The sequence below is a fragment of the Cricetulus griseus genome, chromosome 10 (assembly GCF_003668045.3).
Source record: "Cricetulus griseus strain 17A/GY chromosome 10, alternate assembly CriGri-PICRH-1.0, whole genome shotgun sequence".
NCBI lineage: Eukaryota > Metazoa > Chordata > Mammalia > Rodentia > Cricetidae > Cricetulus > Cricetulus griseus.
In genome coordinates this window covers 24,122,995-24,267,173 of record NC_048603.1, presented here as the reverse complement: position 1 = coordinate 24,267,173, position 144,179 = coordinate 24,122,995, and the positions used below count along the sequence as shown (strand labels likewise).

Sequence of the window (144,179 nt, the reverse complement as noted above, 5' to 3'; positions counted from 1 at the left end):
AGCTTTGAACCTAATACAAGTTTCTGTGTATTCATTTGGGCCCTAATTTGGGTGGGCGGCTGGCGTAAAGCTCACACGTGGTGATGAGGCCAGGCGGTTTTGGCAGAAAGATTTATCGTAACACCATCCAGTCTGTTATTTCTCCACACCAGCCTTAAATGACCTTTCCCATCCCACAGGAACCACAGCCAGGGTTAGAGCTGAGCACAGTAACATGGCCCAGATCTCCATTGCAACCCCACCAGACACTCACTCACCAATTGGAAGGATGTCTTTTGTCCATACCTCTACAAAGAGAAAATACATTCCCCACCCAAGAATTAGTATTAGACCTTACTTCCCCTGTACCCCTGACATTTCTCTGTCCTCCACTCCCACCCATTGTGCAGAAGACGAGATCTCAAGACCCTGGGCAAAGACAGTCAGGTGGGTTTTTGTTATTTGGATGTTTGCATGAAGGAGCAGGTTTGACTTTCAGGTCCCCAGAAGTGTTCACTCACCTAGCTTACATGAATAGTGTACCTCTGGAAAGAGAAAGACAAGGATTCACTCGCCAAGACTCACTCTCTCCACCCCTCTCCCCAACTCTGACCTTCTCAACTCCTCCATTCATGAGAAATCCCCTATGATAAATCCATCCCCTGTAGGTGCTGTCCAGCAAGGCATACCTGTGTCCCTCCGTTCAGATCTAGCATGGGCAGCTCGGGCAACAGAAACACTTAGGGACCTAGGGGACATTCCTTGAAAGGTTTTCTTCTTAGCATTAGCAGAAAGGAGAATGTCTGAATGGAAAAGACACTCGGTTAGTAGAGACACAGTTACACCTGCTAGAGTAGTCCCCATATCCCATTTCCAGACTCTCAGGCCAAACCCCAAGGATGATGTCAGCATAGACACTAGCGTCTGTGGTCAGTGAACCAGGTCCGTAGACAGGTACCCTGAAACTTGCTTTTTATTTTATTGAATTATTTTGTTTGTTCACTGTGTGTGTGCATGCCAACAGCACATGCAGAGGTCAGAAGACCACTCTGGGAGTCAATTATCTCCTTCCAACATGTGTTACTTCAGGGTGGAGCTCAAGGCATCAGGCCAGGCTCAGGTGCCTTTACCAGACAATCCCTCCCACCAGCCTGAAACCCGAATTTCCAATAGGCATCTAGGTGACCATCAAGCCCTCTGACATCCCAGAATTCCCCATGAGTGCAGGGGAGCCAGATCAACAGTTAAGAGACACTGCTGCTCTTGCCAAGGAACACACAAAAGTGGCAGCACCATCTTCTGGCCTTACTGGGGCATTGCAAGGATACAGTACATTCAATGCAGGAAAAACACAACCCCTCATAACACAGGAATAAACAAATGAATACTCCATGAGGTAAAGCAGACTAGCTTCCCCCTGCCCTGTCATATAGAGTCCTTGTCAGCCTTCAGTCACCAGCTGTCCCCTCCTTGTCCACTCTCAATCTGGCAATCTTTCATTGTTCTGCATTGTATCCATAGTGAACTGCCGAGGCCTGAGACTTCCTGACAACAGAGTTCAAGCATTTGACACAGTAAATGAGCCCGGGGAGGAAAATGACAACATTTAAGTGTGAACTAACAAAGTTCAACAAAATATATAAACTTCAGAGTGTGTCTGCAAGTCACATTCTGAGCACTAGGGGGCGAACAGGCCATCTTGTCTACACAATTAGACACAGCAGGAAAGGGACCCAACTGGTACAATGGGCTGACAGGCAAGCACGAATTTAGTCCTCACAACAGAAAGGACTTACTATTTGTTACATCACTGGCCAGCTGCTGAGGAGAAAACTGTCCCTTCTCATGTGTGATGGGAAATGAGATATCTGCCCCACCCCGAAACTGACAGGAAGACAGGAAATAAGTGATGACAAACTATCCAACCCCAAACTGTCTTCAGTCCTCAGGTTAAAGCTCTTCGCTTAACCAGACAACACTCTCTGCACCTTCAAAGACCTCACCCCAGAGCCCCCTCCCATCATCACCTCCTCTCACACAGCTCCTCCCTTTATTCAGCTCCCCTAAGTGTCCTCTCCATGGGACATCACATTTCTCCTTCCAAGCCACCTCAGCCATTACAGTTTATCTTACAGGGAGCTCCCCTGGATTCGGTCTCCACAAACACGGCCTTGCTTCTCTGGGTACATCATCTGATCTGATCTGATCAGATCTTCAGATTTTGTTTGCTGTTAATATTTTTGGTAAAGGGTTTATTTTCACTTAGCATCATCTGTAATGGTATGGCCATCTCCCCCAGGCTTTTCAAAGGCATCACCAACCTTGAACCTACTCCTAACCCTATGACTCTGACAAGGATGCCAATAGAGTGTGGACAATCTTTCTCTAGAAGCCATCATCTAGTAATTATCCCATACTTAACTGCTTCCTTCTCTATTGCTGTCAACTACGGACTTTCCCTTGACCAGAATTTACAAGGTAAATATTTCAGTTGTGTGTGTGGGTGTATGTGTATGTCTATGTGTGTCCGTGTGTGTCCGTGTGTGTGTGTGTGTGTGTGTGTGTGTGTGTGTGTGTGTGTGTGTGTGTCTGTGTGTGTATGTTGAGGGATGGCACATTTCAAGCTAACAGCCATGTAGAAAACCCTGTGCTGTGTTGTCCATGCATTCTGTCTACAGTTTCATTTGTGTTCTGCCTCCATCATTTTATAGAGATTTAATGTGGGTTTAAGAATCCCCTGAAGGGCCTGTTGTCTCCCTGCTGAGCTTCTGAGAGTGGCAGGACCTTGACTGACTAGAAATTGATGACTAGAGATGGCTGGGGTTGGGCCCAGGCTTCATTCAGTCCAAAACACCTCCATCTGAGCACTCCGGATTGGATCCTTTCCCAAACAAGAGACTATCTCTGCACTACAGGTAGCAGTATTTGAGCTTCGCCATGCTTAGAGGTGGCTAAGGCTGGTGAGACATGTTCCTGGACAGTGAGAATGCTCCTCCAGGTCTATAGTCAGGAGAGAACAGGAGGGTCAGGTCATTGGACACCCCACACCCAAGTGGCCCCCCACATCTACTCACCACAAGTGTCATTCTCAATGACCAGTTTCTTCTTCGTGTAGGCCACCACTGCACCCTTTGGGATAGGCACTGAACACTTTTTATTCATTTGCCCCTGCCCCTGGGCTTGAAACTGGGGGAAAAAATTATAGAGGTTTATAGCTCTTTGTCTCATAAAATTGTTTACTTTTATCAACACAAAATATGCCTATAATTGAAAAGTCAAATAAATCTAGAAAGCTCAGGAGAAAACACCAGCAGTCTCTCACTTCCCCTTCCTCCTGGTCCCCAAGTTCAGTTATTGCTTCTCCCCCTTGTAGGTCAATATTTACCTACAATGAGATTTGTGAGGTGAGCCTGGAGAGGCCTGGCAACTGAACCCAGAGCTCCATGAATGCCAGGCTAGTGTCTACCGCTGAGCAATACAAACAGGTCTATTCCAATGTCCTCATTTTTCCAAAATATTTAATTCCAATTTCTGCATTGAGGGTCTCCTTCTCCTACTCCTACCTCAGTGCTGACAGCTCCACCCATATTCACACCTGGGTTTCTGTGTAGGTGCTTACTCTCTGTCAGCTGTTGGGTGACATTGCATCTCGTCATTCCAGTCTTATCTCTATTGGGCAGTGTGACTTCTTTTGTCTTTCCTTTCCTGTTACTCATTATCTACTGGGGAGCTGAGAGCTACATGACTAAAAATCTTGATACTAAAGACAACTTTACATGCATTTGGTTCACATTTTGAAGGAGTTAGAATTCTAAACTGGAATTCCCTTGGATTTAAGTTCTTTTCCTTTTTATGTACAATTTACCTTTCCTTAAATATTGTTTAAAGTTTGAGAATTTCATATATACTTATAATATATTTGACCACACTTACATATTGACATTTGCTTGTTGAGTTGACATCTTTTTCACTCACTATCACCCCAGCTGTCAGTTTTTGGACCACCTGAATGGTGCTTGAGATTCAGTCCTGGGACCACTCAGTGTTGATGTGCAGCTGGGGTGTCAGAAGTGGTCCTAGGTCACCTAGAGCTGGATGCAGTTTCTGAACTCATGAACAAACTTTCCACAGAGTTAGCAGGGACTCACTGCAGATACTTAGAACTCTGTTGAAAGCTTCCATGATTCTACTGTGGTCCTTGGGCAACAGGGGCTGGAGTTATAGGAGTTATTGTGTTCCAGTGGGTAGTTGTATAGCCATGGTCACACAGAGTTCTCAAACTCAGTGGGTCATACAACAAAACAAAAAAGCCTTGAGTGGGGGAAAGGGACTTGAAAGGCAGAAGTGGACTGATGAGTGTGGAGGAAGGTAAGAGAGCCCAGGGCGACAGAAATCAGAATGCATTACATGCATCTATCCATGATCAAAAATAAGCTTAACTAACATACTTCAGGAATACAGAATTAAAATACAAAGGGAGAGGAGAGATAATATTCTATATTGAAGCTAGTAATGAATTTCATGTTAATGTTTAAATAATGTTTTGTTGTGATGAGTAGATTGTGCAAATCACATGTGCAGAAAGGTATTTAAATCTTATGCCTTCCAACATTTTATCAAAACTAGGCATTGTGGATACACCTGTATTCCCTCAGCATTGGAAATTAGTAACAAGAGGAGCAGGAGTTCAGGGTCAGACTGAGCTCTATGGCCAGTTTGAAGACAGTCTGGGCTAAGTGACACCTTATCTCAAAAGTATTTATTTCAGTGATCATACAATGTACATTAACAGCTGCAGTTTAATGAAGGTGTTTCAATGTTTTTCTAGCCATGAAACTCAGTGTTCAAATAATTAGAATGCAATCTAATCAACTGAGCTAACCATGAGGCCCTAGCCTTAACTGACCCAGGGAGAGCCAGCCTTCATTCCAGAGTACTAACCCTGCCCCCTGAAGGTCTGACCTCCATAGGATAGCTTCCCCCTTTTACTTGTGGAAAAGGTAAACCACACCCCTTATCACAATCATGAGAGATGTCTTCGCTCCTCACTGGAGGGGGTGTTCCCAACAGCCTGGACTGACCAGATCAGCCAGCATCCAGGCTTTGAGTTGACCTACCTGAATATCTATCCCATCTATGACCTGCTAGATTGCATGAAGGGACTGGTCCTGTGGAACAATAGACACAGGATCACCAAGACTCTGGGTAACAGCAGGATATCTGAGAGGAACTTCAGTGAGGGTCCAGTAATGATTGTGTTACCAGAAGCCAGAGGCCTTGAACCTGACCAGTAACAATGGACCTTTGCAAGTAAAGCTGTTTGAATAAAGGAGTATACCTCAGGATACACAGAGGCTCCCAGTGCCACTAAGATGATTGCAAAGGTGATGGAGAAGCTGAGAAGATGGAGGAGCCAAGTGTTTTGTTATTGTTTTGTTTAATTTGTTTACTTTTTTAATGGCTTTGGGATTTTCTTTAATTAATATTCTTTTTGTGATTTCTATTTTTATTCTAATTTTATTACTTCTTTTGATTTTTGAATTGTTAGTTTAATTTATATGCTTATTTTTGTTTTTGTAACTTTTCATTTTTATTTTTTATTTCTTGTAAATCCCCTCTAGGGGTATGCTACAAGGATGGAGTGTGGATCTGGAGGAACTGGAAAATGAGTGAGATTGGGGTACATGGTGTGAAATTCTCAAAGATTCAACACAAATTATGTCTACAAAAACAAGGTAGGTCTAGGCCCTGCTCCAAATGATATGACAGACTCTGAAGATCCCCAGGGGAAGGCCTAACCCTCCCTGGGGAGCACAAAGGGGTTGGGATGAGGCATCAGTGGGGGGCAGGGGAAGAGGAAAGTGAGAGGGAACTGGGGTTGACAGGTAAAACAAGCTTGTTTCTAATTTAAATAACAAAAAAGGAAAAATTAGGCAATCTAAGATCAAGGATTAACATATACTATTTGTAAACAGAAAAAAATAATGTCCCTGCCCTCTGAGCCCCAGAAACTGGTACCCCGAAGCCCTTGAGAAGCCAGGGTGCACTGGCTGCCCTCCTGTTTTCTTCACATCCTTATCCCATACCTTGCCAATCAGGCTTAATAACAATTTTCCTTTTAAGTTGACACTGCTTCTGTCTTTCACCATTGTATCCTTGGTCACTTCATAGGCCTCTGTCACCACATACAGGTCCTTATTTTCAACTCGGCAATATCTCATAAATGATGGCTCCTTATCCACCAGTTTCCTGAAGGTGTAATATGAGAATGTAAAGATCCAAATGTCTAATTTAATGGAAACAAAGACCAAATCATGAGAAAGAAAAACAAACAAACAAACAAAAAAACCCAAACAAGAAAAAAGAAAGAAAGAAAATGTGAGTCAAATTTTAAAACAAAGAGGTTGGTGTGGCCCAGTCTATACAGTGTGGCCGTGCAAGTCTGAAGACAGGAACTCAGATCCCCGGGAGCCATGTTAAAGCCTGGTGTGGTTATAGTTGACTCTGTGCTTCACGTGCCTGAAGTCTGCTGAGGCAGCAGACAGTAAATGCTCTTGCTGTAACAATGACAGTGACTGAGCTGCAGGGTGGATCAGCACATACAGGTGGTTGTGGACATGAGTTTGATTCCAGGACACACACAGCAGAGGGAGAGATCTGACTGCTACAAGCTGTCCTCTTACTTCTAGCATGAGGGTGCACACAGACAAACACACACACACACACACACACAGAGAGAGAGAGAGAGAGAGAGAGAGAGAGAGAGAGAGAGAGAGGATATATATAAATGTAATAAAGAAAAAGTGTAAACAACGTTTCCCAGATGGAGTGATAATTTTATGACATACATATGCATATATAAGATGGGCTGACTTATATGCTCATATCACACCTAAATGCTGCAATAAAACATACATTTCTACTTCTACATTGTATATCAGAAGAGCTGTGGTAGAAGTCAACTAAGTCCCAAAGAGCTGTGGTGTTCACGTGGTTACTACAGTCTTCCTCACATTTTAGTCAACATCAAACCATATGCTTCTACGATTCTTTCCTCCTACACGGCCATCCTCGGACAGTGAACACAAGTTTCCATCAGATCAGAACCTTCATGTCTCTGTCTTGTTTTTCTGTCCCCATCACATTAATAGGACAGTCATGGGTGATTGTGTATTAATGGGTATTATTAGGGCATTATAAACCATTATTTCAATGACTTGTAAGAAAATAAAGTAGAATAATGTGAGTTGTCATAAACCCTCTCATTGCCTCTTTGCCTACGAGAAAACATCCCAGAACTTGGCTGGCCCATCCTTTCACCTGTTCTGAAGAATTTCCAGTTTTGGCTCTGGGATGCTGGTACACCGAATCTCAATGTTACATTCACGGGAATCACCAATCCCTGCTGACACACTTCCTTCTTCAATGGCATTGACACCCAGGCCACCCTTCAGTTTCTTTGATCCACTGAGTCTGAAGGGCATGGGAGGTGACACTTCAGGCTCTGAAGAGGAAATGGGACAGCAGTTTAGCCAAGAATTCACTGTAGGACAGCTGCTCTAGAGAATAGGAAATATGAGGCCAGTTCCCCTCCTCATTTAAACCTTAGTCAAGAAGCTAGCTCCTAATTATATATAATAAATGTAATCAATTAATATGTGAAATATCAATTACCACAGAGGGGAAATTGCAGAACCAATGCAAGCATTGTCTTAATCCTTAAAATAGAAATGAATCATTTGTGCATTGTCTAGGAGTCCCCTGGAATCATCTTTCCAATAAAGAATCCAGCCCCAGGACAGCTCCCTGAAAAAGAGAAAGACCTGGGACTTGCAGACAGAGTGACCTCAGTCTGGATGAATATTCTACAGTTTGAACTGTGTAACTTTGAACAAGTTGTTTTAGGAAACTCAAATGCTTTTTCTGTAACATGGGTATCATACCTCCATCTAAAGAAGCTCTTGGAAATATTCTTTGACCAAATGCAAGGAAGGTTCCAGAAAATGATGGGATTCCTAAAGGACCTTCCTGGTCCTTTGCCTTTAAGCTGGATGACTCATGAGCTTCCTGTCTGAGCAGCTCATGGGTCTGGGATGCTGCTCCACTGAAAATGCTGATGTTTGCAATTCTCTGCCCCTTGACTGACAATACCTGGGACTGGAAAATTTGGCTCTAATATATCCAGGAGGGAATATCCAACTGGAATATCTTCAGATTTCCAAAACCATGGATGAGAAGTCCTCTGCAGTATCGCAAACAGTCGGAACTTATTCGCCTTTGATAGACTTTTGACAGGACACAGATCATCAAGCTCTTCAGCCACATCTTTGCAAACCCAGGAAAATGAGCTGGACATGTTCCTAGTATCAGACAGAAGGAAACACACAGTTTAGTTGAGAAGAGGAAGTGTGTAGTTGACTCTCACTGATTGCTGGTGTTTTTCATAAACAACCAAAGCGTGAGAAAGTCTTTACATCAGCACACAGCAGAGATGGTCGCCTCCAATTTATCCTTAAACTATCCCAAATAGTCAAAATACAAACCCAGCCTAGAGATCCATCCACTGAAGAACGGAAGCAAATGTTGGAAGGATGTCTCATAGGTTAACAACACTCTGTTCTACCTGAGGGCCAGGGTTCAATTCCCAGCACTTACATGGCAGCTCACAGACATCTGTAACTCTAGTTCCAAGGCATCCTATGCCCTCTTCTGACTTCCTCAGGCACCAGGCACACATGTAGTATACATATATGCAGGCAAAACATCCATACACGTGAAATAAATAATTTTTAAAAGATAAATGAGGAATGGAAATGTGGTATATGTGCATGGTTATGTTTTATTTAGCCATAAACTGTGAAATTACACCATGCACTGAATGAATCTCAAGAACACTATGCCAAATGAAATAGACTAAGCACAGAATTACAGATATTGCATGCCTCTCTTGTACACACATACCACATGTCTTATACATATATAAGCATCCATAACTCTCTATATAAATATATACACATAGATGTATTTGTATATATGCACATATATACATGAAATGTATGTATAAAGTATGAGATTAGAAAGGGACAATTTTCAGAGAGTTAGGGGCTGTGGAAATGGGTCAGGAGAACTAGAAAACATAACAGGTGAACATGACCAAAACATATACTGTGTGAGGATGCCACAATGGAACCCATTATTTCATGCTAATTTAAAATAACAATAAATACCGAAAGAAGTAAGTGCACTAATGACTTGGATAGGCATTTCTCTAAATAAGAAATGAAACCAGTCCCTTGTCTCGTGAAGTAGAATCCTTCCATGGCACAAATAAGGACCTGGGTTCAAGACCCAGTACTACCAAAAAGAAATATAAATAACCAATAAGACAAAGAACACACAATGTCACCAGGTTTCATAAAAATGTTAACCAAAATCACAGTGAGATGTTGTATCTGTCAGGATGCTACTCCCAAAAAGTATGCTGGTAATAATTGTCAGTAATAATGTTTAAAAAATGAACCTTGTACACTTTGTGAATGTACTATGTTGTCTCCTCTAAAGAAATAAATGACAATTCTCAAAAACTTAATATAATTTAAAACTGGGTATAATCCCAACACTCAGGAGGCAGAGACAGGCAGGTCTCTATGAGTTCTAGGCCAGCCTGGTCTACAGAGCAAGTTTCAGGATAGTCAGAGCTACGCAGAAAAACCCTGTCTTGAAAAAAATGGAATTGAAAACAATGAAATAGCATGCACATGTTCATTGCAGCACTATTCATAAAAACCAAAATGTGAAAACACTCTAACTGTCCATCAACAGGATAAGGAAAAATGGGACATCTATTATCAACCTTAAAGGCAAAGAAAGTTTACAACATGCAATCATTTGATGAATCTTGAGGTTATTGAACTATATGTCACTCAAGGGTAAACAGCCATGGATTTATTTATTTGAATTATCTCAAACCCTCCAAGACCCAAAGAGTACAAAGATGCTTGCTACTGGAGGAGAGAGGAAGGGAGCACTGTTAGTCAATCAGCTTAATGTTTCGTTTGCACAAGATGAAGAAACTACAGATCTGCTTCAAGATATGGAATAATACATTTTTGTATATTTTAAAACCTGTTGAAGGCAGAGCTCATGTTAGGAAATTTACCATTTTATATTAAATATTATAGAAGTTATTATCCATGCATACAGTCCTAACTCGGTATAGCTGGCTCTTTCTAATGTAATAATCAAAATCCACAGATGTTCAAGGGACTTTGCATATGACCACACAGTCTTCCCAGATAATTTAAACTGTTTATTGAAGGCATGGGAATAAGGAGTTCACCAGATACAATATGCAGACAAATAGGTGTTTTATTAGGAAACATAAATAAGATAAGATAAATAACAGATAAGATAAATAACCGTCACGGCTTTCCTGCTCCAGAAGACACAGTCTCTGCCCTTCCAATGCTCGCCACGATCCAAGAGAGTACTCCTTACACAATACCCAAAGGGTGTGGCTACTTCATCAGGTTCACTGGCAAGGACAGATGCCAATACAGTTTTTAGAATACTTAAAATGATACTGTATTAACACCAGTTTTAAGTTGGCAGTGAAAATTACCTGACACAAACAACCGAAGGGAGGAGAGATTTTTTTTTTTTGACAAAGGGATTCAAAAGGCTCAGTCCACAGTTGCTTCAGCCCCTGGTTTTTGACTGAACATCATAGTGACAGGAAAACACAGAGGAGATGATGGTTGACTTCTTGGCAGCAAGAAGCAGAGAAACATTCAGGAAGGGACATGTAGTCCCAAGTTCAGGTCCCTACTGTCAGATTTCCTCTAGCCACCACCCTCATCTTAAAGTTCCCCAGGACTCCCAAAATAGTGACAGTAGCAGTGGTCCAAAGATAATTTGGTGGCAAGGAACATTTCACATCCAAAACATGGCAGTAAACAAAAAGCATACATAGTTGTTGCAGAATCCTGGCACACACAAAAGAGTCTGACCATGTTCTACTCAAATTCAAGGCTTCTGAATTTTCTTTTTAAAATATTTAGTTTTCATTTTTATGGGTGCCTATGAGGCCAGAGGAGGGTAGCAGATCCTGGAACTTGAGTTGCAGGTGACTATGAACCGCCCATTGTGGGTGCTGTCAACTGCTGAGCCATTTCTCCAGGTCCTAAATATTTCCCTGATATATATATATATATATATATATATATATATATATATATATATATATATGTGTGTGTGTGTGTGTGTGTGTGTGTGTGTGTGTGTGTGGTGTGTGGTGTGTACATGTATGTATGAATGCTTGCTTGGATGTGTAGAGGCCCACATTGCATGAATGTACATACACACGTGTGTATATGAAGGCCTGTGACTGTCATTGAGTTTCTATCAACCACTCCCCATGTTCTATATTGAAGCAAATTCTCTTGCTGACACCAGAGCTCCACATTTCAGCTAGTCTGGCTAGCCAGCATGCAGAGATCCCCTAGCTGTACCTCCTGCCTGCTGAGATGACAGGTGAGCACCTTGCCCACTGGGTTTTAAGTGGGTTCTCAGATTAGAAGTCTGGCGCTCACAGTTGCACAGTAAGTGCTGTACCTGCTGGGCCATTTCCCTAAGCCCTGTTCCGAATATCATCAGTCAGTGGTCACTTAATTCCAAAGCTGCAGGATCCATGAATCCATAAGACCAACTGTACTACCAATGAGCCAAAGAGAACATCATTAAGGCAAAGAATAACCCAAGTATATTTGTGACATGGAAAAAATCCTCAGTATACAAATCCCAGCAGCAAAAAATCTGAATTACTTCTAAAGATATACATAGCAATGTTCAAATAAGAGACATTCAAAGCTGACACTAGGTTGATGACTCAAAATTGCTACAGAATCGAAAAAAATAATGATGGGTTTCTTGTGGGTCACAAGAAAGACAGAGGAGTACAGAGAGGAGCACAGAGGTCTTTGGGATTTATAGATTGGGGCACATGATAGTGGTGGTGCCATTATCCCGAGGGCCATTTCCAAGTGGACAATGAACATGAATTCATACCTCAGCACCTTGATTTTGAGAGCCTGGGAAAGATTAAAACAGACAGCCATACAAACCAATATGCCCACCAGTAGGCACTGTCGTGGGGATAAAACATTTGAGACAATATTGTGCAGGTGGAAATCAAAACCGTGACTGTAGACACACATGAACTTGCATATGTAACAGGTGTTACAGCACTTTGTAGAAAAGATTAAATAAGAGTAACCCATTTACATGACTTTCCTTACGGAAAAGAACAAAATTCCCAATGACAAGGACGGCGTTTTGAATTGCATGACTATAATAAGACAGACTTGTCACTGAACACGCAAAAGTCCTCATGTGACCATTTTCAATTTTGTCTCCAGCACCAAAGCAGAACAAAGATGAATCAGAGTCCCAGCCTCTACCCTTGCACATGCTTGTGAGCTGCCCATTGTAGCACCAATTCTAGTTGGGATTAATAGTGAAAACCCAGAAACAGATATTGGGGTTAAAGCTGAAGATCTGAAAAGAAATGAGGCCAGCTGCTAGCTCTTACCTCTACCTCAGACTGAGAGGGTGATCCTGTCTTCACGAATCCTCTGACTGCAATGCCGTCCACTAAACCTCAGGCTGATTTATAGGCCTCTCTCCACCCAGCCATATCACTCCTGGTGTGGGATTAAGGGCTTGTCATCCCAAGTGCTGGGATCAAAGGTGTGAGCTCTGTTTCTCTTTTAGACTGCTTCACTCTCACATAGCCCAGGTTGGCCTTGAACTCACAGAGATCCATCTGCCTCTGTCTCCCAAGTGCTGGGATTACAGGTGTGGCCACCACTGCCTGTCCTCTATGACTAACTAGTGGCTTAGGTGTGTATGGCTAACTGGGAGCTTAGCTCTGCACTCTGATCTTCAGGCAAGCTTTATATGTTAGATTACCAACTATCACCCACTAATTCTCTTAGGGAGAGCATGAAGAAAGAATACTTTCTTCCCTGGAGGTCACATATGAACAAACCGGTCAACTCTCTTCACAACCAGCCTGAATGACCATCTCTGACCATTCAGCTTTCTGTCCGTACTCCCTCATCCCAGCAGCACTTACAAGGTTGAAACTGGTTTTCCTCCTCTAGAGAAAGTGCAATTGAATACGGCTCCTCTCCATCCTTGTGCCTTCTGATTTACAGTTTGTACAAACTCCAGGACCAAACCAATGTGCTTCTCTTCACTGCGTTTGTTTTGTTTTGACAGGTTTGAGTCAGTGTTCAATGCAATCTTCTGGACATGTTAGCACACACATGACCTCTTCTCTCTAGGAACTCAGCTCTGAGCACAGAACTAGTGTTCAAATCCACCATCCAAAGACTGGATCAGTACCAGAGAGCATCTGAAGGCGTACCTGCAAGGCCTTCCTGGCTCAGAGAAAGGGGGATTCTTAGGAAACTGTGAACTTCTTTCTCTCTCTCTTTGCAAAGAAAAGCAGCTGAACAAATCTGGTTCGAAACTGTCAGGAAATGAGGTTGGAACTATTCACCTCCTGCCTAGCTATTGGCAGTTCAGCTTTTTATTACACCAGTAACAGAAATAAACCTTCACACAGTGTACAAATACCCCATAACAGTTTATAGAGGTATAGATGAACCTTAAACAAAAGGCAAATATTTTTAAATGAATCTTGATTGGACACACATTTTTCCTTAAAGCCGGTCCTCATAAACATTACCAAACCCAGGACAATAACAGGAGAACTCATTTGATTTAAATACATATTTGTTTGGACTTTGACCTTAGGTGTTACAATACCCTATAGTCATCATATACACAAGTGTCATCTGTTAAACACTCTATATAACTTCTTAGGCTTCCTAGCTTTAGCTTTAGCTTTTCCATTCTGGAAGTATCCAACCATCTCACCTTAGAAAAAAAGTCTTATCATGAAGAAATCCCTCTTTACTAAAAATATATATTTATTCTTAAATACTTAAATAATCTTTTCTTCTCCTTTCCCTTGTACTTCTTCTTAATATTGTGAGACATAATAACATTGATAACAGGTACTAAGCCCCAGTGAATCAGCATCTCCATCCCCCTAAACCAAGCACACTGATGCCAACTTAGCTCAATGGGCCACCATTTCATTTTCTATGACCTGTCCAGCAACCGGTAAAATGTATGCTTTTCAGATGGGTCAGAGATGTGGTAACTTGGCAGAGACTTCCAGGTCTACCCGTTTCAGTGTTCGATCCTTTTGGCAGCTGGCTGGAGTTGGAGTCACGTGGCTAGGAAAACCCCTTTAGGTCCCAGTAGATATATCATATAAAATAATGTACCAATTAAAATAATTCTCCAAGGAGTTCTGGCACATAATCATAAGAACTTCATAATCTTAACAGTGAACCACAGGTCTCTGACACACAGACAGTTTACATGTGTATTTATGAAGACTGGAAAATAATAATCTCTGTGGGGCACAGAGGAAAGTAATTAGGCAAAACAATGTCTCTTTGTAAAGAGGGGTGCATGCCTCAAAACTCATACAAAGCAGGCAGGAATTTATTACTCTAATGTGGGTAGGGAATGTATCCTTTCCCCTTGCCAATCTCACAGACTTTCAGAACTGGCTGTTTGAAAAAGAATCCTGGAAAAGGGAAGGGAGAAGGAGTCAGCTGATCCAGGACACCAAGTTCAGAGAATGCAACAGGGTATTTGCATAAAGGTTAGTTTCACCAGATGGGGAACTTTAAAAATTTGGATAAAAATTTTACAAGGTGAGTATCTTAGTCGGTGTTTCTGTTGCTGTGAAGAGACACCATGACCACAGCAACTCTTCTAAAGCAATATATATTTCATTGGGGCTGGCTTACATTTTCAGAGGTTTAGTTCATTACCTTCATGACAGGACACGGTGGCATGCAGGCAGACACGGTGCTGGAGAAAGAGCTGAAAGATCTGCATCTTGACCCGAAGGCAACAGGAAGTGAACTGTGACACTGGGTGTAGCTTGAGCATAGGAGACTTCAAAGCCCACCCTCACAGTGACACACTTCCTCCATCAAGGCCACTCCTACTTCAACAAGGTTGTAGGGGCCAGCCATGACAAGATCAATAGAAGCCTGATTTTCAGATTACCCTAAGGCAATGCCTGGTATCAGGAATAACCACAAACTGAGACCACCCAGGTACAGCCCACGATCAGACCATTCAAGGGGAAAATACCTAACATTCCAAAGGAAATTCTTAACTTTCCAACCATTGTAGAAACAATCACCTGATGTCCCTTAGCCCAACACACACCCATCCTCTTTCACCAAGACACCCCTAGACAAATGTCAACCAATCAGGGTCTTGAACTTTACAAATCCCTTCCCCCAACCTCTGCTATAATAAAAACCCCATCACAACTGAGTTCGAGGCTCTCTGATCATGCCAGTGCATTGAACATATGAAGAAGAGCCTGAGTTTCAACTTGAGTAAAGGCTCTTTGCTTTTACATATGGAACTAGGTCTCCTTGTTGTTTTCTAGGGGGACTCCATAATCTAGGCATAACATTTGGAAGACCTCTGGGATCACCCAAGCCCACCAAGACCACCACCCTGTAGAGCTCAGCAGGTCAGTAAGTTTTCTGTGTTTATGTTTTGTTTCATGTCTTTATGTTTTGGATAGCCTTCTATAAGTGGGCCCAGAGTCTTGAGAGCCTGTTGTTGTTCCAAGCAGAGGTGTGGGAGTGGACCACAGGTGGGGTATCTGAGAGAATGTTCTAGAGCCCATCTGTATGGAAATGGATCCCTCTGGTTACTTTGGGTCACAGGGCCCTTCTGTATAGGATCAAATCCCTCTGGTTTCTATAAAAAGACAGCTTGAAGCTGTTGTCTTTAGTTCAGTTTTGCCTCTGGGCACCAGGAGGACTCTGAGTTGTTTTGTACACTGCTTTTTGTTTTTTGTCTTTTGTCCGTCCTCTTTCTGACTTATATAATGGGACAGACTCAAAGCATGATTGTTTGACATTGATATTGGACCTCTTACAGAACTTTAGAGATGGGACCATAAGTGTAGGGTTTGAGACTAAACAGGGGGTATGTTTTCCTGAAAGGGATGAGACAAACAACCTCTACTCTACCTATCTTGTTCATTTCATAAAAACAAGGCAGTCTGCCCCGGGGGCTGCCCACCTTGAATTCTGGCCAAACCTGCACAGGGTTTGACTCTGTAGATTAGGGTGGGGGGTCATTGCCTTTGGTTGCTCAGCAGCTGTGTTGTCAAGCTGTGGCCAGGGCTGCAGTGGAACAGCCAGTTACAGCCCAAACACTTCAGATCCCATGGGTTATAAATATCGGTCATCATTTACAGGGGCTGGTTACAAATTGTTATTTGTTGGGATAAGAAAAAAAAAAACTACTGCTAATCTTGAAGGCTTCATGTGGGCACAGGTCTCAATGTGTTGATGCAAATTTAGAGTTATTCGACCATATTAGCTTACTTCTGGTTGGAAGGCATTGTCTTGCTGAGAAGGTTTATCTATTTCCCTGAGAAAGTTGCTTATGCTTGTTTGCTGGAAAGTCTTGTCTGTGTTTTCTGGTGTGTTTGTAAGTCTTGCTGCCATCATGGAGCTGAAGCAAGAATAGTTTGGATGTGTTTGTTGACAGTAGCCAGTCACCACCCACTGCTGGTGTGGCCGCATTTATGATCAGGGCTCAGAATTTATCTCTGAGCTCTTGACCTGAATTCAGGGTATCAGGAGTTCATGTGTCTTTTTGATATAGATAATGTTAGAACTGTTTTATGCTGTTCTTTATTTGAAAGCTGCCTCAAGTGTTAGATTATGGCTCTTTTGCCATAGAACCAAGCCTGCTTAATTAAAAGTTCCCTCTGTATTGCTCTGTGATCTCAGCCCCTGACATACTGACAGAGAGAAGAAAACAAAACAGAACAGACAAAAAAATTAGATGGTGTGGTTTATGTGAACATTCTCTACTTTAAAATTTATAAGTTTATTTTGTTAGCTGTGGTTAAAAATATATTAAAATGAAAACCAGCTAAAAAGTTAAAACTAGTGCCTTTCCGCCAACCGATCCGCAACGAGGTGAGTGACCCCCTGCTCTTACCCAACTCCCGTCCAAAGAGTCATTCACCCAGATCTCCCCGGGGTTGTGCCTGCTTGGAGTAGAAACGCCCAGGCAGGGAGGAGCTCCCTGAATCTGGGAACAGGCCACTCTACCTTCCCTTTCCGACGACCCATCTGCAACGAGGTGAGTGATCCTCTGCTCCTACCCAACTCCCTTCCAAAGCCCCATCCACCCCGATCTCCCAGGGCCTGCTCCTGCTTGGTGTAGACCTGCCCAGGCAGTGAGGAACTCCCTGAGCCTGGAAACACCACACTCTTCCTTCCCATCACCCCCCACACCTGACCGCTATGGAGGCCTAACTCCTTCAGAGTGAGGAGACTACCAGGAGAGGCAAGACCATCCAGAGCTGCGCACATTGAATTCCTGGTCCCCATGCAACACTGGGTAACAAGAGGAGATAGAGAGACCCCTCCTGCACTCACTGGAAGAAGATATGGGAAGAAGACAGAATAAGAACTCACTCAACAACAGAAAGACCAATATGACACCACCAGAATCTAGGGACTCCACTCCAGCAAGATCTGAAAAGCCCAACACAGTGCATGAAGAAGAGATGGACCTCAAAAATTATCTCAGCAAGATGATAGAGACCTTTAAAGAGGAAACAAGAAAATCCCTTAAAGAAATAGAAGAAAAAGCAAGCAAAAAATTACACGAAATGAAGGAAAAGACAAACCAAAAAATTCAAGAGATTAACAAATCTCTTAAAGAACATAAAGAAACTCAAGAAAAAGCAACCAAACAAGTGAAGGAAGCTCTTGAAACAGTTCAAAGCATGAAAGCTGAAATAGATACAATAAAGAAAACACAGAATGAGACCATGCTGGAAATGGAAAGGCTGGATAAACAATCAGAAACTAAAGATGTGAGTATAACTAATAGAATTCAAGAGACAGAAGAGAGAATCTCAGCTATTGAAGACTCGCTAGAGGATATACATTCATCCACCAAAGAGAACCTCAAGTCCAACAAATCCCTAACATAAAATATCCAGGAAATATGGGACACCGTGAAAAGACCAAACCTAAGAATAATAGGTATAGAAGAAGGTGAAGAAACACTGCTCAAAGGTACAGAAAACATATTCAACAAAATCATAGAAGAAAACTTCCCCAACCTACAGAAGGATATGCCTATGAAAGTACAAGAAGCTTACAGAACACCAAACAGACTGGACCACAAAAAGAAGTCCCCCCCGACACATAATAATCAAAACACCAAATCTACAGAATAAAGAGAAAATATTAAGAGCAGCAAAGGAAAAAGGCCAAGTAACATATAAAGGCAAACCAATCAGAATCACACCCGACTTCTCAATGGAAACTCTGAAAGCCAGAAGGTCTTGGATAGATACCATACAAGCACTAAGGGAGCATGGATGTCAACCCAGACTACTGTACCCAGCAAAACTTTCAATCACTATGATGGAGAAAACAAGATATTCCATGACAAAAACAGATTTAAACATTACATATCCACAAATCCAGCACTACTGAAAGTTCTGGAAGGAAAACTCCAACCCAACGAACACAACTACACTCACAAAAACACAGGCAACAGATAATCTAATTTTACCAAACACAAAAAGAAGCAGGAGGGTGAAATCCACACACAATGACACCACCAACAATAAATCCAAAATAAACAAGAACCAACGAACAATGAATATTAATATCCCTAAATGTCAATGGTCTTAACTTACCCATAAAAAGATATAGGCTAACAGAATGGATGCAAAGACAGAATCCATCCTTCTGCTGTTTACAAGAAATACACCTCAACTTCAAAGACAGGCGATACCTCAGAGTAAAAGGATGGGAAAAGATATTCCAATCAAATGAGCTCAAGAAACAAGCTGGTGTGGCAATCCTAATCTCTAACAAATTAGACTTTAAACTAAAATCAATCAAAAGAGATGAAGAAGGGCATTTCACAGGAAAAGTCCATCAAGATTAAGTCTCAATCCTGAACATCTATGCCCCAAATACGAAGGCACCCACATTAGTAAAAGAAACATTACTAAAGCTCAAACCACACATAAAACCACACACACTTATAGTAGGAGACTTCAACACCCCCCTTACACCACTAGACAGGACCACCAGACAGAAACTTAACAAAGAAACAAAGGATCTGAAAGAAGTTATGACCCAACTGGGTTTAACAGATATCTATAGCGCATTCCATCCAAACTCAAAAGAATATACCTTCTTCTCAGCACCACATGGAACCTTCTCTAAAATTGACCACATAGTAGGCAGCAAAGCAAACCTCCATAGTTACAAAAGAATTGAAATAACCCCCTGTATCTTACCAGATCACCATGCATTAAAGCTAGAATACAACAGCAATACGAATTGCAGAAAACCTACATACTCTTGCAAAATGAATAACATCCAATTGCACCATTCCTGGGTTGAGGAAGAAATAAAAAAAAAGAAATTAAAGACTTCCTAGAATTTAATGAGAATGTAGACACAACATACCCAAACTTATGGGACATTCTGAAAGCAGTGCTAAGAGGAAAGTTCATAGCACTAAGTGCTGACATGAAGAAACTGGAGAAAAGTCACATTAGAGAACTGACAGAACAACTGAAAGCATTAGAGCAAAAAGAAGCAAACTCACCAAGGAGGAGTAGATGCCCGGAAATAATCAACCTGAGAGCTGAAATCAATAAAGTAGAAACAAGGAAAACATTACATAGAATCAATGAAACAAAGAGTCGGTTCTTTGAGAAGATCAACAAGATAGATAAACCTCTAGCCAAACTAACCAAAAGGCAGAGAGAGAGCATGCTAATTAACAAAATCAGAAACAAAAAGGGGGATATAACAGCAGACACTGAGGAAATCCAGAGAATCTTCAGGTCATACTTCGAAAATCTGTACTCTACAAAATTCGAAAATCTAAAGGAAATGGACAGTTCTCTGGATAAATATCACTTACCAAAATTAAACCAAAATCAGAAAAACAGTTTAAATCGACCCAAAACCCCTAATGAAATAGAAGCAGTCATCAAAAGCCTCCCAACCAAAAAAAAAAAAAGCCCAGGGCCAGATGGCTTCAGTGCAGAATTCTACCAGAAATTCAAGCAAGAGCTGATACCAGTACTCCTCAAACTGTTCCGCACAATAGAAGCAGATGGGATATTGCCAAACTCTTTCTATGAGGCTACAATCACTTTGATACCCAAGCCAAAGATATGACTAAGAAAGAGAACTATAGACCGATATCCCTCATGAACATCAATGCTAAAATACTCAATAAAATATTGGCGAACCGAATCCAAGAACATATCAGAAAAATCATCCATCACGATCAAGTAGGATTTATCCCAGGAATGCAAGGATGGTTCAACATATGAAAATCCATCAATGTAATCCACCATATAAACAAACTGAAAAAGAAAAACCACATGATCATCTCACTAGATGCTGAAAAAGCCTTTGACAAAATCCAACATCCCTTCATGATAAAGATCTTGGAGAGAACAGGAATAACAGGAACATATCTAAACATGATAAACACAATATACACCAAACCATTAGCCAACATCAAACTAAATGGAGGGAAACTCAAAGCGTTTCCTCTAAAATCAGGAACAAGACAAGGCTGTGCACTCTCTCCATACCTCTTCAATATTGTACTTGAAGTTCTAGCTAGAGCAATAAGACAAGAAAAGGGGATGAAAGGGATACAAATTGAAAAGGAAGAAGTCAAACTTTCACTATTTGCAGATAATATGATAGTCTACATAAGTGACCCGAAAAACTCTACCAGGGAAATCCTACAACTCATAAACACCTTCAGCAAGGTAGCAGGATACAAAATTAACTCAAAAAAAAATCTGTAGCCTTACTGTATACAGATGATAAACCCAATGAGAAAGAAATCATGGAACTATCACCTTTCACAATATCCACAAGCAACATAAAATATCTGGGGGGTAACACTAACCAAAAAAGTGAAAGATCTGTACAATAAGAACTTTGAGACTTTAAAGAAAGAAATTAAATAAGATACCAGAAAATGGAAAGATCTCCCATGCTCTTGGATAGGTAGAATTAACATAGTAAAAATGGCAATCCTACCAAAAGCAATCTACAGATTCAACGCAATCCCCATCAAAATCCCAACACAGTTTTTCACAGACATTGAAAGAACAATACTCAACTTTATATGGAAAAATAAAAAACACAAGATAACCAAAACAACTCTTTACAATAAAGAATCTTCTGGAGGCATCAGCATCCCTGACTTCAAGCTCTACTATAGAGCCATAGTTCTGAAAACAGCTTGGTATTGGCACAAGAATAGACAGATAGACCAATGGAATCGAATTGAAGACCCTGATATTAACTCACACACCTACAAACACCTTATTTCTGACAAAGGTGCTAAACCTATACAATGGAAAAAAGATAGCATCTTCAACAAATGGTGCTGGCACAATTGGATTCGGACATGCAGAAGATTGCAGATAGATCCATACCTGTCACCATACACGAAACTTAAGTGTAAATGGATCAAAGATCTCTCCATAAATCCAGCCACACTGAATCTTCTAGAAGAGAAAGTGGGAATTACCCTTGAACAAATTGGCACAGGAGACAAATTCCTGAACATCACGCCAGTAGCACAGACACTGAGGTCTGCAATTAATAAATGGGGCCTCCTGAAACTGAGAAGTAAGACAAAACGACCCCCCACAGAATGGGAAAAGATCTTCACCAACCCCACATCTGACAGAGGGCTGATTTCCAAAATATGCAAGGAGCTCAAGAAGCTAGCCACCAAAACACCAAACAATGAAATTAAAAAGTAGGGTGTAGAACTAAACAGAGAATATTCAACAGAGGAATCTGAAATGGCTGAAAGACACTTAAGAAAGTGCTCAAAATCCTTGGCCATCAGAGAAATGCAACTCAAAACAACTCTGAGATACTATTTTACACCAGCCAGAATGGCTAAAATAAAAAATACCAACAACAATCTATGCTGGAGAGGATGTGGAGAAGAAGGAACACTCCTCCATTGCTGGTGGGAGTGTGAACTTGTAAGACCACTCTGGAAATCAGTATGGCAGGTTGCTCAGAAAAATGGGAATCAGTCTACCTCAAGATCCAGCAATCCCTCTCTTGGGTATATACCCAAATAGTGAATGTTCATACAACAAGGACTTATGTTCAACCATGTTCATAGCAGCATTGTTTGTAATAGCCAGAACCCGGAAGCAACCTAGATGCCCCTCAACTGAAGAATGGATTGAGAAAATGTGGTACATTTACACAATGGAGTACTACTCAGCATAAAAAAGCAATGGAATCTTGAAATTGGCAGGCAAATGGATGGAACTAGAAGAAACCATCCTGAGTGAGGTAACCCAGTCACAAAAAGACAAACACGGTATGTACCCACTCATATATGATTTTTAGACATAGAGCAAAGGTTTACCAGCCTATATTCCTCTTCACCAAAGAAACTAGGAAACATGAAGGACTCTAAGGGATAAATGGTCCCCAGGAATGGAAGTGGCATGAACTCCTGAGCTAATTGGGAGCATGAGGGAAGGGGAGAGTTTGCTGCCACAATAAGAGCAAGAGAAGAGGAGTAGAGGAGAGGAAATGGAGGAGCAGAGATATTGAGTTGGGGGAAGAATAGAGGAGAGAGAGCAGGATGAGAGATACCATATTAGAGGGAGCCACTATAGGTCTGAGGAGAGATCTGGCACCAGGGAGATCTCCAGAGACCTACAAGGATGACATGATCTGACAATCCAGGCAATGGTGGAGAGGATAACCTAAAAGCCCTTCCCCTAAAATGAGATTGATGACTACTCTTTATGCCACCCTAGAGCCCTCACCCAGTGGCTGGTGGAAGCAGAGACAGACATCCACAGATATACACTGAGCTGAAATCTGGAATTTAGTTGAAGAGAGGGAGGAATGAAGATCGAAGGGGTCTGTACCAGGTTGGAGAAACCCACAGAAACAGTTGTCCTGAACAAGGGGGAGCACATCGACCCCAGATGCTGTCTGGGAGGCCAGTACAGGACTGATCCAGACCCCTGATCATGGATGCCAATAAGGAGGCCTCTGCACTCCAGGGAGCCTCTGGTGGTGGATTAGTATTTTTCCCTGGTGTAAGAAGGGACTTTGAGAGCCCATCCCATGTGAAGGGACACAAGGGGAAGGGCCCAGGCCCAGCACAGGAAGATTTGGTGGACTTTGCAGAGCCCCCATTGAGGGCCCTACCCTGCCTGGGGAGTGGTGGGTGGATGGGGTGGGGGGGTAGGTTGGGGGTTGGAGAGGAGGGATGGGGGTGAGGGGAGGGAGAGGGAGAAGGGACGTACATGTGAAACAAGCTTGTTCCCTAATTTGAACTAATAAAAACAACAACAACAAAACTAGTAATACTGGACCTTGAAATTAAAAATCTATGCATGAACCAATTATATATGTATAAATATGTGTGTGTGTATATATATACTTTTAATTAAATTTTAAAAATCTTATTTTACAAACCAATCACAGTTCCTTCTGCCTCCCACCCTCCCATGCTCCCCACTGACCACCCACCCCCATTCACTCCCCAGGGAGGGTGAGGCCTCTCATGAGGGATCATCAAAGTCTGCCACATCATTTGGGGCAGGACCTAGGTCCTCCCCTGTGTATCTAGGCTGAGAGAGTTGCCCTCCATAGGGAATGGGTTCCCAAAGTCCATTCATGCACCAGGGATAAATACTGATCCACTGCCAGAGGCCCCATAGATTGCCCAGGCCTCCTAACTGACACCCAACTTCAGGGGGCTAGTTGGGTCTTATGCTGGTTCCCCAGATGTCAGACTGGGGTCCTTGAGCTCTCACTTGCTCAGGTCAGCTGTTTCTGTGGGTTTCCCCAGCCTGGTCTTGACCCCTTTGCTCATCACACCTCCCTCTCTACAACTGGATTCCAGGAGTCCAGTTGAGTGCTTAGCTGTGGATCTCTGTTTCTGCTTCCACCAGTTAATGGATGAAGGCTCTAGGATGGTATTACTCCACAGTCCATAGAGTCTAAGGAATGGCTGCAACTTAGTGTGTACAGATAGATATCACTGACAGGGGAAAGTGACAAACCATGATCTTGCAGGTAGCTTTCAGGTGGGTCTCTGAACTATGACTATTCCAAACTGACCAGTGTTGGCAGTAAATATAAAACAGGAGATTGTAAAGATGTACCAAAAAAAAAAAAAACTAAATAAAAACCTAAGACTGTAAAGTGTCTCAGTATTTCTGTTGGTGGAATTTTAACATTTTTACTTAATATTTTTTTGCTATTGTGATTTAGGAAAAATGCTAATTAAAAAAATAAAATCTAGACATGGGTAATTTCAAAGAAACCCTATGACATGAGTCCACCTACCTCCAGCCCTTTGCCAGGAGCAGGGAGTGGTTGTTAAGGGGAGGGAAACTTTGAGTCTTAGTCTCAGGTGTGGCTCCCAGAGTGAGAAGGGTGCATGAAAAAGGTGCTGGAGGCTCTTTGGGAGACGAGAGGAGCGGTTTGTAAACATATAAACATAGAGTAGCTATTTAAAAAGACACTGTAGGCAGTTAATTGCTGGGGGAAGGAGTCACATTGCTCAGCAGTGTAGCCTCTGGGAAGTGAGCCTTACTCAGGTTAATAATCCCACAGTCCTGTAAACAAGCCTAATAAGTGCAGTAGAGCATTAAAAGAAAAAAAAAAGTTGAATAAGAAGTGAGTGGAAAGGGGCTTGGAGGAGGTGAATTAAAAAAGGACAATGGGGGAAGGGAATATGATCAAAACAAGTTATTTATATAATTGTGAATGAATAGTACATTTAAAAAAAGAAAGCTTAGTTAGCATCACCATTGACCCCACCTAGAACACGCACAGAAATCTCCTCTCTTGTCTATGTCAAGGGACCATATCTCAAATGTGTCCAGGACTCAGCACTGGCTGGCTGGGGCCAGGCTCTGAGGAAGATTTAGGCTTCTACAAGTTGCTGCAGACATGACAGGCTCCCATAAAGGGCAGCCATGGGCATCTTGGCTTCCAGATCCCAAGTTGACCTGGGATTATCCAGCTCCATCTTCAGCCCACATTCCTTCAGCAGTTCATAAGTAATGGCCAGGCCCTCCCCCTGGAGTGGGGCCAGGAGCTCAGGCTGGAGAGTGAAGGGGATGTTCCAGGGATACTTGAAGTTCTGCTGCAGGATGCTCTTTACCTGCAAGAAAAACTCTCATGTTGGGCAGACCAGACTGAGACACCAGAGTGAGAAGCATTCTGTCAGAGCAGCAGGAGCCACACAGGGAAATGAACGAAGCAAGACCAGAAGGCACCTTGCATAGGTTCCGAAGCTACAACTCAGTAATAATAAACTCTGTGCTGCAGAAGAGTGTGTGTGTGTGTGTGTGTGTGTGTGTGTTTCTCTGTGTGTGAGGGTGTGTGAGTGTGTGTGTGTGTGTGTGTCATGTGTGTTTCTCTGTGTGTGAGGGTGTGTGAGTGTGTGTGTGTGTGTGTGTGTGTGTGCATGTGTGTTTCTCTGTGTGTGAGTGTGTGTGAGTGTGTGTGAGTGTGTGTGCACATGGCTAGCCACACTTTTGTATTTATAGATTAATGGGTGGGAAGAGAAAAGACAATTTATAAATGGTAACAGTAAAGAAAGAAAGATGTACCTGACTTTTATCCCCTTAGTTCCACAGATGCCCTCCTGGGTGGCTAATTTAGACTTACTGAGTCTTGCTTCTTGAGGCCCCATAAGTACAGAGATGCTCATGACAGGTTAAAGTCCAACAAGCCTGCTCCTCAGATACAGAAGGCAACCAGGAGGTTCCTGGCTCATCTCCTTGTAGAAACTTTCTTCTAGAATGTCCTTGCACTTCCTGCTTTCATCTCCCCCTCCCTGGAAGCCAGCCCCATGGGGGTTTCTTACCAGCTCTCTTTGCTGGAGGAGCAGTCTCTTCTCCATGGACAGGGCCAGCAGATTGAGTTGGGTATCACTCAGCACTGGGGGAGAGACACATGAGGAAAGAGAATGACAGACTCAATATTTGCATCTTACCATGAATTAGGACACCCAATGAAAGGAGAAATGGGGGACAGAGGAATGTGCCCCATTGGACTTGAAGGTCAAGCTCACTGCCCTAGAAAGGACATCTGCCCTGGAGCTGGGCTCTAGAATCCTAAACATCTTGAAAATCTAAGAGCTGAGGCAGGAACCATCTTGCCAGAAAGTCTATGTTAGGAGCTTGGTGATGGCTTACTCTCTATACCTCAGACTCCATCTCTGGCACATGGACTGTTCTCAAGCTAGCCTTGCTGACCTTAGAGAGAAGAGGGATTGACAATGATCATGAGAACTCCAGACCTCTTGGGAGGAGCCATCTAAAACAACCCTGTGAGAGCCAGCACCAGGACCCTAACACTTTCCCCAAATCTTACCCATTAGGGCGTGAAGAAGATAAAGAATGAGGTCCTTTAGGCCAATCCATGGGTCCTTTCGTAGCTCATCTAGGATCACACCACCTGGGCCATGCATGTGCCCCAAATCACCCAATTCCAGCTAGAAGGGACAGGTGTTCTGTTAACAACATTCCCACTGCTGGGGTCCAGTTGGCTTTATTATGCTGGACCAGTGCTCTGCCATGAAGCTACAGCCTGGCTCCCTTTTCCTTCCACTTTTCTCTTTTGTGTCACAGGGTCTCATGCTGTTGCCAGCACCAGCACTGACCTTGCTGTGTAGCCCAGGAAGGCTTTGAACTTGCAACATTCCTGCAAGTAGCCTCAGCTTCCCATATCTGGTTCAAGACCATTACTGTGTCATGTGCCTATGTCCAGAGAAGTTAATCAAGGTGTGGGCTATAGATTCTGCCTCCCCCAGAGAGTCCTGAGCAGAATTCGGTGCCACACTCTCCAGCCCTCATCATTGTACAAGGAGGCCTTATCCCCACTCTTTGACATCTTTCTCAGTCTCCTGGGTACCATGTGCATCCCTCCTCCCTCATGTATCTTAGCACCCCTAATGGGGGAAGTGCTTCTGTGTATGTGTTTGTCTTATTGCATGATAAATAAAGTACTGTTTGGCCAATGAGGCAGCAAGTTAGACGGGACTAGAAGTCAAGGAGGATTCTGGGAAATGTAGTAAAGAAGTGTGATCCAGGCAGGAAGTGACATAGCAGGCAAACTCGTGTATAAGCAAGGACAAGAAGGAAGTCTTCCCTTTTCTCTCTTCCTCCTGGTCTCTGCTCTCTACTTGCCATGTGATCCACCTTCAAGAGAGGGAGCCAGTGGAAGGCATCCTCAATAAGTTAAGTCTTATAAAATATATAGATTTATGATATTTAAGACTGAGTTAGCAGATGAGAAGTCCTAGTCATTGGCCAAGCAGCATTTGTGCCTAATATAAGTCTCTGTATGTTACTTGGGACGTTAACGTGGTGGTGGGCAGAACTCGGGCCGCTGGCAGAAGGCTCCCACCTGGAAGCAAGGCTTGGGCAGCTTGCAGTAAAGACTTATTGTTACATACCTCCATCACCCAAACTGTCCCTGACAGGTTTGATCATCTCTAGGCAGCTATGGAAATCTCACCATGATCATCAGGTCATACAGAATCTCCTTGTCTCTGAGCATGGGCAGGAGGCTGGAGAACACAACCTCTTGAACATCCTTTGACAGTATAGCCAGTTTCCATGTTTTCTCAGAAATCTCATTTTGTAGATGCTGGAAATCTGCTCACAGTCAGAAACACCCATCAGAAGTGAGAATAATTCTGCAATTAAATATCCCTAGGATGGTAAGTCCTTCCCTTCAATACCATTTCCAGTGGCTACAAGCATCTCCATTGATAGCCTGCCTGGGCCCAGTGAGGCAACTACCATGAAGCTAGACAGACTAGACAGCAGGCAGCTTCAGCACTCTGGAAGGAGGGGACACAGCACTGGGAGTGCAGATGGGAACCCTGAAAACTGGTTAGCACAGGTGGGAGAAAAGTGACCAAGTGTTCATTCTGGGATGTCATAAGGAAATGTCCTGTTGGACCCCAGAGATGACACCACTCAGTGTTTCCAAATCAGTTTTCAAGTGTGACAAATGGGGACACGATAAGGGATCAAGTACGTTGTATTTGTAAGGCACCTGGCATGTAAGAGCTCCCTTATGAGTAAGAATCTGCACTGTCTATGGAGAGTTAGCCAAGCACCACACTTTGGGAAACGCTGTTTCTTGCCAAGTGTCCTCTGGGTGACCTGTGAATGTGAGAGGTCACCATAGAGGAAGCTCCAAAGACATGGGCATTCTCATCTGATTATTTCACATTGTCCATGCTGGAGTGTGGCCTGCTTCCTGGTAAATCCCAGTGAACATGAGTCCACACGGCTGTGCTTGTGTGAGCTGAACTAACTAAAAATGGGAAAGGAGACCTCGGTTTTATGAGTTCCATAGAAAGTTGTCGTTTGAGTTCCAAGCCTGGGGTTTACTGCTTGAAATTGAGGTTCCCACCAAAAAACTCACCATGGCATAAGGGTTCCTCTATCCTTCCTAGAAAAGAAGACACACACATTGGAGAGTCCCTCTCCTGCCATCTCCTCTTGCCCCATCCAGTCTGTATTTTCTGCATCCCACAGGAACCAGAGCCAGGTCTAGGGCTGAGCACAGTAACATGGCCCAGATCTCCATAGCAACCCCACCAGACACACACTCACCAATTGGAGAGATGTAATTTAACTCCCAGTCTAGAAAGAGAAAATACATTTGCTGCACAAGAATTAACATTTGACCTTACTTCCCCTGTACCCCTGACATTTCTCTATCCTCCACCCCCGCCCTAGTGCAAAAGACCAGATCTCAAGACCCTGGGTAAAGACAGCCAGGTGGGTCATTGTTATTTGGGTGTCAGCATGAAGGAGCAGGTTTGACTTTCAGGTCCCCAGAAGTGTTCACTCACCTAGCTGTCTTCTAGAATGTGGCCCTGGAGAGAGAAGGTAAAAGGGTTCACTCACCAAGACTCAGGCTCGCCACCACTCCCCCTCCTCCTGTTCTTCCCAACCCCTCCATCCACCCTCAATTTTCACCTGGGAATTCTGCTTTCCCAAGAAATTCCCTAGGATAAATCCATCCCCATGGAGATGCAGTCCAACAGAAACATACTTATCTCAATTTCTAAAGAATATGATTTGGGTTGAAAGTATTGAGATCCACTTAGGAACCTAGGTTGCATACGAGGTATCCCTAGAAGAGTTTTCTTCTTGGCCTTAGCAGAAAGGAGAATGGCTGAATGGAAAAGAAACTCGGTTAGTAGACATACAATTACACCTGCTAGAGTAGTCCCCATACCCCATTTCCAGACTCTCAGAACTAACTCCAGGGATGATGTCAGCATAGACACTACCTCTGTGACCAGGAACCAGGTCCTTAGACAGGTGCCCTGAAACTTGCTTTTTATTTTACTGAATTATGTGTGTTTGTTCACTGTGTGTGTGCATGCCGACAGCACATGGAGAGGTCAGAAGACAACTCTGGGAGTCAGTTATCTCCTTCCAACATGTGTTACCTCAGGGTGGAGCTCAAGGCATCAGGCCAGGCTCAGGTGCCTTTACCAGACAATCCCTCCCACCAGCCTGAAACCTGCATTTCCAATAGGCATCAAGGTGACCATCAAGCCCTCTGACATCCCAGAATTCCCCATGAGGGCAGGGGAGCCAGATCAACAGTTAAGAGACACTGCTGCTCTTGCAAAGGACCACCCACGTGGCAGCACCATCTTCTGGCCTTCTTGGGGCATTGCAAGGACACATGCAGGAAAAACACAACCCCTCATAACACAGGAATAAAGAAATAAATAACTCCATGAGGTAAAGCAGAGTAGCTTCCCCCTTCCCTGTCATATAGAGTCCTTGTCAGCCTTCAGTCACCAGCTGTCCCCTCCTTGTCCACTCTCAATCTGGCAATCTTTCATTGTTCTGCATTGTATCCATAGTGAACTGCTGAGGCCTGAGACTTCCTGACAACAGAGTTCAAGCATTTGACACATGAAATGATGGGGGGGGAGGATGACAACATTTAATGTGGGAACTAACAAAGTTAAAAACAAAGAGCAAACTTCAGAGTGTGTCTGCAAGTCACATTCTGAGCACTAGGGGGCGAACAGGCCATCTTGTCTACACAATCAGACACAGGAGGGAAGGGACCCAACTGGTACAATGGGCTGACAGGCAAGCACAAATTTAGTCCTCATAACAGACCAGAAAGGACTTAATAATTGTCACATCACTGGCCAGCTGCTGAGGAGAAAACTGTCCCTTCTCATGTCTGAGGGGAAATGAGATATCTACCCCACCCCCAAGCTGACATGAAGACAGGAAATAAGTGATGGCTAAGCATCCGACCCTAAACTGTCTTAGTCCTCAGGTTAAACAAACTCTTTACTTAACCAGACAACACTCTCTGCACCTTCAGAGACCTCACCCAGAGCCCCCTCCCATCATCACCTCCTCTCACACAGCCCCCCTTTATTCAGCTCCCCTAAGTGTCCTCTCCATGGGACATCACTTTTCTCCTTCCAAGCCACCTCAGGTTTTATAGTTTATCTTACAGGGAGCTCCCCTGGATTCGGTCTCCACAAATACGGCCTTGCTTCTCTGAGTACAACATCTGCTCTGATCAGATTTGGGTATTTTGTTTGTTTGTTTTCTGTTAATATTTTTAGTAAAGGGTTCATTTTTCACTTAGCGTGATCAGTAACAGTAAAGACTTCTCCCCCAGGCATTTTGACGGTATCTCGACCCTTGTACCCACTCCCCACCCTATGACTCTGCCATGGGTGCCAATAGTTTGTAGATAATCCTTCTCTAGAAGTCATCATCCAGTAATTATCCCATACTGTAAATGCTTCCTTGTCTACTGCTGCCAACTAGGGGATTGACTCTGGGACTTTCCCTTGACTAGAATTTACAAGGTAAATATTTCAAGTGTGTGTGTGTGTGTGTGTGTGTGTGTGTGTGTGTGTGTGTGTGTGTCTGTGTGTGTGTCTGTGTGTCTGTGTGTCCGTGTGTTGGGGGGAGATGGTACATTTCAAGCTAACAGACATGGAGAAAAGCCTGTGCTGTGTTGCCCATGCATTCTGTCTACAGTTTCATATGTGCTCTGCTTCCATTATTTTATAGAGATTTAATGTGGGTTTAAGAATCACCTAGAGTACCTGGTGTCTCCCTGCTGATCTTCTGAGAGTGGCAGGACCTTGACTGGCTACAGATGGATGACTAGAGATGCCTGGGGTTGGGCCCAGGCTTCATTCAGCCCAAAACACCTCCATCTGAGCACTCCGGATTGGATCCTTTCCCAAACAAGAGACTATCTCTGCACTACAGATAGTAGTATTTGAGCTTGGCCATGCTTAGGGGTGGCTAAGGCTGGTGAGACATGTGCCTGGGACACTGAGAATGCTACTCCAGGTCTATAGTCAGGAGAGAACAGGAGGGTCAGGTCATGGGACACCCCACACCCACTTATCCCCCACAACTGCTCACCACAAGTGTCATTCTCAATGACCAATTGCTTCTTCTTGTAGGCCACCACTGCACCCTTTAGGATAGGCACTGAATCCTTTCTTTCCCTTTGCCACTCTCCCTGGGCTTGAACCTGGGAAGACAAAATATTCCTAGAGGTTTATATTTCTTCGTCTCATAAAAAATATGTTTATTTTTCATCAACGCAACATGTGCCTATGGTTGAAAAGTCAAATCTAGAAAGCTCATGAGAAAACACCAGCAGTCTCTCACTTCCCCTTCCTCCCGGTCCTCATGTTCAATTATTGCTTGTCCCCCTTGTAGGACAATATTTACCTACAATGAGATTTGGGAGGTGAGCCTGGAGAGGCCTGGCAGCTGAGCCCAGAGCTCCATGAATGCCAGGCTGGTGTCTACCGCTGAGCAATACAAACACAGTGAACGCGGTGCTAAGAAGTTCTTAGCACTAAATGTCTACATAAAGAAGCTGGAAAACTCCCCCAGCAGTGAATTAACAGAACAATTTGAAAGAGCTAGAACAAGAAGAAGCAAACTCACCCAGAAGGAGTAGATGACAAGAAATAGTCAAACTGAGGGCTGAAATCAATCAAACGGAAACAAAGAAAACAATACAAAGAATCAATGAGGCAAAGAGAAGCTAGAACTTTCTTCCAGAAACAGATGGAAGCAGATGCAGAAATCTGCAATTAACCAATGGACCAAGCTCCTGGAGTCCAGTCAAAATGAGGGAGGAGCAAATAACATAAACAAAGGAGTCAAGACCATGATGGGGAAACCCACAGAATCAGCTGACCCGGGCTAGTGAGAGATCACTGACTCAGGACTGACAACTGGGGATCCGGCATAAGACCCCTTAATATAGGGGACAGTGGTGTGACAGGGACAATATATGAGGCCACTGGCAATGGGTCCAAGATCTAACTCTAATGCACAAACTGACTTAGTGGAGCCCATTCTCTATGGAGAGATACCATGCCCAGCCTAGACACAGGGCTGTGGGGGTGGAGAGGGGCCTTGGTCCTGCCTCAAAGAGATGATGGGACAGACTTAGTAGACTTCCTAGGGGAGGCCTTACCTCTCTAAGGAGCAGATGGGAAATAGGATGGGGATAATTAGGGGGAGCGGGAGGAGAGGAGAGAGGGGGAACTGGGATTGGAATGTAAAAGAAATAAATTTATAAATTTAAAAGTATTGCAACTACAGCAAAGCAAACTGAGATCAGGAATTAGCATATATTACATTCAACCAGTAGAGAAAAATAATGACTCTCTGAGCCCTAGAAACCGGTACCCAGAAGCCCTTGAGAAGCCAGGGTGCACTGGCCACACTCCTGATTTCTTCACATCCCTATCCCACACCTTGCCAAACTGGGGGGTGAGCACTTTTCCTTGTAAGTTGACACTGCTACTGTCTTCCAGCACTGTACCCTTGGTCACTTCAAAGGCCTCTGTCACCACATACAGGTCCGTTGCTCCAATCCGGCAATCCTTCACAAATGATGGCTCTTTATCCACCAGTTTCCTGAAGGTGTAATATGAGAATGAGAAGATCCAAATGGCTAATTTCATAGACACAGAGACCAAACCATGAGAAAGAAAAAAGACAGACAAAAAACAAGCAAACAAGAAAGAGAAAGAAAATGTGAGCCAGCCTTTTAGAACTAAAGAGATTTCGTCAGCTTCAGGTTGGGGTATAGAACAAAGAGGTTGGTGTGGCCCAGTCTGTACTCTGTGGCCATGCAAGTCTGAAGACAGGAACTCAGATCCCTGGGTTAAAGCCTGATGTGGTTATAGTTGACTGTGTGCTTCACGTGCCTGAAGTCTGCTGAGGCAGCAGACAGTAAATGCTCTTGCTGTAACAATGACAGTGACTGAGCTGGCAGAGGGGATCAGCACATACAGGTGGTTGTTGACATGAGTTTGATTCCAGGACACACACAGCAGAGGGAGAGATCTGACTCCTGCAAGCTGTCTTCTGACTTCTATATTTCAGCCATGGCATGAGGGTGCACACACACACACACACACACACACACACACACACACACACAGAGAGAGAGAGAGAGAGAGAGAGAGAGAGAGAGAGAGAGAGAGAGAGAGAGAATAAAAAATTTAATAAAGAAAAAATTTTAAATAATGTTTCCCAGGTGGAATGAAAAAGTTACCGACATACATATGCATATGTAAGATGGGCTGACTTATATGCTCATATCACACCTAAATGCTGCAATAAAACATACATTTCTACTTCTACATTGTATCTCAGAAGAGCTGTGGTAGAAGTCAACTAAGTCCCAAAGAGCTGCGGTGTTCACGTGGTTACTACAGTCTTCCTCACATTTTAGTCAACGTCCAACCATTTGCTTCTACGATTCTTTCCTCCCTACACGGCCATCCTCGGGACAGTGAACACAAGTTTCCATCAGATCAGAACCTTTGTCTGTCTGTCTTGTTTTTCTGTCCCCATCACATTAATAGGACAGTCATGGGTGATTGTGTATTAATGAGTATTATTAGGGCATTATAAATCATTATTTCAATGACTTGTAGAATGATGTGAGTTGTCATAAACCCTCTCATTGCCTCTTTGCCTACGAGAAAACATCCCAGAACTTGGCTGACCCATCCTTTCACCTGTTCTGAAGAATTTCCAGTTTTGAGGCTGGGATGCTGGTACACTGAACCTCGATGTTGTATCCGGCGGAATGAGCAAACTCTGCTGATGCACCTCCTTCTGCAACGACTTTGGCACCCAGGTGACCCTTCAGTTTCTGGGATACAGTGCATTTGAGCGGGATGGGAGCTGACACTTCAGGCTCTGAAGAGGAAATGGGACAGAAGTTTAGCCAAGAATTCACTGCTCTAGAGAATAGGCGATATGAGGCCAGTTCCCTTCCTCATTTAAACCTTAGTCAAGAAGCTAGTTAATAGTTAATTATATATAATAAATATAATCAGTTAATAAGTGAAATGTCAATTACTACAGAGGGGAAATGCCAGAACCAAGGCAAGCATAGTCTTAATCCTCAAAAGGAGAAGCATCATTTGCGAAGTGTCTCCTGACATTATCTTTCCAAGTACAGAATCCAGCCCCGGGGCAGCTCTCTGAAGAAGGAAAAGGTCTTGGACTTGCAGACAGAGTAACCTCAGTCTGGATCCTGATTCTAACCAGTTTGAACTGTGTAACTTCAAACAAGTTGTTTTAGGAACCTCAACTACTTTTTCTGTAACATGGGTATCATATCCCCGTCTAAAGAGGCTCTTGGAGTACTCTATGACCAAATGCAAGGAAGGTTCCAGAAAATGAAGGGATGCCTAGAGGACCTTCCTTGTCCTTTGCCTTTAAGAGGGATGGCTCATGAGCTACCTGTCTGAGCAGCTCATGGGTCTAGGATGTTGCACCACTGAAAATGCCGGTGTTTGCAATTCTCTGCCCCTTGACTGACAATACCTGGGACTGGAAAATTTGGCTCTAAGATCTGCAGGAGTGAATATCCAATTGGGATATCTTCAGTTTTCCAAAACAGTGACTGAGCAGTCTTCTGCAGTATCTCAAACTGACGGAACTTCGTTGCATCTGACAGACGTTTGACAGGACACAGATCTTTTCCTTGAAGCTTTTTGACCACATCCTTGCAAACCCAGTCGAATGAGTGGGGCATGTTGCTAGTGTCAGACAGAAGGAAACACGCAGTTTAGTTGAGAAGAGGAAGAGTGTGGTTGACTCTCACTGATTCCTGGTGTTTTTCATAAACCACCAAAGTGTGAGAAAGCCTTCACATGACCACACAACAGAGATGGACACCTCCGAGCTATCCTTGAACTATCCCAAATAGTCAAAATAGGGACCCAGTCTAGAGACCCACCTAAAGATGAATGGAACAGAGGCTGGAGGGATGGCTCATAGGTTAACAACACTCTGTTCTTCCAGAGGGCCCAGGTTCAATTCCCAGCACTTATATGGCAATTCCCAACCATCTTTAACTCCAATTCTAAGACATCCTATGCCCTCTGCTAACCTTCTCAGGCACTAGGCACAGACATAGTGTACACATATAGACAAAACTTCCATATACATAAAAATACATAATTTTAAAAGAGAATGGACAAAGAAGATATGTATACATGCATGGTTAAGTTTTATTCAGCCATAAACTGTGGCATTACACCATGCACTGAATGGAACTCAAGACCATCATGCCAAACAAAATAGACTAAGCACAGAAATACAGATATTGCATGCATCTCTCGTACACACATACTACATGATATGTATATGAGTATGTATACAAATGTATATACACAAGTGTGTATGTATATGTATATACACATAAATATATACACATATACACATAAAATATGTATTATAAAGCATGAAATCAGAAAGGGACAATTGTCAGGGAGTTGGGGACTGTGGAGATGGGTCAGGAGAACTAGAAAACATAACGAGCAATCATATGTGAGAATGCCACAGTGAAACCCATTATTTCATGCTAATTTAAAATGACAATAAATACCAAAAGAAATAAGTGTGCTAATGACTTGGATAGGCATTTCTCTAAATAAGAAATGTAATCAGTCCCTTGCCTAGTGAAGTAGAATCCTTCCCTGGCACAAATAAGAACCTGGGCTCAAGACCCAGTAGTACCAAAAAGAAATATAAATAACGAATAAGACAAAGAAAGCTCAATGTCACTACATATCATAAAAGTGTTAGAGAAAATCACAATGAGATATTATATCTGTCAGGGTACTATTACCCCAAAATATAAAGGCAATAATTGTAAGTACTAAAGTTAAAAAAAAATAAAACCCGGTACACTGTGGGAATGTAAACTGTTGTCTCCTGTAAAGAACTAACCAAGATTTCTAAAAAAACTTAATAGAATTGAAAATCAGGCATAATCTAGGCACTCAGGAGTTAGATAGAGGCAAGCAGATCTCTATGAGGTCAAAGGCAGCATGGTGTACAAAGCAAGTTCTGGGACAGCCAGGGCTACACAAAGAAACCCTGTCTCAAAAAAAAAGAAAAAACAATAAAATAGCACACCCATGTCCATTGCAGCACTAATCACAAAGACCAAAATGTAGAAACGATTTAACTGTCCAATAGGATAAGGAAAATGTGACATCTTACTGTGGACTATTGTCAACCTTAAAGGGAAAAAAATTTACAAAATGCAATAATTTGATAAATCTTGAGGATATTCAAGGGTAATCACCCATGGGTGTATTTATATGGATTATCTCAAATTCTCCAAGTCCCAGAGAGTGCAAGGCTGCCCTCTACTGGAAGAGAGAGGAAGGGAACATTGCTAGTCAATCAGGTTAATGTTTCATTTGTACAAGATGAAAAAACTGTAGATCTGCTAGCAAGACTGGACCAATACATTTTTATATGTTTTAAAACCTGCTGAAGGCAGAGCTCAAGTTATGTATTTTACCACAATATATTAAATATTATAGAAGGTATTTTCATGCATACAGTCATAACTCTAAATAGCTGGGTACTTCTAGGCTAATAATAAAAATCTGATATTAGTGTCTTTGCATATGACCACACAGTCTTCCCAGATAATTTCAACTATTTATAGAATACTTTTTAAATAAATTAGTAATTCTAGGAACATAAGTATAGTTTATTTTAGTGTTATATTTGTCTGTGTTTCATAAAAATAATAAGTATAGAATGAAAATGAAAATATGCACTTCGTAAGCTACTGTAAAAACAAAATTTTTAGGGGAAAATACTTTCACATTAGGACAATTTAACCTGAATGTTCAGTCGGGGAACATTGTCTTTTATAGAATTCACTCATTAAATGTTATGGGGAAATGGAGAACCTGAAATGTGTGGAACACTTTGGTGTTAGTTCTTTTTTTATTTAATTTTTATTTATATTAGAAACAAGTTCGTTTTACATGTCAATCCCAGTTCCCTCTCCCTCCCCTCCTCCCCTGCCCCCTACCTACTCCCTATCCCATCCTATTTCTTCTCTCCAGGGAGGCTGAGGCCTTCCATGGGAGATCTTAAATGTCTGCCATATCATTTGGAGCAGGGCTTAGGCCCTCCCCCATGTGTCTAAGCTGAGAGATTGGGCTCCCAAAGTCCATTCGTGTACTAGGAACAAATACTGATCTACTACCAGAGGCCCCATAGATTGCCTAGGCCTCCTCACTGACACCCACGTTCAGAGGGCCTGGTTCGGTCCTATGCTGGTTTCCCAGCTATCAGTCTGGAGTCCATGAGCTCCCCCTTGTTCAGGTCAGCTGTTTCTGTGGGTTTCTCCAGCCTGGTCTTAACTCCTTTGCTCGTCACTCCTCCCTCTCTGCAACTGGATTCCAGGAGTTCAGCCCAGTGTTTAGCTGTGGGTGACTGCCTCTGCTTCCATCAGCTACTGGATGAAGGCTCTAGGATGGCATATAAGGTCGTCATCAATCTCATTATCAGAGAAGGTCATTTAAGGTAGCCTCTTCACTATTGCTTAGATTCTTACTTTTGTAGATCTCTGGACATTTCCCTAGTGCCAGATTTCTCTTCAAACCTATAATGGCTCCCTCTATTATGGTATCTCTTTTCTTGCTCTCCTCTATTCTTCCCCTGACTCAATCTTCCTGCTCCCTCGTGTCCTCCTCACCCCTCCTCTTCTCCCCTTCTCATTCTCCTAGCTCTCTCTCCCCTCCCCCCATGCTCCCAATTTGCTCAGGAGATCTTGTCCCTTTCTCCTTCTTTGGGGGACCATGTATGTCTCTCTTAGGGTCCTCCTTATTTCCTAGCTTCTTTGGTGGTGTGGATAGTAGGTTGGTAATCCTTTGCTCTATGTCTAAAATCCACATATGAGTGAACACATACCATATTTGTTTGTTTGTTTATTTTTTTGTGACTGGGTTACCTCACTCAGGATGGTTTCTTCTAGTTCCATTCACTTGCCTGCGAATTTCAAGATTCCATTGTTTGTTTGTTTGTTTGTTTCCACTCAGTAGTACTCCTTCGGGTAAATGTACCACATTTTCTTTATACATCCTTCAGTTGAGGGGCACCTAGGTTGCTTCCAGGTTCTGGCTATTACAAATAATGCTTCTATGAACATAGTTGAACGATGTCCTTAGAGTACGAATGTGCCTCTTTAGGGTATATGCCTAAGAGTGGAATTGCTGGATCTTTTGGTACACTGATTCCCATTTTCTTGAAGAATCCCCATACTGATTTCCAAAGTAGCTGTATGAGTTGGCACTCCCACCAGCAGTGAAGAAGTGTTCCCCTTTCTCCACATCCTCTCCAGCATAAACTGTCATTGGTGTCTTTGATTTTAGCCATTCTGACAGGAGTAAGATGGTATCTTAGAGTTGTTTTGATTTGCATTTCCCTGATGGCTAAGGATGTTGAAAGCTTTCTTAAGTGTCTTTCAGCCATTTTAGAGAGAATTCTCTATAAAGTTCTATACCCCACTTTTTAATTGGATTATTCGGTGTTTTGCTGTCTAGCTTCTTGAGCTCATTGTATATTTTGGAAATCAGCCCTCTGTCAGATGTGGGGTTGGTGAAGATCTTTTCCCATTCTGTGGGCTGTCGATTTTTTTTTCTTGTTGACTGTGTCCTTTGCCTTACAGAAGCTTCTCAGTTTCAGGAGGTCCCATTTATTACTTGTCAATCTCAGCGTCTGTGCTACTAGTATTATGTTCAGGAAGTAGTCTCTTGTGCCAATTCATTCGAGGGTAACTCACACTTTCTCTTCTAAGAGGTTCAGTATGGCTGGATTTATGTTGAGGTCTTTGATCCATTTGGACTTAAGTTTTGTGCATGGTGACAGATATGGATCTATCTGCAGCCTTCTACTACATGCCAGCATCCTGTTATGCCAGCACCACTTGTTGAAAATGCTTTCTTTTTCCATTGTATCAATTTAGATTCTTTCTCAAAAATCAGGTGTCCATTGGTGTGTGGTTTAATATCAGGGTTTTCAATTCGATTCCATTGGTCTATCTGTCTACTTTTGTGCCAGTACCAAGCTGTTTTCAGGACTATAGCTTTATAATAGATCTTGAAGTCAGGGAAGGTGATGCCTCCAGAAGTTCCTTTATTGAACAGGGTTGTTTGGGCTATCCTGGGTTTTTTTTTAGTTTTCCATATAAAGTTAAGTATTGTTCTCTCAAGGTCTGTGAAGAAATGTGTTGAGATTTTGATGAGGATCGAGTTGAATCTGTAGATTGCTTTTGGCAAGATTGCCATTTTTATTATGTTGATCCTACCTGTCCAAGAGAACGGGGGATCTTTCCATTTTCTGGCATCTTCTTTAATTTCTTTCTTTAAAGACTCAAAGTTCTTGCTTTACAGGTCTATCACTTGTTTGATTAGTTTTATCCCAAGATATTTTATGTTGTTTGTGACTATTGTAAAGGGTGGTGTTTCTCTGCTTCTTTCTCAGCCTATTTATCATCTGTATATAGTAGGGCTAATGAGTTTTTTGAGTTAATCTTGTATCCTGCCACTTTGCTGAAGGTGTTTATCAGATGAAGGAATTCCCTGGTAGAGTTTTTCAGGTCACTGACGTAGACTATCATATCATCTGCAAATAGTGAAAGTTTGACTTCTTCTTTTCCAATTTGTATCCCCTTGATCTTTTGTTGTCTTATTGCTCTAGCTAAAACTTCAAGTACAGTATTGAAGAGATATGGAGAGAATGGACAGCCCTGTCTTGTTCCTGATTTTAGAGGCATCACATTGAGTTTCTCTCCATTTAATTTGATGTTGGCTGCTGGTTTGCTGTATGTTACTTTTATTATGTTTAGGTATGTTCCTGTTATCCCTGATCTTACCAAGACCTTTAGCATGAAGGGGTGTTAGATTTTGTCAAAGGCTTTTTCAGCATCTAGTGAGATGAACATGTCGTTTTTCTCTTTCAGTTTGTTTATAAGGTGGATTACATTGGTGGATTTCCATGTGTTGAACCATCCTTACATCCATTAGATGAAGCCTACGTGATTATGGTGGATGATTTTTCTGAGGTGTTCTTGGATTCAACTTGCCAGTATTTTATTGAGTATTTTTGCATCAATGTTCATGAGGGACATTGGTTCTCTTTCTCAGTTGTGTCTTTGTATGGCTTGGGGACCAAGGTAATTGGAGCCTCATAAAAAGAGTTTGGCAATGACCCTTCTACTTCTATTGTGTGGAACACTTTGAGGAATTTTGGTATTAGCTGTTCTTTGAATTTCTGGTAGAATTCTACACTGAAACTATCTGGACCTGGGCTTTCTTTGGTTGGGAGACTTTTGATAACTGCTCTGTTTCATTAGGGGTAATAGGTCTATTTAAACTTCTTATCTGTTTTTGATTTAATTTTGGTAAGTGATATCTATCCAGAAAATTGTCCATTTCCTTTAAATTTTCAAATTTTCTAGAGTACAAGTTTTCCAAGTATGACCTAATGTTTCAATGGGTTTCCTCAGTGTCCGTTGTTATGCTCCCCTTTTCATTTCTGATTTTGTTAAATTTGCATGATCTCTCTCTCTCTCTCTGCCTTTTGGTTAGTTTGGATAAAGGTTTGTCTATCTTGTTGATTTTCTTGAAGAACCAACTCTTTGTTACATTGATTCTTTGTATTGTTTTCCTAGTTTCTATTTTATTGATTTCAGCCCTGTATTGGATTATTTTCTGGCATCTACTTCTCCTGGGAGAGTTTGCTTCCTTTTGTTCTAGAGCTTTCAGTTGTGCCGTGAATTCTCTAAATTCTCCAGTTTCTTCATGTGGGCACTTAGTGCTATGAACTTTCCTCTTAGCACTGCTTTCAAAGTGACCCATAAGTTTGCATATGTTGTGTCTTCATTCTCATTAAATTCTAGGAAGTCTTTAATTTCTTTTTGTAGTTTTTCCTTGACCCAGGAATGGTGCAACTGTGCATTGTTCAATTTCCATGAGTTTGTAGGGTTTCTGCAATATGTGTTGTTGTTGAGTTCTAACTTTAAAGCATGGTGGTCTGATGAGATACAGGGGGGTATTCCAATTTTTTTTGTAACTATTGAGGTTTTGCTATATAGCTGAGTATGTGATCAATTTTAGAGAAGGATCCATGTGGTGCTGAGAAGAAGGTATATTCTTTTGTGCTTGGATGGAATGTTCTATAGATATCTGTTAAACCCAATTGGGTCATAACTTCTGTTGGTTCCTTTGTTTCTTTGTTAAGTTTCTGTCTGGTGTTCCTGTCTAGTGGTGAGAGTGGGGTGTTGAAGTCTCCTACTATAAGTGTGTGAGGTTTTATGTGTGATTTGAGTTTTAGTAATGTTTCTTTTACACATATGGGTGCCTTTGTATTTGGAGCATTGATATTCAGAATTGAGACTTCATGCTGATGGATTTCTCCTGTGATGAATATGAAATGCCCTTCTTCATCTCTTTTGATTGATTTTAGTTTGAAGTCTAATTTGTTAGATATTAGGATTACTATACCAGCTTGTTTCTTCAGTCCATTTGATTGGAAAATCTTTCCCCAACCCTTAACTCTGAGGTATCATCTGTCTGTGAAGTTTAAGTGTGTTTCTTGTATGCAGCAGGAGGATGGATTCTGTCTTTGTATCCATTCTGTCAGCCTGTGTCTTTTTATAGGCGAGTGAAGACCATTAATATTGAGAGATATTAATAACCATTGATTGTTAATTTTTGTTTGTTTTGAATTTGGTGGTGGTGGTGGTATTGTGTGTGGATTTCCACCTCTTTTCTTTTGGCTGTTGGCAAAGTGGGATTATCTATTGCCTATGTTTTTGTGGGTGTAGTTAACTTCCTTGGGTTGGAGTTTTCCTTCCAGAACTTTCTGTAGGGCTGGATTAATGGATGTGTATTGTTTAAATCTGTTTTTGTCATGGAATACTTTTTTTCTTCGTCTATAGTGATTGAAATCTTTGCTGGGTATAGTAGTCTGGGTAGGCATCCATGGTCTCTTAGTGTTGGTAGAATATCTATCCAGGACCTTCTGGCTTTCAGAGTTTCCATGGAGAAGTCAAGTGTAATTCTTATAGGTTTGCCTTTATATGTTACTTGGCTTTTTTCCTTTGCTGCTCTTAATATTCTTTCTTTATTCTGTATGTTTGGTGTTTTGATTATTATGTGGGAAGGGAACTTTTTTGTGATCCACTCTACTCATTTTATTTTCTGTGTGGCTGTGTGTGCCTCTAATGGATGCCCATGAGGCCAGAGGAGGGTAGCAGATCCTGGAACTTGAGTTGCAGATGACAGTGAGCCACCCATTGTGGGTGCTGGAAATGTACTGAAGTCCTTTGGAAGAGAATCAAATGCTGTCAACTGCTGAGCCATTCCTCCAGGTCCTAAATATTTTCCAGTGTTACATATGTATTTGGTGTATGTGCATGTATGTATGAACGCTTGCTTGGATGTGTATAGGCACACATGTATATAGATGTACATACACACGTGTGTATATGAAAGCTTGTGGCTATCATTGAATGACTGTCAATCACTCTCCATGTTCTATATTGAGACAAAGTCTCTTGCTGACACCTGAGCTCCACATTTCAGCTAGTCTGGCTAGCCAGCATGCAGAGATCCCCTAGCTGTACCTCCTGCCTGCTGAGATGACAGGTGAGCACCTTGCCCACTGGGTTTTAAGTGGGTTCTCAGATTAGAAGTCTGACGCTCACAGTTGCACAGTAAGTGCTGTACCTGCTGGGCCATCTCCCTAAGCCCTGTTCTGAATAGCATCAGTCAATGGTCACTTAATTCCAAAGCTGCAGGATCCATGAATCCATAAGGCCAACTGCACTACCAATGAGCCAAAGAGAACATCATTAAGGCAAAGAATAACCTAAGTAGACTTGTGACATGGAAAATTCCTCAGTATAAAAATCCCAGCAGCAAAGAATCTGACTTACTTCTGAAGCTATTCATAGCAATGTTTAAATAAGAGATATTCAAAGCTGACACTAAGATGATGACTCAAGAGTGCTACAGAATCAAAATAATTAATGAAGGGTTTTATGTGGGTCATGAGAAAGACAGAGGAGTGCTGAGGACTTTGGAATTTCCAGATTGTGCAAGACAATGGAGGTGGCACTGTTTCCGTGAGTGCCATTTCCAAGCAGAAAAAGTAAATAAATTCATACCTCAGCAACTTGATTTTGACAGTCAGGGAAAGATTAAAACAAACAACCACACAAACCATCACCCCAATCAGTAGACACTGTTCTGAAGATAAAATGTTTGTGACAATGATGTCTGGGTGGAAATCAAAACCTTGGCTGTAGACACTCATGAACTTGCCTATATCAACAGGAGTAAAAGCACTTTGAAGAAAAAAAAAAAAAAAGCTGGGTTGATGGCACACACCTTTAGTCCCAGCACCCTGGAGGCAGAGGCAGGTGGATCTCTGTGAGTTTGAGACCAGCCTGGTGTACAAGAGCTAGTTCCTCCAAAGCCACAGAAAAACCCTGTCTCGAAAAAACAAAACAAAACAAAACAAGATTAAATAAGAATAATCTGCTTATATCACTTTCTTTACAGCAAAGAACAAGATTTTCAATGACAAGCAACTGTGTTTTGAATGAATGACTATAATGAGACAGAATTGTCATTGAACATGCAAAAGTCCTCATGTGATCATTTTCAATTGTGTCTCTAACACCAAACCTGAACAAAGATGCATCAGAGACCCAGCCTCTACCCTTACACAGGCTTGTGAGCTCCCCACTAATGCCTTAGGGAGAATTTGAGGAAACAATGCTTCTTTCCCTGCGGGTCGAATTACATAGGAACAAACCAGCAGCTCACTTCACAACCATCCTGAACGAGCATCTCTGACCATCCAGCCTACTCTCCTTACTCCCTCATCCCAGCAGCACTTACCAGGTTGAAGCCGGTTTTCCTCCTCTAGAGAAAGTGCAATTGAATGGGGCTCCTCTCAGTCCTTGTGCCTTCTGATTCAAGTGCAATTTATACAAACTCAGAAGGTAGGATTGGCTCATAGAAGGGAGGGTTCTTAGGAAAGAGTGGGCCTCCTTCTTCACAAAGAAAACCAGCTGAACAAGTCTGGTTCCAGACTGTCAGGAAATGAGGCTGGGACTATTCACCCATCTTCTGATGCATGTCCTGGGTGTGACATGTGGCTGCAAGATGGGAAGAGTCCAGAAGCACAGGCTTGTGTCAGTTACTTCACACATTCCATGACCATACCTGACAAAAAGCCACTCCAGGGAGGAAAGGGTTATTTTGGATAAGATGAAGTATAGAACTTGACATCACAAATGTGTTATGGACCAAAATATTAATTCCCTAGAGAAAAACAAGATCAAGTCTACATTTTAAAATCTTGAAGCTTACTAAAAATCAAAGGAAATAATTTTGAGATTCTAGTGTCACTTTGATTAAGGCAAGGTTTTTTGTTTGTTTGTTTCCGAGACAGAGTTTCTCTGTGTAGCTTTGGAGCCTATCCTGGCACTCACTCTGGAGACCAGGCTGGCCTCGAACTCACAGAGATCCACCTGCCTCTGCCTCCTGAGTGCTGGGATTAAAGGCGTGCGCCACCAATCCCTGGCTCAGGAAGTTTTTTTTTAATATAAATAGTTTTTAGTATCACCAGTGATGAAATGATAATGACTCTCATACAGATAATGATAGAAACATAAACCATCACAATACTTCTAAGTTAGTAGCAGTGTGTACCAAAATCGTCTAAAAAGTTGATATTCTTGAGCTTTCAATTCCTTAGATACAGACATGCCAGGAGGGGTTATCAATGAAGAACCCTTGGGAGGGTCAGGAATTGGGGGTGGGGGCTGGGATGCTTCCTCACCCAGTATCAAAACCAGAAGTAACAGGAGTGGTGAACAGATTCTTCAAGCCTCGACCCCTCTCCAATTTTGTAGCCAAGAAGCCATCCTTTGCCCATCTGGGAAGAGGAGTACCAGTGAATTTGGTGAGAATTGTTACAATTCAGACAGGTGGAGAGGGGGCTCTGTTGGTTTTTTCGTATCTCTTTCTTGCTGGGAGAGTTAACATCCTCATCAGGGGAACTTAGAGCAGTTTCTGGTATCAGAAATTTTGGAAAAAGAATGCTGTCAAACATGTCCATTGGGTGGTGTTCTATTCAATAAACGAGTTGAGTGTATTGGATTCGAGACAGGTTAAACAATTTGAAAGGACTGAGAGTCACACCTTTTACGGTAGGATCTAAGCTGGTATATTTCTTAATAGAAGCCAGTAAGCAGCCATATGGCAGAAGGCAAACAAATAAGAAATCCCATGCATGGGGTCAGAGAAAACAAGCAAAAACCATAAATCTTTTAAAATATCCAGACATCAGTTTAACCCACAAGGTCCAAAATTAATCACATCTATTGAGATATAATAGATAAAACACATTCTCTCTAAGAAGATGCAAGATTCAACTTTAAACTTCCCATACATGGGATGGTGGTGTTTGGGTTGTCTCAGCTGATTGCCAGTCCTGAGGAAGAGAGAGAGAGACAGAGAGACAGAGAGAGACAGAGAGACAGAGAGAGAGAGAGAGAGAGAGAGAGAGAGAGAGAGAGAGATACCTTTAATCTGATTATAACTGAGGAAGCTATAATTGCTCCATCAGGCATGTCAGTAGCCTACAGTTGGCTGTTATTTAACAGGAAGGCTCCCCCTTCCCAAGATAGGGTTTCTCTGTATAGCTCTGGCTGTCATGGAATTCACACCATTGACCAGACTGGCCCAGAACTCACAGAAATCCACCTGCCTCTGTCTCCCAAGTGTTGGGATTAAAGGTGTATGCTACCACCACCTGGCTAAGATTTTTTTAAAAGATTTTTAAAGATTTATTTATTTTTATGTGCCCCAATGAGTCAGCATCTCCACCCTCTAGCCCAAGCACACTGATGCCACCTTAGCTGAATGGGCCATCATTTTATTTTTTATGACCTGTCCAGAACCCAGTGGAATGTATTCTTTTCAGATGGGCCAGAGATGCTATAACTTTGCAGAGGCCTCCGGGTCTACCCATTTCAGTGTTCGATCATTTTGGCAGCTGGCCAGAGTTGGAGTCACATGGCTAGGGAAACCCCATTAGGTCCCAGTAGATATATTGTATAAAATAATGTACCAATTAAAAGAATTCTCCAAGGAGTTCTGGCACATAATCATAAGAACTTCATAATGTTAACAGTGAACCACAGGTCTCTGACACACAGACAGTTTACATGTGTATTTATGAAGACTGGAAAATAATAATCTCTGTGGGGCATAGAGGAAAGTAATTGGGCAAAGCAATGTCTCTTTGTAAAAAGGGGTGCATGCCTCAAAACTCATACCAAAGCAGGACAGGCTTCATTATTATTCTAATGTGGGTAGGAACTGTGTCCTTTCCCCCTTCCCTGTGGTCTGAAAAAGAATCCTAGAAAAGGGAAGGGAGAAGGGGTCAGCTGGTCCAGGCCTCCAAGTTCAGAGAATGCAACAGGGTATTTGCATAAAAGTTAGTTTCACCAGATGGGGAACTTTAAAAATTTGGATAAAAGTTTTACAAGGTGAGTGTCTTAGTTTGTGTTTCTACTGCTGGGTAGAGACACTATGACCACAGCAACTCTTCTAAGAGAAAATATTTAATTGGGGCTGGCTTACATTTTGAGAGGTTTAGTTCATTACCTTCATGACAGGACACGGTGGCATGCAGGCAGACACGGTGCTGGAGAAAGAGCTGAAAGATCTGTATCTTGACCCGAAGGCAACAGGAAGTGAACTGTGACACTGGGTGAAGCTTGAGCATAGGAGACTTCAAAGCCCAAATCACAGTGACACTTCTTCCTGAGGATGAGCTAATGGGCTGATTACCATTGTCTTTATGTTCCTGTGTGAAATAGAAGATATCAGTAAATATCTGAGCTAAGATTGTGGGTTAATAAACTGGAATGAAGGTAAATGCAAGAAGTTTGAGAATTTATTAGTGTGGGATGAGTTTGAGTTATTCTTCTTCATCTGCCAGTGACGTAACACCAAAGCAAGCTTGTTTTTTCTCTCTATCTGGGCAGCTGTGTATCAACAGCTTTGGGCATGTAGTAATCCTGTGTCCTTGGATATCTGGTAATGTCTTAGATAGGATGCTTTTGCCTGGGCCCTAAACATTGACCAAGTGCCTGTCAATAAGGATAATTACAGGAAGGCAGATCTCTGCAGTTACATAGACAGGGGAACAAGAACCTGATAGTGGGAGACAGGTCTCACCCATAGCTAAGGAATCTAACCAATAAACTAAGACCTGGTAACGGAAAACAGGTTTCTAACATAGCTAATGAGTGTAATCGGTAAACTCCAAATGCATGGGAGAAACTGTTCCCAGTAAAGGATCAGACAGTGCTAAACTGTGGGAAGTAAACCCCAAGGTTGTTGCAGAAAGGAATAAGCTACAGGAAGAATCTACAGCAAGAAACAGCCAATTCGTTCACAAGACTGCATCCCAATATGCCTTGTGTCCTGGTTTAATCCTTCAGGAGAATTCTTAATTCTTATGGGTTGACCTTGTGAAATGATTAATTACTGTGTGTTCTTGCCGCTCGTAGAAATTTATGAGCAGAGGTAACAAATAGTCGCATACATAAACTAACCACACACTGAAGTCACACGAGTACATTTAACTATCGAGAGAGGCAAAATAGGGACACACCCAGATCGCTGCAGACAGACAGTGAAGGCGCTTGGTGAGAGTTTTCCTGTAAAGGAAAGGTGAGGCTCAGTTTATCTTTTATCTTTTTGGTTGAAAGCTACTTTCTTGGCAGTTGGGTGGAGGAAGTTGTGTGTGTGTGTGGGGGGGGGTGGTGTTCAGGGGATGAGACTTTGAGTCTCACGTCTCAAGTGTGCCTCCCAGAGTAAATGAAACAGGTGTGGCTGGAGGCTCTTTGGCAGACTAGAGAAGCACTTTGTAATTCTATGATCATAATTAGCTTTTTAAAAAAAATAAAAATAAAAAATCATAACTCCGGAGTGAGATGGGGGGCGCTATAAGAAATGATGACAAGTTCAGGCGTGGGTAGAGACAGACTTGACATTTTAGAAGGGCTGAGAGTTCGGCACTTGCATTGATCTAGTCTGTCGAGAAGGGGCTGTAGGTGACAGCATGGTGGGGTCGTCAGGGTAGAAGAAGCAATGGCTGGTTCCCTTGGTTTGCAGACTTTAGAGGCAGGAATGGGTTGGGTGCCCATGGGGAGGGTAATGGCTAAGCAGGCAGTGTTAACGCCCACCCTGCCCCACCCTCACGGTTGAATAGGGAAAGCAGGGAGAAGTGGGGAGTTTTGCAGCACCCATGAGTCACCAGTCCATCAGGACAGAGGAAAAGCCATGCACTGAGATGCTGGGTGCAGCCATCCTGGGCAGGAAAGATCTATGGGGAGGGTGGGTGTGGCTAGGAAGGCCAGTTGAAGCATCATTACCTTGCTCAGGAGGAGTTGAACTCTCCAGCTAGCCAAAAGGGGCCTCTTTGGGTCCAGTAGAGGCAGAGCTGGAATCCCTTGGCCCAGGTCTTAAGAAGTCCCATTCGCCCAGAGCCCATTTGCGCAGGCGCAGTGCCCTTGGCTTCCGGTAGGAGGTCAGCTCGGTGGCACCAACCAACAGCTGTCCCTACTGCCTGGAGGTACACAGGCTGAGGTCCCTCCTGTCCTGCTCTCCTGGGCCCTGTCGCCTTGGACATCTGTTAGCCTGCCTCCTCCCTCTGAACCCTGACTTGGGCTGACCCCTGACCCTTCGGCTACCCCTCCTGCTGCCCCACAGAGTGTGACCATTGCCTGAACCAGGGGCCCTGATCCCATTCTTCTCTCTCTCCTGGTCCCAAGAGGTTGCCAGGCACTTTCCACTTACTGAGAACCTGCTGTCACAGAAATAGTCAAAATTATCATTTAATACTGTTGTGGTAAAGAATATACCGATAATGTCTTGCCGGGCGGTGGTGGCTGGCACACCCCTTTAATCCTAGCACTTGGGAGGCAGAGGCAGGCTGATTTCCAAATTCATGGCCAGCCTGGTCTATAAAGTGTGTTCCAGGACAGCCAGGGCTACTCAGAGAAACCTTGTCTCGAAAAATACACACACACACACACACACACACACACTATATGTATATAATATGTATTAAAATATATATATATTAATATCAAGACATACTTAGGCTTAAAAGGTTTTATTTCCCTTCTTCCTATTTTAAAACAAATTCAGACACTTTTCAGAATCCCTAACCTACCTGTGGGTGCCTAGGCACTGCCTCAAAGAGACAGGGACCTGGCGCCTCCCGCTGTCACCAGGACCGTATACAAGGCTGTCTCCTCCGGCTCTCAGCTCGCTAGTCATTCTCTCTTCCCAGGCCTGCAGCCCAAAGCTCATCCGAACGTCCACGCCCAGCACAAATGCAACAAAGCGGTGGATCCCAGAACCCATGGTAGCAGGGCGCTGGCTTCAACACCCGGTGCAGAGAAAGACACCAGCAAACGCTGCTGGAGCTCAGAGGGGACGCTGGAGTCTTCTAGATCCTTCCGCGCTGGGACCTGTGCAAGCACCTTGAAGGCTAGTAGGGTTCCTGCTCCCTTCCCACCCGGCTCCTGCCCTGTAGCCCACACCTGGGTCCCCAGTGCCTCTTGGAAAGAAAGTAGCAAAGAGCTACAGTGTGTGGACCGAGGCCAATTGCTGAGGGTCTTTGCAATTAACTGGGTCTTCACAGACATGCATGGAGCAGGCATTTTTTTTTTTTTGCAGATTTTTTTTGAATTAGAAACAAGATTGTTTTACATGTCAATCCCAGTTCCCTCTCCCTCCCCTCCCCTCCCCTACCACCCCAGCAACTAAAACCCTACCTATCATATATCCTTTCTGCTCCCCAATGAGGGTGAGGCCTTCCATAGGGGGTCTTCAGAGTCTGTCATATCCTTTGGGATAGGGCCTAGGCCCACCCCCGTGTGTCTTGCCTCAGGGTCTATGTGGAATGGGCTCCCAAAGTCCATTCCTATGCTAGGGATAAGTACTGATCTACTACAAGAGTCCCATAGATTTCCGAGATCTCCTCACTGACACCCACATTCCTGGGTTCTGGTTTCCCAGCCATCAGTCTGGGGACCAAAAGCGACCCATTGTTCAGGACAGCTGTTTCTGTGGGTTTCACCAGCCGGAGCAGGCATTTTCTAAATGTGACTAAACCACCTCATTACCAGGCACAGCGGGATTCAGTGGTGTTCCCAAAGAAACAGCCCTGTAACCCAGAGAAGCGAGTCTGTGGCCCTAAACTTTTCCCACTCTGGTGGCTTCCTCCCGGGTCACCTGAAGCGTGTTTGTGGCCAGCTGTGGCTTCCAGTCTTAGACCAGGGTTGGAAATGTAGCGCTAGCCCAGGCATGACTCCAGGGCCAGCCTGGGCTCCCAGTCTTCGCCCCTGTCTCCAGCTGGCAGCAATCATCGAGCTCCCCTACAGCCAGACCTGGATGATAATGTCCCTTGCTTCTCAAGGAGCATGTCATCCTTGTTCTTGAGGACCACGAAGAGCCTGGTGAGAGAGCTGGGCAGGAAGGGCGAGCTGGTACCCGTGGACAGCCTGAGCCGCTCGCCTCGCCTGCGCCCCTTCTGCCTGGTGAGGAAGAAACACAGGCGTTACCTCTGGCCTTGGGACACCCCCCTCATCCCCACAGACTTCTCCCTCCTGGACCTGCTGGAGCCTGGCTGCCCTGAGCCAGGTATACTCCATGAGAAGGCTGCTGGGGAACTTGGGGGACTCTGAGAAAAGCGAACAGGCTTCTTTCTATCCTGGTGCCCAAAAACCCCTGGGTGATGCTGGCAGAGGCATGGCCCTCATAGCCATGTCACTGCGGCTGCATGTGTGAGAGAAAGACTCATTTCCTTCCTGTGTTCCTCCCTGGGAAATAAGTCACAGCGAACAATCACTACTTTTTAGTTTTCTATAAAACAGTGGGCTTCCTTACGGCATTTTCTCTTTAATAGGTTTATTTTTTCTTTTTTACATTTATTTACTCTGCGGGAGTGTTGTGTTGTGTGGTTGGCATATGTGTGCCACAGCGCCTATGTGCAGGTCAGAGGGCAACTTGCAGGACAGTCTCTCCTACCCCACGAGGGTCCCAGGAGCAAAGCCTGATCAGCAAGGCTTGCGCCGTGAGCACCCAACATGCCATTTCGCACACATATATTCATCTGTTTGCATTTGGGTAGCTTTTGCCAACCATTCCCTTCCTCTTGCTGGTCTCCTTCCTCCCAGACAGTGCCCACAAAGATGTCCTTACTCTCATTCTCCCCTTCTGCCTTCAGATCTCTCTCTCTCTGTCTCCTTCCATACCATGTATGTGTACACCACACACACACAGACACACACACACACAAAATCTAGTTCTAGAATAATTATTTCATTTTAAGATTCTCTCTCTCTTTCTCTCTCTCTCTCCCCGTGTGTGTGTGTGTGTGTGTGTGTGTGTGTGTGTGTGTGTGTGTGTGTCATGTGAGTGCAGGTGCCTGCCTTCAAAGTTCAAAAGGGGGCGTAGATCCCCCTGGAGCCACAAATGGTAGTGAGCCGGCCATCGTGGGTGATGGGAACTGAATCCAGTCCTCTGGAGGCCAGCACTCTCACTACTGAGCCGTCTCTCCAGCCCCAACAATAAATTCAATCCACTCCAAAGGCTATAGTGGATTATAGTATAAAGGCTACCACAGAGTCCATGCTTTCTGTGCCAGAGACCACCCTGGCAAACCTACCATTCATCCTCAACCCCGCCCCCCCAGGAAGTCCCTGGTACTCCTCTGCCATCCCAGGATATTGATGAGGAGATTGAGACCCAGAGAGCTCAGTGGCTTCCGCACGGCTCACACAACACAAAAATGCTAGCAGCCATTCTGAGACCTGACTGGGGCCACCGCACCCCGAGACACCCTGCAACTTGTCTCCTTCCCGTGCCAGGCACCTGTAGCTTGGGCTTCTTTCTCCACAGAGGTGAACCACAGCAGTCCCATCAACGTCTGGGAGAAGGTGGCAGGAGGGCTAACAGGGGCTGTGAGCCTGAGCACTGGGCTGCAGGGCCAGGTGACTGGGGGCAGTAACTCAGCCTACATCTCTGCCTTGGCTGTGCAGACACTCTGGGTTTCCCCTTGCACCTGGGAGATGCTGCTTGAGAAGAGGTAAGCACCCGGGAAGGTTCGCTGACAACTGGTCTCTGAGTGGGGTCAATGGGCACAGATCCTCCGAGCTGCCAGCCTGCAGCCTGACAAGCCACGAGACAGTATAGGCTAGGGTGCCCTGGACCCATGTGGAGGCTCAAGGGTTTCTCCAGGGCCAGGAAAGGAGACAGAACCCTAGGAGTGTGAGGCAACAGGGAATGGTAGGAACGATGGCAAACTGGACACACCAGCAAGAGGCTGGTGGCTCCTCACTTGCTGCCAGGTTTCCAAGGTTAGCACTCTGGGTCTTTTTCGTCAGTTATCTCCCCATTTTTAAATCTAATGTTGGTCTGTTTGGATGTCTGTAACCTTGAAGAGGACTGCTCCAGGGTTCCTCAGTTTCCCCCTTTTCGGGCTACCCTCACTCACACAGTCTTCTCTCTCTCTCTCTAACACACACACACACACACACACACACACACACACACACACACACACACACACACACGAGTCCTTCCTACACACAGGCAAGCACATTCCCGCAAGCCTGGAAAGGCCTTGGACTCCACAGCTGGACAGATACCACCCCCCACCAGCTCGGATCTTCTCTGCTTCCCACACCCTCCAGGAAACTGAGGTCGCCTAGACCCTCCTTCCTCCAGGAACTACAGAGCCGGAAGGAGAGGGAGAGCCTATACGTGGTGACAGAGGCTGTGGAGACACTGCAAGATGCCGTACTTCAGAGCCAGGGCCAAGTGCTAGGAGCTGGGCAGCTTTCCCTCCTACAGCTGGGCCATGTCCAGGTATGCAGCGTGCTGGAATGGGTACGTGGCAGGCAGCACGTTTGCCTCAAGAAGGTGATCTGTCTGGAAGCCTCCTCACCCTCTAAGGGGGGTGCCGTCCTTGGAGGTTGACTTGGTCTCAGCTCTGCCTACATAGTTTCTTTGTTGTTGAGGTTTCTTATGTCTCTCCCTCACTGGCCCCTGTTTTGAGGCAGGGTCTCAGTGTATTGCCCAATCTGGACTCAAGTGACCTCTATTTTCCAGGTACTGGGCGTTACAGATGGGGCTGGTGGCAGCACGGGCCTGTCCTCAAGTTATCATGGGTCTGAAAAAATAGCACACAACCACTGGTTTAGTCTGAGTCTTCCCAGATGATCCCTACATGTGCCCTTCACAGTAGGAGGGTCCACACATCTGGTTGCAAACTTCTTAGGTCATTTATTTCAGCCTCTCTTACCTGTCACACAGGAAGGCTGGCTTCGCAGCAGCATTCTAGGGCTCTGGGGCTGTGTCCCATCTATTAGCGGCTGGCACAGTAGCCCCTCTCCCATGCTAGAGTACCGCCTGTAGGCATTCTACAGACCTTACCCATTCATTCCTCCTGACGAATCCAGGAAGTGTGTCTATTACGCCAGCTTCTTTATCCGAGGAAACCAGAGCACAAAGAAGTCGTGCTCTGAGGGCCACACTGCCACTAAGTTCAAGTTAGGTCTAAGTTCAAGTCTGATCAACACACATTTGGAGGAGTCTGTGGAACGGCAGCGCAGCCTGCAAATGCAGAGGGCTGGCATTGTAATCACTTGTTCCCCCAGCAGATGTGACAGTCTACTGGCAGGTGAGAGGAAATTTAAAAATAATACTGACTCGAAGGAAGAAAAGCATTTTCCCCTTACATTAAAGGCCAGGCCGGAGTCACAGAGCCCCAATCTTCAGGTCTTTCTATTTTTCAATTCCAGTATACGGTTTTCACCTCATGTGCCAACGTGGCCGTGGTCTCTACAGTTATCATATCCATCCCAGACAAAAGAATGGGGGAGAAGGGGCAACTTCCCAAAACCTGCACCACACCTCTCTATGTTTGTCCTGTCAGCCAAAACTTGGCTATGTGGCCACATCTTGCTGCGAGTTGGTAGCCTCTAACCAGGACGACCATGTTATCCACTGAAGATAGGAGTTTTGTGAATATTGCTTGGAAGTAGTTCTTTCCTGCGGGAGGCTGTCTCAATGGGGCGACATCACGGAAGCCCAGCTTCCGGGACCAATGCCTTCCTCCTCTCATGCCTTCACCTCTCTAAGTCTCGGTTTCCATGAGGAAAACGGGAGAAAGGGACTTGGTGGCCAGGTGGAGTCTAGATACATGCTCCAATGCCTGCACTTCAGCATTTCCCAAGTGGGTGTCCCCAAAGAGTGTAACACATTTAATGGGACGAAAGGCACTGGTGTCTTTGTTGTGTGGCTTCTTAAAACTTTACCAAGCCAGGTGCATTGTTTAAGTCCAGCATGCCTTGGGTTATTTTCTGGAAGTATCTTCTATACAAGCATATTTTGTGTTCTGGACTCACATAAGGGTCTGTCTGGGCCCACCTTCACCCACCTACCTGTCGCCAGCCATCCAGGAATCTTGTCATCAAGACCCTGATTGTCTTCCTGTCTGCCTCCAAAACCCATTCCTGAAGCGTCCGGAGACCTGAGGGCTGGTGTTCTTCTCTCCCTGCCTCCCTCACAGGTCCAGTTTCAGAGCCACATGGACACAGAGAAAGCGGTGAGCATTCCGCAGGGTAGTGTACTGGCCTACAGGGTTCTGCAGCTCCTGGTGGAGGAAGATGGCTGGGGTAAGCCTCTTCATCGCCCCCCCTCTGGCCCACCCACCCCCTACCAGCAGTTAATTACCAGAGAGCAGTGAGGAGCTAAAGAGGGAAGGAAATCCCAGGGTTCCCCACTGGCTGAGCAGCCAGCTGCTGAGGTCAGATGTTGGGGAGGCTTGAACCCAGTCTGTCCCTGCTTGCCCTGGGGTGGGGCTGAATTCTAACGGGGGAAGGACCTTTGTTACCTAATAGGAACAAAGTCTCTCTGCATATCTGTAGTCAGAAATTGAGCCAAGAGACACAGTGGTTCATGCTGCCCCCTTCTATGTCCTAAACCAGGGACACATCTGGAAACTGCCTAGATGGCACCAGCTCTGGGCACTCACTCCAGCCCCTGGATCTCTAGGGTTGGCCTTGGAGTGAGGGAAGAAGGCAACTGGAGACAGCTTTTGTCCCCAGGGAAGGGAAAAGTATGGATTCAGGAGCCAACCATTGTCACTCGTGGCCCTGGCCATGCCCCCTCCCTGTCCAGCTCTCTCCAGCAGGGCTTGGGCGGCTTTAGACTACTACATGGGAAACCCTGCTGGCCAGGGCGGGAGATGCAGCCTCCCTGACCCATTCTTTGGGTTTGTATTTTCCCTGTTCTGCCACAAGCAGCTATCCTCTACTTCCCTGAAAGCAAGCTCTCCAGGGACACCAGGAGAGGTGAGTGACTGCCCTGACATGGCTCTGTGGCCCCTTCCCAATGCTATGTGGTGATCCTAGGTCACCATGGGCGATGCCACCTGATAAGGTAAAGCGAACCAAAACTGCCAAGAGGAGTGAGTGGAAGAATTGCCCCACTGGAGACTCCTAATGGTTCCAACTCTGGTTCCCTCTCTTGTACATGGAGGATGGCACTGGTCTCTCCAGCCTAGAGGATCAGAGCCAGAGCCTCAGAGGCTGGACCTGAGCTAGCTAGGGTTCCCCCAGTCAGAGAGACCTAGCAGCCCTGGAAGAGAAAGCTGGGCCAGACTTTGTTCTTCCTGTGAAGGGGGAAGGAAAACTAGGAAAGCGGTGAGGTGACAGGCAGGAAAGTTGGCTAAGACCTGTGACTGCCTGGTGCCAGCAAAATGCCCTGCAAATGTCTGGTCACTGTGCAGAGGAGGGGATGAGCTGAATACATACGGCACATACGTACTTCTGTGTGAGGGGGCTGCACAGGGCCACTCCTGGGACAATGGATCTCCTGGGGAGGCTGGGAGCACAAAGGACCCCTGAACAGGTGACTGGACACAAGACTAAGTAGCTACCCTCCCCTCCACCCCCCCCACCCCGGATCTCTACAGGCATAGCCTTCAGCCAGGACTCAGGGGACGAGTCTAACCTCCAGAGCTTGCAGGAACAAGCTGATGGACAGTTGCAGGACCTGGCCACACTGTCCTCAGAGCTACGGAAAAGATTGCTGGGTGTCCTCCAGAAGCTGATGCAAGACCGCCAGGCACTCCAGGAGCTGGAGGACACGGTGATGGGCCCACTGGCCTGACTTGGCAAAGGCCCCAGATCCAGGCAGACAGACAGGGAAAGGGCAGGCAGACAGAGCACGGTGGCTGACAGGGCGACCCTGGGGCTTTCACACACACTGCTGGGAATGTAAAGGCAGGCCACGTATGGACTAGCATGCCTTAGTGTCAGCTACTGTGCCAGGCACTGAAGCCCAGACCCCCATCGACCCACCCGGTTAGGGGGAATTTGATTCAGCCAAGTTGAAGCCCAAACCAAGCTTTTTGCATACTCATGGGTACCCAGAGGCAGGAACGACTCCTTGAATGGAACAGGACATTGGATACATGAGCAGGGGCCCCTTCCTCTCACCCTGTCCCTGCAGCTGGAACAGGCTCTGGACACTGGCTTGCTGGCACAGCTGGAGGGTCCTGGGGGCTTCGTCGTAAGCATCCTCCAAGACTCCTCAGGCAACTTGTCATGCTCGAGAGGCGAGGCTATCCTCTACATTCTTGGAGCCCTAGCAGGTAGGAGGGTCAGGTATTGAAAGCAGATCCTAAAGAGTGAACAAGGGTGAGGACCACATGCTGAAGCTTGGGCTGCTGGGTGTGAGCTTCCTGGACTGAGTGTCTGGCCCTAGGTCAGCACTAACAATATGAGTAGCCTTGGCCAAGTCTTGCGAGACCCTGGTTAATCACTATTGCTCAAGGCAGTGGGACAGCTTAGACACATGGAAACCCGTTGCGTCTGATGCCTGTTGCCAGCCCTTGAGAGACTGTTTCAGGTGGGCACAGTTTTTCCCTTTTAGAATCTCTTGGGAAAGATAGCTCCAGTGGTGCTAAAACTAGCACACCTTCTCCTCACCTAAGGACTCAATACAGAGCACCTGAGACCTCTTCTACTTGGTAACCCCGTCTCCATTTCTCACAGCACTGAGTGAACCCCAGCTTTGCCTGTTGGCCCAGTCCATAGAGAGAGGAATCCTATCTGAGGAACTGGAAGTGGTGAGACCCTCAAAGAAGGGGGTGCTGGGATTGAGAGGGTGCAGGGAGAGACGTGGAAAGCAGATGGAGATGCTCTGTGAGAAGATGTGACCTCCATTCCCGGCGAACCTGGCAGCAGCTACTCAGAGGCAGCAGGCTCTGGGTCTGGCCTTGCAGCCTGTAGCTCTGAGCAGCCTCTTGCTGGGCATGCCGCCTTGGCCTGCATCCTGAAATGCTCTATACATCCACGTCACTCACGTTCTCTGCCAAGCCTACGCATGTGAAAGCGATGGGTGGCATTAGGATGAGCTTACAGGCACTTTGTGGTGGAGACAACTCTTGACGCCCATAAGCTAGCTGCTGGAGAGGTGGGCAGCCTGGCGGAACAGCAATTCTGGGGAGTGTTAGGGATGCCTCACTGTAGTCAGCCACAGCCAAGGGGAGTGTGCACAGGAGTAGAAACAGGGCTGTACAATCTCCGGGGCCAAATGCAAACCTGTATAAACCCCAAGGGCACAGCTTGGCTGTGGGCAGGGAGCAGGGACCCTGGCTGCTACTTGCGGGTGGATGCTACCACCCAAGGCCTGGGCGGTCCCTGTGTTCCTTCTAAGTGGTTTGTTGCAGGTGACGAGCGTCCTGGAATGCAACTGTAATCAGATGGAGGAAACTACCTGTCCTCTCCCAACAGGAGTCCTCAGTGCTCTCAAGAGTGAGGATGTAGTCCTCCTCCTAAGCCTGGTGCAGAGCTGCGGGCTGGAGCTGGAGCAGTCACAGTCCAGCTGCCAGCTCACCTGGGATCCCACAGTGGCGCCTCAGCTCTCTGCTCTCTATGGGAGCCTCTCAGGGCTACAGCTACTGGCTGACCCAAGCCCCGGGCTTTCTAGGACAGTGCCTGAAGAGGAAGCATTGATCTGTCCCTAGGGTTACATCTGTCCTGGCAGCCTAAGATGTCACTGACCCTCTGATGGCCACAGCTGATGGCAGGTTCTGACCAGGACAGGCCCCACTCAGGACTGGTTCTGGGCATCCAAAACACGCATTCAGAACAAGGAAGGCCAGGGCCACACCCTGGCCCGGCGTTCTTTCTGGGAGCAATTCAGGCTGGCTGCAGAACACTTTGTCTCTGTCTCCAGCTCAGCCACCACTTCCAGCTGTGTCTTAGACAGCACAGTCCCCTCCGTGCCCAGGTGAAATAAATGAGCCATTGTAAAAGGAGATTCATGATGATTCCCAGAGCAAACATAGCAGTGAGAATTTTCAAAGATGTGCATGACGCCGGGCATTGGTGGCACACACTTTTAATCCCAGTACTCGGGAGGCAGAGGCAGGCGGATCTCTGTGAGTTCGAGGCCAGCCTGGTCTCCAGAGCGAGTGCCAGGATAGGCTCCAAAGCTACACAGAGAAACCCTGTCTCGAAAAACCAAAAACAAAACAAAACAAAAACAAAAACAAAAGATGTGTGTGACATGCTTACAGGAGTGTTGTTATTGGGTTAACAGCACTGGCTGCTCTTCCAGGGGTCCTGAGTTCAATTCCCAGCACCTACACAGTGGTTCACAACCACCTGTAGTAAGACCTGATGCCCTCTTCAGGCTGCAGGCATACACGCAGACAGAGCACTACATGCAAAATGGATAAAATGAATCTTAAAAAAGAGTGCTGCTATTGTATGGTGATAGGTGAACACCAGATAACACGGGACTTAGGCCTTCCTGCCTTGCATTTCCTGCAGCTTTCCTATGGCCTCCCCGCCCCCTACTGACACCATCTCGGATGGGTAAAGCTAAGGCTGCTCAGGTTCCAGCCAACTGCACCTGCTGGAGCATGGGATGGCTTCAGAAGAGCACTGCTCTTCTGCTGTCAGCTGCTGGCTGCCTTACCCGCCTCTTCCCCGCCGAGGGCTGCCCTCTCTTCTTCCTCTTTTGGCTGGCAAGACACCTTTAATGAGCCCTAGGCCCACTCATTCTAAGCTGCAACCCACCCTTGGCATCTTCCACAGTAACACAGACCCCAGGAAACTGATGTTCAAGCACTGAGAAGATAGCAGTGCTGGCTAGGTCTTTGTGAATGGAGGACCTGGCCACCCAGGGAAGCAGGTACTGAGCAAGACTCACACATCACTTCCTTAACCGTGTTGGCTAATAGTTTGCCAGAACAAACAGCATTCTGGGAGATGAATGGCACCTGGGACTGCACTTGCTAAGAAAACTCATCAAACAGCTCTGCTTCCCTAGCTGGGAATGGAGGCTGGGGTTATCTCAGATTAGAACAGCGTATCTAAAGGCCTCAGTATTCGCAATTGGGCTATGCAGATAAGAGCACTGGCGGCTCTTGTAGAGGACCTGGGTTCAGTTCTCAGCACACACATGGTGGCTCACAATCATCTGTACTGGCAACTTCCTCAGCTGGTGGGAGTATTGCATGTACATGGTACACTTACTGGCGGGCAAAACACTCATATACATAAAATTCTTAAAAAAAAAATACTGAGTTGAGCATCAGACAGACAGGACCCATGTACCTTAAAATGCCAAGCAAGTGGACTCAGCACCCCATTCTAGAGACAACTTGTACCTTGGTAAGGTGTGTGCTTCACGAGGCTCTCTAACAGAAACACTAACGCAACAGCAGCACCAACTCCTGAGACGCTCACCACACTACTTAATGGCCAAGGAGATGAACCTGCAGTGGCATTCAAGTGGCCCTGAGGACACACAGCGACAGGTGGCCCAGGTTACCGGTTTCTCCTACACCACAGGTAACCCTTGAGCACTGCTCGGAAAACGGTATGTCAAAGATTCCCGTCTTCTGTGAAGAGATAATCAGAGCAGACACGGCCAATATAGGCCGGTGTGTGCCATCCCTCATGAGACTTCCTCAGCCCAGAATGCCCTCCCTAGACACCCAGGAAACTCCTTGTTACCTTAGTCGTCCCAGGACACGGGCGGCGGCAATGACAAGGACTCCTCAGTGAAGATGGTTTGCCAAAACACTCCCTGAAGCAACATCTCACTAAAGACTGCCATTTTAAAACACCTGCAGGGACTGGGCAAGTAGCTCAGTGGTAGAGTACTTATTTATTAGCTTTGTGAAAGATCCTGGGCTCCACACCCCAAGCACTGCAAAATGTTAAATATATATATACTTAAAAAAAAAAAAGTGTTTTAGAGATCTGGAGACAACTTACCAGTTAAGAGCAGATACCGCTCTTACAGAGAACCTATACTGAGAGTTCATAACTACATGTAACTCCGGCTCTAGGGGACCCAATGCCGTCTTCAGGCTTCCTCGGGCACCCCCACTCATGTGCGTGTATGCACAAAGACACACATACAATTAAAAACCGTTAAAAATTGTTTTAGTCTCAACTGTATAGGCTAGTGGCCTGCTATTCCAAAAGCGGCTGTCATGTAGACTATTCCCTTTTGCCCACTCCAAGAGCTATCACGGGTTCACGCAGACTGCACAGGTCTCCCCTTTACCCACTGCAAGACCTATCAACGTGTTCACGCAGACTGCACAGGTCTCGTAGCTTCACCAACAGTGAGAACCGGCAGGGTTCTCTAGGATGGAAAACGTCCACTACTAGACAGGATACCAGGAGCAGACTGTAAAGCTATCACGGTCAAAATACTAACACTGAGCACCCCTTGCCTGCAAACATCCCTAGAGTTGACTAGCTGGTTTACGGGGGTCCTCTCTAATGGCATACCGTGTTTCCTGTTTGGGGACTTTGGGGACAGGATATTTAACCAAAGTCACACCAAGATAGAGGAGGACGCTGAATACACTCAAGCTCATTGACTAAACTTCGTTCTAACTTACCACATTATTACTGCCTTGCTAACAGGATGGTGGTCTGGGATCAGTCAGTTACCCCTCTCTACTGGTGAAAAAGAGAAATCCTGAGTAATTTTGTGGCTTGGGTGCCAGGACTCTGAATCCACGGGTCTTTCCACTGCCTTCCATTCTTACTCCTGTAAGAATTTCTGGTGTGGCAACTTCTGCTATCTCAAATGGAACCAGAATGCCACTTCTAACACAAGGAGTATCTCAACCCAAAAAACTAGATTTGAGCACACAGATGCCAGTGATCCTGGTAAGCCTAAAATACTGCGGAGATCCAGAATGTTAACCTAAATCTTCGTCAAGGGAAACAGAAGTTGAAAGTGCCACACATCAATGACAAGGATTGGAGGAAAAAACCATGGGTGTTTTGGCAGACAAGATGACATGACAGCTTACCCTACGTCTTAAACCAGAGGACATGGGTCAAAACCAGGCTGGGACATGTGCAGACAGACATGCTTTAGAAAACCACAAAGGGCAAAAGGAGGCCAGCTTCAGAGTTAGAGTTACCACCAGCAGAGCAGAGCCAACCTCTGTCAAGTCAACAAGCAGACCCTTCGCCTGGCCTCTGCTATGCCCAGTCCCAGAATCCTTCACTCTGAAGGCAGTTTCCAAAGCAGAGAAGACTTTGCAGCACACCCTGACAACCCTCCTTGCACCCTGTGAGTGGCAAACATCAGACCTGAGGATGAGGCCATTCCCCGGCTGAGGCAGCTCCTCCACCGTGCTGCGGCAGTGCCCTGCTGTTGAAGGCTGCCAAATAAGCCTGCTCTTCTACACAGGGCAGGGGGTGACAGATTCCCTTCAGGGACAGTACGCACTTTAGCTTCTAATGGCCATATGATCTTTGTCACAATTCTTCTGCTACAATGAGCAAATAGTCATAAATAATATATATATATACATATATATATATATATATATACAAATGAGGAGGCTATGTTCAATAAAATTTTATTTATGAACACTGGAGTTTGAATTTCATATAGTTTTCTCATGCTACAAAATATTTTTTCAATTCTTAAAAAAACATTTGTTATCCTTTATTTCCCCAACCTTTTAAAAATCATTTTTTAATTCACAGGCTGTTGTAGGTACAGAAGGTGGAGCCTGGGCTACTGACCCCTAGGCTAGAGTTAAAGATTTTTTTTCCCCTCCCACTTAATCTTCAACATGCAGAGCGTGAACCATGTTACCTGAAAAGGCCACAGTAGCATTACTTTACATCTACTTTATTTATTTGTACTCATTCACTCCATCCAAGCGCTAACTTGGCAGCTATCCGTATTTAGGGACGGTGCAAGAACTTTCTTGGGACACTGGAGGAAAATGCACGGCTCTTCTCTCAAACTCTCGGCCTGCACAGCATCTCAACACTGTGATTTCTCCAGAGTATCAGAAAAGGTCCGTAAGTGTGAAGTATCTATCAGGCTGTTTGTGAGACGGTTGTAGCCAGTGCTTAGGCTGACTGAAACAAATTACCACAAACTACGTGGCTTAGAATAGAAACTTATTTTCCACCATCATAGAAGATACAAGTCTGAAATCCAACAGCCACAGGGTGGGGCCCTCTTGGAGGCTCTGAGGGGAACTGTTCTATGGCCCTCTTCCAGGTTCTGTGTGTGCTTCAGGAAATTTCAAGACATGCTCGCCTTTGCCTGTATCCTCCACTGTGTCTGTGTTCCCCCCTCCTTTTCTCTTACAAGGACTTGTCAGTGGAGTGAGGGCCCACCCTAATGCAGGACGATGTCATCCACAGGTCCATATGTTCACCTGAAAACGCCCTTCTTCCAAATGAGGGAGGCCTGACGTACAGGCTGTAGACAGACGCGTCGCAGAGTGCACTATGAAACCCAGTATAATACTGTTAGAGGACTCCTAGAAAACATGGTCAGGACCATCCAAATCATGTTCAGGAGGAAGTAATAGAAGCTGACTTTTAAAAGATGAAAGCTGGGTGTTGGTCAGACAGTCATGAGGGGGAGAAGGGAAACCAGATTCAGGTTGTAGCCAGACCAGAGTCACGAAGCAACAGCAAATGAACATTCTGTAAAGCGCAAGTATTTCAGCTTGGCTGGAGAAGAGGGTGTGGAGTGAGGAAGGAGTGAGCGGGAAGCCAGCGAAGCCCACAGGAACTTTATCCCCAGTGCTGTGTGCTCTGAGGGTCAGACAAGGTCAGAGGGAAGCCTCTTCCATGGCTAAGCACTTTAACTGGTTCCACCTCAGATCACTTGTCACGAAACCCAGACAAGACTGAATTAGATGACCTTCTCTCAACCACAGTAGATGTCACGATTTTAAACTGAAACCCATGGTCCCTTTCCAACACGAGTGAGATCAGTCCTCGGCTTCCTCTGGGAAGTACTCTTATTGCTCACGGTCCTCCAATGTCAAGGGATCGTCTTGCTTCTGAAACACCCAGTGCTTCTTGCTGCCCTTTCACTCCTGAAACTGAGAAAATGTGGTTTTCCTTCTACGACTACACTCACCACTCACCCAAGATTAAATCAAAACAGAAGTCAATTAATGGCACAATCACTGGTCATCTTATATACAACAGTTTTAAAAGCAGTTACACTTATGTACATAGACAAAAGTAAGAAAAATACAACTGAAAAAGACATAGCTATCCCCCAGGAGAAAGAAAAAAATCATGTAATGTGTATATGCATTCCACAGAAATATATACAGGGAAAAATTTCAGAAACCTCAGTAAACAAGCCACACTTAGAAAAAGGAAAGCTGATTTTTATTTTATCAACAGCCATTCTTAAACATGAACATGCATACGTAATATTCTACGCACACATCACAGTTTTTAACATTAGTTAATAAAGGTTAAACACACAACATACATCCTTACAAAAAAAAAAGTCAAAATGCAAACTTAAAACTTTAAACAAAATTCTTACTAATTTAAAAAAGGTTTGTGTTGGGTACCATTTGTACAACACAGTTAATTTAAACATTTCATTTTGGCTGGACATGAAAAAGCGGCAGTAGAAAATAAATCCATGAGGGTTTTAAATAGCAGAATAGGCAGTTTTGCCATGCAGGAGAAGCAATATTAAATATTAGTTTTCAAAAAAAATCCACATTTAAAAATATTTAGTTCAAGTCACAGAACTTTTCTCAGCAGAGACCTCAATGCAATGCACAATTAGCTGCCTTGGATGGCCTGTTGCGAAGGACAAAGCCCCTTCCAAAGTATAGCTTTACCGATTTTGGCACAGAAGAGAAGTCTTGAGAACAAGAACATGATTAAAAAAGAGGGGAGGGACAGAGGAAAGAAACCAAAGCAAGGATAATAAGGAGGATTAATGGCAATCACTAGGACTCTGCATTCCCAGTCGTGAAGAACACTGCGGCAGCGACGCCTGATTCCCAGCTCTCACTGCAGCATGGACCTAATCTGCTTGGAGGTAGTCTCATCATTCAAATGTTTCGTTGTGTACCTGCAACAGACAGTGGTCAGTGTCAGGAAGGGACGTCTGCATGGGCTTTGAGTATGTCAACATGAGCAGCCGTCAGTCAATCTCACAAAATCACACCTTAGTGCGGCAGTTTTAAGCCTGATCAGACTCACTCTGCTTTGCTCCCCCAGCTAACAGAGCAGCCTGTTGCTGGTCACCTAGTTACAAGCACCTTGCTGAAATGATTGGCCAAACTCTGAAATAAACAATTAACTACCTCTCATCAACAGGAAAATTACAGGTCTATCCCAGGTGCTGGCAAACTATGGCCCCTGAACCAAACACAGCCTACCAACTAATTTGTTTGCGTTGCATGGGAGTTAAGTATGTCTACTTCAGATTCTGGATCTCTGAGCAATATTCAGTGCTAGCATATGAAATTCAAGTTTCAATGTTCACACATAAAAGGTGTATTGAAGGGGAGTGGGTATAACCAAATACACTGAATGCATGTATGAAACTGTCAAAGACCAAATATGTCTTTATAAGTTGCACTGGAGTTTACAAGTTGGTTAATGTATGTACCTTCTTGGCACAGCGGAAGACTTAACTAGCTATGCTAGAAGAGAGTTTTCAGAACTCACAGTACTTACTCACACCCTGGCCCCCTTACAATTTCACTCTACACCGCACAAAACCAGTGTCCTTCCAGGCGGTAATGGCACACACCTTTAATCCCAGCACTTGGGAGGCAGAGGTAGGGGATCTCTGTGAGTTCTAGGCCAGCCTGGTCTCCAGAGTGAGTTCCAGGACACCAGGGATACACGGAGAAACCCTGTCTTGAAAAAAATTAAAGTCCCCTGGAATATCTATATTCTCCAAGTTCTATATTCTCTTATTTCCAGGTAGGTTCATTTTGAACAAGCATGCAAATCCAAACTCATAATGAACTAAAAAAAAAACCAAAAAAACAAAAAAACCCTCCAAGAGTAGCTATTTTAAGATCAAACACTTTAAATAATTCCTTTAATCGAATAATAATTAATTCCTTGAAATAATACACCAGCAAGCAAGTCTACAGAGTCTCCCAGGAGTTACTAGGAAAACCAGGCACTGATCTTAAAGCCAGCCTAGGAGCGGAGCATAAGAAAGGCTGCCGGTGGGAAGCAGCTCAGGAGGACATGGAGGCCAGTGCCCCGAGAGCCTTTAAGGACTGACATGATGCTGAGTCAGTGCTGGAGGAAGCTAACAGGACGTTCAACCATGGAGCTGCTCCTGAGGAGCAAAGGGCACGTCTAGAATTTGGACCTGATTAGCAGCATTAGACACAGGGCTGCAATGCTTGGGTGTGGAAGTACCCTCTAGGGTATTTACTTCAAATGAGAGGGTCTGAGTGGTAACTCAGATCTTAGTTGAGATCCGAGAAAAGAGACACTGGAGGTGCTGACCTGGAACTCTCCATGTTTCACAAACATCTACTCTGAAGCACACCCAGGTTCAGTCAAAAAGCCCATCAAACTGAAGGAACAAAACTCAGCATCATCTCTGGTTCCTGGGAACCTGTACTTCTCGCTGAGTTCATGCGACCTAAGTGCAGACGCAGCGAGTGCCCACAGCCACCGAATCCCCCAGCTCTGGGGATGAGAAGGCTCACATTCAAGACTGCACTGGGAATATGTGCCGACGAGAAATGGCACGCGTCCCTGCACGCTGACTAGCATACCACCCCAGGAATAAGATGAGGGCCAGACCCAGACTATGCACACAACAAACAATGAGTTCACAAGGTTTCTTTACAACTTAAAAACTAACAGCGTCCTTTGCTTTCCTCTGCTCTGGGTCCTGGTCCACTTGACATCAGTCCTGTGCTCAACACTAAGGAAACCAGACTACACTAATGCCCACCTGTAAGTTCTAAAAGCAACACGGCTCCGCACTGCCGGTCCTTAGCTTAGCTAACCTTTTAGCATGCTTCCTTTAAGGGAACAAAATGAACACTAAAACTCTCAACCTCCTCTACCTTCAAGTTTGTTTTTGTTTTCTGAGATGGGCTCTCAATAAGTAAGCTAGGTTGGCCTCTGGGATCTAAGGGTGTGCAATACCATGCCTAGCTATTTCTATGTTTTAGCAAAACACTTCATAATAGATTTCCTGACACCAGTTGACTGTAGAGACTGGCTGACCCTTTAGGAAAAACAGATTAGAAGATAAAAAATCAAGCTGAATGAGACACAAACACTATCCAGAAAAGAAGTCAACAGGCCCCGTGTCCTACACAGCTGAAATTAAAATGTAATTTGCACTGTAAAACAAGAAAATTTCTAAGAACCGGGTGGGTAGCCTGGCAGTATATGGATTTAATTAAACAAACTTTTTTTCCATTGTAATGTTCATTTAAAGCTGTTCTCCTGTACTCAGGCAGGGACTGCTCACAGAGCACTTTCCATAATAAAGTCATGAGAAGGGCCCCTTAGTTGAAATGAATTGGCATTTGCTTTCTGATATAGACATCACCATATAACTATTTCTGAGTTCATCTTTTTTTTTTTTTTTGCCTAAACCTCACATAATCAAGCATAGAAACTCAGCTTCTAGGCTGTGAAACTGCTTTAGTTGGCTCTGCACTACGATGTCCACTTACAAAGATACCATGCAGCACAGCTCAGTGACTACACCAGCCAAGACTCCTCAGAACAAAGACAAGGCAGACATTGTGGACAGCAATGGCGCTAGGCTGGCTACTCAAGGGACAGGAACCACCCACTAAAGTCACTCTGCCGTATCGGCAGGCTAACAGTTACACTGAGCTGTAATTCTCTACACATGTAAGGAGAAATCCACCAGGAAGTTACATGCAATGGTGACATCCATCCCAGTGTGTGTAAGCCCACATATATTAAAGTTAGAAGAAGCAATCCTGCCTCAAAGGAGCCAATTTTGAGCCAAGAAGTGAAGCTGGAATTGTCTGCAGAAACACAGCCCTCATTATACAATATTGCATCACTATTGGGAAGCAACATTACCAAGAGCAACACTCCCAGCTTAAACGTTACTGTGTATCCTCTAGATGCAGTTCAAACATTTAACACCCCTTTTTCTGTCACATACCTGAGAGCATTGAGAAGACCTTCTACACTGTTAGGAGGTTGGTCCTTAAGAACTTTGATACAACCTTTCATCTGAGGAGAAAAGAAAAAAAAGTTAAAAAAAAGTAAATATCTACTTTTTAATATAACACTCATTTCAAACAAACAAAACTGAAATTGGAAGCTTAAGTATAGAACTGAAGAGACCATATACTAGGAATGCCAAATTATTCACTCTTGGTGGTGGGACTGCAGCAAATGCTATTATTTCCAGTCTCTCAGTGAGGCAAAGCTTTCTGGGAATGCAATCAGTCAAGATGAAGTTCCAGTCAGACTGATGAACTAAGGGCAAACACCCTGAAAAAGACACTGCACAGCAGTTGCTCTTTCCAGGGAAGATGAGTCTCCCAGGGAGCCGGTAAGGAGCAGAGGACAGAGAGGAATCCAGATGATTCAGGCAGGGCTAACTGACAGGCAATCAGAGGGGTCTTCAACAGACTACTCATAGGGAGAAAACCTCAACAAAGATGGTACTTCAAGATCAGCCTGGGTGTCATGAAAACCATGGCAGCAGAGACCGAAAGAAGAGATGTGGGGTGAGCGTCATGCTCGACCACTGCCTACAATGCTATCACTTAATCTCCTGAAGCAAAGCTGCCCCCTAGAAGAGGAAATCCTAGGAGGATGGTCACAGGCACATGGGAGCAATGTAAAGATTCTGGGACACAGTTACCACACAAGGAAACTAGTTTTCCTTTATATAAAACGAACACATATGCAAGCTAGCAATCCATAACTCAGATCTACAAAGAAAGAGCTTGAAGTGGTAACCAAGGGGGAGCTACCAGATAATAACCACCGAACACTAGTTAGAAGGCTGGTGTTCAAGAATGACCACAAGAACTACAGGTAGAGAAATGAGAAAAACATTTTCTTTTTAATAGGGACTTCCAGGCAGATAGGGAAAGTAGAAAGCAGTCACAAATGGTTATGAACGGGGAAGGGAAAGAAAAACACAACCTTCTGCTTTCCTGTAAAAGCACCAGGGCCAACTTTTAGTATACAACCCAAAATAAACCTTATCTTTGGTTATTTACCAATGGATCTGATTAGAAAAGTTATGTAATTATTAGAGATCCTACAAAGAAATACAACATCATTCAATCACCTATCATTCAATCACTTAGCACACCTGCACACTGGACAGCAAACAAGACAGTGGAGAAGCAGCAGCAATCCCAGCTACATCATAGACTACGGTCAGAGTCTGTGAGTGCAGCCTGCTACTCTTTAAACTAAACCTTATGCATCAAACAATACGCAACTTACATCAATTTTGGAAGTTTTGGCAAATGCTCCCACTGGATGGACGTGGTCATAGAGTATTATGACACCCACCATTACCCTCAAGCAGAACGATACTGTCTCTTCGTTGGTAAATCTGCTCCTGTATTCCCTGCAGGACAGAGATTTGTACGGATGAGGCACATCACAAAGTCTTCAATGAACTGATCACACCTGCACTTGGTACTACTTAGATCTCAGAAAGGGACACCAACGTTACCCCTTTTCCACAAGCCCCTAGGGAGAGGAAACAGATGTGGTAGGGACAGGGATGAACCCCCTACCTACTGTAGTTTCCACATCTGTACCCCGGGTATTACAATACCTCTTCTACAATGCTAGAGAAAGCAAAAGCAGCCTGAGGCAAGAGTCTGGGGACGGGTGCTCAGCAGTGTGAGAAAAGTCACAGGCTTAACGCAGCAGCAAGCTTGTCATTTCATGGCTATCTTGAGCTCAACCCACTATTACATTACAGGATTCAATCGTATTTTCTCACTCAAAAACATTTTAAAAAAGGAAATAGAATTATGATCTGTAAGAAAGCATTGTGGGATGGCAGCACTGGACCCAGAGTGGGGACACTGTAACCCAGCAGAGGGTGGTCGGGGTGGAGACAGTGTAACCCAGCAGAGGGTGGTCGGGGTGGGGACAGTGTAACCCAGCAGAGGGTGGTTGGGATGGGGACACTGTAACCCAGCAGAGGGTGGTCGGCACCATGCACCTCTGCATTTCCTGGCCCCATTCCCTTACACAGGAGAAAACAGTGGGAGGTGTCTGTCCTTCTGCTCCACACAGTGTATGCAAGAACACTTTGGGAAGTGAGTTGTCTAGTAAAAACCATATCTTATTAAAGATTCCAAGATACATTCTTTCTGGTGCTGATAGGAAAATTGTATGTATTACAAACGCCTTCAGATAATTCAGGAACTAATAGGTAAGAGCATGTGGTAAACAGAATATAATTATAGCCCTCTGAGGGGGAATCATGCAATTCTTGTTCGGATGAGAATAAAGTTATCTGGGTACTCAGAATCCAAAAAGAAACGCACTAGGCTGACAAGTTATTTTGACTTTATTCCCACATTCAGCATTTGATGGTTAGCATAAACTTCATTTCTCTTTCCTCACAGACAAGTTTGTATTTGGATATCTTGCTGAAGAGAAAGATGGGCTAATACTCACGGCGTCTCCAGCATGACTCTGCATACACTTGCCATGGTGCTTAAGCAGTCTGTGGTGTTTTCTATTGGTAAATTCTTATTCTACAAAGTGTACAGAGAACAAAAGAAGTAAGTAAAGGTGTAATGCTTGTCACTTAATAATTTAAAACTTAATGGAATCCCCCAAACAAGCAAATGATCTGACTTCTATTTCTAATTCTCTAAGCCAATGACCGTGATTATAATCACTGTTCCATGATGAGGGGACAAAGCCAGACACAGAACAGCCAAGACTCTGCAGTCCTGAAGAGAGATCGCTATTAGCTGAGCAAAATTAACCTTGTACAATCTTGTAAATGCAGGAGATGAGGGGGCTAAGAGACTGGCAAGTTTCATTTATTTCATTACATTTTATCGATGGTATGTGGGTACTCTCTTGTGCCATGGTGTAAGTGTGGGGGTCAGCAGAGAACCTGTTCTAGTCTACAAACTCAAATCATCAGGCTTGATGGCAGCCATCTCTCCAGGCCACGGGAAACATTCTAACGAGAAGAACAAGTGCAGAAATAAAAGTAGATAAGAGGGTGGCAGTCTGATCCTGCATGTCGCAGGAGCAGGGTTAACTTTTCATAAGCATGATGAACTGGAGAGGATCCAGCAGAGTCAACTGTGGAACAGTGGAGAGCAACGCAAGAAGGAACTTAAAGACCATCCCCGAGATTGTGACTGTACCAGTGCCATTGTCAACTGAGAACAGGAGACTGAGAACAGGAGACAGGGAGCGTCAGCAAAGGCAATGGCATCACAGCAGGACTCAAGACCTCCAGACTGACTGCAAGCAAGTGGGCAGCTGTGCCCATGCAGTGAGCAGAACAGCACCGGTGCAGAGAAAGGTCTGCGGCAACTCACCTCTGATACAAATTTTGTTGTTGCATCACTTAAGGTTTTCAGCATTGGGGTGGCCTCAGCATAAAACAAAGACATTCGATTTGCCAACTCATTATTTACTTCATTTTCTCCTTCTGCCTGCATGGAAATCACTTGACATTAATTCCCAAATTAGTAAATGTGATGACATGCATAAAAGGTCCAAGAGTATCTACTTTATTAAACCAATCTAGTAAATATCTTAAAAATTAAGCTCACACCTTCATATACAAATACTACTTACTTAAATACACTCTTTAGAAATAAATAGACTACAAACGACATTAAGCAATCTTTTAAAAGAACAACTACCCACTAAGCATATTAAGTGGTATTATGGCATTGTAAAACCTGGATGGGACATCTCACTACACAACAGACTGTTCAAAGGCTCTGGAAGACAAAAGGATGGTTATGAAATTACAGCCTGTCCTCCACTACCAACATAAAAGGATCCACACAATACCATGATAAAAGACAGGCAATGGCAGAAGAAAATTATGAGAAACACGGATGAAGACTTGGGCTTTACATGGGACACTTCATATAAATGAACAAGATATTTCTATTTATTGGCAGAGGGAAAATGCATTTTTAACATGACATAGCCAAGCACACTCTGACACATTCACTGTCACAGGAGGCAGCAGTGAGTGAAAATTAACGTAGAAGTGTGGACTGCAGAGGGCCTGAAATCCGCTCTATGCTGACACAGTCCTTACAAACAGGAAGCCATTCTGAGTCTCAAAAGGAATACCAAGTAAATGTCATTAAAAGAAAAGAAAAGAAAAAAAAAAACCCACAATAGTAAGCAGACAAATCCAAAAGGCCAGAAATGAAATTAATTATGCTGCTACAGAGTAACTAAAAAAGAGAAGGAAGTGGTTGTGAGCTGAAGAGAAAAGGGAAAGGAGGAGATGAAAAAGCAAGATGAGCAGGAACCTGGCAGGCCTCACTGAGAACTACTGGCTTTACATCTAATTGCCGAGGGCAAGCCAGCCGAGATAGATCTCTCTAGTGTCCTGTGGAACAGTGGCAGTGAAGAAGGTAAAGACTGAGTGTTGTTCTGATTTACGGGGTGGTTACTGAAAACAGACACTACGATCAGCTTCTCACCAGGCAGTCTGTACATATCCAAACTGCTATGAAGAACAGAGAAACCCTTTAGCACTGGCCTGGTGCCCATTTTACAACAACCACTCCATGGAGATTTTGCAATATTAATAAATACACCAATTACCACAATATGGATTCCCTAAACATGATACAGTTATTTTCTTCATATGTAATTCCTTGAAAGCAGAAAAAAGTACTACACAGTTTGGAGGACAGGAAGAGACGGGAGCTAGGCTGCCAAGGCTGAGCTAACTCAGCAGAAAAAGACCGCATGCTATATGGTTTGCTACAGTCTGAGCGCTCCGCCCACAGCTGTGGTCACAGATAATTACTAGCTTTATTGAACACTAGCATTAGCATCTGAACGAACTGGGCGTGGTGATGCACACCTTTAATCCCAGCACTCGGGAGGCAGAAGGTGGTGGATCTCAGTGAGTTCCAGGACAGCCAGTGCTATGCAGAGGCCCTGTCTCAAAAAAACAAACCAAACAAAAAGCGGGTCTGATGAGTGTGTGAACGAACTAAGGGAGAATGAAATCAAGTTACTCTGACCACTACCAGCCCTGAGCTTACCGGTACGTTGTTAATTCTCATCCGACTCAACGTCCTTCTGTAGTAGCTGAAGTCATTCTGTATGGCAGGGTTTGTCATCTGTGGGAAGACACGTACACTGTTATGTACGGGAGATGACGGCTACATTCCAAATGCTCATGTAATGTAATGCATTTTTAGCAACTATCTGGTATACTCGAAAAAGCATTTAGTATTTATTTAATTTTTCAGTGTATTTTTTCCCCTTTGAGACAAAGTCTCACTAAGTATTCTAGGCTGACCTTGAACTCACAGAGACCTTCAGGCCGCAAACACCCCAGTGCTGAGACTAAAGGTATATACCACCACACCCAGCAGCATTCTTGTTAACCATAAAACCATAGACTATTTTTCAATTGTAGGCATTACGCACTCCTCCTTTTCAATAATTTTAGGTAATATCTTAAATGCTTGCTGAAAATATTGATATTACAAAACCAAACAGAAAATGAATGTAAGGGCACTTGTTTTTAAAAAGAGAACAGGGCATTTCTCCAACAGACTAAACATTTACATATAAATACTTTGTGCCCAAAGTATTTGTCTACAATATAATATAAAGTAACACTGTTGGAAATAAAATTTCATTTTCTAGGAAAGGAACTCAAGATCTTGAAAAATCAAATGTCTCATAATTTGAACTCAGGGTTCCAGAAAAAACTAATAGGTTTTTTTTGTTTGTTTTGATTTTTAAGACTTGCCCTGTATACACACACAAGATTTATTGCTATCAACACTATTAAGAGGGAGAGGACAAGAGTAAAAGTGAAAAGAAAAACTGGCGGGGAAAGGAGAGGGGAAAAAAACGAAGTTTTGTATTAAAGGTAAAGTAAACTAGACAAAGAGAGGGGGGAAAAAAAAAACCCAGAGAGGAAACTGGGATTACTTGTTTTTGTTTTGTTTTGTTTTTACAATGAGCAAATGACTCCTGTTAGTTCGCTGGCTGCCACCCCACAAGAGCTGCTATTTCAAGTCTAGCTCTCCAGTTGGGCAGAAATCATTTAAATACAGGTTAACAAGGTTTCCCCTAATACTACTCAGTGGGAACCACGATTCCCATAAAAAGTGCACTACCTTGAGTTCATCAAAGCGGAGTGTGAAGTGAAGAATCTCTGCAAACTGTTTAGCAAGAGCCTGCTCTCGCTCTAGATGCTGGGTGGGGGAGTACGGTGTGCTCGTCAAGGCTCCCAGAAGGCCTCTTAATGCTGCTTCTAAGGAAAAGAAGACCAAGATGTTCAACTGTCAGGGGGTGCAACTCCCAACCAACATCCAGATGCAAACACAGTCTCCTCTCTCTATATATATAACAGTCTTGTCTCTCTCTCTTTAACAGTCTCCTCTCTCTCTCTCTCTATAACAGTCTCCTCTCTCTCTCTCTACAACCAAGACAAACCTACACCTTGTCATAGCTAACACTGCGTCTACTCAAGCTGTCTGCTACAGTTGAATGAAAACCTTAAAAGAATCAATTCAATAAGCTCAGATCCAAAATGCTGCTGAGCACGAATCTGAACTACACACCAAGAACACAGGAAAACAGCCTCCTGTGTCTCTTGTCTGGTAGCTCTACCATCCTGAACATCCAAAATGCTGAAATGAACCCCGAAACTTGATCAAATGTAGGCAAATACTATTTTTTTTTCCTTTAACATCCGGTCACAGCATAATCTCATGATTTTCTTATGTCCTAAAGGCCCCCAAACTTTGCTTTCTAGTGTCATTAGCATACATGTAGAATAAATAGAGAAAAAAACCAATGCCCCTACCCTAAACTGAAACTGTTTTCCCCTCACACGCACTCTTGTACCTCGTAAGGCACACACGTAACCTCACATTCCAGTCCTTCCATTGCAGATGAGGTAGGGTCATTACCCAGCTTAGAAAGCTGTCACATTAGAACAAGAGGAGGCAATAGTATGACCAGAAGAGGATGCCTGGCAAAAAGTGCTCCTTTCACAGAGACAACTGTCATCAATTCTCACCAAAGGCCACCATCCCACCATTCTCAAACATCAGACCTTGAATTATCAGAAAGAACCCAAAGGATATGACTGGGGAATGGAGGGCCACAGACAGCACAGTAAGCACATAGGAACACGTTCCTGTGAACGCTTTTGCTTCTGAGTATTTGGTACACATACACGTGTACACAGAGAGAGATCAATACATCAGGTTGGGGGTGAACCAGGTTGAGTCAGTGCTTGAAAGGCCCTTGGTTCAATCCTCAGTACCACAGAAAGCCGGCATGCTTGCCTTAGCACTTAGGAAGTAGAAACAGAAAAATCACAAGTTCAAGAGAACAATGGGGCACATGGGGGGGGGGGGGGGGCGCCCAACTCTCTGGAGGCAAAGGCAGGGAAATATCTATGAGTTCAAGGCCAGCCTGGTCCACATAGTGAAAACATAACCCCCCGCCCCCAAAAAAGTTCAAGTCCAAAAGACCAGGAGATCCACAGGACCCAGACTGGGACAAGGAAAGAAACAACTTCTGTAACCTGACTTCCACAACTGTTCTTTGGCACAAATAAACACACTTTTAAAAAAAGATTTTTTTTTATGCACGTGTGGCCTGCATGTATGTATGTGTACCATGTACATGCATGAGACCCATACGGGTTGGATCCCCTGGAAATGGAGTTACAACATGTGGGTGCCAGGAATCGATCCTAGGTGCTCTGCAAGAGCAACTGAGTCATCGCTCCAGACCCTAAATAAATAAATGTTAAAAAAACAAAAAAAAGAATAAAGGTTCAAGGTCATCTTTAGGTAAAGTTAGTCAGTTCAAGACCAACCTAGGCTATCAAAGACCTTGTCTGAATCAAAACAAATAATTCAGTACTTAAAACAGAAAACTATCAGGCAGGCAGTGGTGGTACACACCTTTAATCCCAGCACTTGGGAGTCAGAGCCAGATAGATCTCTTAGTTCAGGGCTAGCTTGGTCTACAGAGAGAGTTCCAGGGCAGCCAGGGCTACACAGAGAAACCCTGTCTCAAAAAACCAACCAACCAACCAAACAAACAAACAAAATACAAAAAAGGCCGATGAGAACAACCAACATACTGAATGCACTCCATAAGCCCCTGAAACAGAAGACAACCTCGGTGAGTCAAAGCATTATGTCTACTGTCAACAGGGGTAGCTGCCTCAATAGGAAAGGCTTGTAGGCCTGAGACCAACACAAACACAGAAAATTTCTCTGGCCAATGAGACTGCCAGTGTCTTCCAATTAGTCTGGCAATATTAGCTTATGCTCTAACAAACAAGGGACTTGTCTTTTGTGATGGACACGCTGCAGCTAAGGCCACAAACTCTCTCATTACTATTGCAGGATGCTGAGGATTTGTACAACTCAACAACTGTTGGCATTCCCCAAGCGGCCTGGTATTTATTTTCATCTCTGGCTCCACAGCGGAGGGGTAAGAAGAGAACAGAGAAGTAAGAGAGGCCTAAGAGATGCAGGCAGCTGGGGAGAATACTGAAATTCTGGATGTGATCAAGACTGTTCAGCTAGTAAGAGTCAAACAGGGCTGCCGCAAAATCCTAACATGAACTATCGCTGATCTTAGAGACCTAATACATATTTGAGATACCAAATTTATGTGCCATTAAAATATCAGCCACTCACTCAACAACACTGAATCTATCATGCAAGCAAATAAATGCATTATCCTGCTAGCAAGCAGAACAGAAACATTAACTAGGTTACTGACCTGTGAGATAGGGTAATCCATTTCCCTCCTCTCTCTCCTCCAAGTGCCCCTCCCCCCAATCTCCACTCTGTACCCCCTCCACTCTTCCTTTGTTTCTATTTGGGAGAGCTGGCTTCCCATGGGATCAACTAAAGTGGGCATATCAAGCTGAAGGCTGGATGAGGCAACTCGGTATGAGGAATAGGGTCCCAAAAGCCAGTGCAAGAGTCAAGAACAGCCCCTGCTCCCATCGTTAGGAGTCCCACAAGAAGATGAGACTGCACACCCTGACACAGATGCAGCAGGCCTGGATTAGTCTCATGCAGGTTCAGGGTCTGTGAGCACCTATGAGCCCACTGCAAACAGCGGGAAAGTTGAAAACTTTTGTCATAAAGTGTTAGCATATCCTCTGCTGAAGAGCAGCACCCACAGGACACACTGCACCAGCTTATTTCTAACATCGACAACACCAGAAACCACTTAAATCCACCCACTTTGGTCTGTTTTTTCATTCTTCACTGATACACACCAAGAGACCAAGACAACGTCAGAAGAATCTGAGCACTTCGACTTCAAAGGATGCTAACTAAGCATAAATACACCGTAGTCAAAGTAACCAAGATGAGAAGACCTGAGATGACAAAGATTACAGAGGACGCAGAGATACCTGACTAAAAGGCAGACACCTGAAGAACTCGTCTTCACGCATAGGAAAACAAACCTACACTGAAACTTACAGCAACAAACAGCTGGTGCACAAAAATGATTCAGATATCCAGATCCCATGTAAAAGCCAAGCATGGTGGCACACGCCTTAAGCTCAGGGCTGCAGCAGGCACAGACTGATCCCTGGGGTTTCTTGGCAACCAGTCTAGCCTAAAGGATAAGCTTCTGGTGAGGTAAGCGACCATGCCTCAAAAAATAAGACACAAAAGTAATCACAAAAAGACACACACACGCACGCACGCACGCACGCACGCACGCGCACGCACGCACGCACGCACACGCACACACGAACGCACACACACACACACACACGCACACGCACGCACGAACGCACACACACACACACACACACGCACACGCACACGCACGCACGCACACGCACACGCACGCACGCACACACGCACACGCACGCGCACGCACGCACGCACACGCACACACGCACACACGCACGCACACAGGAACGCACAGAATTTGTTACAGATATGGAGAACACTTCTACCACGTGGGTTCTTACGCTGACACTCTAAAGCAAACAAAGAAACCAGGCTTCCTTCTGTCTGAAGCACTCATACGCCTGGGGCGGAGGAACTCATGAATACATTACCGTGTGCTCACATACAGCCTGCCTTACCTGCACAACACCCAACTCAGTACTGTGAACACAAAGTCCTCCAAAAATTCTCGACCTAATAAGCATGGTTTTTGCTGTCGTCTTAAGCAGGAAAGTAAACATGACAAGGTTTTACACTTACCTAGCCTCTGAGAAAATTCGTAAAACTTCTTTAATTTCCCTACTAGTGGCACAACCGCACCCCATGCCTTCTCTTGCAGCTTGTCATCCGCTGGATGCTGGATTGCCTTTAAACCCAAGAAACAAAAGTTAAGGTTCATACAACTCACAAGAGTCTTTTTTACATTACGGCAAAGTTTTACCAAACAAAGGAGATCCTGATATTTAAAACACAGAGTGAGAGACCCAGGAATTCTGAGCCTGAACTTTCTCAACTCCACAAAGATTTTCCCCCAGTAGTTGCAATGTAACATAGTAATAAAACAAACAATGTTTGTAACTTGGTGTCTTTTAGATCCAGAAAGAGACAGAGAGAGAGACAGAGACAGAGAGAGAGACAGAGACAGAGAGAGACAGACACTGACTGAGTCTTGGTATGTCTTCAAGAAGGAACAAAGTAAGACAGTAAGTGAAGATGCCAACCCTGAGAAAGAGCCAAGGAGCCGAAATTCAAATCCACACAGGCTCTGAGAGACCTGGCCAACACGAACGAACCTGAATCAACCTGAAAACTGCAACTAAGAAATATTGCAAATACTCATTGTTTAGAGCTAAGACCCCTGGCTGGACCTCGGGTTTTCTAAGGCTTCCCGAATAAGAGGACAAAGCCAGCTTCAGCACTGAAGGGGAAGAAATCAAATCAAAGGCAGAGAGGGACCCTGAATATACAGACTTCTGTCAGTGCCAGCCCTTAAGCCATCATGCAGTCCCTTCTCAGGGTAGAGTTATTCCTAGACGGAAGAATCTTCTTACTTTTATCTACCTTTTGCTTAGAGATGCTTTCTTAATCATTTACAAAATGCAATGTGTTTTTTTCCTAACAATTTGCTTTGCCTTCTTCTAATATTTTAAATAACCCAAACTCACTACCTGAAAGAAAAGGTCTGTAACTACGGCAGGAGCTGTTTGCAGAAGTGACATGTTTAGTTTCCCCTAAGGCACTGGTACTGAATCTATCTACACAAAGCAAAATAAAATTAAACTCAGATTTTAAAAGGTTGTGAGTTAAGTGCAAATAAATAAATTCACTATGTCTTAATTAACTCACTATACACATTTCTCTAGCATTTTCCAATTCAGGGCCCTACTATGTAGCCCAGACTGCCCTCAAACTCATGATCCTCCCCCCTCAGCCTCCAAGTGCTCAGACACAGGCATGTGTTACCACATCTAGAGAATATTCTCAAAATTTCATTTTTTATATAATTTTTAAAATAATGCTTAGATGTAACAGGGTCCAAAGACAATATTACTCATGTTACTATCTAGAAATATTTTAATACAAAAACAATTATCACAGCCGGGCGTTGGTGGCGCACGCCTTTAATCCCAGCACTCAGGAGGCAGAGGCAGGTGGATCTCTGTGAGTTTGAGACCAGCCTGGTCTCCAGAGCGAGTGCCAATATACGCTCCAAAGCTACACAGAGAAACCCTGTCTCAAAAAATCCAAACAACAACAACAGTTAACTTCTTATGAACATGAAACTGCAAACAATCTTTGACAGCATGCTAATGTATATGGGGAGAAATCCTTTTAGGTCCTTTTAGGTCCACAACCCAGACTCAGTGCACACTAATTTGTTTATTATCCAGGAAAACAAGCAAACAGATAAAACATCACTGACTTTCTCTCCCGTACTCCCAGCGTCTCTTACGAAGGTCGAGGCACTAACACACTCTCTCACAATACACAAGTGTGCCTGCAGATGTCATCTACCATCCCAACTCGGGGGCTACTTCCCAGGACTTGCCCTGCCCGCTGGAACTGAAGACTAAGTGCTCCTTCACAGCTAAAATTCTATTTATCTAAGTGGCTGGTTCCTTCACCTCTCACTTCAGAGTCACTGTTGGTTAGGCTTTGGGCCAGGATACATCACAGCTGAACATACAAGAAGGCACTTAGCAGTGTCAATGGCAGAGACATCCTGAAGCAAGTACTACAACTCAATTTCAAATCTGTTAAAAGTTAGGGCAGATTTTAACATTAGTGGCAGTTTTTATTCCTTCACTAGAGGTTTAGACTACAGAACATACTCGTCTTAATTAATAATTACTATTTTTAGGGTTGTATACTTAAAATACTGATTTATTTATATGTATATTTTGTTTCCATGTATGTGTGCACACTATAATCATGTCTGGTGTCTGGGGAGGCCAGAAGCTGAGTCTGGATCCCGGGAACTGGAGTTACAGATGGACATGAGCCATCATGTGGGTGCTTGGAACAGCCAGTGAGTGCCCTTAACTGCTGAGCCATCTCTCTAGCCCAAGTCATAGCTATTCAATGTTAAAGCCAAGCTTTAGACATGTTATTTTAATAAAACTCAAGTTGGCATCATTAACAATCTACCAGGAAACAGTTTGTGGTATTTCATGCCAGGTACTGTGCTACATCGTTTATATGGAGGAGTTTTTGTTTGTTTTGGTTTTTCAGACATGTTTCTTGTGTAGCCCAGGCTGGCCTGGAACTCACTCTGTAGACCAGGTTGGCCTTAAACTCACAGAGCTCTGCCGGCCTCTGCCTCCTGAGGGTTGTGATTAAAGGGGTATGTAACCACCACTTGGCAATATCCAGGTTTAAAGTTTTATTGCCACAGCGGTTTTCCTAGTTGCTTCCATTTTGTTACAGTGAGTAAAGGAGTTATTACCCTTTCCGTTTACATTTCCCCTTATTTGGATACAAATACCTGGCTTAAGAGTATAAATAAGTTTAGTTGATTTTTTTTTTTTTTTAATACAGCACCACAGTCAACTCTGTGACTACCATCTTACAGGGCACTTGCCCTTTCTCAACGTGAACTGTCTCCTACTATCCAGAGACCAAATTACACCTAGGCAGCAACACATGAAGAAAGCTTCAACGGCCTTAGCACTCTCAAAGCCTGACAAGGTCAGTCTTTCCCCTACACTTTTGTCTTCTATTTAGTGTTTTCTGGTTATATGTTTGCTTGTCCCATTCTACCCCCACAAACACAGATACACAGAGGCGGGGGGGACTCACTTTGAGGCATTTGTTCACTTTTGCACATGAAAACTTATGGAGCAATGTGAATTATATGCAGCTATCTCCTTGGGAAATCAACTCTATTCTATACCTAGGGCATCCTGTGGAGAATGTCACTTGGCCATGGTATTCAGAGTTCAGGAATGACCTAAGTAAACTTTCCTATCATGTACTCTCTTCCAAGTTAAAACTCAGTGTCAGCGAGAAGTCAATGAAGTGCACATGCCAACAAGGACAAGGACCCATTCACTGATCGAGCCTTTCCCACAAAGGCACAAAACCCTTCTGATGGAAATGATGAAACTTTTTCTATTCTAAGATTTCTACCTTTAGGGAGAAAAATACTTGATGAATGTCTCTGTAGTGAATGAGATTTTTTTTCTTCATCTGCTATAAGAAGTAACTATGACCAAATGATAAGAATTCGGCTACAGTTAATCAACACGAAGATACTATCAAACACTTTTTAGAATAATTTGTGAATTGTTGTGACAATATGAGAACAATTTACTGAGTCGTTAGTGATGCTATTGTTTTCAGTATCTGATTTCACAGTAACAGCCACAGTCTTTCACTCACAAAACTATTAAGGTTTAGAGTAAGCCAATAATAGCAGGATTAGTCCACAGCTCTGCTATGTGTTTCCTCAATAGTTCATAGCTCGTGAGAGCACTGAGAATGCAAGAACCCGGGCTTTAACTCTCTGAAGCTTGGAGCACAATGGTATAGAGATACACACCGGGTTGTCACTGTTTCCATAAAGGACGCATGTGTGAAGTAGTAGGGACACACAGGAGGAGACATGTGAAGGACAGAAAGGAAGGCAACGCAAAGGTGAGGACATGGCTCTGCCAGAAGCAGGTCACAGTCAGTCAAGCCCACGAGGGGCAGGAAATGTAATATAACTGCAGTTCCTTCAGTTAATAGAACTACCAGCTGCTACTCTGAACTAAAGCCTGTGAGTCACTTTAGTGTCCTCCTCCCTCCCGCTGGAGTTAGCCCCAAACCACACTTTACTCAGAGGCACCACTACTCCAAAGGTCAGAGAATACATCAAGGTACGAAGACTGGGAGCCCCAAATCCTGGGCTTTGATGCAACAGAGGCCAGGGGACATGAAGAACAAAGCATGAGCATTGCCTTCAAGAAATGTGTACTGAGAAATTAAGGTCTAGAGGCAACAGCGTTCTGTACTGTGTCAGAGTAGAGTGAGTCTTTTCAGAGGAGAGAAAAGCAGAGAAAGATGCACTCGAGAAAGAATAATTAAACAGTAAAGTTCCCGACTGGAGCTTGATGAGGATAAAGGCAGAGCTGGTCCTAGAAAAAAGCTCCTGAAAACAGAATACAAAAGGCGAGGCCTGAAAGTGTGTGTAAACTCAGAGTCTAGAGCAGGGTGCACATAGACAGACACCCCCCCCACACACACACACACACTTTCCTTGTAGCATAAAAGTGTTACGAGAAAGGGCAGGTAGGGAGGGGCTGGGCGGGAAGACCATCTTGGGTGGCTTCAATTTCCCCTAGGGAGCTTAGGAGTTACATTCTTTCTCCACGAGAGGAAAGCATAAATAGCTCCCAAGGGAAAACTTCATTTTCATGGGTGACTCCAAGGAACAGAGATGTTATACCTGCCACCCACGGGCAGGCAGCACGCCCCTTTTCTAATACCCTCTGCCATGGATCACCGCAACCACTTCTGCAATCAAGCCAACTGGTTTTTCAAACACAACACCTCCCATGACAAAGGCCCAGGAGAGGAGGGAAACCGGCGTGCAGCCAGGTCCCCTTTATGCAAAACACCTGTGGTGAAAATGACAGACATTACCTCTCGTATTTCATGGCCAGCTCCTCTGTATGACTGCAAGTCCTCCAAGATGCCTTCTGCATCTTTTAATACTACATTCACCTGATTATATATTTCCTTCTCAGACTCTGTAGGCTGGGCATCTAAACAGCATGAAAGTACAAGAAAATTTACAGTGGCATGAATATTTTAATACACGTATTAACCATAAGCAATTAACAACCCAAGTTTCCAAAGAAGAGTTAACAGTTTACTCAATGTTAATTTTGCACTTTTTAGAAGGCAAACTTAAACTAATTTCAAAGTTATACAAATTATAAAGAAGCAAGAGAAAAATGTTACCATATAATATTTAAGTTACAAATTATAACTTGGTATATTAAGCAAATCTGAGAATTTGAATTAAAATTTAAACTGCAATTACTTAAGAGTTTTGGTTTTTTTCAGGGATTCTCACCACATAGCACAGACCGGCTTTTAACATGTTATGTATACGGGCTGCCCTCAACCCTGCACACATTCTGCTTCAGTCTGCACAGGCTTGCCTCTCTGTCACTAACGGGAACAAACGGACAAATGATCGCAACAGAAAGGAAGCAAGCCTACTAAGTACCTTCTCATCTATAGCTTAAGGGCTAGGGCTACTTTATTCTCCTATACAGTTCATTTAACAACTGAGGATTGCTAGGGGCCACTTGGAAATGTCTGAATAGATGTGATCACGTGAAGATACGAGGATAAGCCCAAGCCTATGGCAGTGCCCTTGAGCTTGTCTGTTGAGAGTATGAAGGTCTGGATTCCTGTTCACACTACAAAGCCACTACACAACTCCTGAGCAGCTGAGGGGTTAATACTTTAAGCTACAAGATCACCACTGACATTCTGAAATGCTAAATCTAAACCTGACTCTCTACATACCGAGGACTGAGGAGAGCAAAACAAAGGAATAATTTCAGTTACAAAAATCATAATCATGGAATATAAACACATGGGCACCTTTACCACCAGGGGTGCTAACCAGAAAATATTATGTTGGCAGGTAGCAAAATCTAGGTTTCTCTCTGCCGGACAAAAGGCAACAGAAATCCCATTTTTATAGCATGGTCATTTGTTTCCTCTGAGGTCAAATCATTTTAATATAATCCGTTCTCTTTTGAGACAAAAACGGGGACTGCTCAAGCAAAGAGTTTTTCACAAGCCTTCCCAGCTAGACCACACTCAGTCCTAAAATGAGACATTCCTCCATGCCAACATGCTGTTCTGGGGATGGCATGGGGTAGGGTGGGGGGGTAGTCAGTTCAAATTTAAAAGATGAATTCGGAGTACTTCTGACCAGACTCACTGTTTACCAGTAATGTAAAACTGGTCACTAGACTTTGTAGCTATTTGCCCTTTTACTTAGAAAATTAAAAAGGCTTCACATTGAGATTAAATGTAAAGACATCTTATATCTTTATCCTATATCGGGGATGAATAGTGATCCAGATTCCTCTATGACCTGCCAACTAGTCCATAATACACAACACTTTCTAAATCAACAATCACAGTACCCAGGATTAAACACAATATACACTGAATTTACAGAAATAGTAAATACTTTACAGAAATAGTCAAGAAACAATCATGTGGAAAATCCATTTTAAAAATGTTTGGATATTCATTCACTTTAGTTTCATTACTTTTTAAAAATAAAAATATAATAGTTAAAAGAAGAGCCATTTAAAATACTGATTGTGTCCAAAGCTACAATGGTTCTAAGAGTAAATACTGAATATAGATATACATAAATGTCTAGAGTTATAAAAAATGTCATTTTAAGCAGTAATGCTTTCAAATATAGATTGACCATATTTTTCAAAGCAATAATTAGGCACAACACTTAAAAAAAAAAAAAGCACACCCATTGCCTTCATACTTACACCAGATGCAGGATAGAGAAATACTTTGTACATGCAAAAATGAGAGTTCAGTTCTTTCTCATATGGATTGTGGAACTACAGACATAACATCAATAGACACACAGTTTGAAGTTATGAGGTGGGGACTCATGACAAAGGACAGTATCTCATCTATTACACATCAAGAGACATTTGTGTCACTGGAAGAGTAAAATGTACTTTCGGTGTGGTCACTAGGTTAGTGACATAAAAGTGTGACACTGAGTTCACATACAAATGAAACATTATAAAGTAGATTTACATAGACCTTGTAAGTACCACAAAATTTAAAATAAAGGAGAAGATTCGCGTTTCCCTAAGGGAAAAACACCCAGCACCACACTGATCAAACGTTTTTAGACTGTCACAGCAAAGTCACGTCTATAATTTTGAAAGCTGCTGAAGACTGCTGCTGCAGAAATGACGACGGACAGAAAAGAGCAGACAGGTGAGCACTACTTTACTGAAAGCAAACCATGCAAAAGGCCAAGTGCCAGGGAGGGACAGGAGACTGCAAAATAAGGCATTTCTTAAAAAAAAAAAAAAAAATGGCATTATATATAATGCAACCAAGACTTGTCACTTTGATTTTTCATAGCTTTACTGTTCCAAGAAAAGACATACCACATAGCCTGCTAACAAAACAATACTCATTTGAATGTAAAACAATGTACCTACTGAGGGAAGACATACTCAGTGCTCATCAAGTTTAAATGTACATCCTGTTAAGTGGAAATTAAGGCATGTGCCAATTGTTCTTATTGTTTGAAGACAAAATTAACTACTTTAATCATTTCATACCGATTCCTATCGGGTAGAGAAAGAATTCCTTAGGAGGCTCTAGCAAAGAATCACTGAAAGTAATTACTAAAATTGGAAACTGTTTTTTTTTTTTTAAGGTATCAAAAACTGAGCTATGAAGGAGAAACAAAAGGAGTTAATGTAAAAATTAATTGTAATTTTTCACTCAGTAAATACGTCAAAACTATCTACCTAAGTTCCTTCAAGCAGCCACCAGCACAGCATGTAAGCTCAGTACCTGGTAGACTTTCTACAATAAAGTTTCTGAGTAAATGGAAGCATAATCATAAATGAGCCTCCAGCTTTTAATTTAAGGAGGCCATTACACATTTGGTGACAGATTAGTTTTAAGAAGTATTTTAGAGATGCAAAAGCTATTGAAAATATGCAAAACATTAACGGGGAAAAATAATAGTCTTAAGAATACCAAAAAATAAAGCAGGAAGACAGGCAACACAAAAAGATTCGAGAAGTGTGTGATCCATGGGAAAGCACTATTGACAAGCAGAAAAAGTAGTTCCATTTCTCACTTATAAATGACCATCTCTACAAAAAACACTTTTGATTTTCCTTTGATTTTCCACAGAAATCGAATTTAACAAACACTGAACTTCTAAGCTGGAAAGTCCCTCTTCTCCCATGAACCAGAACTGTGTGACCCACTGGCCAAAAGTTGCTAAAAATTTAATCTTAAACTATTAACAACCTTAACAGTAGGTCACTCTAAGAATTAGAGGGAGCTATACAATACTGCCATTTTTAAATATGCTGTCATGAGCATATCTGCTGTCAAATATTCTGGATCAATCCTGGGCTTATTATCTTAATAGGACTTATGAGGAATTTCTGTATCTAGAGAATATGGTGTTCCGCTAGCACAGAGAGGCGTCTGTCTTAAAACCACTGTAAATGCTACTGCCTCTCTCCAGTGTGCTTCCTGAATGAGCTGCAGATAGCACAGCTCACCCTCCAATACCCAGCTCCAGCATCATCACCACAATTCTTCAATGGTGGTGCCAAATTTAATACATCTCCCCTGCTGATCTACACCTCGAGTGTAAGTTATGTAAATGGGATTGTGATCCTTCACGTCTGTCTACCCTACTGGACAGACGAGGGTCCCCAGGAACAGGCAGAACAATATCCTTTGCATACCAAGCACCTACTAGGACACTCCAGAGGCTAGCTAAGTACACATGGCCTGAAGTGTAAGCCTGCAAAGGGGGTATAGTTAAGGGAATGGCAACTTCAACCGTCTTCATTTGTATAAAAAATATTACATACCACAAAATCATGTTTGAAATGCATGTGAATTAGATACATTCTGATACCCAAAAGCCAGACACAGAAAGGCGGCTATCTTAACCACTATGCATGTTGCTGTTTCCTTCCACTGTCCTCCCTAGCTAAGATGATATATAGAACTATTTCTGTACAGCCTAATTTTGGAGATGTGTGGGGCTGGGTCCAAACACTAAGGCTGACAGGAATAATAGACATAAGCTTCTCAGTGACCTGAACATTCCATATACAGAGAAAAAAAAAAAAGATACCTCAGGGCTGGAGACATAGCTCAGTGGTTAAGAATGCTAGCTGGTCCTTTCAGAGGTCCTGAGTTCAATTCCCAGCAACCACATGGTGGCTCATAACCATCTGTAACGGGATCTGGTGCCCTCTTTTGGTGTGCAGGCAAAAATGCAGACAGAACACTGTACACATAATAAATCTTTGAATGAAAAAAAAAGGAAGTAGCCCTCATTACTTCAATCAAATGAGGCTTTATTAAAATAACGAGAATTGGCAGATCAACTATGTTTGACAACCTCGATTCTGGGGTGTAATAGTTAAAAAGAGGAGCCATCTAATGGGCTAGATCTCTATAGTAGCTTAATGATAAAGATCCCAAGTTCACCGGTGCATAATTCTTTAAAAAGAGAAAAAAATGTGTAAAATAGTAACAGATAAAATTAATAACCCACAAGTGTCAGGAGCCAGAAAAACTGCACCTGGGCATCTGCATTAGGAATTGGGAGGAAATTCTGGCCTGGTGCACAGTGCTGTCTTTACTAAGCTGCTTCTACAGTTACCAGCAAATAACAACCCAAAAGTTCTACACTGGCTGACAGAAGCAACAAGCATCATATACAATATTTGGAGCTGGAGAGTTGACTCAGTGCTTCAGAGCACTTAACTGCTCTTCCAGGGCACCCACATGGCAGCTCACGGCTATCTGCAACTCCATGTCCGGGGGGGGGGGGGGGGGGATGCGATCTTCTGGTTTACATGGATACTGCACACATGCGTGCACACATATAATAAAGGCAAAATACCCATTAGCATGCTTAAAAGTTTATTTTTACTTTTAAAGGTTCACATATAGTTTTACACTACTGATTATTTTTGTTGTTGTGATTTGAACCTTTTCCTTCCTCGAAATTAGGCACGTATACTTAAAATGTGAAGATAATGATGAAACCCTATCCACACAAGCAAAGATCAAGTTATCTTTTCAAGTTCTACATTTAAATTCATGGTTCATACTTTAACAAAACAGGACGCTAGCTTTATAAAAAGATCAAGTGCCAAGTCTTGAACAAGATCTTGACTATGTCAAAGCCAAGATTCTGCAAATGTAAGACATTTGGGACAAAGGAAAAGACGACAGAAAAGTGAAAAAAGAGAAAGGACCAAGTCTCAAACAGAGCAATAAACTAATACAGCTTCAATGTAAGTTGCCTTATCTGGAAGGACAATCTTCAAGTCAGCGTGTGCTCAACATCCCCAAGCTGATTAAAATCCATGCTAAACATGCACTTAACACAGCACTGTTAAATTGTTGAGAAGGGTCAAGAAGACTAATGTTCACCTAATGCATTTCTCTAAAATCCCAACAATTTCATGGTCTTGACTATGGCCTCCCTCCTTTACTGGCCTGCACACAGTACCCAGACAGTAACAGATTTTGTTGAAATTCACTAAAAGTAGAAAAACATCAGAGACTACCAAGTGCTCTACAAAAATGAAGATATGCTAGAAACTGGCATGTTCATACAACGTACCCCAACTTAAAAGGATAAATGTGTTAAATGGGTCATAAAATAGAATGAACTATACAAAAACTAAACTGAAGGTAAAAACAAACAACTCTCTTTACAAGTAATTTGCTTTTCAAAATCAGTCATAAATTTTAAAACTCTGCTCAAATCTAAGGAATCACATGGTTTACAGCTCTCTCTTCACCCTTTCCTAACAATTTTCTAACCATCAGTTAAAATAGCAACATTCACATTAAAACATCAATTTAAAATCATTTTTCTCAATTTTACATCAGACAAGCTGAAGCAATAGCAACAGGCAGAAGCCAAAGCGGAACATGCATGGAGCTCAATGACACTTACCTGCCACTCTCAGACCACAGGACAGTAAGTCATGCAACACAGTTCAGACACAAGGCAAGGTACTTAAAGGTCTGTGAACCTATTCTTTTTCTTTTTACTCAAGAGTCAGAATAAAATGAATTCCTTAAATACACAAAGTGATTTTAACTTTTTAAATTATCCATAAAGATTAAATGATTTAGGTTCACACTTACCTTTTAATATATTGCCCAAATTACAGAGCTCTGAGTAGCCTTCATGAACAGATCCATGTTTAAGACACTTTAAATATGAACATGGAGTGGATGAAACCTAGTCCATTTTTCTCAATTGTAATACAATTTTTCCTCAAAGAGCATTTGTATTAGTAGATATTGAGGTAGTGTTTTCTTTTTCCAATTTTTTTCATAAGTGCTTTCGTTATCGTAGGTCTTATATAATAATATAATTGCCAATTAAGGGACGAAATATCTTGTAAAATTCAAATAGACACTTTATTACTATAATTTACTTTATAAAATCTGATTCAGTTCTAGAAGGCACCAGAAGTTTTGCTCAAACAATTCACAGCTCAGTCATGCAAAGCAATTAAAAAGATGGCCAGGTGGAAACATTCATTAGTGCAAGACAAACGCAGTCTACTGCAGGCAAAGAGAAATAGATATAAAACCATCTTCTCACTTTCAAAATCAAGGAAAAAATTTGGCCCCTGCTCAAGGTCTGTGCATGTCAAAACTTTAAGAAGATTCCCCATGTTAAGGTACCTGTCAAGACAAGAATGAGAAAAGAGAAAATATCCCTTTATAAAAAGAACAACTGAAATTGACTTAAAAGAAAAGTATAACAGAGAAAATGTTCATTAGGCCATGAATTCATCCTTCAGGTTACCCAGACTGTGCTCTGGCAGACAGCAAACCGGGCTCTCAGGGTGCTGATGTGGAGGACCTAGAGGTGAAATGTGGTTTTCCCTGTACACAATGGCACAAGTGTTCCTCTAATTCTTCTCAAAATCCTCCCAAGACAAGTTTCATTAATGGCCTTATAATGAAAAATTCTTTAAGTATTCCAATAGTGCTAGTATTCTGAAAAAGAAATTTCCAATCAAAAATTATTTACAAGTAAGTTTCTGTATAGCAATGAAACAACAATTTATTTCAAGGCCAAATATTAAGAGATTTGGCCAAAGCTGACCTTCACATCTCATTTTAAAATGTAAAGCTTAACTTCCTGTATGTCAATCAATGTATCAGGTATTCCTAACCAAATTTGATTTGAAAAATTTGTGGAAGCTATTTAAAGTATTCCTTTTAGTTATGCAGCACTGATTTACTTCTTAAAGAAGGTGAATTATTGTAGGATGGTGAGTGAGCAGACTGTGGCAGTCACTAAAGTATACTTGTAGAACATTCATCATAAGGCTGCTTGCTTCATGGACTAATGAAAAGACAGCACCGGCTACAGACTCAACATGATTGTAGCAAATGAGAACTCAAGAATTATACATATGATGGTGATGTTTGCCTATAGTTAAGGGACAAAACCATGCAACCTTTGTTTGGTCCCCAGGTTTAGTTAACATGTCTGGCTGGCCTTCACGGGTCCTGCATCTTTACCATTAGCACCAGCTGTGAAGGGCTGCGGAGACTTACTTTCAAAGTCCAAGAAAAAATGTGCTGCATTGTGGTCTATGTCCCTGGTTAGCACCTTAATGAGATTACCCATGCCAGCAAACCTAAAAATAAAAATGGCAACATCGTTTAGTTCCAGTAAAAGGCTGAAGCAGAGGCCTGGAGTTGGGCAAGGCTGGCTTGCTCATAGCTGCCAACAGGTGCCGGTTTACATGGTCTCACACTGATAACTTTACAGCCCCTGCCACCCTGGTTCCATATATAAAAAAAGCTATATAAGCAAGATGGGGAAAAAGACATTTTACATATAACTTGCAATATCTACATTTGATCAATTTCTATGCTAATGTTCTTTTTAAAAACTTGAGGTACATATTCTAAATTTGAATTAGCAGCAAAACTAGTTTTTTTTGTGAAATATGTAATTATCCACACCATTACTTTTAAATTAATGAAGGCTTTGTCCTTCAAGTTGAATTAAATCCTATTGGAAACACAAAGAAGACAGTATTCAAACCACATTTAACCATTAAAGAAGGCAATCAATTAATTAACCACTTAAGAAAATTACTGTATTAACCTTTCTAAGACTCACCAAAATTTTATTATTGACTCTTAACTGAACACTCGGCTGTATACATGATACCCAGCAAACAGAACATACTGAACCACCTTATAAGTATGCAGACAAAATATAGCAATATAACACTGGCACCTATCCTGCCCGAGTGTTTGCCATGGCTCTGTGAAGGTGAAAAGGTAGTGTCAGGAAACCTGGCTCAAACCTGGAAGCTAGAAGTAGTCAGGGACGGCAAACACACAACACTGTCACAGCTACTCAGAGCCCTCGTCCCCCAACTACAACACTTACTCCTGTCCCCACACTGAGCTGCACCGACAATGGTGACCAGAAACAAAATGTAAAGTAATGATATTTTTATCAAGGAAAGAAGATACCTTATTACTAATTCCCTTTCAAAGCCCTGAAGAGAACTGGGACTTTAGTGCCTGTCCCGATTCTTACCTACTCTCGATAGACCTGTGTCCCTGTCAGCTTCTTAGGGAGGAGACTGATGCAAAGATGTAAGTTTCTCGTTAGAGGTCAAAGTCAATAAAACAAAACACATTTTGTATAAAATGGTAAAATATACTAAATACTAAACTACGTTCTATTTCTGTCAAATAATATTCCCTCCGAATCATCCCTTCTTCAACTGCCTTTGCCTGCATGTATGTATGTGTGCGTGTCTGTGTACACATATGCACACGCCAAGGCTGGTCCAAGGGTCTCTTCTCCAATGGCTCTCTACCACGTTCTTGTTTTGAGACAGGGTTTGCCACTGAGCCCAGAGCTGACTACTATTCAGTAGAGCTGTCCGGCAACAGCGCTCCAAGGACCTACCTGCTCCTACCTCCCCAGGACCGGAATTACAGAGGCAGCTTTTGCAAGCAGCTTTTATGCGAACGCTGGGGACTCACACTCACCCTTACAAGGGAACCATATTACCATTTTACCTACGGAACCACATCCCCAGCATTCTGATTCTGTTCCATGTTCCACACAAATGGATTCAGTGAACTAGAAGAAAACATTTAACAGTTCACTGTAATTTCCTTATGCATTGTAACAAGTTTAATACGAAGCTGTTTCTTTTTGAGAGAGGGTCTCGCAATGTAGTCCTGGCTGCCTGGAATTAACTATGTCAGACAGGGTGGCCAGATGACTCTAATACCAAGCTTTCACATCCAAGGAAAAGGTGTGCATTTTCCCTAAATCATCAGATCCAGTCAAGAGGAAGAGGTGGGGGAAAGGAGAAAAAAATAAAGAGGGGGAAAAGTGGTTTTTGACATAAAATAGCAATGGATTAAGTGAGATGTCCCCAAGAGGCTTAGGTATTTGAATACCTGTACCCAGCTGCTGATGCGGCCACAATAGGCTTAGGAGATATGCCCTTACAAGAGGAGGTGTGTCAGTGAGGGTGGGCTTTGAGGTTTGAAGAGTCACATACATTCCCAAGATGTGAGCTCTTGGCATCCTGCTCGAGTCTGCACTGCCAAGCTTCACCTGCCATGACAAACTCTCAACCCTCTAGAACCATAGGCCCAAAGGAATCCTAGCTAATACACGGGTCTTCAACTTACCAAGGAATTTCCAAGTTCTAAGTAGAATAAGACCCATCTTTAGGGCACGCATGCCAAGAAAGTTGTCAAATGCCATTTTAACACCAGTCTTCCTGATGTTAAGCACCACCATCATAATACAGGAAGGAGCAACTTAGTTTCCTTAACTTTTACCTGAATGAACACACGCCGCCTGCAGGGAAAATGTTGCTCTGTGTCCCCTTCTATACATCTGCTCCTATTTCCAGCCCTCTCACCCCACTGTAGGCCTCTGCTCCTCACCACTGAACAGACCTGGTCATGCCCGACCCGTCCCCCAGTGCAATGATGTAGGCTTTCTATCCTTTTCATTCCAATATAAATGCTTACTTTGAGAAATGCCTGCTTATCTGCCATGGTGTTCCCCAACCCTGGGACCTCTTGGCTGGACTGTCTTCAATAACTGGGGTGTCTCACACACCTGCGTATATACCAGCATCCTGAGCTGCAATCCACTAGAAACCAGTAGCAAACTCAACACTTACGAACACACAACGTGGTAATCCAAACCATCCCCCAAATGTCCCCTCTGCGCAAAATTATCTCAGCGCAGTGAGAGAATGACTGGATAAGCACAACTGTTGCCCCAATGCCCATTCACTATGAATGGCTACCGGTGGCTCCAAACAGTGGCAAGTGTTTGTCAGGAGGCAAAAGTATTGCTGGCTGACAACTGCAGCTTTCAACGTGGAACTGTAACTATCAAAGTGTCCTCAGAGTACCCAGCCCCAAGGGACTACACTACATATTTAAAATATATACATACATATCCTCAAACCTCTGACCCATTCTCCCCATTCTCCCATGCAAGAAATAAGGAATGACCTTACTCCATTTCTCACTTGCAAAATGCAAATGACTCCTACTTATAGTCCATTATTGAAGGGGTGGAGCCAGTGATTCTCAGGAGCTGGCTGGTCAAACAGGGTAAGAATGATTCATGTGAGAGACCTTGGCAAGAACTAAGGAGGAGAGAGATAGGGAAGACACCCAATGTCTCCCTGTCTTCCCCATGTGCACACACACCTGAATACACACCACACTTTGTGATATCACAAATCTTAACACTGGAGAAAGGGATCTTAGCTCCAATTTCTAGTCTTTTGTTCCAAGGATGGCTCTGCTTTAAGGGAGGAACTTCTAGAGTGAGGCGAAGCTTTATTAGTAGCCTCAGGCTCCTCCCCCTTGCACCTATTTAACCCTTCTGAAGGCTGGCTCTGCATAGCTCAGAGCACCCTGTCTGCTCCAGTGCCACAGTGCACTTCCTACCTTCTTGACAACCTGATTGTAGGTAAACAAACTGCCGTCAGCCCACTCGACGTTCTCAACTCCCCACCTTCTAATCCACCGCTGTCTGCCTCTTACACCTCCCATGACCACGAAGCTGTCCCTGTCAGCAGCAGCTGTCACACTGACACCATCAATATAGTTTCTTGTCACCAGTCTAATGGATGCGAGGATTACTGCTTACTGCCCCTCGACACCACCGCTTCCTGCTAGCATCATTTCAAGGACCCGAAGTGGCTGCCCGTATCTTAATAAAGGACAACTGCTCTTGTGTGTGTGTGTGTGTGTGTGTGTGTGTTTTCTCTTTATAAAACTACACAACAGCTTCCTGTCAATCAAGTTCTATAGAACACTGTAATGGGGGCTATAGAGATGGCTCAGTGGCTAAGAACACTGATTTCTCTCCCAGAGTACCCAAGTTCAACTCACAGTACCCACATGGCAGCTCACAACAAAGTTACTAAGAGTCTGTTGTAGCAGATTAAACTCTCACCCTGAAGTATTAGCACACGCCAAGATGAAAGTATTTTCATTTTAGTGTGGTAAAAAGAACTAAAATGGGGAAGCTGACGTTTTATCCCAAGTCTCACAATGTGAGTCATTTAAAGTGAGCTTACTTGTAAACTGCACCTCCACTGTCTCAGCTACAATGCACACGCTACATCTTTGCTGTGCTGACATCTAGTGGACGCACGTTCAACCTTGTATTTTAAAATGAAGACAAGTCAACTATAGAAATCTACTCACAAGGACATGAAGTCACGTGTAAGATTGTGATAAGCGGGGAGATCAGGACATGGGAGGAGAAGTGAACCACAACCACGATACTGTATCAGATTTCCGTATCACCTGAGTTAGACAGGGACGGCCTTCAGCCACACAGCTAAGCACAGAGAGTGTGCAGGGAAGCAACGAAGGCTGTTCAGAATGCTGGGTCAGGGAAATGCTCCAGCGTCCTCTTGAAAATATGCTATCATTCAACAACTGTAGTGTTCAATATTCCCTTTCTTAAGCCTGACACTTTCTGAAATTCCTAACAGTCATAACTACGTACACATACTTCATTGCAGGAAGACACAAGGGTGTCTAACTCATTACTGTTCATATCGTGCATAGTATTCTGACCTATTTAAGTATAAAAATGTCACCCTTGACCTTTTTTTGAAGTAGCATTCTGCATTGAAATATGGTTCCTTTGTGTGCTGCATTGTAAAATAAATACATGCTGATAGATTTAATGATGATTAATCTGGAAACACAGAATAAGATGACATTAGTATATACTGTTCTACAAGACTGCTCTGTACCACCGTGAGAGGAGAACAAAGGGAATGCGGGGGATGGAAGTGGACCCGTATAAAGTCCATGTGCTCTGTGTACCCAAAGACTTGTAACAGTACAAATAAACTAACCCTAGCTACAAATCACTTCGATGAATGAGGATCACCACCATGGAAAGTAAATCAGCAAGCTCCATGTGACAGCATTAAAAGACATATTACATACAGCAGCTACCTGGAAGGATAACCATAACACTGGACCAATCAGAAGGTTCCAACAATGTTCAAGCTCTTCAATTGTTGTTAAGATTCAGGGGATTCTCTGATTTTTAGATTTATAATGTACAAATAATGTATATGTTTCTTTTATATTTACTAATAACTAGAAGCATTTAAAAACGTGGTCAGTCACTACAGGGCACATGGGCTTCATCCATATATTCCTAACCAAAAAGCTTTGGTTAGAATTCAGGTACCCACCCTATTTCCAGCATATATGCTACAAATTACTGATGATTTCTATTTTATTTGATTTAGTATTGCATAAACATCAAAATGGTCCTATATACAGTGTCTGATGTCTGGTAATGATGGTGGCTAATGAAAATCTAGTACTGAGGATTAAAGAGACACGTGGAGACACCAGACTGGCGGTGAGATGAGTAAAGGGAACCATGAGCAAAGGGACAACTAGTCCAGGCTCAGTAAGGTTGCTTAAGACTCCCCAGGGAGAATTAGTTTTAGTTCTTTGTTATTTCTTTAAACTGAGAAATAACTGGGGGAGAAAAAAAAAACGACAATACAGTAACATTCATATATTCTACCACCCAGATTAAAGCTGTGACATAACTTGCATTTTACCATTAAAGATATGTGCCTCTTTTTGTATTTATATCCATCTGTACTCACGGGGCTGAGAATTACAAGCTGTATTGCCACTATGGCTTTTTTTAACCACAGTGCTGACAATCTGTGTATAACATTTCCCCCCAGTGCCTCCTAGCCCAGTTTCTGCTAGGTTATGCCAATGGAAGGCAATGGAGGGTAAAAAGCAGGCAGGAGGAAAAGAAAAGTGCCCAGTTAAGACAAGTTAGCAGCTGCTGAGTAGTGGGAATGGGACGGCGGCAGCTGACTGACTTTAGTTTTCCTTTTCCTGCAGAGGAAGCAACACTTTGAACTTACAGCTCTGTGCATGCTACGCAAATCCTCTACTGCTGAGTTTTCTTCTTCCCAGTACTCTTGTTATTTTTGGTTTTTTTTTTTTTTTGGGGGGGGGGGGGTTACTAATTTGCCAAGGCTTGTCTTGAACTCCTGCCTCAGCACCACCAAGCTTGGCTTTCTTTTCTTTCACTACTCTTATTCCATTAGCTTTCTTTGATTGCTCCAGTCTTTCTAATACCTTTGTAACCAATCCTCTATATCATACTTGATTTAAAATTTCCAGGTTGTCTTTTTGTGACTGGGTTACCTCACTCAGGATGGTTTCTTCTAGCTCCATCCATTTGCCTGCGAATTTCAGGATTCCATTGCTTTTTTATGCTGAGTAGTACTCCATTGTATAAACGTACCACATTTTCTCTATCCATTCTTCAGTTGAGGGGCATCTAGGTTGCTTCCAGGTTCTGACTATTACAAACAATGCTGCTATGAACATGGATGAACATATGTCCTTGTTGCATGAAAATGCACTATTTGGGTATATACCCAAGAGAGGAATTGTTGGATCTTGAGGTAGATTGATTCCCATTTTTCTGAGCAACCCGCCATACTGATTTCCAAAGTGGTCTTACAAGTTTGCACTCCCACCAGCAATGGAGGAGAGTTCCTTTTTCTCCACATCCTCTCCAGCATAGATTGTCACTGGTGTTTTTTATTTTAGCCATTCTGGCTGGTAAAATAGTATCTCAGAGTTGTTTTGAGTTGCATTTCGCTGATGGCCAAGGATTTTGAGCACTTAAGTGTCTATCAGCCATTTCAGATTCGTCTGTTGAGAATTCTCTATTTAGTTCTGCAACCCACTTTTTAATTTCATTGTTTGGTGTTTTGGTGCCTAGCTTCTTGAGTTCATTGTGTATTTTGGAAATCAGTCCTCTGTCAGATGTGGGGTTGGTGAAGATCCTTTCCCATTCTGTGAGCTGTTGTTTTGTCTTACTGACTGTGTCCTTTGCCTTACAGAAGCTTCTCAGTTTCAGGAGGTCCCATTCATTAATTGAAGATCTCAATGTGTGTGCTACTGGTGTAATGTCCAAGAAGTGGTCTCCTGTGCCAATTCATTCAAGGGTATCTCCCACTTTCTCTTCTAGAAGATTCAGTGTGGCTGGATTTATGTTAAGATCTTTGATCCATCTGCACTTAAGTTTTGGATCTATCTGCAATTTTCTGCATGTCCGAATCCAATTGTGCCAGAACCATTTGTTGAAGATGCTATCTTTTTTCCATTGTATAGATTTAGCATCTTTGTCAAAAATAAGGTGTTCGTAGGTGTGTGAGTTAATATCAGGGTTTTCAATTCAATTCCATTGGTCTGTCTATTTTTGTGCCAATACCAAACTGTTTTCAGAACTACGGCTCTATAATAGAGCTTTGAAGTCAGGGATGGTGATGCTTCCAGAAGATCCTTTATTGTACAGAGTTGTTTTGGCTATCCTGGGTTTTTTTGTTTTTCCATATAAAGTTGAGTATTGTTCTTTTAAGGTCTGTGATGAACTGTGTTGGGATTTTGATGGGGATTGCGTTGAATCTGTAGATTACTTTTGGCAAGATTGCCATTTCATGGTATGTACTCACTCACATATGAATTTTAGACATAGAGCAAAGGATTACCAGCCTACAATCCTCTTCAGCAAAGAAACTAGGAAACAAGAAGGACTCTAAGGGAAAAATGCATGGACCCCAGAGAATGGGAAGGGGCAGGAACTCCTGAGCTAATTGGGAGCACGAGGGTAGGGGAGAGGGAGCTGCCAGAATGAGAGGAGAAGGGGAGGGGAGAGGAGGAAATGGAGGAGCAGAAATGTTGAGTTGGAGGAAGAATAGAGGAGAGAAGGATGAGAGATATCATATCATAGGGAGCCATTATAGGTCTGAGGAGAGATCTGGCACCAGGGAGATTTCCAGAGACCTACAAGGATGGCACGAACTGACAATCCAGGCAATGGTGGAGAGGATAACCTAAATGCCTTTCCCATATGATGAGACTGATGACTACTTTTTATGTCATTCTAGAGCCCTCATCCAGTGACTGATGGAAGCAGAGGCAGACACCACAGATATACACTGAACTAACTCTGGAACCCAGTTGCAGAGAGGGAGGAATGAAGATCAAGGGGGTTGGGACCAGGCTGGTGAAACCCACAGAAACAGCTGACCTGAACAAGGGGGAGCACATGGCCCCAGTCTGCTGTCTGGGAGGCCAGCACAGGACTGATCCAGACCCCTGAACATGGATGTCAATGAAGAGGCCTCTGCACTCTAGGGGGCCCCTGGTCATGGATTAGTATTTTTCCCTGGTGCAAGAAGGGACTTTGAGAGCCCATCCCACGTCTCGGTCTGGACACATGGGGGATGGCCTAGGCCCAGGATGATGTGGTGGACTTTGGGGAGCCCCCGTCTAGGGCTCTGCCCAGCCTGGGGAGTGGAGGGTGGATGGGGGTGGTGGTCGGTGGGAGGCTGGGGGAGGTAAGGGGGGAGGGGAGGGAGAGGGGAGGGAGAGGGAGAAGGGACTGACATGTGAATAAATATTTTTTTAAAAAATTTCCAGGCTTATCTGTTTTCTTAACACTAACTGGTCTACTGCCATTTTTCTTTCCAATTTAACTTTTAAAATTCTACATATGGAATACGGCACTCTACAATGTTAGTTTTTGATGCTTACATTCAAGGGGAATCTTCCTCTTTAATCTAGTATCTCCCACCTTTGCTCACATGTTATTTATAGAAACAGCTAAATTCATCAAAACCTTTTCTTTGTGCTCAGTGCTTTTTCTTTAAGTAGTAATTCTTCAGAATTGCCTCAACTATTTTTGGCCTATAATTCCCCATGTGACTGTCAAATTCTACAATCGTCCTGAAGTGGGCTGGGGAGGTATCAGTTAGTAAAGTGCTTTGCGAGACAAGATTGAGAATCTCAGTTTGAACCTGTTGTTGTTGAGTAAGAGTCGGCCCCAGAGACTCATATATTTCAATACCCAGGGAGTAGCAATAGGAAGTGTGTCCTATTGGGGCGGGCTTTGAGTTTTCAAATACACCTACATCAAGCTCCAGCCAATGAGATCCTGTTCTGAAATTCAAAGTGGATGGCATCTGAAGAGCACAATCTGAGGCTGAACTCCGGCTTCTGTGTATACCTATATGAACACGTACCTACACATACTGACAAAGTCACCCCTACAAAATTCTAAAGACTGTGACTTACTTATATTCAATATATACTTCACTGAGGCAGTACTATCATTTTACAATATCAACCACACTGTCACTTAATCTATGAATACAGTACATTATTTGAATTCATTTTCCACTGCTAAACTGTTTTTGAATTCTCTAGCACGAAACCGTTTTTTAAAGTGTCTATGGTGTACTCTTAGATTCGGTATTCATTTTGTGCTCTTGGTTCTATTCGGCTTGCTGAGAGACGGGTCTCACTAGATACACCAAGCAGGCCTCTAACTCAGGATCCTCCTGCCTTAGTCTCCTGAGGGGTGAGCCTACAATTGTGAATTCTCATGCCTGGCTCTAGATTTGCCTCCTAATATTCTCCTTAACATTGTAAGTAAGGTTTGTCTCTTTCTGTACTTGAATGGCATTTTTATCAGGATTGTTCTATATATAAGTTGTTTGTATCCTTCAGAGTGGCTTATAAACTACAAAACATGTTTCTTCCTCAATGTGATTCACAGCAAAGTTGACCAAAACTGTAGAAGTGTTCATCCTTTTCATGTTTCAAAATGCTATACAGCACACTCTCACACAGCCAATTTCAATAAATATTTTTAATTCACTAACTTTTTAATGAGTATGTCAAGAAAACTTAATCATCAAAAAAAGCAAGTATCTAAATGATAGTCATCCCATAAAACAAAGTGCAAATTTGTAAGTCAGGGAATAAGCTTATATACTGTGTTACCTATGAGACTATAATTCAAAAATAAACTCCACAAAGATTAGGGAAGTCAAGAACGAGGCTGAAGGCAAATGTTTACTCTAAAACACTAAGCAGTTACTATCACTGAATTCATCATATTCAATGGTGGTCTCATGTTTGTGAACATTAGAGCAAGGGCCAAATCCTTTACACCAACATTATTAAAAAAAAGAACATTATGTTTTAGTTTTTGCATGGAATATAAGAGCTACAGAGACATTACAATTCCACGCCATGCCCTCAGCCTTCTGTGGGAAAAAAAGAGGGAGGAGCTAGGAAATCTGCCACAATTTCCTAAGTAGGAATCAAAGGCCAGTGCTAGTGATCTCTTTATTTCAATGAAAAGATAAAGGATCCCCCTAAATCAGGTGTCCCTTACTTACTGTGTGGCCCTAGGGTTCTGACTTTAATGTCCCTGTTAGCAGTAAGACATCATATCAAGTAGTTTTACATGTATTTGGTTATGAGAAAAGGAAGCTGAAAGGCTGTTACCCGTTAGATGACTGCACACGCGCTCACTTATACACGTCTAACTAGTAATTATGAGGGCTGGCTTTTCAAAGAGCAAAGCTTGTGTGCTCAGGAGACACTTACCATAAAGAGCTCCTTTACCACTGCAGACTAAAGGAGCAATGGGAGACAACCTTTCCATGGTATGACTGGTATGCTGTCACCCAAACTGCCCTACAGATGACACAGATACTTTATTTACTAAGTGCTCGTGTCATGAGTGAGATTCAAAAACAAAGGAGAGAGAAACAGCAGAAAGAATGATTGTTACAGGACACACTCGCTAGAAAGTCCTTAACTTGTGCTCAGAGGTCTTTCCTAGATCCGGCAGAGTCAAGGGAGCATAGTGAAATTGTTTCTCCTACTCTTACACTTAAAACTTAAAAATCATTCTCCTAAATGTAACTCCCTCAGGCTCATCATAATCAAACAAAATACAAATACAAAAGATCCACATACTCATCTCTGCCTGGTAACACAATCTTACGCTGTGTACCTGAATAATCTGTATGCATGAACCATCACCGCTTGCAATGCCCATCAGACTCGGTGGTGCCATTCATTTCATGCTTATTTTGCCAAGCAGGTGGTAATTACAAATACATTCATTTTTTTCATTATATTGGTCTTTAAAATACTGTTTTACTTCACTTGAAGAGTACAAACAAATCCCCTGGGTAAATTTCATTTTATTTGAAACAGGATTCACTATGTAGCCCAGGTTAGCCTCCAACTCCAAAGCATTTAAAGCAATAATGTAAATGCTGGTGGGTTTGTCTGTCTTTTTTAAAGTCATATTTACATGTAAATATTTAAAAGAGTATTCTCTTTGTAGAATAGAATCTTAAATGGTTTAAAGCCATTACAAGGCCAAATGTATTTAGCACGTATCATAAACGTAACAAAGATTGCCATTAGTAATTATAGTTTTTAAATTCTCACAAGCATAAGTGAGAAATATTTATATAAGCCAAAATTCAACTCACTTATTGCTTTAATATTTCTGCCATATGTCCAAAGTTGCTGGGGGATAAAAGAGAAAAAGAGCACAAATGAGAAAGGACAGAAAGCATGCACACAAATAAGGGTGTGTGAAATGACAGGAAAAACTCATCTCCTCAAGCTTGTGAAAGCCAAACTGGCAATTGTTGGTTTCTTTTTACAAACCTGGAACTGCAACTTTGGGGAACATGTTTGAAATGGAGTACTGTGGCCAGAGCACACTTAAAGAAAGCACTCAGTATCACCACAGCACAAATCAGCGTCAAATACCCAAGCCTGGCCCCTTCAAAACCAGTGTTGGTGCCTTTTGCAATCAACCAGACTACCAGAGACCTGCCATTCCCCAAACCTGCAAATGCCTACCAAATGCTCTTTTCCAGAAACTACTGCTTCTGTTGTTACTGACCATCAGACAGAAGAAGCTTCTTCAAAGCCATTTCACAAACTTCTATCTTATATTATCAGGGTACTTCAAAGGAATGCCACCCGCCCTGCCCCTTTACTGGAGACAAGGTCTCTCTATAGAACTCGCCATGCTCCTGCCTCAGCCTCCAGAGTGCAAGGCTTACAGTTTTGCATAACCATTCCAAGCAAGATCAGCTATATGGGACCAGAAAAACTACACTCACTCACAGAGGATGAAAAAGGAAAGAAGACATTGTTTTCCATTGTTCTGGAGTCCACAGAGAATTCAATGATTCATGAAACTCAAAATGTTTTACTGAATTCTCCATCAAAGTCTTTTAATCAAGATTGGAGTCAACAAGCTATAGTAGTCGTTTCTTTCCATGAACTTGTTACTAAGTAAAATTACACATATTTTCATATTACAACTATATTCATTCAAACAGGTAACAGTGGCTCGCCCTCGCCCTTCCTCATGCCGTGAGCCTTCAATACAGCCCCTCATGTTGTGGAGAGCCGAAACCATAACATTATTTTTGTTGCTACTTCAAAACTGTAATTTTGGAGTAACTATGAATCATAATGTAAATATCTGATGTGACCCCTGTGACAGAGTCATCTGACCCCCTCCCCCACCATGGCCAAGCCCCATAGGTTGAGAACTTATATTCTGGCAGAAGGAGGGCATTAACCTATCACAAATCTGCATTTCTCGTATTTGTGACTGAGGTTCAATTTTACTGGCCTGTTCACACAATCCCGAGCCATTAGAACCATTACTGTGGGACAGAGTTCACAGGGTTCTATATATTATCAAAGTGTCCTTAGCATGGCAACCAGTGACACAGAGATGGAGGGGTTGTCATGAGAACTGTCTTATCTACTCAAATGGCAATTGCTTGTTTAGGATTCATTTCTTCTAAGATTTTGAAGACACACTTCCTTAACTTTTGCTATTTATTTAATAGGTACATGTACACATGCATATTTGAGTGGCACCCAAAAGTCAGAAGACAACTAGTTGGAATCAGTCCTCTGCTTCCCCTATTTAGGCTCTGGAACTCCAGCCAACTCAAGTTTCAGACCCATGTGAAGTGCCTTCTTTCACCGGTTGGGCCAGGTCACTGAAACCTGACATTCGTAAAGAACTAAAACTAACAACAAGATAGAAATCTTACTTAAGATAATGTATCAAACTATCTTTCTTTCTAGTTCTCAAATTTCTAGGTCTCAAATTCCCCCTCTCTTTATATTATTTAAACTTACATCTTCAACTTTTATCCATCAATTCTACTGGCTACAGATAAACAACGGAGAAAGCAATCCAAAGAAAAATATGTGACTCTCCTATTTGAAAGGGTTGTAAGTAAAAGTTCTTATTAGCTTACATTACTCCCTATTCTAAGTCAGAAATTACAGTATTACCTAAATATACTTTTAGCAATCCAATATAAAAAAACATTTCCCTAAATTGCACTTACTTAATGTAGTTTATATTTAAATAGTTTTTAACTTATGTTTCAATAATCATTTCCCCCAAAGACATATTTACCTTCAGCCAGTGCTGGTGATTCTGTCCTTGTCCTTCTATCTGTTTAAAGAAAAAAAAGGGGAAGAGAGTCTAAAACATCATTATACTTTCAAGTAAGTCACTACAGCTAACTTCAACGGAAGTACCCTGAGTTCCCCAGACACACATAAAGAGCCAAGTATGGCAGTACATCCCTTATCACCCCAGAGTCACAAGAGAAGTGAACACACAGACAGACAGAAGACTCCTCCAAGGTCACCCACCGGCTTGCCAAGTGTGCTCGCGCTCTCTCTCTCTCTCTCTCTCTCTCTCTCTCTCTCTCTCTCTCTCTCTCTCTCTCTCTCCTCCCTCCCTCCCTCCACACACACACACACACACACACACACACACACACACACACACACACCACTGTGAAGACGAAAGGAAAACATCTTCGACCTTCACATGTACATACACAGCCACCGACCCAAACAAGCACATATATTACAGACACACACTGCACCCACACAAATGCTGCAACACCTGTATTTCCTTGGATGAATCCAACCACTCTTTATGAAGAACCTACCTCGAGTAAAGTATCGTATTAGCCCTACAAGAATACCAACAAATGGTCAAAGCCAAGGCTGCAGCATTGAAGTCATTCAAAGACAAACAGGAAACCAAGAGGATAATTCTTCAGTGTATGAAAAGGTTAACAAGAGAAAGACAACTGACGGTTTTCTGTATCCTTATCACAGAGGCCAAAGGGATCTATTCCTGTCTTCTTACCATGGTTGAAGTTCACCTGGTGGCAAAGTCTTCAATACCAGTCTTATTCAAGGTGCTAAAACTCACACTCCATGGTTTTCTGCCAATCATTTGCCATTGGCAGATTTGGCAAAACCAAAATAAGCCACAAAGTGCTTTTAAGATGGGTTTCACCACTTCAAAATCACTTTATAATTTTGTGACTAAGAACACCTGTAAGATAACCATTATAACTGCTTAGTTCACATATAAAATAATCTGACTAATGTAACTACTCACTTTTATGTGCAAATTAAATTTCTTTCCTTAATTGTTTATTCCATAGCTCAGAAGTCCCGGATTTAACAATGTCCATGTAACACTACTGGGTAATGCCTTTGCATTTGTCTTCCAGATGACAATGATCTTATGATTAACACAGGTGAAATATGTCTCATTTTTTTTCTTTTTAATGACTCAACAGATGGGAGCAATAAGGTCCATTCATACAAGTCCTTCAGGTCAGTTTTGTTTGCCCCACCCCCCCTTTAAAGGCCAGGGTGGAGAAGAGAAGGATGACACAGGAGAGCGCTACAGACCTCTAAGCATTAACTGTTGTCTTACCATGGAAAGAAGAGCAAGAGGATGGGCAGGAAATGACCCTAACAACCATAAGCCCTATGAATGCCGCGTCACAGTGCAAACAAGAGTGCAGCCACTGCAACTATTTGGCAGAGAAGATAAACCAACCGAAGGCACTGGACCCTTGAGAGAGAAGGCCAGGTCACTCTGGAAAAAGCTTACTGAGGCACTAACTAACAGGAAGACCAAGAACATGGGGATGAGCCCTTTCTACTGACTCCTGGTAGCCATCTCCCACAGTGATCAAGAGCAGCGACAGACAGACAGCACAGACAGACAGCACAGGGATAGGCAGCATGGGACATCTCTTGGGCACTTACACGCACTCCAGCGAAACCTCAGCCACATTCTCTGTGGCTCATTGACTAAGAGATGCCCAGAGAAGTCTGAACGCAGAGAGACAGACAAATACAGAACTCAAAAGTGTTAACAATATTGGCCAACTTTCGACCAACAGGACAGGAGAGCTGGCAGATAAACATTCTCCTCAGCTCCTATTTAAAAGCAGTTTTCCTGTCTTGTCAAAGGATTTCCTCAAGAGCAAGTCACCTGCTCTGAATGGCCCTTGTTCCCATTTCACTGTCCCCAGCAACAAAGCCCCACTAAGGTACTGTCACACAGGCCTGTTGGGCTATTTGATTAGAAAGCAGCTTATGTGACTTCTAAATCATCTGACATCAAAGACAGTCCTCAGTTTCCTTTCTTGATACCGCTCCCTCAAACTCCTGCAACCGACGTGCCCACGGCACAGCCCGGGGTCCTTTGCTCCCTCCAGACCTCTTTCTGTCTCATGCGTTTATTAATAGCGAAAACAGTTCAAGTTCCCATGTCTAGCCTTTCTAACGTGGCACTCACAGGGCTGACTGAACTATTCCTTTTCACCACTCAAACCTCAGAGAGAAGCAACTCTCCTCTCATGACACCCTGCCTTCTCAGGGTGTCTGGTTTAAAAAGCGTGGACTCTTCCTCTACTTCTTTCCCTACACTGCATGTTCTACTTGAAAAGCCTCACTATTAGTTGTATTAAATCTACAAACTCTTGAGATCCTACATAAGTCACAAAGGTCAGAAAACACAGAGCTGGGGCCACCTTATGTAGAGTGGTATCTAGGGCAAGCACATATGTATATGTTTTATCCAGAGATGCCACTGCTGTTAACATGCAAACCTAAAATTGGTGTCAGATATTCACATCCAACAACTTTTGTTTGCAGCAACCAAACAATTCAGTAAGACAAACACAATACTCTGCAGACTACATTTAGTTATTAACTCATTGATTTTAACCTTCTGTTTGAGAACTTCGCACTGTCTAAATTGCATTAGAGTACTGACCCTAAATCACCCACTTCCATCTACATATGTGAATCATTCATGATCAAAGCCTAACGTCACCGTGGCTATCCACAAAAATGCTTCTTGAATCAATGTTATTAATACTAGTGGAATGAACAGCTTTTTCATTTCTTTTTCTTGCAAAAGCTAACTACTTTCCCTAGTGACTACTACTGTCACCCAGAAGTGGCTTGGCTAGTCACTCTAATGAGACACAGGGACAAACCAGTAAGTACCACATGCTTAAAACCATGAGATTTCAGGGTCACGTTATCAAGCTCTTCATAAATCAGTATTTAATGAGATACTAACAATCATAATCATTCACCTATAGAATAAAACAAGTCAAAAAGTGTACTAGGTAATATTTAAATTGAGTACGTAGCACAGTGTCTACAAAACCTGGGTACAAGATCAAACGTAACTGAACTCAATTGGTTCATCATTCCCGTGAAATACACAGAAACCACTTTCAAAACCATCTCAGAAACAGGGCACTTGGAATTGATTAATGGGTCACTGTCCAGGTTTCAAGATTTGACAATACCACAAAATACCCTAAACTTGTGCAGAGGGGGAAAGGATGAAGCTAGCTTGTGGTGGCTTGGATGGGAACGGCCCTGGATTAGGATGTGTGGCCTTATTGGAGGAGGTGTGTCACTGTGTGAGACCTCAAAGCCCAAACACGTCATTCTCAGTGTCGTCCTCTTGCTTCTTGTTCTAGCTCTCTCTGCTTCATGCTTGCCATCAGATGTAAGCTCTCAGATAGGGCTCCAAGGCCATGCCTGCCTGCCATACTCCCTACCATGACAGTCATGGGCTCTACTACCTTCTGAAACTGTGAGCCCCAAATTAAATGCCTTCTTTTATTAGTTGCCTTGGTCATGGTGTTTCATAGTAATAGAAAAGTAAGACACCAACCGATAAAAATTTTTATGAGAAACAGATTAGAAGGACTCATATAGAGAGATATTAGACAATGTTCCATTATATATAGCCATTTTAAAAATAATCAAAGTTTACTATGTACCTAAACCAAAACAGGTGTGATAAAGACTGGGCTTTCAAGAATCAGCATAATCTATTATTAAAGTTCAAATATAAAAGGTGAAAGTATATTCTGAGAGACAGCAACATAAAGTGCTCTGGAAAACAAGACAAGAGTGTATCTGAATTTCTACTTAGAGGTAAGGCAGGAGCAGGGAGCAGGAGAGATTTTCTGATGCCTTGTCTAAGGTGACTTTTATGGGGTTTTGTTTGTTTTTTGTTTTTCGAGACGGGGTCTCTCTATGTATGTAGCCTTAGATGTCCTAAAACTCCATCGGTAGACCAGGCTGGCCTTGAACTCAGAGATCTGCCTGCCTCTGCCTCCTGAATGCTGGGATTACAGGTGTGTGCCACCACTGTCCAGCTTAAAGTGAACTTTGTAGAGCGGATGGAGTTAGAAAAGATGGAAAAGGAAGCAGAAACGTCAAGCGTACACTAGAGGAGGAGGGGATTGTGACTGTGCAATAAAAGGAAACATTTCTTTAACGAGCCATGTTAGAATAATCTCATGGAAAACTGAGACCCTTTGCAGCCAATATACTGTGGGTGGATTACAGCTTGGTTTTCAGAAATCTCAAAAATAGTGTCTTATTAATTATTAGAGGAATAGTATATTAAGATTTGAAGGATGATAAGAAATTTAGCAGTCATTAAAAACTAAAAGTCAGTGCAGGAGAGGAGGCTCAGTGGCTAAGAGGGCTTTACTAGCTCTACAGAACACAGGGGTTTGGTTCCTAGCGGAACAGGGCGCTCACAACCACCTCTAACTCCAATTTCAGGGCCAGCACCCTCTTGAACTCCACGGGCTCCTACACACATGTGGTGCCCCTAAGTAGTCTAGCATGCACAAAAAAAAAAAAAAAAAAAAAAAAAGAAAGAAAGAAAAAAGAAAAAAGAAAAAAAAACTGGAAGAATATAAAATGTTAATAGCTCCTTAATATTCATAGTCAGAAGGAAACAGGTAGATAAAATAGTAAACACACACACAAATTAACAACATAAAGACTTCACGAAGTTTGCTGTTATCTTATTAGATTTTATTTACACCCTGAATAAGCCCCAGGATCCTCCAGGCTCTGCCTTCCCAGCTCTGGATTACAGGTGTGTGGAGACTGCACGGCGGGACTTTTCTGATAACTTCATCTAAGCAATGTTTAGAATATCAACAATAAGCCAAATGGTTTATTTATCCAATGGTTTCTGGAGGAGGTACTCCAATCAGGCCAAGCAGAACTAAGATATATTCCCATAAAAACAGAGTAAGCTGCTTTGAAACTCTGTGAATTCAAATTCTGAAAACTTTAGCGCTAATTAGGAGACCACAGGTGCTGTAGTATTTATTGCCCATTTTATCTGTGCTACATGCTCAAATGCGTACAAGGCATTGACAAAGGAAAAACTTTCAACTCCATATACAAAAAATAGTTATTTTCCTAAGGCTTAACTTAGGAATAAGTCAAATAACTCCTCAAAATGTAATAACCTGAAAAAAATGAATTTGCTTCAAAATGAAGTTTTTCTGTTTGTTTTAAAATCATAACAAAAGACTGTAGCTTATTTCAGGAATGCAAAGTTAGTTCAGTCTATCTACAAACTATGATTAGCTAATTAACAAATTAAAGAAAACCAAACATATATAAATTACCTCAAAAGATGTAGAGAGGGATGTTAATGAAGAATATGATCATTTATGGTAAAACAAGACATATTAAGTAAGATAAAATTTGCAACAATAAACTAATGTACTTTGACCAAAAAAGCTTAAAATAAACCTAAGCTTTCCCTTTCAAGTTTAAAATGAGACAAGAACATCCATCCACTGCCATCACTCAACATTGCATTTCAGGTCACACCCAGTGTGAAAAGTTAATTGGAAAAAGGTTAAAAATCTTGATTTATTTGCTTTTTATTTATGTGTGCATGCCTTTATACTACTTGTGTGCAGGTTCCTGGAGGTTGAAAAGTACTACAAGAGCACCATGTGTGGATGAGTCTTTACGTTTTAAAGAAATAATGGAACCTTTGGTTCCCACTATGAGAACTACTTACACAGGAAAAAAAACAACAACATATTTTAGAGGTCAAGATTTGACATGAATATACTACCAATACAAGAATGACCAACTATGCTTACCTCAAATGAAAAATAAGATCTTCATATACAAATGTGCATTAAAATCAGAACAAAGAATAGATCTAACAAAAGCTGAGAAATATCTACACAGAAATAAAGCCATGAAGCTTTACTTTATGGAAAAAGCCATAAAGACAAGGCCATGTTCACAACTAAACAGAGGCCATAGTGATAGTAACTGGCATCTATTAATAGAGTCTTCCAAATTTACAAAGTGCTACAGAGGTTTCTAAGAAAAATCTCAAAAGAATTTTCTGGTAGAACTTAATATTCTGAAATTTATATGAAAAAGCAAAAATTTAAGAGCAGTCAAAAACGTCCAAGGAATCGAGTATGTCAGCTTGCCCAAACAGATTTCAGGACACAAGTAAGCTGCAGCAGACATCGTGGTGCTGGTATGAAGACAAACTGGCATGAAGACCACACACTACTGAGAAACAGGATACACAGTCCAGCAACAGTACATACAAAGTAGGAGGGAAGTGTGGGCTCCCATGTGTGGACCACTGAAGGAAGGAGACTTACACAAATGGAGCAGGCTGATTATTCACATAAGAAAGAAATCCCTACACTGTTTCATAAATAAAAACAAATTCCTATGGGATTTAATCCCACAGGAAAACACCAACTTTGGAATGAAATACAGAATGCTTATTTGTGGTCCCAAAGCAGAGACCAGCAAAGCACTCACAGAAAAGATACAAAAAGTCACCATCCATCAGTGAAAACACTAATAAATTATATCAAACTAATACTATCAAGAACTTCTAGGACTCACTTGGTGGCCCATGGCTAGAACCTAACATAACACTTTAAAGAAACCAATAGTAAATCTCTGAGCTATAAGATACTGGCAACACATATACCAGAGGAAGGATTAGCATCTAATATACAAAAAGTCCTGCTAATTTGGATGATTTTTTCAAAATGAACCAGAGTTGTAAAAAAGTTTCAAACATATATACCCACAAAAAATAAATAGGAAAAATATCTGTGGCCTTGATATTTTACAACCTTTAGATTGAATTTTAATCAGACACTACTAGATAGTTAAGAGCACTTAACTGCTCTTCCGAGGGATTCAAGTTCAGTTCCCAGCACGCACATCAGACTTCCTGAAAGGCCGTTCCAGATCTTTCGCACTCCCTGTCTTCAGCAGGCAGCTGCAGGCAGACATACAAACCAACAACAACTCTGACAATATCAAACAGCACAGAAAACATGCCACTGTCATCAGCTAAAAACAGGCAGACCTATGTATGACAAGCTCATGCTCAGCTACATATCAGGCTTCAAGCGTTCATAACCCATCCCACTTGTGGTTCACTTCCTGTTCTCCTGGCGTGCCAACAAAATGTGATCACCAGCTTCCTGCCCCAGCCATTGCCTGCCCCCACTAATGGACTCTATCCCTCTAAAATGTAAACTAAAACTTCTCTAAGTTTTGGTTGCACTATTTTATCACAGCACCAGAAAGTAACTACAGAGGAGCTGTTTGGAGCCTGGATAGGGCAGATGGGTTTTGAAGAGATGGGATTAATGTTTTGATGGCTAATGGCTGTCCGTGATTACGCTTGCAGAGAGACAGTATCATGGAGTGGTTTCTGATGGGCGAGCTCAATAAATTCTGTGCTTTATATGCTGCTTAATGTCTGTCAATTAAACAATTGGTCCATGGACTATATACATAGAAATCTGCTTACAATACCAATTCTGAGACTCGCCACAATCAATTAAATTCTACTGCTTGTTCCTAAGGATCTGCATTTTCCAAGACCAGGTAACTACTGTTTATAGTCTAGAATACTGGTTCTCAACCTTCGAGTTGCAACCCCTTTGGGGGGTCGAGGTTGTCTAAGACCATCAGAAAACAGATATTTACGATTCCTAACAGTAGCAAAATTAGTTATGAAGTAGTAACGAAACTAACTGTAAGGTTGGGGGTCAGCACAGCATGAGGAACTGTGCTAAAGGATCGCAGCATTGGGAAGGTCGAGATCCACCGTCTAGAAGACACTCTCGAGGCTGACACAGCTATTCAAAGTTTGGAACTCTCCTCCTCGTGGATAGGAGCAACTTCCTTCTACAACATGTTTGCCCTTGGAGGTCCAATGTAAAGCTAGTCCAGTTTCAAAAAGCCTTGCTCTTACACGCCAACCAGAGACCTTAAATCTCTAATTCCCAAGCAAGCTCAGCCAATGGTAATCACTCATGTGTTTCACCTGGTCACTGTTTCTGTTCCTTTTCTTGTCCCTGCTATTTACTCGAGTAAGACACCACTTACTCAAAGCCTTAGTGTCTTACTGTGACAAAATGTCTGACAGAGAAGCAAGTACAGGGAAGGGCTTCTTAACTTCCCTCAGTTTGGAACGGTGCAACCCTTGATGGCAAGAAGTCCATGGTGGCAAGAGAGGCTCTGTCCTTGCCATGAGTGCTCACGGCAGTCAGAAACTTAGCTGGAAGCCCAAGCTGGTAATTCCCAGCCCTCGCCCTGCAGTGACCACCTCTGCCGTCCTGCCTCCGGAAGATTCCACACCCTCTTCAAACAACACCCCTAAGCTGGGGCCAGGGTTCAGTCTCTGGAGGACGAGAACTCCACTAACATTTCACATTCAAAGCACAACTGTCGTATTACTGAATGAAGACAACGTCATGAAAGTTATACAGATTATTTTTTAAAAGAGCACAAATCGACTTTGATTTACTTACTTCCAACTGGTTTACGTCCATACAGAGTGCGGCACCAGATGGTTTCTGTGTCCATGGCAGCGGAACCATGCTGGAGAACCGGCACCAGGTATGTGACTGTATCCATAAGTCCAGGTTACAGGTCCCAGGGTTACTCTTGCTTAGCTTTGGGAAAGCTGTGTGCAGCCTTGAGCTCAGAGCCCCTTATTCAAGCAAAAATAGCTTTATAGCACTGCCTTCTAGACATGGCTGTTACCTTTCAGAAGTCCTGCTGTTAACAGGAATCCACTGGTCTCAAATGACAGAAAAGGCTCTCTACCTTCAAATTTTTTTTATACCCTACTCAGTATTTAGTGCTTATGTTACAAGGAAGGGAAAGAGCATCACATAAAGGTGCAAGTATTTGATCTAGACTCTGACATCAGTCAGATCCCATGCTCAATTCTGTGCAAATCTACCCGAGCTACAGCCCCAAGTCAGGCCCGTCCTCTACCCTGAGGTATTACAGCCCTAAGTCAGGCCCGTCCTCTACCCTGAGGTGTTACAGCCCCAAGTCAGGCCCGTCCTCTACCCTGAGGTGAGTACAGCCCTAAGTCAGGCCCGTCCTCTACCCTGAGGTGTTACAGCCCCAAGTCAGGCCCGTCCTCTACCCTGAGGTGAGTACAGCCCTAAGTCAGGCCCGTCCTCTACCCTGAGGTGAGTACAGCCCTAAGTCAGGCAAGTCCTCTACCCTGAGCTGCAGCTCATTTTTAGTATTTAGCAAAAACACAAAGTAAGCATTCAATGAGTTGGTACTGTGATCAACAATACTAATTTGGCATCTACGTTTCTGCAGATACAGCAGCAGCTTGCAGAAACACACAGCTCAAGGATGCCCTCTCCAAGCAGATTTCACCTAAGAGTTACTGATTTATATACATGCTGAAAGTATTAAGTTCACAAACACCTGTCAACACTAGTGTGGTGGTTTGTTTATGAATGGCCCCCACAGGTTCACAGATATGAATGCTTGGTCATTAGGGAGTGACATTACTTGATAGGGATTAGGAAGTGTGGCCTTGATGGAGGAAGAGTGTCACCAGGGGGTGGGCCTTGGGGTTTCAAGCGCTCAGTCTGTCTCTCCCCTCCCTCCCCCTCTGCCTGCAGATCTCAGCTACTCTCGAGCACCACGTCTGCCTGCATGCCACCATGCTTCCTGCCATGATGATAATGGACTAAACCTCTGAAACTGTAAGCCAGCCCCAATTAAATGCTTTCCTTTATAAGAGTTGCCATGGCCATGGTGTCCTCTTCACAACAACAGAACTTTGACTACAAGATCTAGATTAATGGAACAGACTATAGTTACAACAAATTCAGAAAACAGACAGTGCTAAAGTAGAGTCAAGAGTATACTCCAAGTATAGGCTGAGGATCCACCGTGAACTCACTAATGAAAATGCCTGTTGCTTTGTGATTACCGATCCTGTATTATTACTGCATTCTCTGAAGCACAGTGCAGTCTCCAGTGTGTGTGTGCACCCTGAATGAGTGACAAGCAAGCATGGCAGAAGAGACTTCGAGAAATGCAGCTATCTATGCTTAAGGCCACCAAGAATGATCCTTCTCAAAAGATTTGTGTTGAAAAATAAGATATTAACATACACATATCACAACTGACAAAATCTGAACATACAATTTCTATTATAAATATTAAACAAACCTTAACTAAAACAGAAGTGTCCACAATGGTTTTATAGGCGCTAGTTTTGCTAAAATAGCTCAGTTGCCACAAACAATCACTTCAGGGAAATACCACATGCAATTACTGCATGTCTTGATAGCATCAAGGAAATGATGTTTTAAAAACTGTTTAAAATGCCATGTCTCAACAGATTATTTTAAAGACGCTGTGTAATCAGTCCGCTGTGTAATCAGTCCGCAGGCAAACCAAGGTGAGAAGACACACAACAGCTTCAGAAAAGAAAATGTATATGATAACAACAAAATAAGAAAATGCTTTGTCACATGACCTAAAATACAAAGTACTCAAAATTCAACAAAGAGCAACACACGCCCTGCCCTCCAATACACCAGAGGCGAGGCAATGTCCAACCGCTGAGTAAAAGGCCCTACCTGTCCTCAAGATGCTCACTGTCTATGAAATGGCATGTAAACAGATTGCTACAATACAGCACAATTAAATAAAACGACACGCTAGAGCCCTGTGGTTAAACTGCTATGGGGAGACAGATGAGAAGTAATTTAATTATGTCTAGACAAGAGTTGACAAGTGGAAACGTCAGAGTTTGCCTTATATATTTAAAAACACCACTGGCACTAACAAGTTCCCAAGAGATTTTTCATATGCTTCAAATTTGGTAACTTTCAGGAAGGTTTTATATTGGTATATCTGCTAAGCTAAAAAGGGAAAATATTTTAGCCCCAAAATAGGCATTTTAAACACTATTCATCTGATCTGTAACAAAGGGATACAAGATGAAATGAAACTTAATCCTTAAAAAGGCTTCCCTAATCTAGGGCAACAAAGAATTCAAACAATGGGGGTTTCTCAGTAGCACTGAAAAATACAAAACCACACTGATCCCTGCCAACTTCCCCAACAGAAATATCTCATATACTGCACACGCTTAAGCCTTCTATTTACTTGCTAAGAAGGAAGCATCCTAATTTCACACGTTGACTATTTAAGCCTGGAGGAGGAAACATGTTCTAATACAGCTACATTCTACGCCAGACCAGGACCACAGCCTGTAATCCAGACCCTACCAAGGCTGAGGCAGGATGATTCACTTCAAAGCCACTTGGGCTACACAACGGGCTGTATCTCAACAACAACAAAAGTATAATGGGTAAGGAAACTCTAAACATGGAGGAAAACTGTGATTACAATAAATAAGGACAAAGAAAAGATTAATGGTTAACAATCCATCGCTGTGTTTTGTTTTTGTTAGTGTTTTGCCTACACATACATCTGTGCACCAAGGGTGTGCCTGGTGACCACAGAAGCTGGAAGACGACACTAGATCCCCTGGCCCAGTCACTGAGGGCTGTGAGCCACCATGTGGGTACTGGGAATAAGACCTGGATCCTCGGGAAGAGCAGCCAGTGCTCAGAACTGTTGAGCATCTCTCCAGCTTTCAATTCATCAATATTTATTCAGTATTATAAATTATCCATGTATTGCACATTAACCAACCCCTTCCTAATATCTTTTTGAAGACAATGGCATTTTTAAAACCCATAGTTAATTGTATAGTCAACAGCTGTTACCCTGTGCACTGTAAATTAGGAAATAATGGCTAATGTTGTCTAAACTTCTCTTCAGGATGAGATTTATAACAATGGGTCATTTACTTGTCTTTTCGGTACTAAAAACTGAAAGTAGTGCTAGTGTGAGATACAGGATTTCTTGATGCCAGTCCTCTCATCTGGGTCCAAGGTTTTAGGAAAACAGACCACAGGCTCTGAAAGTACTGTCATACAGGAAGATCTTTGAGGAGAGACAGATCAGAGAGGTACATTGTGAGTGAGAACTGGAACAAGCAAGCACACTCCTCCAGATGAGCTGCAACAATTTGAAAACTAAATAACCACAACATTCAATGGAAAGGAAAAAAACAAACACAGAGATTACTTTTTAAAATACCAAAAACAAGTTTAAGACTTCTCAGGAACACAGAAATGGGACACATTTTAAGAATGAGACAGGGTTTCACTGTGTTGCCTGGCTGGGCCTGGAACGTGCTCTGTAGACCAATCTGGCCTGGATCTCAGAGACCGGCCTGACTCTGCACACACCCTTCTTCTGACAGTGCTTGCATTTATCCCCTTTCTTTATTCCTGACACTTTACAAAGTATTCCCTCTACTATGAAACTGTTCTTATTTCTTTATTAATGTGTATGCTTTCTCGTGTAAATCAATGCCATTACTTATTCTTTAATAAGATTCCTAATCTCCAGCCTTCTGGATATATTTCCTATCAACAGGTAGGGCAGACATCAGAAGTTCTATAAAGTCATCTGTGGCTCCCTTGAAAAATCATCTATAGGTGTGTGTAGGATACTCGTGTGGATGTGTGGTGTGAGAGTGGCATCTCCCTCAACTCCTCACCACACCTCTGTCTGTCTGTCTTTGTGTTTTATGACCTTTTATCTATTGTGTGTGTGCACGTGTGCACCCCTCCACAGAATGTGTGGAGCTAGAGGACAGCTTGGGGGAGTCAGCTCTCTTCTCATCTTGTGGATTCTGGGGACAGAATTCAGGCGGTCAGGATTTTCAGACGACAGCCTTTAGCCACTCAACTACCTTGACATCTCTACATCTATTTCTTGAAGCAGATCTCTCAGTGAACCCAGAGCTCATGAAATCAGCTAGGCCAGCCGGCCAGCCAATGAGCTTCAGAGGTCTGCCTGTCTGTCTCTGTATCCCCAGCACTAGAGCAATAGATGCTTGTCACCACGACACCTAGCTTTTCACATGTGTGCCAGGAATATGAACTCAGGTCCCCATGTTTAACACGGCTGACACTATACCAACTAAGCCATCGCCCCAATCTTTTGGTTCTTTCAGAGAGCTTACAAGATGTTCTTACAATCCACCTGAGTAAGGGGCATTTGTTGGCTAAATAAAGGACAGGAGTTTCATTTTCATATCTTATGTAACATATTATGTATTTTCTAAAAAAGACAATAAATGCTGGAGTGAGTGGATCTCTCTGAGTTTGAAGCCAGCCTGGTCTATATAGTTCTGTTTCAGAACAGGCATACCCTGTGAAGAAGAGAAAGAGGACAGAGGGGAGAGGGGAGACAGAGGGAGAGGTAGAAGAAGAAGAGAGAGAGAGAAGTAATCCTGTCCATTGCGGGTAAGGCTCTGGGTGGGTTTGAGCCTCGACAAAAATTAAGCAACTACAAAAATATTTCACTTATATGACCTTATTAAGTAACCCAGTTTCCTAATTTAAATACACCTTTTCAAAATTAAAATTTTGATAGCAGTTTTTAACCTGCCTGGTTTTGTCATTCTCCAATCTGGTAAAAGCTCCCATTTGCCAGGTTAAACTACCTTGCATAATACTAAGAATAGTTTCTGCAGTCTTTTATACTGTTCCCACGGTTAAAAGTGATTTTTGAGCCATGTATTCATTACACTAAATACTATGCAGGGAAACTGAGACCGCTAGGGAAGTTTCCACAGCAGGGTCTGACCTTCCCTGCTGTCCAGTCCCAGGTCCTCCACTTGTGACCACATCTGCTGCTACATCAGGACCAAGGGATTAACGCACAAAGTGCAAAACAGCAAAGGCTGCCATTCCTTTATTAGCACAGTAAGCTGAGTGTGCGGTGGGAGTTATTCTCCTGATAACAAATAGAACTCTACCCCTACACGTTTACAGACTTTCTGGCCCTAAACTTACTGTCACCAAATTATGCCCCTCCAAGTTTTTACATTAAAATGCAGACTTTTAAAAACCGATGTCTGAACCTGAACTTGGGGAGTAGCTTTGTTCACACTCCACAGAATGTGGTTCATGCAATACACATTTGAACCTTTGTTTTAAAGGTACCTTCCTCAAAGTAAAATAATTCACTGCCAACAAAAAGAACCCACAGTTGTTTGTCTCAGAAGTTATAAGTGAAAATCTCAGAGAATTACAGAAGTGCCCCAGAAAAACAGCTCTAATGCTGTCAATGAAAGCAAACAAGACAAGCCAACAGGAAGATGGAGTGTGGGCAAATACTGCGTCCTGTGAACAACTTGAAGAACTATAGGTCTGTACAGACGTCCAGGAAGACACTCAGCAAATGACAACCAACGTGGTGGTTTTAGTTTTCTATATTGTTTTAATAAAAATGAGCACATATTTTGACAAGAGGAAAGTTTACTGCCTGGCTACTCAAGGGTCTACAATAGGAGGAGCATGAGTTCAAGGACAACTCTTTCAAAGGAAAAACTACAAAGAGCCAGGAACACAGCTCAGTGGTAGAGTGCTTGTTAGCAGTCTAGGATCCTGCAAACAGAACGTGGGTAAGAGGAGGGGGAGAATGTTGTTATAACTATTAAAATGTGGGAGGAAAAGCGACCACCAGGAAATGAGCATGAGGACCTGAGTTCAGAGCCCCAACACTCACACATGAAGTCAAACTTTGCAATGTGTGCCCATATCCAAGCACTGTAAAGACACGGGCAGTTAGATCATCCCAGCACTGTAAAGACAGGGGCAGTTAGATCATCCCAGCACTGTAAAGACGGGCAATTAGATCATCCCAGCACTGTAAAGTAAGGGGCAGTTAGATCATCCCAGCACTGTAAAGTAAGGGGCAGTGAGATCCCTAGGGCTTGAGGACCAGCCAGTCTGGTAAGCTCCGGGTTCAATGAAAGACCTGTCTCAAAGGTAGAGTGAGAGAAGACATCCAGTATCAACCTCTAGCTCTCACACACACACACACAAGCACACACATGAACACATATATGCACCCTCAAAACATGAAAACAAAGGTGGTAGTCACCAGGTACTAGCAAAGACACAGAGATCAATGAAATCAAACTTCAAAGTTCAGAAACGAGCACATTCGTCATCAACCAACTGATTATCACAGATGCCAAACCTGACACTGATGCAACTGGGTACCTGCCCGCATGAGAAAAGGTCAGCTAGAAACTTACTCCACTCTATTAGGTCGTCCCGAATGGAGAAACTTTTTGAAGAAAACATTGTAGTGAAGCTCTTGTCCCCCAGCCCAACCCCCAACCCCCGGCTGGCTTTCTCCGCGTCACAGTCCTAGCTGCCCAGAATTCAATTTCTAGACCAGGCTGGCCTTGAACTCAAGAGATCCACCTGTCTCTGCCTCCTAAATGCTGGCATTAAAGGCGAGTGTCACCACCGCCCAGCTTTGGAGTGATCGTAGAGCCTACTGCCGGGCACAGATTTCTCAGAGCTGCCACTAAAAGCACCTGTTTGTTGTTTGCTTTGTTACAGACAGGGTCTGAGTCACCCAGGCTGGCCCTGAACTTGCTATGTAACTGAGGCTTGCTTCAGACTCCTGATTCTCCTGATCCCACCTCCCACATGCAGCCAAAACCACCAATCCTTTATTTTTTAATTTCTAAATTCCTGTGAAAATGTCTCACTAGGATGCCTTCATTAAATACGTGTTAGTCCACGGCGATGGGAAAAAGGCACAGACAGCAACACACACAACTGAGCGCTTGGCGTTTGCTCACCCACAAGTAATGCCAGAGGCCCACTGGCAATGACGGGGTCTTCTGAACCCTCAAAGCTCATTAGCAATGACACACCTCCTCCAACAAGGCCACACCTCCTGACACTTTCCCACAAACTGGGGACCGCATGCACACAGGAGCTATTCGAACTCTAGCTACCAAAGACCCCAAATGACATCACTTGCAGGGCACATCTTTAATCCTAGCACTCAGGAGGCAGAAGCAGGTGGATTGAGAGATAAAGGGCTTGGATCCAAAATATATAAAGCGCCAATAAAACTCATCTGTAATACAGTTTATGATCAAAGTATGTTCCAATGAAACTGCTCTTTAAAGAATAACCACTTAAGTAAATAATTCTTTAAAATCATTGCTGAGTTTGGGTAAATAAAACAATCTTAAAGCTTATTTGTATAAAGAGAAGGCTGGTCATGCACCACAATTCTTAATAAATATATACCTACCAAGACTAACAGACCCATAAGGGTCCACACCACATACCAAAGGCAGAAGATGCAACACTGGCCAGCTGTTGTCAACAGGAGTGCCAGCCCTAAGCTATTTGAACTTGTTTCTACACGCTGTTCTATAATACCACGTCTACATTTTAACACGGAAGTCCCAACTATCAAAGAAATGATTTCCAAAATACTTTCATCCTTGATTCTGAGGCACCAACATTTTCCACTAGCAACTCCCAACTGGCTCTGACGTAACTAGACTGACAATCCCAAGTACCTAAATTCACGAACACTCGGATTTAAAAGGATGAAGGAAGTGAAGCTGACTACTCTACTCTTGAAAACAATGTGATAAGCCTCATGATGAAATGCCGAAAGACGTTAACTATGTAAGACAACACAAAACTCAAAGGTAATTAATAATCTTCACTGAGTAAAGTTAACTTGTTTACAAACAGGCATGGTGGCTCCTGTGTGCAACTCTAACACTTGAGAACCTGAAAACAAGAGATCACTGTAAAGTCCGAGAGCAGCCTAAGCTACCCATTGAGCTTCAGGCCAGACTGGACTATAGAACCTCTATCCGCCCCCGTCCCCCACAAAAAAAAAAAAAACAAAGTGAACAAACTTTACAAAAAAATAACTGAAAAGGATGATGAACTTACTAAGTACTAAAAGATAAAAGAGTCCTAGTCTGCTAAAAAAAATAATAATAATAAAGAAAATTTCCAAGTATAAACTTCCTCTAGCTACCTGTGTTAGGAGCTCTTCTAACCATAACCTATCTATACTGTCACTCACAGGGACTTCAACTGAGAGCTACTGCAGTTTCATGTAACAAAGACAAAGGCGTCTCAAATCTTGCATACCATGGCAGCTTCTCATATTTCACTTCACCACCCCTGAACGACCGCATACAATGGATAATCTTCAGACTGAGAGATGTCTGAGTATGTCAGCAAATGTTACTGGGCTATGTGTTAATTAAAACTCTATCAAGGTCATTACTTGATGTATATCAAGATTGGTATCAATCAAGAAAATGAATAGTTAGGGCTGAATAGATGACTCGGTTGCTAAGGGCACTTGCTACAGCTGCTTTTTCAGAAGACCAAGGTCTGGTTCCAGGAGCCACAGACAGCTCACAGCTACACCAGGCCAACATGTGACACACATACGCATCAAGGCAAAATATGCATGAGGCAAAACACTCACACAATACAAATAAACAAACCTCATGAGAAAATGAACTCCAATGACAACATGCACTGTGTTCTTCTATGCCAGGAACCTTTTTAAAAGGCAAACGTAGCAAGATAATTTACATATATACATAAGGAAACAGCATTCTGTAGCTATCTCTTTTGCATGTTGAGGAGGTACCAGCTGTCCTTTGCTCTACTATCTTTCTAAGATTTTTTTTCTATACAATGAACAGTCATGAAAAATAAAAATCCTGTTGCCTTCCACAAGGAGCCAGGCATGCTTTCAGCGCCTTGTAAAAAACACAATGTGTCCCTCTAGAGAGAAACAACAAGCTCTCTATGAGATCTGGTCCCTAATGGCAGAAGTTCTCCACACCATCAGTCCTCTGTGTGTCCTCCTGTTAGTATGGCTTAAACCCTGTACTCTGCACAGGAAAGCTCATGTATTATTATCAATGCCGACACTCTGGTTACCATTACTTACTACAGAGGATTTACTGCCCCCATTTCTGACACAAGAACTTTGTGTCTTCTGCCAGCATCCATGAAAATGTGAATGGGGAATTTAGAAGCTTGCAATAGGATTGATTAATCTCAGACTAATAATTCTTAATAGTTTGGCCTTGAGACTACAATGCTGACAATAGCCACGACTTTCTAAGAGAAAGGATAAAAGCCCTGTAGACTGAGTTGTGTGAAATAAGACAGCATCCTGAAACCTAAGAGCCACCGGGTAGGGATAATGTAAAACAGTCTCCATTCCTCTACCCATACGCTGTCCTACCTACTAATCTACGGGAGATGAATCACTGTTCTGTAACAGCACAAAAAGAAATGAAATGGAAATTAGTGATACAAATGGTGGCTTGGCTACCTTCCCTTATCAGTACTGAAGGAGAAAAGGATTTATAATGAAAATGGCTCAAAAGTCTCATCAGCCTAGCAGCTCAGAACTGGACTTGTGGAGCCAATCAATCTCCTAAGCTAAAACAGGTGGTGTAAGGAATGACAGCCTTGCTGTCACTTACACAGTGAGCCAGAAGCATTAAAAGCGCCTTTGGTTAACGGGGAGGGAACCCTGTAAGTGAACAGTCTTGACTGCACTCGCACATTTCCTCCCCCGTACCCTACTTCCAACCCCTACTGCTTGAAGGAGGGACTTGATTAGGAATATGACAGATGAAGTCTCTCTGACTCTCAGAAGCACTGACGACGTCCAGACACGCCTAGCCGGGCTACACAAACTTCACGATTCTTTCAGATGCAGGCAACCGGATCACCACCCTATTTGGTCATGTGAAGGAAGAGGCCATCAGATTCAGCCAAGAAGGATGTGGGCGGGGTTTCCAGTGGGTGAAGTAAGCAAATGCAGAAGAGTGGGTTTCGTTGTGTTAATTTAACTTGCTGTTATCATCTCCACATCTTATACCGGAGGAGAAATTGTTTGCACTTTATGGTAGTTTGAATGAAAACAGTCCTACAGACTGCTATGTCTGGATAGTTGGTCCCCAGTTGGTGAAACCGTCACTGGGGGTGGCTAAACCCATGCCATTCCCAGTGTACCCTCTCTGCCTCCTTCTGCTTGTGGGTCTGGGTGTGACCGACCTCTCAGATGTTCTGACACCGTGGACTGTAACCCTCTCAAACAGTGAGCCCAATCAAGTTCTGACACCATGGACTGTAACCCTCTCAAACAGTGAGCCCAATCAAGTTCTGACACCATGGACTGTAACCCTCTCAAACAGTGAGCCCAATCAAGTTCTTCCTTTTGTAAGTTGCCTCAGTTCTGTCACAGTAACAGTAACTAAGCCCCACCACAGAGGGTTCTTCTAATCAAGAGGGGCTATTTATAGAAAAGTCTGGGGGGTGGGGTGTGAGGGGATCCTTATAAGCATTATGCCCTACGAGTCTCTGTAACTCTAGATTTTACTGACTGCGATACTGGCAATGGGAATCAGCCTTCACTTGGGGTAACCCATAGGCTTGACTCTGGCCCCTTTATGCACCTAAGAGGTACACGTCTTTATTACTCGGAAGAGGTGCATGCCTTTTGGAAAGCAGCTGTGACTTGCTTCTGGGCTCATGTGACTGAGAATGGCTGGCTTCCTGACTTTGTAGCCAGGTGTGGTGATTTTAGGGTGGGTCGAGCTCATGCTCAGTGACTAACAGAGGTGTAAGTCAACGGGAGAACCATCATCTGAACAGCCCTGAGGAGGCAGCATCTCAGCCTCAAGTGAGAAGCAAGCGGCACCCAGGGAGGCAGGGATAACTTTGTCCTCTACTTTAGCACTGGAAGCAAAGGAACAGACTCCACTAAGCCCAAAGCTAGAAAATCAGAAAAATCTAATCAACTCAACACCACAGACCATTATCAATTCTTTGTGAAATTTAGCCTCTTGTCTCCCTATAGCTAATCTTACCTCCTCTTCAGTTGTTCCCTAAAGCAAGTCCAACAGGTCCAACATGGCCGCGCACACCTGTAATCCCAAAGGCAGGCAGTCATATCCAAGTTGAAACAAACATGGGCTACATACTAAACAAAGGCCAAACTGGGCTCTACAGCCCTGCCTTAAAAACTTAAAAATGAAATTAAAAGCAAAAGCAAAATCAAAAAAACCCTCCCTTTTCCTGATTTCCAAGTTAGACTCCAAGGCCTCTTGCCTCAACACTAAGTCAGTCACACTCCCAGCTCCAAGACAATCTTTTGAAAAGCCAACTTGAGTGTTTCACTCTTGCAATAAAACCCTTTATAATGGTCTCCCCACTGCATTTAGTCAAAACAACAGCTACCATGCCTCTTGCAAGTAGCCTTAGACTTACTTCTCTAGCATGGTCTTCCCCAGTCCTCCTTCAAGGTATTTCTCATCACTGCCACACAGAACAAATGTAAGATTCTAGTAGGAGCTCTCTCCACACTCCCATGCATTCAGCATGTCTGGCTGATCTACTTCTCAGGTCCTACTGTGGACGGCAATATACACAGTAAGATGGTTCTCTTGATTCTCCAAGACTAGAAACCCATGTTCTTTATTAGTACTTAAATCACTGTGCTGATCAGAGTCAGCTGGGAAGACGGGATCTCAACAAAGGAACTGCCTCCATCAGATACACTGGCCTGTGAGCAAGGCTGGGGGGCATTTTCTTGATTAATTCCTATGTAGGTCAGCCCACTGTGACTAGTGCCGTCCATGGGTAGGTGATCCTGGGTTATAAAAGAAAACAAGCCCAAGGAGGTATAAATAGCAAATCATGGCAGAGTTCCTCCCTGGTCTCAGTTCCTGCTTGGGAGTCCTTCAATGGACAATAACTTCTAAGCCAAATAAACCCTTCCCTACCCCAATTACTTTTATCCGGGTGACAGAAAGAAAACCAGGATGCTCACATTGTCTACTTTTTCTGTCTTCTATGAGAAGGGACCACAAATGCTTTACCCTGACTTATACTCAGTAACTACTTGGATAACTTAATGGTCATCCACATGCCAAGTATTATGCCATGTGGCCTTCCCTGTTGTGTAAAGATTAACATAAGACTTTCACAGCAACAACTAGGCATGGGGGCATATGCCTATAATGCCAACACTAGGGAGGCTGAGTCAACACCTCAAATTCAAGACCAGCGTCAACTGCACAAGGCCCTGTCAATGACGATGATACTAATAAATAATAATAATAATAACAACATCACAGGCTCACAAGGCAGACTGGCATTTCCATTTTATTGCTTTGGAAAATTGTTTGGAGGTATGGTCTCCTGTAGTCAAGGCTGACATTGAATTTGTAATCCTGCCTCTACCTCTCAAGTGCTAGGATTATAGGTGGGACTTGGTACTCCCATTTTATCATCTCAGGAGCTTCCTATTTCAGAAACGCACAAACTAGGAATTAAATGCCACATATTACGTCCACATATACTGGTTTTTACCCCATATAAGCGTTCCAGTTTTATAATGACAGACGTGTACTCCAAGGGACTAGGAATGAAGCTCGGTAGTCCAGCACACACCAGAAGCCTGTGAAGGCTCTGGTTTTCATCTCAAGCAGGGAAAGGGGGAGAGACGATTACTCAAGACCTAGCTCAATCTGAAATTTCATTTATATCAGTGCATTCAATTCTCTATCACCCTTACTAAGACGAGAGGGACGGCACAAGTAATCCCAACTACTAACATTTAAAAGTCGTAATTCTTTTCCTTAACAAATCATTTCCAAAAGTGCTTATTCTGACCTAGTATTCCATGGCATCTGAACTGCCTGAAAGCATGCCAACTGATGACTAGAAGTTCGCAGACACAGTGAAAAATCTCTGTCAGTCCAGCATTTAACATCTACCGTAGGATGACGCAATGCACTAGGCAGAGCACACCAAGCAGAAAGAACTTCGAGTGTTCAGAGCTTCCGTATCCCACACAATACACACTGCTCAATCTTTTCCCTGACAGTGTGTTCCTCTACCTTTTCAACACAACCACAAAATTATGGTTTTGCATTAGATCTCAACAAAAGAACCCAAGGGTGTCATCTTTGCAATCAGTCATTCTCATCCGTGCCTATTTTATTCAGATGTGAAGATATGATACAAGAAATGTATATATGGGTGTTTTTTAATTTGATTTAGGTTTATTTGTTATTTCGTCTCTCCTTCCAAATATGTATGAATTTATTTTATAGTTGTAATTAGACCACTTTTAAATTAGAAACAAGCTTCTTTTACATGTCAATCCCAGTTCCCTCTCCCTCCTCTCCTCCCCTGCCCCCCATTGACCCCCTATCCCATCCCTTTTCTGCTCCCCAGGGAGGGTGAAGCCTTCTATGGGGATCTTCAAAGTCTATTTGGAGCAGGGCCTAGACCCTTCCCATGTGTCTAGGCTGAGTATCCCTCTATGTGGAATGGGCTCCCAAAGTCCATTCATACACTAGGGATAAATACTGATCCACTACCAGAGGCCCCCACAGATTGTCCAGACCTCCAAACTGACTTCCTTGTTCAGGGGGTCTGGAACAGTCCCATGCTGGCTTCCCAGCTCTGGGGTCCATGAGCTCCCCTTTGTTCAGGTCAGCTGTTTCTGTGTGTTTCTCCAGCAAGTTTGACCCCCAACTAAGAATCTAAGCAATAGTGGAGAGACTACCTTAAATGCTCTTCTCCTATAATGAGATTGATGACTACCTTATATGCCACCCTGGAAATGTATATATGGGGTGTGTGTGTGTGTGTGTGTGTGTGTGTGTGGAAAGAGTGATTCCTTATGTGAAGAGTTTTGCAGATGTCACTAATGTGCACTGTCTTGAGTTGAAGGGAGGAAGCATGACTGGTGAAGAAGAATGCGTGCACACACTCAGGAGAGCACACAACAAGTGAGCCTTAGCCACTCTGTGGTGGCTGAAAAGTTCTCACATTTCCCTTAACATTAAATATTTAATGTAAAATATAAGACCTTAAGCTAGCACCTTGAAATAAAAATTTATTTAAAGATCAAGAGCCAAGAAAGGTCATTCCACCCGGAAGCCATTTGAACAAGTAACCAAAGCTCTTTGCGCCTCACTCTAATGTTGGTCAAGGACTAATTAGAAGCTAACCTGTGTCTTCCATCCAGGTAATTTAGTGGGTACAGAGCCTCTGCCGTAGAGCAGCTGCTCAACACCACAGCCTGGGGCCAGGGTGCTGCGCTGAGAGCTACTCGGCCTGATTCCTCACCTGCCAGGCAGCCAGCAGCACAAGCATTTACCTAACAAGCCTGTTTTAAAGGTGAACCCTAAAGAGACAGTTCAAGTGTTAGCTACTGGTAATACCATCAGCATGTCTGCTACAAAACAGGGTTACCGCTGCCCTGCCGGATCAGGCATTCCACTATTGGGGGTGTGTGGGGGGGAGAATTATTGAATAAATTAGTCTACTTTAGTGAACAAATACAGGATGAGGTCACACTACCAAAAAACTTGTGCTAACTTTTAGAAAACAAACAAAATGCATGAGAAATTCTCTAAACTGACTACTGTTCATGACTGCTGGAAAAATGTATGTATTGAATACCCAGTCTCAGTAAACAAACCCAGCCTATGAACTGGAACATAGCACGAATGGTGTGTGTATCCTACTACTCTGCTATGTCCCCTAAAGATCTCAAAGCAACTTGAATAACCCAACAACACGGCAAATTCAAAACACACAGGGCACTTGAGAATTTGCCGCTCAAAGCAATGAACACCTTTCTCTAAAGCTTTGTCACACAGTGACAATAGCTCCAAAGTGCTGTCATTACTCATGGTTCATACACCGTACACCAGGCGGAGACTAGGCTAAGCTGTGCTGGAAAAGAAAAGGGTAGCCAGAAACAACAGGAATATAAAAAACAACACAATTAAGTGTTTCCAACCATTATAGTCTGGTTTTCCTTAAAGAGGGAAAGAGAAAGTTACAGGCTCCCACAACTGAAGCTTCAATGCTTACTAAGAATGATAATCTAGGGCCTTCCCTAAGGAGACTAGGAGTAAAAAGAAACAGCCATCACTCTGCACTCCTCCACCAACCACTACATAAGAAGATAAACGTGAGGCAAACAGTCCTGAGCATGGCACCACTCCACAGCAACAATTTCTAACCTCCTTATCTTCAGAAAGCTCACAGAAACTAACTTTTCAACTCCATTAAGTATCACTTATACTATGCAAGAAATAAATCGCCGGGTGTTGGTTGGGCAGGCCTTTAATCCCAGCACTCGGGAGGCAGAGGCAGGCAGATCTCTGTGCGTTCGAGACCAGCCTGGTCTCCAGAGCGAGTGCCAGGACAGGCTCCAAAGCTACACAGAGAAACCCTGTCTGGAAAAACCAAATAAATAGATATGGATGGATGGATAGATAGATAGATAGATAGACAGACAGACAGACAGACAGACAGACAGATTGACGAACCCCACATAACTGTCCTCTGAATCTCAACTCAACACTTTTGCTGGGACAAGCAGAGGCAATGTATTAAGTGATCTTCCCTTGTTCAAACCATCACTGTCTTAGGAAAGAAGAAACAATTACGTCTAACTACAGAACCAGCAGCACTTTTCAGAGCAGGGCCCCTCCAAGGCAGCTGCATCACTACTAAAGTTAGAAGGGAGGTATAAAATCATCTAGCAAAACCACACTGAAGAAAAGAATGAGGACTCATTGCTGGGCCAGGGTGAGACGGCTCAAGCCTGGCTACCATAGTTCGATCCCTGAATCCCATGGTGGAAGGAGAAAACAGAACCAACTCCACAGAAACATCCTCAGACCACCCACCCACACACACACAAACACCCCAATTAAAAAAAAATTTAAAGAAACCTGTTAAGTGGCTGGCTTTTCAAAATCTAAACTGAGGCAAAAGAGACAAAAAAGCCCAAAACAACAAAAAAACCTAGTTGCTCAGAAAAAGAAAAGTACTAGAAAACACGGCTGGCAATATCACTGCATCAATATGTGGTATGTGCGCTCTGACGCGCACTGGAGTTCACTATGACACACTATGATGTCACAAGTCGGAAAAGGGCTGTTAGCTCGTTTTCTGGATGCCGATTGGGCAGTTTCAGTTACACTTTACAGCAGGTTATCAAATGTGCTCCAATTATGGTCATGCTGGATACTGAGCTTCCATTTCTATTATAAAACACAATTAAAGATTTAAAAGGTTCTATGTGCTTTTCTTGGGATCCAGCAACCTAAAATTATGTGCCGTAAGTAAGGTATTCAACACCCAAGTGAGCAGACTTTAGGGAGCCAGTCGCATGGACCAGCAGCCTACCAAACTGCAAGACTAAAAGAACACAAAACTGACCCGCACAGGTTCCTCATGCAGCAGGACTCAAAGGTGTCTAACTCAAAACACTTCCAGGAGAAGGGGAAAGTGCCAACAAATCACAACACTTTGCTTTACCCAGAATGGCATTTTATGGTCCTGCCAGGTTCAGGTGTCCCAGCAGTATTTGGCACAGCGATGTGGGACAGAGAGGGACAGAGAGGGACGTGGGGGTGTCTGTAAATGTTGACAGACGAGACAAGGAAAAGTCCCACCAACAGCACAAACAGGAGACGCTGCAAAGCAAGGCGGGCACGGACGCACAGACAAGTGCAGACTTTGCACAAACGTTACACTAACGAGGAGAAACCCGTGTCTCCAATACAGGGGAGGCACTGTGGCCCCCCCAAAGCCCCCAGGTTACACACACACACCCCACTCTCACGAGACCTTGACAGACACAGATCTGGGTCATCACAGTGGTGGGAGCACATTCAGACCACACCCTAGGAGTGAGCATCTGGAATTGAAAGTTGAAAGGTCTGGTCTCAGGGTGTCCCGGAGGAAAAGCATAGAGGGGACAGGGGTGAGGGGGGTCCGGGGAGAGCTGGCCCTGAGAGCACAGCCAGGGCGCAGGGGAGCATGGAGGCAGGGAGGCAGAGGAGCACGGGGGTAAGGGGGCAGGGGACCAAGGGGAGCACAGGAGCACGGGGTAAAGGGGCAGGAGAGCAAGGGGGCAAAGGGGAGCACACTAGCAAGGGGAGCACGGGGCTAAGGGGGAAGGAGAGCACAGGAGCACGGGGGTAAGGGGGCAGGAGACCAAGGGGAGCACAGAAGCATGGGGTAAGGGGGCAAGGGGAGCACAGGAGCAAGAGGAGCACGGGGGCAGGGAGGCAGGGGAGCACAGAATCACGGGGGTAAGGGGGCAGGAGACCAAGGGGAGCACAGGAGCACGGGGTAAGGGAGCAAGGGGAGCACGGGAGCAAGGGGAGCACGGGGGCAGGGAGGCAGGGGAGCACAGGATCACCGGGGTAAGGGGGCAGGGGAGCAAGGGGAGCACAGGAGCACGGAGTAAGGGAGGAGGGGAGCACAGGAGCAAGGGGTAAGGGAGCAGGGGAGCACAGGAGCACGGGGTAAGGGAGCAGGGGAGCAAGGGGAGCACAGGAGGACGAGGGTAAGGGGGAAGGGGAGCACAGGAGCACAGAAGCTCGGGGTAAGGGGGGCAGGACAGGACAGGAGCACGGGGTAAGGGGGCAGGGGAGCACAGGAGCACAGGGTAAAGAGGCAGGGGAGCACGGGGCAGAAAGGCACGGGAGCACGGGGGTAGGGAAGCAGGGAGCACGGGGTAGGGGAGCACGGGGGCAGGGAGGCACGGGAGCACGGGGTAGGGGAGCACGGAGGAAGGGAGGCAGGGAGCACGAGAGCACGGGAGGCAGCGCCGGCCCGGGCGGAAGGGCGGCCGCCGAGAATGAATGGGCGGAGGCCGCGCGGGCCTCGGAGGCGGCGGCCGCCCCATCCCATCCCCTCCCGCCCCGTCCGGTGCGGTCGGTCGGTCGGTCACTCACCCGCCGCGAGCTCGGGCGCTCGCCCCTGCTCCTCGCTCGGCCGCCGCGGCGGCTCCTCACGGCGCTGGGCAGCCGCGGGCCCGGGCGGCGGCGGGCGGAGCGGGCGGGCGGGCGGGCGAGCGGGAGCAGGGCCCTCCGCACCTGCCCCTCCGGCGGAGCCGCGGACGAGCCAGGCGACGGCGGCGGCGGCGGCGCGCGCGGGGAGGGTGAGAGACCCGGATGTGCAGGGCAGCGGCGGGGGGAGGGGGCGCCAGGAAGTGAGGGCGCCGCGGACCTGTCCGGCCGTGCGCATGCGCCGCCCGCCGCCGCCGCCGCCGCGCAAGGTAAAGCCGCGCGCCGTCTCGTCTCCGCCCCTGCCCCGCCCTCGGGCAAGGGGCGGGGCAGGCCGGAGACAGGTGGTCCGCGGCGCGGAGAGCTGCGGGGCGGCGGGGGGAGAAGGGGGGCGGCCACGCCAGGCCACGCCCTCCCTTAAAGAGACAGCACCTTGGCGTGGGGGGGGGGGGGCGTGAGCAGGTGAGCGAGCGCGGGAAGAGACCCCGGCAGACGCCGCGTGCCAGCATCCGGCACCTGGCAGGAAGCCTGCCTTCCTTCCTTCCTTTCCCCCGGGGCCAGGCTCCCCGCCCGGGGCCGGGAGGGATGCTCGCAGTGGCCCGAGATGCTATCGCGGAGACGCCCTTGGGAGGTGTTAGATGATCGGTCCGGGAAGAGGCACGAGGACGACAGAGAGCCCGACTGGGCAAGCACAGCACGTTCAGATAACTCAGACCCTGGCAGCAGTGTGACCCCCACTGCACTGCTGGGAATAAATGTCACCTCCCCTCCTCCACACTCAACCCGGATCCGGCGGTAAAACAATTTTTTCTTTTTTCTTTTTGGTTTTTCGAGACAGGGTTTCTCTGTGTAGCTTTGGAGCCTATCCTGGCACTCGCTCTGTATGTAGACCAGGCTGGCCTTGAACTCACAGAGATCCTCCTGCCTCTGCCTCCCCAGTGCTGGGATTAAAGGCGAGCGCCACCAACGCCCGGCTAAAACTCTTACTAGTTTTTACAGTGGCACTGAAATGTAGAGGATTAACACGGTTACCTCTCTCCAGGACTTCTCTCGGTCCACACTAACTGGAATAGTTACTTTCTACTAACACTGAAGTAAGGGATTTGCATGGTTCACGCCTTTAATCCCAGCATTGGGGAGGCAGAGGCAGGAGGATCTCTGTGAGTTCGAGACCAGCCTGGTCTACAAGAACGAGTTCCAGGACAGCGTCCAAAGCAATACAGAGTAACCCAGAGAAACCCTGTTTCAAAAAACACAAAAAGAAACAAACAAAAAAGGGGTTTTTTGAACACTTCGGGGTTAAGAGCCCAGTTGAAAATCACATGAGACTATGGACTCCATCCCCCCTCCAGCCACCCCCGCAACCAGGAGGGTGTGTGTGTGTGTGTGTGTGTGTGTGTGTGTGTGTGTGTGCAAATCTGCAAATGATTTCCAACTCATGAAGTTAGCGACAGTCCCACCCCTCAACATGGACCTCGTGAGAACCGCTGGCCTTGATAAATGTGGCCAGTTAAGTCAATCTGGTGTTATACTGTAGGAAGGCCTTTGTCTTGGTCAGCCTGTCTGTCTGTCTGTCTGCCCTTTGAGTTACATGTAGACAGACACAGCATGGTATACAATACAGTAAGGAGAGCCATGGATGGCGGCGAAGTGGCATCCATTAGGGGAAAGAATCGCACCTCTTGGATTTTTACACCTCAGGAGGCTTTGGAGATAGGTGCAGAAACACTACCCCTATCAGATCCTCATCAATTTTGATTAAACTGAGCAACAGAATGAACGTCCTCACCATCCATTAAGGCGGGTCTGGCGTCCACTGGTCCGGGAATAAACACCTTGTATCTGACTGGTCTTTTAATACCGGTTCCAAGTGACCACACAACAAAAGCAGGAATCTCTCCCGTGACTTTAGCTGGAACGTCCCCAACTATGAGGAGGGGCACATGGCTGCAACTGTTAGCCTCTCGTCCGAGGAACCTCAGAGTTGACACTGAGCACAAGCCTCACACCCAGCAATCTTCACCCACTAGCCTAAATGTTATCTTTGGGGATCCAAATAGGAGACTGGCCTGAGGCACTTACACTCCCAAAGAGTCCGCTGACGAGCAGTAACAATAAAATCAGACAAGTCCTGCACAGAACAAAGAATGTGCTCAGAGGCAGCTTCCCCCGTCATGGACTGGGTGAGAAGTACAAGGAAGTTCAAGCACTATCCATGGCTGGTTCATCAAGCAAGCCCCGTACAAGAAGCGCTAAATTTATTCTTCCCTGGCTCTTTCTTCATCGCTCTGCCTGCCTGTGATCACATTTCAGCCGAGGCCAAAGGTTTTCAAGTTTTAAGTTACAAAGGCAAGCAAAGGGACACCAAAAAGATGTTTACACAAGAGGCATGACCAGTCAGCGGTGCTGTGGTCACTGCAGCCACCCTGCGCCAAGCACTGTGCCCAGCCTTCTTTGACTTGCGTTTCCTCCTTTGCTTTCCATAGACATCCCATATGGTTCTGTTTTCATGTCCGCTTTGTAAATGAGGAACTCGGGGTTCAGTGTGTGACAGATCCAGGATTTGAACTCCATCTGTCAGCTCCAAGATCTGTCTGCTTCTCCGTGCATACTATGCTCTGTCTACTTTCTCAAATTTCAAACGATCCCATCGCTTTCTTTAGGTACTTTGAGTTTCTTTGAGATTTTTATTATTAAATCAATTTTAAAGAACAATGGAGACTCTCAGCCATTTAAGGGCATTTAACTATTCTTAGAGAGAACCCGGGGTTCAGTTTCCTTCACCCACATCAGGTCACTCACACAACAGCTTGTCATTCCAGTTCTAGGAGATCTGATGCCCTTGGGCCTTTACAAACATCTGCACATACATGGGGCCCATAAAGTTATGGAGACACACACATACACATAAATGAAAACTAATAAATCTTTATAATGTTAAAGATAAGGAAGTTGTTCTGTTCATCAGCATTGTGTACCATCCCCTCTATTAGATCGCAGGCATCAAGGGAGGGTCTGAGGTAGGGGACATGTGGTCCCTGCTCTGAGGTCTCTGGGGCTCCCTGAGAGAGCAAAGGTTAGAACAGAGAATAGTTACAATGTAAGAAGAGTGAAGCCATCTCTGCTTGGAACAGCTCTGAAGGTTTGGTCAAAACCGGGACCTTTGGGGTCTGGTTTAGAAAAGATGAGGAAAGGAGAAGGAGAAGGGTACAGTGGTGGAGAGAACTCTGGGAGACGCTAAGGCCAAGAAGGTAAGATGATCTGACACCAAAGCCACCTCAAATTTTAACAGAGTGACAGGCAAAAAGATACATGTAACTAAGGGAGAAACTGAATGTGATTTATTTCCTATCAAGACCACTTGGAACACAGTGTCCAAAAGACCCAGGAGGCCGGCTGAGAGGCTCTGGGAGAAGTCCAAGATGACCACAGCAGCTTGGAGCTGGGGTGTAGCTTGGTGACAGAGCACTTGGCTAGCATGTTCAAGGTCCTGGAGATATCACTGCCCTGGCCAAGGAAAGAATAAGTGCTAAAATTAAGATATGTACTCAGTATTTTCCTGAGTTTGTGACTGATTGAAATTGACTGATAAAAAGAAACAGGAGCTGTTTAGCTGAGAACCCTAACTGGCTGGTGTCACAACCGGTCCCCAATTCCCTTTACCCAGTTTTCATGCTTCTCCCCCAACCTTTTGTAAACACGCACTGCTTTAACTGCTAACTTGAGGTGAGTGTAACTTTCCCAAGCCCTTTTCATATTTCACCACAGATGCATTTAGCATTTAATAGCTGTACACTATTTCATCACACTGAAATAGCTCAGTTTCCTTCCACTGGTACGGGTCCATATCCAACATGCCAGCTGACCCTAGACCTGCTCACCAATGGGCATTTTGCAAGGACAGAGCTCAGCCAAGATAAAGAGTCTTTAGGCAAAGGGTTTTGGAAAAGTGCAGCCTCGGGGCCAGCAAACTACAACTCTCCCTAGGGAGCCTTGTGCAACTGTATTGCATGCAGAACTCTTGAGAAAAAAGCCTACCACTCACGAGGCCCCCGATGTCTAATTCTCTACAGAAGCTGCTGTTAATATCCTGACCCCTTCAAATCACTCATTCATTCATTCCTTCACCCCACATGCATTCTTGGGGAGCACAAGGTAACAGCAGAGCCAAAGCTCCTTCAAAACTCTGTATCGCATTGTGCAGCCTGGGCAGGTTCAGTACCTGGTCTAGAACTTACACGAACGCAAACTCTTGCAGCTTCAGTTTCTCCAACAATATCTGTTTCCCTTCCTTTCTCATGCCCATTAGGGCAAGGACGCATGCTCCAAAGTCCAGAGGCTGAGTGGATCAGTGAACTAGGGCCACGCATTCAATTTCCCCAAACTCCCATTTCCTACCTGAGTGAGCAACACCGACACCAATCTACCTACTTTCTCGGAATGGCATGGAGCACTCATCAACACTGCATAGGAAAACACTTTGTGACCCCAAAGAGCTGTCCTTTTAACTGTTACTGCCACAGCAGGCAGCCATCTCTGCTTTTTGTTGTTTTGCTTTTTTGTAGATGAATGCTGACTACGTAAGTTCTCTGGATTATAACTACCGGGTCAAAAAATCTGAACACATTTACAGCCTTTGACCTACATTGCCTAGTTGCCTCACAGAGCACTCTTAATGCTTGCCGCCAGCCTCGCCTCCCGTGCACACCTGAGATGTATAAGCACACAGAGAACAGCTTTGCTTGCCTTCCCATCCAGTCCTCTTGTGCAGAGCCAAAGCCACCTCAAAACTCTGCATGTAGCCCGGTCAGAATTCAAAACCTGCTCTATAATTTCTCCGGTCCTCTTTTCCCAAGGATGAGCAAACAGGGAATCTTCAAGGCCAGAGGCTCCTTCCAACCATCTCCTCCACAGCCAGGGATTCCAAACTAACAACCAAGTCTCCACAGTCCCTTCGTGAATGAGGAGTCCATGAATATTTGATGAGAACAGGGAAAGAGGCCTGGGGGGTCCCTTGGATGGGGCTGGAAGCTCATTTCACACTGGAAGAAGACATCAGAACTGTCATTTCAAAAGAACCAAAGATGAAGCCACCAAATCAAACCCAAGACCTTCTTGCTGTTTAACGAAAGCATTAACCAATCCCCAGAAGCCACAACGTCATCCTCACGGCCAAATCCCCCCCATGTTAAAAGGTCTGTATATGAGTCCTGGTCGCATTTCCAAATGGAACCTATTTCTCATAGGGAAGGCAGCTGGAAGGCCCTTTTCCCAACCATCTTAGTGACCCGCAGCAAGGAACACGGACCCCACTGCCCTGCATCAACTGTGCCGTCTCAGAATCCCAGTTACACTTTCTCCCCCCATGGCTACGTCTCAGCTCTCTGCTGCCAAGGTCCTTGCCATACTCCTTCCTAAAGGTGAGTCCCTGACCGTCCTCCTTTCACCTTCAGAGCACGGAACTTTCACAAACTGTTATTAATTCTTAATGCTTAACTTTAATTGAAAAAAAACAAAAAAAAAAAAACCAACTGTGGGCTATGCCAGACTGTGGCTGTTATGATCCTCTCAATCCCTGCTGCACTACCCAACTCCTAAAAGACCTCCAAAGATACACGGAATGATTAAACGGAGAGCCTGGGCAGTCGATGAGATGCTGCGGCCCTCTAAGCCACTTTTTTTTTTTTTTAATTTTTCCCATTCTGTGTGAGTAATACTTTGAAGCAAAACTTTGAAAATACATCTGAGCAAAAAGAAAAACATATAAACACTCCCGATCCAACCACCCACACCATGTGAAGACCCTTCCAAATGTTATTACGGATCTATATAAAGATAGTGTATTTTGGGGAGAATGGCTCATATCAGAATACCAATCTGCTGCGTTTCCCCTCACAGCACCTCTTGGCTACTACCCCTCCTCAGTAAAGGTACCAGAGTTACATCAGCGTTAGAGGCCACATAACACTCCACCATGGACTCACAACCTGAGCTATGTAACCAGCGGAGTCCGTGATAACTGAAAGGGTTTTCTTCAATGTCAAGGAAGGCAAGAAGAGGCCCCATCACAGCATCCACCTCTTCTTGACAGGCTTCCTCCCCCCATGCCCACCCCCTGTGTTTGTATTCCCTCACGCTGTATTTCCACACAGCTCTACCCCCTACCGCCCATTCACCACCTGGACCTATTAGCGGGGCCCCATCACCCAAAGAAGCAAAGACGATGCCTCCGAGTTCAGCCTGGGAATCTGCTGCCGAGACAGGCAGGCAGCAGGAATGACAAGCGTGTTCCTGTGCCAAGATTTTAATTGGAAAAAGGAGGGAAAATCTTCTGTCTCTTCCTTCCAAGTCTGACCCAAGGCAAAGTTTTTCCCATGCAGGGTGGGCTGGTACGGGACCTACTGATAACGGCAAATGGTTTACACTCCAATGCCCACTGCTCTATTTGCACACCTGGTGGCTGCAGGACCACGCGAGAGCCACGCTCGGGATGTGCCGCCCTTTGCCACAAACCGTTCTTTCAACCCCGGGTGCAATACAGCCGAACAAAGGACTGTCCAGCCCTGATAATCACATGTCCTCCAGAAGCAAGGGCACGGGCTTGGCGTGGTCACTTTTAGGATGGAACAAGAAGACATGAGATCTAGGATCCATCAGAGCAACGGGAAAGGAAAACGTCTAGGTGGGCCGCTCACCTCTGAGCTTCACGCCACCGTCACCCCAAACCCTAGTCTCTGCTGTCCTATCCACCCACCTTCATAGCAAATCCTCTGTGTCCTAAACAACAGCTTTGGGCTGGCGAGATGGCTCCGTGAGGGAATAACGGGACTGACAACCGAGTTTAATTCCTGGGACCCACAAGGTGGGAAGAGAGAACCGATTCTGGCAACTTGTCTTCTGACTTCCATATACACTATGTTGCACCGATGTTAGATTTCACACGCGTGTGTGTGCACGCACATACACACACACACACACACACACACACACACACACACAGAGTAAAAATAAATGAAAATATAGCGTTCCCTATAAACAAAGAAAACCGCTAATTGTAGACAAAGTTACCTATTTTAAGAGATTTTTAACACGTTTTACAGAAACATCGCGCTGACAAAAAAAGAGAAAGTCATCTGGTTTGGCATACGGAGACAGGAGGACCCCTGTCTTACGCAGAATGACGGACACTCAGCATCCAAGCCTCCCAACACCACAGTGAGAGTTTTTAGTTCTGCTTCTCTTCAGATGAAGAAACTGAGGAACAAAGGGCTCAAGTATCTATCCACGGAAGGTCATAAAACCACTGAGAAGCAGGGCAGGATGCTACCCCAGGCCTCAACAGTTGCTACCCCACATAATGCCTTCCATCTCCTTTTCTTTCTTCTCTTCTATCAGCTAGATTATATACATCCCCCAGTGTCCCGGCTCCAGTTCAAAGCCTAACTTTCACCCTAATTATAATCACTGTGCTATTTTGATGATTGGGCAAAATAATAGGAACAAATGAAAGTGTCAATATTCAAACTGTCTTCGGCCTTTGTGAAAAGAACAGCAATTACATGGAGTTAAAACTTACCAGAGCTTAAATGTCTGGCAAGCTCTTAAATGAACGCAATGGCTAATCCTCACTGTCAGCCTGGAGGGGTTTAGAATCACCATGGATACACGCTTTTGGGTGCGTCTGTGACGGTTCTCTTCCTCTAGGGAGGGATGACCCACACTGAATGTACCATCTCATGGGCTGGGGTCTCCTACTGAATAAAAAGGAGATACTGCAAGCTGGGCACCAGGCTTCATCTCTGCTCCCTGACCCCACGTGGATGCAATATGGCTAGCTGTCTCATGCTGCTGCTGCCACCTCCTTCTGGCCACGACGCACAGTGCCTTCAATGAGCCAAAAAATACCCATCCTTCTTTGTCAGGTGTTTTGTCAGAGCACAAGAAAAGTAACTTAGAACGATGGGCTCTGACATCGCCATTTTCATGTTCAGACTTGGGAGGCTGTTGATGACACGTGGTGGCTGCAGTCAGTCTGGGCTCAGCCGGGGCTGCTGGGATGGGCTGTGTGTGGAACCCTTGGTTTTCTCACCTGAAAAGAGGAATTCGCAGCAGATACTTGCTGCTGGAAACACAGCAGGGTACCTGAAAATATAAGAACTCAATAAACAATAGCCCCCCCATTCTTTTCATTGTTTGTGAGCTTGCCGTTTTCACTCAGGCATTATTTGTATGAAGTTGCTCACAGCAGCAGCATTGTTTACCATAAAATCCAGACAACAAAAATGAACTTCCAGTGGTAGGGAAACAGCACAGCCGGATGCTAGAAGAAGCTTTAGAATGAATGGAAACTGTCCCAACTGCCAGGTCTTGAGCAAGCCATTGCCTTTCTCTGAATCTGTTTGCTCATCTCTGAATAAAGGGTTTGTCCTCAGTGACTCACGTGTCTCTGTACATTCATAGCCCTGACATTCCAAACACACCACAGCTCACTGACAATAAAGCTCAGACACGGTTACTAAGTATACAGGAACACGAGGAGATTCTTAGTAATTCTTCCTCAGACACCCTGTTTTCCCCACATGGTGCTAACCGCTCACAAAACATATACAGTGTTTATTGTCTCTCTCCTCCAACTAGATCTAGCCCTAGAAGGCCTGGTTCATTCCCAGTCCCCAAAACAATGCCTGACACATAGTAGGATCTCATTTGCTGATTTAAAATTTCTCAATATTGGGGCTGGAGAGACGGCTCAATGGTGAAGAACAACCCTCTGCTCTTGCAGAGGGCCCAGGTTCAGATCCCATCACCCACATGGAGGATTTCAACTGTCCACAACTCCACTTGTAAGGGATCTGTGGTGGTTTGGTAAGCACAGGCCCCATAGACGTATGTGTTTGAATGCTTGGCCCATAGGGAGTGGCACTATTACAGTGGGAATGTCCTTCTGTATCTATGTTTCTTTTATTGGTTGATGAATAAAACACTGATTGGCCAGCAGTCAGACAGAAAGCATAGGCAGGGCTACCAGACCAGGAAAAGGCTGGGGAGAGGAAGGCAGAGAGAGGACACCAAGAGGCGCCATGTTGCCGAAGGAGTAACATGCCGCATTATGGGTAAACCACAGCCTCGGGGCAATACATAGATTAATAGAAATAGGTTAATCATTAAGACAGAGCTAGCCAATAAGAAGCCTGAGCCATCGGCCAAAGAGTTTAATAATTAATATGTCTCTGTGTGCTTATTTGGGGCTGAAGGGAGGTGGGAACTGGCGAAAGAGAAACTTCCCTCTTCACTATTTAGGAGGTGTGGCCTTGTTGGAGGAAGTGTGTCACTGTGAAGGCAGGCTTAGAGGTCTCATATATGCTCAAGCCATGCCCTGTGTGGCACTATCTCCTCTCCATCTGCTACCTGTGGATTAAGGTGAAGAATTCTAAGTTCCTTCTCCAACACCATGTCTGCCTGCAGCCACCATGTCCTATCGTAATGATAACGGACTAAACCTCTGGTAAGCCAGCCCCAATTAAATGTTTTCCTTAAGAGCTGCGGTGATCACGGTGTCTCTTCACAGAAATAGAAATTCTAAGACAGGGCCAAACACTTTCTTCTGGTCTCTATGGCACATATATGGTACAAACATGCCCATACAGTAAAAATATATTTAAAAAATATATTTTTTAAAAAGTCTTTTGCCAGGCGTTGGTGGCGCATGCCTTTAATCCCAGCACTCGGGAAGCAGAGGCAGGCAGATCTCTGTGAGTTCGAGACCAGCCTGGTCTATTAGAGCGAGTTCCAGGACAGCCTCCAAAGCCAGAGAAACCCTGTCTCGAAAAACAAAAAACAAAAACAAAAACAAAAATTCTTTCAAATTTTTTTTTTAAGTTTTATGGTTATTGGAAGCTGGGAAAGTAACTCCTTTGCTAAAATGCTTGCCTGGCATGCATGAAGCCTCAGTTTCAATCCCCAATACCACATAAACTGGGCATGGCGGTGCAAGCTTGTCTAAACTAATCCTAGCACTCAAGAGGCAGAGGTATCAGATGTTTAAGGTCATCCCCAACTAGTTCGTACTGAGTTCACAGCCAACTGAAAAACAAGAGATCCCGCCTCAAAACAAAAACAAACAAAAATTACAACTACTAAGTTAAAAGATTAAAGCACAATATCATCTCTATAATAAGGTGCTATTTATAGATAAAAATACACATCCCTGTGGGAAAATGGCAGAAGGACCAGGGATGCCAAAACTCATTGATAAATGGGTGGGAGCAGAGATGGGTCCTTTAACGTCTCGAAAGATCTATTGTTCAAAAGGATGGCGACTAAAATGGGAAGGCTTTAGGCAGGACAGATGCAGAGGTGGCCGGGGGTGTCAAAAAGAGCCGTAAGGAGGCACAGGACATTGAAGAGAGCCAGCACAAAGAGGTGGCTGGCAATCTATTAATGGAAACAGGATCACAGGGGGACAGAGAGAGGAGGTAACAGGACACCAATGAAGAAAAGCCAATTTACCTGGAAATTTTAATTACAAGCTAATCTCTCTTAAATTATCCCCAGGTGCACACAACTTGCCCCATTAATTGCCTTGATGCATGGAATCTATGCACAAGCAGGCACTTGGGGCTGTGGCATGCTGCTGTTCCGAGTCTCTATGCCCTTTGGGAACTACTGTTGTAGGTGACATTGATTAGAGTCCCACAGAAAGAAGCTCACCAACGTGCCGCAGATATTCCATTAGACACGTAGCCGACACATTCCAGCCTGTGTCACACGCTGCCAGGGGGACACCCAGAGCTACATGAAATAGCCTTCCCTCACAGGGATGAAAGGCATGTGTCTAACTCAAGTAGGAAGCCTTGCAATGGACACACGACACAGATCAGGGGTGCTCACTCATGCTGTGGGCCGAGACCCCTTCACAGGGGACGCCTATCAGACGTCCTGCATATCAGATATTTACAATGTGATTCATAACAGTAGCAAAATTACAGCTATGAAGTAGCAAGGAAAATACTTTTATGGCTGGGGGGCGGGTCACCACAACACAAGGAACTGTATGAAAGGATCGCAGCATTAGGAAGGTTGAGAACCACTGGCATAGAGCCTATAAACTTAAAAAGTAGGAATTGGGGCTGCAGAGATGACTGCTCTTCCACGGGCCCTAAATTCAATTCCCAGCAACCACATGAGGGCTCACAACCATCCCGTAACAAGATCTGGTGCCCCCTTCTGGCCTACGGGCATATATGCAGACAGAACACTGTAGACATAATAAATAAATAAATCTAAAGAAAGAAAGAAAGAAAGAAAGAAAGAAAGAAAGAAAGAAAGAAAGAAAGAAAGAAAGAAGGAATTGTTGCTTCGGCTTCAAGAAATCAGGGGGAGGAGAGGCAAAGAGATGTCACAGGAAGTCCTTGTCCTGAGAGTCCCCAAGTCACAGGACCCCTCATGCTGTTATGAGCTTAATCTTGATGCTTCATCTAGTCTCTCCTTGCACTGGGAACTGTCCGTCCACACACCGCCTTCAGCACCTCCAGCCCCCACCTGCCTGCCTGGGCTCTTTGCCATGTCCAGCAATTTACTGCTTTGAGCAAACCAGGTCAGACCTCCCCCCCCCCTCCCAATCCCCGCTGTGGGCGCTGGCCGCAGCTTGTGGTCTTATTGATAGCATCTTGCCACTGGGATGGTAAGGTTTCCTAAGCACTGGGACTTCCCACAGGCAAAGGCCAAGCCGGTTTGCTAACCCTGTACTCCTGAGCCAGCATCGAGCCTGGTATAATAACACGTGGCAAAGCAAGTACCTGGCACACAGGTGCAGCCAGCTGGTCATGGCACACAGAGACATCGTACTGACTTACCCGAGTCCCGGGGCTAACGTCACTGCAGCCCTCCACCTAAAAGGAATGAGTTGAGGAGCACCCACAAGTGGCCTAAATGACTAAGTCCCTAGATACAGATAGTAGTATTTGAAAGCCACAACTTTAAACAGAACAACAGGATAAGTCATGCAGGAGCAAAATGTGTGAATGAACTCAGCTTCTCACAGTTACCTTTTCCAGTTAGAGAAAGAAACATAAGGCTTAGGGGGGTGGAAGGATCAATGTGGCCTATGTTGCAAGAAGCTCCACTGGTTTATATAGCTTCCTCACCAAGGCCCTGGTACAGATTTCATGTTAGGATGTAGACCCCAAAGGACGCACCCCTTCCTCGACTGTAACCCTTAAGGAGGCAAAGGAGAATGGTACCTCGCTTGTCTCAACCCATGAATTTAGAGAAAAAGAGCTTTTGTACACATTTCCGTACTTAGCATTTTCATGTAACAGGTCTCGTGTTCTGTGGGTGTCTATGTCTTAGTTCCCTTTCCTGTTGCTGTGATAAAATGCGCTGACAAAACCAACTTAGGGGGTAAAAGAGTTTATTTCGGCTCACAATTCCAGCTTACCATCCATCAAGCAAGGAAGTCGAGGCAGCAGGAACCTGAAATGGTCACATGGCTGTAGAGTGTGTCTATTGCTCAACCTGGCTCTTGCTGGTTGTAGGTCTTAATTTCTGTATGGTTTTACCTTCCCTTCTCCTGGAATATAGTTGGTATTTGTTATCTTTGTATATAGTTTTTGCATCAGGCTTAAAACTTTCTTCTTTAGACAAAAGGGGAACTGTAGTGGCATCTGGTTTTGCCAGTGAACTTGCAGTGGTGGCCACACCCTTTGGGCATGGTTTCAGGTACAGACTTAACCCTTTATAGGGTAGAGGAGGGGCTGGCTCCAGCTCTCTCGGGTTGTGGAGAGCATCGGAAGGGCAGAGACTGCATCTCCTGGAGCAGGAAGACTGAGGTGGTTATTTACTGTTATCTGTGTAAGTGCTTCCCTAATAAACACCTATTTATCATTTATCTTGGGGCTGGCGGACTCATTTAAATCCCGCCTTCAGTTGACATCCACAGTCCAGAACAGA

At 43.9% G+C, this 144,179-nt stretch overlaps 3 protein-coding genes across 8 annotated transcripts in view; all 3 read right to left on the bottom strand.

The window, feature by feature from the left end:
* The window catches only part of LOC113837460 (gasdermin-C2-like), a 12,280-nt gene extending 3,945 nt beyond the window's left edge, over positions 1-8,335 (bottom strand). Inside the window, exons 1-5 of the mRNA XM_035449668.1 lie at positions 8,131-8,335; positions 7,300-7,483; positions 6,066-6,228; positions 3,054-3,165; positions 669-782 (exon numbers count right to left, since the gene is read on the bottom strand). Of these exons, the coding sequence (XP_035305559.1) occupies positions 669-782; positions 3,054-3,165; positions 6,066-6,228; positions 7,300-7,483; positions 8,131-8,335 (778 nt within the window). The remainder of the gene's footprint in view (positions 1-668; positions 783-3,053; positions 3,166-6,065; positions 6,229-7,299; positions 7,484-8,130) is intronic.
* Positions 8,336-24,926: 16,591 nt separating this feature from the next.
* On the bottom strand, positions 24,927-35,318 carry LOC113837446 (gasdermin-C-like). Its single transcript, XM_035449667.1, has 9 exons — positions 35,108-35,318; positions 34,291-34,474; positions 33,016-33,178; positions 31,658-31,769; positions 29,238-29,402; positions 27,723-27,862; positions 26,577-26,697; positions 26,068-26,141; positions 24,927-25,359 (listed from the first exon to the last, which is right to left on the bottom strand). Exons 1-9 carry the CDS (start codon positions 35,316-35,318, stop codon positions 25,120-25,122), a joined length of 1,410 nt encoding a protein of 469 aa, XP_035305558.1. The 3' UTR covers positions 24,927-25,119.
* Positions 35,319-64,396: 29,078 nt separating this feature from the next.
* On the bottom strand, positions 64,397-131,500 carry LOC103162975 (CYFIP-related Rac1 interactor B). Of its 6 annotated transcripts, XM_027431683.2 has the most exons (12): positions 131,178-131,239; positions 104,400-104,438; positions 90,117-90,199; positions 83,342-83,463; positions 78,476-78,581; positions 74,381-74,517; positions 73,289-73,366; positions 71,582-71,698; positions 70,695-70,774; positions 69,498-69,624; positions 68,191-68,261; positions 64,397-65,124 (listed from the first exon to the last, which is right to left on the bottom strand). In XM_027431683.2, the coding sequence occupies exons 3-12, from the start codon at positions 90,187-90,189 to the stop codon at positions 65,061-65,063; spliced, it is 975 nt and encodes a 324-aa protein (XP_027287484.1). In that variant the 5' UTR covers positions 90,190-90,199; positions 104,400-104,438; positions 131,178-131,239; the 3' UTR covers positions 64,397-65,060. The 6 variants fall into 6 exon arrangements, with proteins under 6 accessions (XP_027287484.1, XP_027287482.1, XP_027287483.1 ...); XM_027431681.2 differs by lacking the exon at positions 90,117-90,199 and having other exon boundaries at positions 131,178-131,500; XM_027431682.1 differs by lacking the exons at positions 90,117-90,199; positions 131,178-131,239 and adding an exon at positions 112,975-113,044.
* Between the last annotated feature and the right edge of the window lie 12,679 nt (positions 131,501-144,179).

Bases quoted from the DNA above. Each gene is read 5' to 3' on its own strand.
- LOC113837446 (XM_035449667.1), bottom strand. From the start codon at position 35,318: ATGCCCCACTCATTCGACTGGGTTTGCAAGGATGTGGTCAAAAAGCTT. The intron at 33,179-34,290 runs GTGAAAGGATGG...TTACACCTTCAG, and splicing joins CTGGAAATTCTTCAGAACAG to GAAACTGGTGGATAAAGAGC. The intron at 26,142-26,576 runs GTAAGATTTGGG...TCTCTCCCCCAG, and splicing joins TCTTCTTCACGCCCTAATGG to TGCTGAGTGATACCCAACTC.
- LOC103162975 (XM_027431681.2), bottom strand. From the start codon at position 131,469: ATGCGCACGGCCGGACAGGTCCGCGGCGCCCTCACTTCCTGGCGCCCC. The intron at 104,439-131,177 runs GTGAGTGACCGA...TTCTTTAAACAG, and splicing joins AGCGCCCGAGCTCGCGGCGG to ATAGAAGGACAAGGACAGAA. The intron at 71,699-73,288 runs GTAAGCTCAGGG...ATTTCCATGCAG, and splicing joins TGAGAATTAACAACGTACCG to GCAGAAGGAGAAAATGAAGT.